The sequence below is a fragment of the Brachyistius frenatus genome, unplaced genomic scaffold (genome assembly GCF_029030835.1).
Source record: "Brachyistius frenatus isolate BFR_SWC_R1_liver_20210118 unplaced genomic scaffold, ASM2903083v1 Contig_62, whole genome shotgun sequence".
Taxonomy (NCBI): domain Eukaryota; kingdom Metazoa; phylum Chordata; class Actinopteri; family Embiotocidae; genus Brachyistius; species Brachyistius frenatus.
This window is the reverse complement of record NW_027210661.1, coordinates 194,619-315,754: the sequence shown is the minus strand read 5'-3', so window position 1 is coordinate 315,754 and position 121,136 is coordinate 194,619. Positions and strand designations below refer to the sequence as shown.

At 41.2% G+C, this 121,136-nt stretch overlaps 3 protein-coding genes across 14 annotated transcripts; all 3 read left to right on the top strand.

Annotated features, from left to right (window-relative positions):
• The first annotated feature begins 10,026 nt into the window (after positions 1-10,026).
• On the top strand, positions 10,027-72,188 carry LOC138625405 (muscleblind-like protein 1). Of its 12 annotated transcripts, none has more exons than XM_069706296.1 (12): positions 10,027-10,231; positions 28,533-29,529; positions 53,749-53,919; positions 58,737-58,955; positions 62,083-62,322; positions 63,760-63,813; positions 64,640-64,790; positions 66,011-66,046; positions 66,680-66,724; positions 66,891-66,982; positions 67,324-67,397; positions 68,461-72,188. In XM_069706296.1, exons 2-11 carry the CDS (start codon positions 29,356-29,358, stop codon positions 67,378-67,380), a joined length of 1,239 nt encoding a protein of 412 aa, XP_069562397.1. In that variant the 5' UTR covers positions 10,027-10,231; positions 28,533-29,355; the 3' UTR covers positions 67,381-67,397; positions 68,461-72,188. The 12 variants fall into 12 exon arrangements, with proteins under 12 accessions (XP_069562397.1, XP_069562398.1, XP_069562394.1 ...); XM_069706297.1 differs by having other exon boundaries at positions 10,028-10,231; positions 64,673-64,790; positions 66,677-66,724; XM_069706293.1 differs by having other exon boundaries at positions 10,028-10,231; positions 66,677-66,724.
• A 21,860-nt stretch (positions 72,189-94,048) lies between these two features.
• Positions 94,049-97,159, top strand: p2ry1 (purinergic receptor P2Y1). Its single transcript, XM_069706280.1, has 2 exons — positions 94,049-94,448; positions 94,740-97,159. Exon 2 carries the CDS (start codon positions 94,769-94,771, stop codon positions 95,828-95,830), a length of 1,062 nt encoding a protein of 353 aa, XP_069562381.1. The 5' UTR covers positions 94,049-94,448; positions 94,740-94,768; the 3' UTR covers positions 95,831-97,159.
• Positions 97,160-113,791: 16,632 nt separating this feature from the next.
• LOC138625396 (ras-related protein Rap-2b) lies at positions 113,792-116,003 on the top strand. The gene is made up of 2 exons (XM_069706279.1): positions 113,792-114,945; positions 115,897-116,003. The coding sequence occupies exon 1, from the start codon at positions 114,325-114,327 to the stop codon at positions 114,874-114,876; it is 552 nt and encodes a 183-aa protein (XP_069562380.1). The 5' UTR covers positions 113,792-114,324; the 3' UTR covers positions 114,877-114,945; positions 115,897-116,003.
• Positions 116,004-121,136: the final 5,133 nt, after the last annotated feature.

The following is a 121,136-nucleotide window of genomic DNA, read 5'->3' as shown; positions in this document are numbered from 1 at the left end:
TTCACAACATATGAATCTGCTCTGCATGCCTGTGAATTTGTTTTTCGTAATTTGTTCTGTCATGCACACATCCAATATATACCCAAAAAGAAACACACAGTGAGGAACAGAACGATATCATGTTGTTTTATATTTATAAAGAGCTATGAGTCAACATGAAATGTCATGTGAGCATGCTAACATTTACTCAAGTTTTGAATGCCGTCGGCTTTGCTGGTATTCGGTCCTTAGTTCGGACAAATCTGAATTTTTGACTTGATGAGATTTACACAAATATGACCAACACTTTGGTAAATACATAACAACGCCAAAGTGATGACAATTCAACCTGACAGGGACATAAATGGCTTTGCAAAATTTCATGGCAATACATCACATAGTTGTTGAAACACGTCCCCCAAAACTGCAAATGTCAAGGTCGTGGTAGTGCTACATGCAGGAGAAGTGAGGTGACCACGAGTCATTTGGATATATCGTCCAGGAACCATGAATTCTGTAGCAGTCCATCCTTTACTATATTGATATAATTTGGTCATGATGAAAGTACTTGACTGACAGTACCTTCCAGAGAGCTACATCTGTAGTGTTGCAAAAAAGTATCAAAACATGGTTTGGTATATTTAAATCAGTATGAGTTGTATCCCGTCATTCGCTGTCTCTTCACAGAACTCTCAACCCGCTGTCACTCACAAAAAAAAAAAACCTGCTGCAACTCTATATCAGTGCTAATATTGATCATATATATTACATCCCTTTCTACTCTTTATTTAATCTTTGTTTTAGTTGACTTTAATCAATTGTGAGCTGACTAATTTGCATTCATTTCTTGAGGCACTATGGGTAGTGTAGTCCCCCAGTGTGTGTGTCTCAGGATAGGTCTGAGCTCTGGGCTCCCTGTCGGGGTACTAAGGGGATTGGATACGCTCTGCTAATGCTATTAGTGCTGCAGTTAGGGATTACTGTCTGCAAAGGAAAGGGGAATAGGGTGTGAAAAGTGAAAAATCGTTGCGTCAGGGAATATGTGCGTTACAGAGATTTGCATGTTTGTACACGTATTTGACAGAAAAGGAGAGAGATTAAAAAAGGAATTTCATGCGAACTTTTGCAAAGCGGCACAAAATATGAAGTCACTGCCTTTAATGCAAAGTGTTGTGTGAGCTGTTTTTTAATTTCATTTGGCTGTTACAGTACTCCAGGGAATTGAGTTAATTAGTCTATTAAGCTGGCCGGCACCTTTTAGAAACAGACCTATTTTTAGCTAAAGGAGAGATAGATGTTGTGATTATTATTTTTTCAAAAAAGGCCAAAGTTTAAAGGTCTTACAGACCGCGGGGCGTGCTTTTTGTTTAATTAATGAGTACATCAATATATTTTTTTCAAACTGTTAGAAGTCTGGGAAGTCTTAGTAATGTTTTCTTTTTGTTTCTTTTTAAGAAGGAAGTCCATTTTTCTGAGCATTTGCATCTACCATTCAATCAATCACTTTCTGGAATCTTGTCATCGCTAGTTTCCGCTGTTGTGGACATTCATTCAGATGCTGCACATAAGCCCAAATGCAGAGGAATTTTTCAGGCCAATCGCACAACTTTCATGGAGCAGACAGAGCACACAGCTTCGTCCATGTTGGTCGGCTCGACGGTATCATCAGGTCTGAACCCAAACATTCCAAAAACAAAACTCCTTCTTTCTGCCTGTATCATGACTAACTTTTGTGCGCTGTGTTACAGCATCTCTGTGCCAGTTTTTTTTTTTTTTTTTAAACAGCCTATGTTTATGGCGGTATTGGATTTTTACAGCAGTATCCCTTAATACCACCCACACCTATTTTTAAAAGATATATTTTTCCCTTTTGAAACTATCATTTCTTGGTCTTGTGAGGTGTTCCTGGTATGAAGTGGTCAGTACCTACCAGATGAGGTCCAGGGAAGTACAGCCACTGAACTGACAAGATGGTCATGATTGACCAGGACCCATTGATGTGCACATAGGGAGTGAAAGCTTGCCCATGTGTTGTGATCTCACAGAAGAGCTAATGTAGCTACTGTCCAAAGTTTTCCTGTGAAAGAGATGCCAGCAGGATGTTTTTGGAAGAAGACAAGCCGTCTCTGGTCAATGTTCTACTGGGAAAACTTGGGTCCTTTCATTCATGTGGATGTTACTTTGAAACATACCACTTAAACATTGGTTCCACAACATGTACACTCCTTCATGGCAGCGGTATTCCTTGATGGCCGTGGGACTCGCTCTGCAGGAGAACATAACTTAGGTCCCTGTGCTCGTACAGAAATTCAACTTTCAGCTGCAACCTCTCTGGGGAACAGTCCATACAATATATGGCTTGATGCACTCCTCATAAATGCGTATAATTTGAAAACAAGACAATGATTATCTGGTATTTTAGTCAAGGTTAGTCAAAACTCTAGACTAATACAGGATGGAAAGCAAGAGATTAACAATAACTTTTAATTATTGAATTCTCTCAATAAATATGAACCATCAGCTATTCAGCCAAGCCATTGTTTTTTTTTAAATCATTAAATATTATGCACTTCATTTGATGAATAACATAGCTTTATCAATGTGGACAGTGTGTGTTGAATGCTCGAAATTCATCAGTAGCAATATTATATCATGAGGGATTTATTTGTCCAGTCACACAGAAAATCGTTTCATATTGCCTGAAGACCACTGCAATTTTTGATGTTTCCCAACTGCAACAAAAGTAACAGTTTGATAATCCAAGTCAAATATATGAAGCGATAAAAACTGCAGACATGGTTGTGTACACTTGCCATTTGTTTCCAAAAGTTAATATAATCCGGGCTTTAAATTCAACCCTATTAGCACGGAAAGTCAGTGATCCAGTTATGTTGCATAATGCTCTCTGATGGTTTTGGTCATGCACCTCTGATCAGATATTAATCTTTGCATGAAAAAGTGCAGTTTAGTTTAGTTTTTTGTGCATTTGTAATTGCCAATTAGTTTAATAAATGTGCATTTCTCAGACCAAAGAATTTCAGTTCTGTATTAAGTATTTCCAAACTAACCACTAAATGTAAATATGTTTCCTCTGTTATCCTTCAGCCTTCTGTCTCTCTGTGTTAGCATCTGTTCTTTCCTCAACATGCTCTTCCATATTCATTTTCTCCCCCCCAATCTCTCCCCCATCATCTCACACATTTACACATCTTTCTGCTTCTTACGATGAGTCTGGAGTTGCCCTTATGAATATTTACCAACAGCAAGTTACCAAGGGCAATCTGCTGAGATGTGATCACTCCCACCATGTTTCATGTGTCTGCATGCATACTGTATTTCTGTGGGCTTCAGACTGCTTGTGTGTGTGTGTTTTCTTTTTCAGTATTCTGATTCTCCTCCAGGCAGCCTCAGGTATTTACATCAAACTCCAGAGTAGCCTATGTTATCTGAGATGTTGAGACTTCTCCCACATACACAGCCTTAAAAACTGTACTTAATCTGCAAAATGTTTTATCAGTATCTTATTTTCACATTTGATGTTGAGCTAAATCTCCTCTCGCTGCATTGTTAGGTAACTGACAATTCTTGGTTGGCATGTTGCACTTAGTTTTAGCTGTAGGCATACAGTATATGTTGCTGAACTCCCACCGATACAAATGATCATGGTTGCAGTTACATTGCACTATTCTGTTTGAGTAGCATTCCCTAGAATTTTTCTTCTATTCAACACTTTTGAACAATTTAAATTCTTGTTTCAACATTGGAGTAGCATTCATCTGTGGAAGGCAGTCAGGGGCAGCAGTGCTGAACTGGTTGTCAAGCTGACAGCGAGAGGTTGTTCAAACTCGGGGGTGCAGCTTTGTTTAAAGAGCATTTGACTGGAACAAACGCAAGTTATATGTCGACTGAATGTTTTATCTTTCTGATTGCCCAGGTAACCTATAGTTATACTTGTGGTCTTTAAGTATGTTGTTTGGCGGTTCCTGTGGTCACATATTGGACAAGACTCCCTCCTGGCGTAGTGAAATGAACAACCTACTGAAATCAGGACAGCTCAGTCACGGTCGTTTCACGTAGTCGTCTAAGCATGAGTATCGTGGCACTGAACGCTTTCAGTTTTAGAAGAAGGCACTTTCAATTATTGAAGATACGCACTGTTGCATTTGAATTCAGTGTCTTACCTTGCAGTATGGTCTATGCAGTTTCCTGTATGGTGTCACGTGTCTTGACATTGTGAATCCACCTCTGTCATTAGCCTCAAAACCTACTCCCAAAACAATGCCAAAGGGCCACAGATCCCTGCATATAAATCCTTCTTACATGTGACCAGCAACGGTCCTGAGTGTGGTGGAAAGTAGCCTGTCAAGACAGATAAGATTGTGCGGATGATACACTCAATCTGGTACTTCTACGCTTGCGTGGTGAGTGACCAGGTGGGTTCCACTTTACTGATGGTCAATATGCCATGAAATGGGTCCAACTCTGCAGACGTGTGTGTATGTCATAGGCTCTGTCACTAGACACACAAGATAAATCGTGGGTACATGAGCCATTTGGTCAGAACATTTGGAAAGAACTAGGAGGGCCACATGATTGAATCATCATCATTAAAGTTAGCATAGGGCTAAACCGGAAGATAGCCAACTCGGCTGGCTTAAGTCTCTGGTGCTCGTGCCACAGAGCATGCTCAGTATGCATTCATCTGGTCAGCGCGGGAATGTAAAAACTCTCAATACTGTAAAATACAGAGATTTGTCTGATGTTGTTAGGTTTAATCTGCATAGTGTGAACTCAGGGCTTTAATGTACTGAACTATAATAAAAAGTTAATCGATAATATAAAGGGCACCCTTTACATTTAAATATCTACAGACCTCAAATCGGTGATATTATTATTATTGTGTCAAATTGTTTTTGTCCTCTTTGAACTTCACATCTAAGGCTTTCTTGTATGTTTTGTCTGTGTGGAAGCAACTGATGATTTACTGTTTGTTGATCTGATCTGTAAATGGTTTTCTGACTCTTTGCAAACTCTTGAGAGTTGCTGCTTTTTGCTTCAGTAACTTCCCATGACATTCCAGAGTCTGTTCCTGACATTTCATTGGTGTTGTGTCGTGAAGGTTATTTATTCTCATTCATCATCTTCATTTAATTTCAGGGTAATGACAACATTTTGGCATTTTCTTTTAGTTCCTAGCAGGAAATAGAAACATACCTCAGGGATTTAGCAAAATTGTACATTTAGTACATCTTTTTCCACTGGCAATGAGAAAAAAGTGAAGTATTTTTGTTCGGAGGAAAGCGTGGTACTTTATTGAGTTTTGGAATTATTAATATTACTCTACAACTGCTATATAACATGGCCTTGAGTATATTGTGAGGGTGATACTTAAGGCACCGTTGATTGTCTGCATTTGAAGGAATATCAAAAAGAATTCAGGACTGATGATTGCCCATTCTGTTTGGTGTGAGTCTCTCTCTGCAGGTTGATTATGAAAGAGGCAGACATCGAGCTCCTCACCCATCCCCGCTCTGTCTCTCCAATAGAGATGAGGGGAGATGTGTTTACAAATAAATAGGTAAATATTATTTTGCTGTCATATACACCATTTGAAAAACCCGTTCAAAACTGCCATCAGCAACCGAAACTCAACCCTTTAATACTTTAGTGCAGTTGTTTACTGATTACACACTGGATCCCCCTATTAAACTGAGGTTTGAAATGCGGTGCTGTTTAGATGCAGTGTGACAGATTTATGATCTGGCTTTGTGGTTACATCAACAAACGAAGCCTTTAGAAATAGTTTCGCCTGAAGTGCTTGGAGATAATAGATAATAGTTCAAATGATTTCTATTTGCATTTGTGAGCTTGTAAACAGGATAGCAATGATAGATGCTGGACAGAACATTGTGTATCACATATCTCACTGTAGAGCGAGACTTTTACATATAATTGTAATTCTGTTACATTCAAGCCCTTACTAAACGAGTCCACACAATGCTGATTTAGCCTTTCACCGCCAGGTAATCTCTCAGTATTTCAGTGTATAATCAGTTTTACTCAGAGATATTTCATAGATAATGCATATTGTGGGCAGACCATGCAAACTGGAGAGTTCTGCCGGCCAAGTCGGCTAGCTTGCGTGTGCGAACTTGAAAGGAGATAGAAAAAAAATCAATCGTGCGACCTGTCTAGACTTTCCAAATGTAATCGGAGCTAATGGACCAAATGCAAATAGGGTACCGAGACATTTCACAGGTGTTGTAAAGTTCAAAACTTTATTCAGTAAGCTACAGCTGAGCTTTCGAAGTAAGGTCGTGTCTACAGTTTTTCTGTAATTAAACTCACTAGCAGAAGGAGGAAGTTCGTCCCTGCATGTTTTAGAAATTATCAAATTGAAAAAAAACAAAAGAAAAGAAAATTCAAACAACCTTATGGAGAATAAAAATGGCATCCAGTTGTCAGAAAAGATTGCGAACAGCTAAAAAGTAAGCTAAATATTTGCAAATAAATGTTACCAATAAGTTAGATGCCACAGAATCCCACCTAAGAATACTTTGCTGAGAAAAACCCGTATACAGCTCAAGAGTAGTACAACAATGGTAGAACATCAGTAAATGTACGTTTAACCCTTGTGTTGTCCTTGGGTCAAAATGACCCGCAGCTGTGTTCAACCAAATTCTATTTTATTTTCATATTTTTTGGGATCATTGGCTGTGAGGGTTTCTTTAAAGAATGATGACCAATGATCCCAAAAAATATAGAAATAAAATAGAACTTGGTTGAACACAGCTGCGGGTCATTTTGACCCGAGGACAACACAAGGGTTAAGGACGTTCTGCTGAAAGAACTTTGCCCCTTGTATTACGTTGTACAAGACCCAAATTCACTGCATGAATAAACAGGGTTTGGCCACACTCATTTGGAGATTGTTTCCAGTTGTTGCATTCTAATGAGAAGAGACTTGTCCCTCTTGGTGCAGCCTCTAACCTATCAGAATTGATGTATGATGTATGTATGTATGTGCGGCAGAACTCACCAACTTGTAAACAACAGAGGCCCTCCTGTGTAAGCTGCAACTTCCATATTGCTACTTCATCTGCCACCGCTGCCATTTTTAGTTTGTCAAAACAAATGCTTGTCATGGCACTCAGCCACTACCTCAGAAAGACACACAATGAATACAGTACAGGTGTGCTACAAACAAATCGAAACCCTGGTTCAGAAAAGTCTGAGGGCAGTAATAATTACACCAGCAGTTCCACCACCATCATTATGCATAACCCTAATCAATGCTCATTATGCTTAGGGGGGGGGGGGGCTGCAGTGTTGTTAATGAATAGTTCCAATGAGCAGGGAACTCTGTGTGTGTGTGTGTGTGTGTGTGTGTGTGTGTGTGTGTGTGTGTGTGTGTGTGTGTGTGTGTGCGCGCGTGTGCGCGTGCGTGCCCGCGGTTAGTTTTAATGTCTCTAATGAATAGATGTGGCACACTGAGCCTGTGGACTCCTGCTATGACCATTAGTCCAGGAGAGCAGACTAATCACCCTGGCTTTCAAATCTGAGCAGGTTATTCAGTGTCCCTCTATTTCAAGGACCCTTCGTTACACGGAGCACATGAGTGTTCCATGATAATGCCGGCTTCTTCAGATACACAATCCCTCCAGAGGCAAAATCAGAAAGTCATGGAAAAGCCCCCTTTGTTGACAGTAGAGTTTTCTCTTCCTCACTAAACGCCTGCAGGAGCAGCTTAACCATGGTGGCACTTCCTCCGTAGACATAACAAATATATTGTTCACCCAGACAAACATGCCAACCCTGTTCCCAAGAATTTATATTAGAACGAAGTACGTTTTGAAGAGGACATCATTTTGACAATTTATCTGTTTATCCAATTAAAAAAAAAAATATCGTTAATTGACATATTTGGAAAGTCAAAATGTTGCAATCAAATATTGATTGTGATGTATTAGTTTTATGTTCACTGACATTTGTGTCCAGCCCAAAAATCCAATCTTGCAGTATAATATCTTCTTTCAGTGACTTCACCATTATCCAACTTTTTTTTTTATCATTTCACTGTATGTCCTGCTTCTTTTTATGTAATCCATGCAGGGATTGCGCTGCGTGGAAACCTACTTGGTAGAAAACAATTTACAGTAGTGTTAAAGAAATTGATTTATTGCGAGACGTGGTTAAACAAGCTCAGGTATCTTGCCACACTCACTATACCACCTGTTGCCTCCTACTATGTCCTTACCTTATTCTGCTTCTTTTTTCTGCCTTTGCAATAGCTCACTGATTAAATCATCCTTACAACAATTTCACCAATCAATGCTCAGTGAATCCCAGTTCCTACCTGTTCCCATGGCTACTGAAAAGACAGAGAACAGTGTGGGGATGTGTTTTTTTTTCTGATCTGATCTGACTACTCAGGTTTTTTCCAGAGGCCTGGCGGTATCACTAATCTTGATCTAAACATGTAATATACATGTCTCAGTGACATCGAAGGTCCTTGTGAGGTCAGACTGGATTAGAAGCAGAATGCGGGGCTTTGAGAGACAGAGGGGACGAAAGAACGATGACAGCCAAGAGATAAATTACAGCAAGGCTACACGTGTAAAGATTGAGTGTTGGGGCGTTACCAGTGTGAGGGGGGCACAGGACTCAGCTGTGAGTTGCTGATTTGCACGGCCTGAAGGACAACCGCGGCCTTCCGCCCACTCTGTCACCATGGGAGACAGTAGAGAGGAGGACCTTAACAGTACTTATACCTCTCTCTCTCTCTCTATCTCCCTCCCTTCGTTTCTGTCTGTCAGCCTTCCCTTTCTTGATAACCCATTCGGCTCATACCATCATTCTGAAGAAGGCCATTAAACAACAGTTTGAATCAACCTGCAGGACGTGATGATTACTTTAACAGCAAGCGTTTGAATGGTGAAATCAAGGTTTGAACAAAACTTATAAGGGACCATATAGCATTTTTGTTAATTTGAATTTTTATGGAAATAATGGCAGATTAAAATTGCTCGCTTTGCTCTTACTGATGCATGTTCTTGAAGTAATGGTAAAGTGAAGTGCCTGTATTGAAATTGTATACAGACACTATATAAAACAATAGAGTGCATCTGAAGTACACAGGCCAATACAGGCAGAGTTAATTTAGGTGTATAAGCGGTGTTTTCCATGGAAACCACTTGATATGCAGTAAATCGTACATTACATTGAACTCAGCCTCGGTGTATTTGTGTCTCACTGTGTCTTAATATGATTAAAAAAAAACAACTCCCGAAGACTTCTGACCAACCTGCATTTTAAGCCACAACAGTCTTTCTCTATCTGCATTCATCTATGCAAACGACCCATGCATTTCATTGGTCAGCTGTACTTCCATTGTTTGTAATGTGACTGAAATGTGTGTTATCAAAGGGCTGCAGGCCTCTGTGCACTGTCAATAGGAATGGAGAAAAGGAAAGAGACTGCAAACAGGAACTGTCGCCTGCTTCCAGGAACTATCGCATCAACACACACACTCAGACACACACACACACACACACACACACACACACACACACACACACACACACACACACACACACACACACACACACACACACACACACACACACACACGCACGCACAGTATCAGTGTCTGTCGGTAGTGTATCCTACTACACACTACCATCTCTTTATCTCAGATGGCAGATGCAACAGTTGGTGATCACAAGAGCCTCATTTCTGAGTCCGCTTGTTGGCTTTCGGGCTTGAAGTAAACGTTAAATAGGATTAGAGGCAACCAGACTGAGTGCAGCTTGTGAAACATTATTTGTTCCCTTCTATTTCACTATTTAAACAGAATACGCTGGCAGATAGAGCCTGAATTACAGGAGTGAGGGGGGGTGGGGAGGGATGCTGTTGCCATGGCAACCGAAGCCGCGGCAGGCGTCATCATGAGGCTTCTTCTGCATGGTGTGTGTGTGTGTGTGTGTGTGTGTGTGTACACAGTGTGTGTGCGTTCACCCTCCTCTTTCCAGACAGGAGGCGAGGACATCCCCCTCTAACACTGTGCCAACCGAGCGAGAGGAGGAGAGAGAGCGAGAGGCAGAGAGAGAGACCGAAACCCCATAATGCACTGCACGCTGCAGGGCTGAAGTCGTGCAGATTCATCAGTTCCTGTTCGTGGGGTTGTGTGTGAGCGCTCACACACTCATACACCCAGACCGAGTGCGAGAGAGATACCCAGACAAGCAGGCAGGTAAGAGAGGGTTGCTCTGACCGTGCAGATGGCTACGATGATCTGTTTGTCTGTCGGTTTCTGCCTCCTGACAAGAGGACTGGGGAGAGTGGTTCCATACGGACGCCAGGGAGTCATTAATATTTGACATGTTGTGATTCCGGCAACTTCCTTGCCTGTTGCAATTGGCTCCTGCTGTTTTTTTTCTTTCTTGAAAATATCTGATTATGGGATTTCATATCGAAATATTTGATATGCAAGTGAAATATCTCTCACCAGGTTTGTTTTTAGCATAGGTTTTTTTTTTTTTGCTTCCATCCTGCAGATAGTATTTATCTGAAGCTGATTTCAATATCCTTGGACGGTGTTACACGTGCTTAGGTGCTGCTAGGAAACACATTGTAACTTTTAGGAAATGATAATTGTGTAATTCTGGATTGTTTAACTTTTCAGGTAAACAGTCCAACATATTGATGTTACAGAAAAGTTAAAAATGAATCATTTAATTATGCAGCAAAAGTCTTCATTTATATTTTCAACTGTTTAATTGCAAACCATCCAGTTAATTATGCCATTTCAATTGATGCTTAATGTACCCCGTCAAAAACAATTTGGACCAGTGAAGCATTTTAAGTGACACTTTTATGACAACAATCAATTAATGGCCTTTTGAGGTTTCCAAAGTATGTAGTTACTGGTTCCACCATATTTCAAATACTTTAAAGAAATTATGTCTATTTTTGAGGTATTTGCATGATGTCAGTGCAAGCTGACTGACAGGTAAAAGCCTGGCTCCTCTGTTACGGGTGGTTTTGTGGTTTAACGGCTGCTGAGGCTTGTGGCCATATCTATTGCATCAGAGACGCAGACAGGCTGGAAATCCTGATTGTAGCAGCTTCTGGCAGTGGCTCTTAAACTTTATCACCCGAGGACCTAAATGAGAAATTTCAGGTCACTCTTCAGGGACCTCATGGTGACATCATGGTCCGATGCTGTTATGTGGCAACACAAGAAAATATAAAATGAAAGCGTGGAGTGAGAAACTAGTGATCTCTAAATTAAACCTTAATTCCAAAACGGCATAATTCCAATGACAGTTTCCAATTTCCCTGAAGAAAATAATGATACAGCTCAAGGTAGTTTTATTTGAATGAATCTTTACCAAAAAAGTCCCAAAGGACCTTTGAATTTGTTGTAAGTGTTAATTTTCCACCTTTGGACAACGTGTATTATGGGGATGTGGCAAGCGCTGAACACTGTAACAGATTATGTAAAGAGCTTTTACGGCCTTGGAAATTAAATTGAAAAAAAAAAAAAGGCATAATGCACCTCGGACAAAAAAGAAGTCTGTTGAATATTCAGTTTGTCTCCATTTAGCGCCACTTCTGTCTGCTGTTCCTGAGCAGAAACCCACCTCGCAAAATTCAAAATGGAGAGGTTCCTCTTTTTCATTATGGTTGCTTTCATCAAGATCCTCCCTTCACTATCTGTGTTGTCTACTGATAGCATTATCTACCAGACACTTATGTGGCAGTAGTATCTATATCTCTGACTCTGCTCAGTATTAATCCAGTGTTGGTGCCTAAAGCATTAAAGTGTGCACATATGTGAAGCTGTATCGTCTTATATGTGTTCTCGAGTCTAAGAGAGACTAGAGGTGGAAGAAAAAGGGAAAAAAGCTGAAGAATGTTTAACTGTCTTTGGTTAAAAGTTAGCAGTAGGCTGGTGGTGCAGTGTCGCCTCACTACTACAATGTTCTGGGTTTGAAACCTCAGCTTGGACCTTTCTGTGTGGAATTTCTATGCTCTCCCTGTGCCTGTGTGCGTTCTCTCCAGGTACTCCAGTTTCCTCCAAAAGTTCAAAGACATGCGTGCCTGGTAAATTGGTGATCGTAGTGTCGGCTCATTAGTGGACTGGCGACCTGGTGAAGGTTCCAGCCCCCCGTAACCCAGACCAGAACTCAGCAGATATTCAAAACAGAAAAAAAAAAAAGATTTTTGGTGGGTTTCAGTGTTGCCTCAAGCACACCATGAAAGTAAATCCATCATGTCTCTGTGTACCAGTGGTCAGTAAAACTATTTCAGTGGCGAGTTGGAGAGTTTAAGAGATTTGTGAACAATGAGCAGCCGTATATATTTTACTACTGGTCTGTTACAGAGGTCTGTGTCGACAGATTCCCTCAGTTTCCACTGAGGCTGCATCTTGGGGTCTCGGAACATGTTGGTATACGAGCACACAGAGCCGTTCAGATTGAGGAGAAAGACACAGACGCTCTGCAAGGTCATGCGTTTATAGTTAGACCCTAGGCATACAATAATAGAGCAGAGACTTGCTACTAATGTTAAAAGCCTGTCAGACTCACACCAGGTTGCCATGTTGGATTTTCCATTTAGTAACATCTGTAAGGTTCTCCGGTAGGTCTGCTTAGCAGCATGGATCAGAGGCGATATACGGATATCCAGATCTCCGTGGCCAATTTTAACTCGTCTTGTCTCGATTATTTTACTTGGGATTTTTCTTCATGCCTGTCTATAATGATCTGGCACACTGGGTGCGCATGTTTAAGAGTCCATGACCTCGATTGGATGAAATGGAGAAAGAGAGAGGATGTACACTAGGGGAGAGTGGCTCACGTTAAAAAGTAGTGGTCCAAAAGTCCTTTTTGTTCTGTCCTCCGTACACAGACATCAGCAAAGCAGTGAACAGGAACCTTAGTGTCCATTAAATTATCTGCAATTGCAGCAATTATCTGCAAGTCTAAATCCTTTCACTGTACCATGTTAGTTCATTCACTGTCTCTCCCTGCCAGTGGAAAGTACACTTAGTCAGGTAATTCTGAAGGACTTGTTATTTATACTACTTTTAGCTTCACTTCATCATGCCTCAGGGAAAACAAGTAGGGATGTCCTGAGCTCATCTCATGGATTGGTTTTGAGGCCGGTCAAAGTATTGTTTTAACAGATCGGTATCGGCTGTACTTCAGTAAGTGCTGTTTAATGTTGTGCATTGTGGAATATTTTAAGACCAAAAACCACAGTGGCACAACAGCCACTTGTAATATCCCAGGTCAAACCAAAGATTTGCGACGAGAAAAAACTGTTTGAATGTTGCAGAGATCTGGACCATCTCAGCTCCACTCAAGTCAGCAGACAGTGTTGCAAGTGGTCAGTTTTCGACTGTAAGACACAATGGTCAGGGGCTCGAGTTTCCTATCCGTGCTGCGCAGGGGCAGTGCAGATCCAGGTGCATTGGCAGTGCACAGACGGAGCCAGGCTCGAAAGTACTCTTTTACCAAAGTAATATTTTGGATGCAGTGTTTTTACAAGTAAAAGTGTATGTTAACATTGTAGCATTGCTTCGTTGTCTACTGAAATGTCCATTGGCCACAAACTGTCGCTGACATCTCTCCTCTGAGAGGTAACAATAGGTATTCTCTTACTGAGCATAGCGTAGACATATCACAGACAAAGATTTTTCCAAAACAAAAGTGCTGCCTTGTCCTGTGATTTTAGAGTTCATCTGGTTTCTAGAGAATCACGATACACCGTGTAAACGCTTGTAGCCACAGCATCCCGTTCACAGATCAGCACAATACTGAAAGGTAAGTTCAGGACCTTTTTTGGGCACAGGATAATGACTTGCCAGCTCTAAAATCAAAATTCCATATTACCGGCATCTGTAGTGTGTTGTTAAACTCTATGAATGAATTGATAAATATTTATAGAAGCCAGATCTAAGCATGAACACTTAGAGCAGCACAGAGATCCATCATTGGTGCTTTTGAGGGCAGGCTGCAGGCTGCTGTTCAATCAAAACCTTTCCCGTACACTCTTGCACGCACACACACACACACACACACACACACACACACACACACACACACACACACACACACACACACACACGCACACACACGCACACACGCACACACACACACACACACACACACACACACACACACACACACACACACACACACACAAGCCAATGCAGTGATAAATGTCAAACTCTCTGATATATTGCAGCCACAAGTCAGTGATTTGGCTCTGAGTCACTTGGTAACACCCACCTGACATACACACACACCTCTACGAACACAACACCGCACACTCACATGCTCGCGTACACACACATGTACCTGACGTAGTGTTTGATGGAGTTAGACTCCATGGCAACAGAGCTGTGACTCTTGCTGTCCTGTGAGTGGACTGAAGCTGTGGAGGAGGGAGGAGAAAGCTACCAGCCAGCACTGCTACTCAAGTGCAGTTATTATTATTCCCAATGTCTCTGTCTCTCTTTCTGCTTTTCCTTTTTCTTTCTTTTCACCTCAACTGCTATGCGCATCTTGCATTTGTTGTTTGTTTTTCTTCAAGTGCGTCAAGGCTTTGAGATGAAAAAAAAAAATACACTCCAGGGGAAGTTGAAGAGGCAGCTGAGAGGTCAGCAGGCATGTATTTTTAAAGCCATCGATTGTGCAAAACCTGACACATCATCAGAGGGAATTGCGCTGATTCTTACAGTCGCAGCCAGACAGCACTCCGAATGGTGTCTTGTTTGTTGACATATTATTTTGATCTGACCTCTCTATCATTCCCCACATCTCCCTGTTTCAGTCAGAAAACAAAATGATTTAACTCCTCCTCTTTTTTTTCCTCTAAATCTCTCTGTAACTCTTTTAGAAATTGTATTTGTCTTGTAGTTGGTTTTCTAGTTCTCTCCATTTTCGGGGGAGGAGGGGTGGGAGGGGGGGGTGGCACGTGGACACACAAACAGCAGTGTATAAGATTTACTGCCTGCAGATATAGATGGTGGATAGATGGTGGAGAGACGGGGAGGGAGATGTTGGAACAGTACAGGTGAACTGCATTTGGTCTCCGGGAGCTTTTTCACGGTCTGATTGTCAGTGTTTGTTAACACACACACACACACACACACACACACACACTCTCACACAGTGTGAAATTGTGGAAACGTGGCTGTTGACAGTGGAAGTTTGTCTGTTCCCCTGCGTTGCCCTACCTCCTTTCCTCTCCTCCCTCTTTTGCATATGATCCAAGCGCGAGCTGTGAAAGGTGAACTCGCAGCCTGCTGTGGATAAATTATGTGTGACATGTTTAGCTGTGCTGCCATATATGGAGACTGGTGTGTCTGAATACAGTAAGGCTCTGCCAAGAGGGAAGGAGCGAGAGAAAGAGGGAGCGAAGGACAGGGAGGGGAGGAAGAAAAGGAGGAGGAGGGGTGGGAGGTGGGAGGTGTGGGGGGGGGAGCAGGGGGGGGCAATAAGGCAGGGGAGGGAGAAAGTGAAGGAAAAAGGAAGGAGGGTTCAGTGACAGAGGGAGTGAAAGAGAGGAGTGCCGCGAAGCAAGCATGAGGTTTTCACTTTCCATTCTCCCCTCAGCAGCAGTCAGATGAGTCCTTGCAGAGATCCAGTAAGTCCTTGCTCTTCAGTCTGTGTACGTGTGTGTACTTAGGTTGTGTATTACTCCATGTTTGTTTAGACATAAGACTGACTTGCCCATGCATACTTTTTCATCCTTGTTCTGCCATATCTGTTTTTTTTTTTTTTATTCACCATCTGGATGTTGAGGTTGATGTGTTGGATGTGAGTGAGTTGTTTGGAAGTCGGGGTTTGCGTGTGTGTACATATGCAGATTGGCACCATGCTTCACTGCAAATGTGTGGTAGTCTGAGGTGGGACAGTTTTAATGTGGAAAAGAGCTGAGCAGACAAAAGAATGGGTAACGTTAGTGTTTAATGTTCCGCAGAGTAGTTAGCACACACTCCTGCACAAAGACACACACACACTGACACACACTGACACACATTCCCGTTTCTGGCAGACTACACTCTGCCTCTTTCTCTCTTTTTAGACTGCACTGAAATCCCTGTTGTGCGACTACTACTGTTAACACTAAAGCTAAAAATGCACTCACGCTTATGGATGAATGAATAAAAAAGAAAACACAAACACACGGGCTCACTTTTATACATATGAACAGCCTAACACTCCTCCTGTATAATGGCAGGACCACTGATGTTTACACTATAGCTGCCCTCAGGAAATGATTCAATATCCAACATTACCTGTGTCTGTGCTCGTCTGACACAGAAATACAATAACACATATGCACGCACAAAATCATCAAAAATAATTATGTTTTAGAAGTACCCAAAAAGTCGGCAGCATTTGAATATTATAAAGTTTGTTTATCCATGAAGAAAAGTAATTCAGTGAATTATTAAAGCTGTGTTTTCTGGAATGGATCGGGGATATAGGGAATAACATGATGGATTTATTATATGCTCCTTGAAAACCCCCTTTTTTTTTTTGTAATAGCAGGATTGTTGAATACATCTTTATTTATTTATTTGCATCAAAGGCTTGCTTACAGACATAGAATGGAATGCATAGACATGGATCCATAGACATGGAATGCATTTATTTTGGAGTCTAAACACTTTGCAATGAATCTTCATCACATGATTCTCATCGTCATTTTCATATGGCACACAGAAAGTTGTAATGAAATGTGTTTTTATTACCTTGACGACATGATGACAGGTTCACCCAACTGAGTGCCCTGATCCTCAAGTTCTTCATCCAATGACGGTAATGCTTCATCTTCTTCATTTCTCATTTGCGTGGTTTAAAACAACCCACTGACAGAAAAACTAAAAAAAAAAATATATATATATATATAATATATATAAAACTCTGATTGAGCAGAATGGCTAACCTTAATGATGAAATGTATCTCTCTGTAGCCACACATATACACAGTGAAATCCCTGCAATGGCTCATTAGTGAAAGACATTGATGGTGCCTCGCTCCAGTGCCAATGCAACCGAAGGAGTCTCAGAAAAATAAAAGTTTCATCGTAATTATTAATTAATGAATGAATTAGTAATCGTAACAAGGATGTCATGTTGCCTGAATGTTGATGGAGCGTTGTGGGAGGCCCACCTACTACTGTGTGTGGTGGTGGAAGCACAATGGGTATTTTATTTACTCAGTTATTTTTTGCAACAAAAAAAACATAGTTTGAGCTCTCACGTGATGTCATCATTTACCAAATGGAGACGTTAGCATAGACTGCATCGATCTATATGTTAACTATTTGTTGTGTGTACACCCTTCTCACGCACTAATCTCAACACCTCTCCATCTCTTTCACAGTTTTACTTCCTCACGCATCTCTGCCTTTTTGTCTCTCTGCATCTTTCTGCTTTATCCTCTGTCAGCGGGCTTTCTTGTGGTCATTCCGTGTTTCTCTTTCGGTATCTGGCACTCCAGTGGGTTGAAAAAACTTCTTTGCAGATCAGATCAAAGCAGGCAGATCTACAAGGTCATTAGAGTATAGTACAGCGAGAGCGCAGAGACACTCGGATACATACTGAATTTCAGACAACACGCACACACACGACTTGGAATACACAACTATGTGAGAGAGAAGAATGATACTCTAAGAGAAGGAGAGGGATGCATCTTTACATTCATTTGACTGTATTCATTTAAACAAATTTAGCAATTTCTGTTATAAATTTGTCCTTGTCTCTTATCCTCCTCCACCTTCCAGTTTCATCCCCCAACTAATCTGTCCTTTAGAAGTGATGTCATCTCCCTGCTGTCCTCGGCAGTCACAGGGCAGCCTGTCGAATGCAGATGAGCTGCGTGTTTGTGTGGAAGTTTTTTGGTGAATATGCACACCCCTGATTTGCATTATTCAATTATCAAGAAAAAAGAAAATAGGCCGGACACTTTGATCAAGGTGACAGCAGGAGAATGTAAGTGGAGATGACAGTGAGTCCCGATCCTCAGAAATTCGACACAAAGCATGTAAGTGGCAGATAGGCAGTCATTCAGACAAATGGTTCGAGGAGTCCTACGAGGCTATTTGGTGAGTGGCAAAATCACAGTGAGTCAGTCAGTGGTTTATGATTGCTGTTTTCCCTGCAGTCTGCAAAGCTGTCACTGGACTAATGCACGCTAGTGGAAGATGTAATCTATAGTAAATACAGTTGGCTCCATGGACGAGCCCTCTGTGATTTCCACAGATTAAGGTGTCAAACTGAATCACTGGTCATGGACAGCTGAAGAGTACAAATTATCCCCCGTTGGGCTGAATGCAGGTCTGATGACAAGTATTGAACTCTGCACCTCTAAGTGTGTTTGGTTTCAGTTTGGAAAATTGACAAATTGACTGTAGATTCTTTGTTTTGGAGAGCATCCACTCCTTTGGTATTTCCTGATTTGATAAAAAATTTCAGACGAAGGAATGTCAAAAATCTACAGCAGGGCAAATCATCATCTATAATCTTCACCTATTGAGCTTCATCATCTTAACTACAAGGGTGCTAATGTATTTTTCAGCCATTCAGTGATTATCTTACTGCTGCTGAACCATCCCTTGTCAAGGGTTTTCCACAACCCAAGTCTTTTATAAATTATTCTTATCTTGTTGTACTTATTGTACATTCTGTGTCTGAAACCTCTCTCTCACTCCTCTCCCATCTCATTATTTTCAGAATATCCCCACTCTGTTTTTGTCACACCGTGCCACCTGTATCTGCCTTCTGTCTACCTGTCTGTCCCTCTGTCTGTCACTGTGTCTGTCTCCATTTTGCTTGTATAATGTCCTTGTTCACCTGTCTGCCTGCATTGTCTTTCCAGGTTGACGTGTGTCTGCGTGCCAAATCATGAGAGACAGTAAAAGCAGAAAAAAAAAAGAAAAGACTGCATATGTGTGTGTGTGAGGGTTTGGCTTTTTTCATGTGTGATAATGGCCCTGTGCTTGAAATGCCACATGCCGAGGTGGTAAATTTACTCAAGGGAGCCTTTCTTTTTTATCTTTTTTTTTTTTTTATCAAAGTGGGCACTTTTTCCACTGGCATCTGTCTCCCTCCCTTCCACCTATTACAGCTGTATCCCTAGAACGTCTCCTTCTATCACTCACTGTCTCTTCCTCACGCTGTCTGTCTTCCTGTCTCTGCGACTCTCCCTCTCTTTCTCACCGTTTTTTCAATCTTTTTCAATCTAACCTCCCACCCACACTCTCACACACATACTCATACACACACCTCCTCCATTGCTATTCCTGAGAGGAGCAGACTGGTCTGGCAGTAAGTTGGTTTATGTCCATGAACTCAACGACACCTTTGCTGCCACTGCATTACACCACACTGGCGTTACCACAGCCAGGTAGCCACACTGCAGTGAAGGGAGGAGGAGGAGGATGCAGTTGTGCAGATGAACAAAATGTATGCAGAATACATGCAATTGCCCCATTTCTACAGAACATACACAGACAAATACGTAACCATGTTTCTAAATGTGTATGATCTCACATCCTTAATCATATGGGTGTCTTCTGTAACTACCTCCCCCATGTCTCTACGTGTATGTCAGGCTCTTTAAGCATTGCGCTGATATCACAGTGCAGACGACAGCTTGCACATGTGCCACTTGACTGCCCTCGCCGTCTCCCCTCCCCTCTGTTTGTCTCACAGCTAAAGGAGGGAATCACAGATTTTGTGTGTTTATATATATATATATATATATATATATATGTGTGTGTGTGTGTGTGAGAGATAGAGGGAGCACACGAGCGATAGTTGATGCGATGCATATGCATACATTCTACTCATATGGCTGCGTCTTGAATACCAATGCAATGGCTGACCTTCCATTCATCTATATGGTTGTGCACCCTATGTGGAAGATGCAGATCTGCTGTCTCACTGTTTGTGATCAATACTAATGTGTGTGTCACAAGATAGGCACTGGAATGACGTATAAAATTACCCTGATGGTACAATCTGTGGAAACATCATCATAATGGATTTTCACTGCAGAATGCAGCACTCAGGCAAAGGGTCGGATCAAATTTCAGGTTTGCAGTGGTGGGACCGAGCGTTTGTTTGACAGGGTTCATATGTGAGCCTCATTAATGTCGCTGTCCCCTCAGCAATGTGTTCGAGTTCATTTATGTAAGACCAAGATGCCCATCACGCAGTGTTCCTTGAGCAGTTTAACATGGGGGAGGGAAACAAGCAGAGGTTTTTATTTTCACAGAGACACTGCTATAATAGATTTATGATAACCAAATGCAATATCTTTGCCTAAAGTAAAACGGGAAGCTCCTACGCCATCTATTATTTTCTGTCATGTTTTGATGTTTAATTAAAGAATAAACTATGTTCATTTATGAATGAGAATTATGTGAAAATCTTAAATACAACTTACAGAAAGATCTCACCATGCAACACTACACACCTCAACATAGCTCAACAATCCGCTTAAATGTGTCTAAACTTTTACCACTCTAACTCGTCACCTACATTGGTGTTGTGCCTTTTAGTATTTCTGTTAATTGCAGTATTCAATTTAATTTACATATTATATCAATACATAACCAAAATAATGACTTTTGAGACCACTTGAATGAATCTCTGAATGAACATCTCTATACTTACTGAACTACAAATCAAACCTTTGCATAGGTTATCCCACTGCAGTAGGAAAACAGTGTGCTCATTTAGTTTTAATGCTATGGTCATCAATATTTTCTTCCATTATGTTTGTTGACAAAATTACCATTGCTCTGGGCTGTGAAGTATGTTGTGCTGATTTATGAAAATATGGCTCGTGAGAAGTTTGGAGAATATGTTGTGAAGAATTTTTCTGTCATATTTTCTTTTCTTTGTGCGTGCAATGTCAAACGTCATCAGCATGGAGACCTTGGTTTGACCAGTTGTTTATGGCTTGTTTGCATGCACGCATAAAACCACAAAGCTGAAATTTTAATATTTCTTTCTCTCCTTAAAATTTGCAAAATCAAAAGAAATATTGTATATGATGGTGAAAAGAAATGTGACTTTGGGCAAGGTATCACTTATCACAAATTTTGGCATTACGAGATCCAGTAAGGGGCATTTTATTAAATATTTGGTTGATGGAGTAGCTAAATAAAAGGGGCAAAACATTTCTGAGACTGTTCTCGAATGGACCGCAAAACCACGATGTGCATAAAGCTGGGGCAAACAATAACCTTTGTGAATAAATCTTCCAAGTTATGCTTGGTGAAACACGTTTTGGTGACCACTGGTGCACACACATTTGTAAATTCACCACCTAGTGCAGTGAGCACACAGCAATTTTTTGTGTCAAACTTGGGGAAATCGTCAGCAAAAACCATTCAAATACCTTTATGTTTTATGAGGGACAGAACATTACCATCCAAGACCGAAAAAGGCATAAATCCCCCAGGGTCAGACTGTCAACACCGAGCTCTAGAGGAAGTTGTGAGGCAGCTGAAGGGAAACATTCGGTTTGCATTACTGTGCTGCGTTCACGGGCAGCAGGAGCAGTCTCTGAACTTTTTGATTGCCCCTCATACTGTATGTCACATTTGTTTAAAGGAAACTCTCTGGATATACAGTATAGTGCTAGTGTTGAACTTAAATTTGGCACTGCACTACCCCTGCTAACTCCCGTAGTCTCATTAGTGGACAGTCCATGAGTCTAGTAGGCAATCCTGTTCACATTGTATATAGCTTTTATTTAATGGTGGAATTCATACGATTTCCACCATACTGCTATGATACGAGGCTGGACCTGACACCATTAACCACTTTGTCCTTGCTTTAAACATGGTTTATCTAATTTCCGTGGCGATGGTGACCTTGCAGCACATTACTGTGTTACTGCAGCATAAGGTGTTGTGTGAACAAGGAATGAGAAGAGGGAGAGGGAGAGGGGGCTGAGACAGTGGGCGAATAAAATGAGGACAGCTACTATTAAAAGACGAGCCACGTTCACAAAGTTGTTTGTGTCACATGATACTCTGACTGCAACTTAGGAGAAGAAAGACTTGGGGCGGAGAAAAAGCAGAAAACACTGAAAGTGTGTGCATGGAGAGGAATTGAAAAGGAGAACAGGTGGGGGATCAGAGAAAGATAAATGAACAGCTTTGACAAATGTCAAGATGGTTTCACAGCAGAGGGCCAGCAGTGCTTTCAAATGGAACAAAATCCTGTTTTTACCCTCCTGACTTTTCTCTCTGATTCCTCCTCCACCTGCCAGTTCTTACCTCCTCTCACTACCAGACACCAACCTGTGTCTCTCCAACTTGTACTAATTGCTCCTGTTTCCCCCCCATCAGTCTCCTTCCAGCCTTTATCCTTTTCCTGTCACCACCTCTGGTCTCCTTCACTCTGTTTGTCTATCAGCCTCCCCTCCCCATCCCCACTCTCCCCGATGCTCCTATCAGTATAAAGGGCAGCTTAGGTCGTTTATAGTTGATATCCTGGTCAGCCGGTGATGAGGTGTAATACGAAGCGTCCAGCATCTGCTTTTTGCTGCTGCAGTCAGTGACCTTTGACCTCTCACATTACCGAATTTCACCTCCCTTCCTCTATCTTTCCTTCCTCTATTTTTTTCCCTTGCTTTTTGAAAGGTGAAGCTCTCAAACTAATGACTTCTGACCTGTTCTATAAACTTAATGCATTATTAGATTTCATCTAAATTATAATAATCTCTCCGCTTGCAATCAGCTGCTTTTCCCAACATCCCAAGTGAGAAGCATTAAAGTTTGATTTGGAGCCCTTCAGTGAATTTGAAACACTCAAGGAATGTATGAGCCATCAACTTACCACCTAAACAAACAAGACGCTTTGATTGCTAGGCAGCAGCTCTGAGTGCACCTTAACAGACCAGAGTTTACACTGTGACTCTCTTAAGAAATTTTGTTTTGAAGCAAATTGTTTCCTCCTACTTTGCAGCAAGTTTCTCTTTCTCTTTTTTTAATGTTTCATAGGCCATCCGTAGGAAATCAAACATTGAAAGAACTTGTTTTCTTCTCATCACATTCCTCATTTTCTTCTTCTTTGGAAGTCATTCAAGGTGAATAAATGACTTGGATCTCTGGCCCTTGTTCACTCTTATTTTGATTCTTCATACTTCTCCTTTCTGTCTGCGTAGTGCTCTCAGATGCAGGGCTGGTTGTGGCTTCCATTCCACATGGATTACGTCAAATAGTGCACTTTAATATCAAAATATGCAGCTACATCAAGCAAACATAGTACTGATGTCAAAATAAACTCATGTATGTTTATTCCATCCATCCGTCCATTTTCTTTAGTCTATCCGGAGTCGTGTCGTGGTGGCAGCACGTCGAGCAACTTAGCCCAGACTTCCCTCTCCCCGGGAACCTTTTTCAGCTCCTCCTGGGGACGAAGAGAAGGTTTATTTATTATTCATACTCACTCTGGAGATGTCAATATTGGCCTGTCGGTTGGCCCTCCGCTTTGGTCCAGACTCTCTAAACAACTACTGAATTGATTCTCCTGACAGACATTTATGGCACCCAGAGGATGACTCCAGCTGACTTAGTGATCCCCTGACTTTTTCTGTTGACATTTGCATTTTTAAGTGAAATGTCACAACAACTATTAGATAGATGACTTTGATTTTCAGTTTAAGAAGATTTATGATAACTTTTAGTGGTTCTTTTCTTTTCATCAAGAACCTCCATCAGATCAAAATTGCAATTTGTTGACATACTTCGGTAATGGAGCCTCAACTGTACTTTGTATTTAGTCCTAATTAGCGAATGCTTGGAGGCACCCTCAACTAAGATGGCAAACATGATAAATGTTATGCGTTTTACATTAACATATTGTTTTGTTCAAAGCTCCACTGTGCAGCCTCTGAAAGCTGCCAGCATGACTGAGACTCTTAATCTTGTTTATAGATAATCAATAATGAACAGAAAGTAGCTTTTGAACACTCAAGTTTGTGAACAACCAAATCAATGTTCCTAATGTTTGTATTATATAATGATTGCAAACCTGTGAGTGCCATTGGGTTCCAACAGCCAGTAAGTCGGGAGCACTGGTGCCTCTCCAGGCTAAATCTGTGTGTTTTTCGTGGAGAGTTGTCATGGGCATGAAATAATCCGGAGTTCGGCCAAACAAGTGGTACCACTTTGGCAGACAGATTAACACAAGATCAAATGGCTCTCTTTGAATGAGGAGATACATGAACCCTGGTGACACTCGGCATTATACTCTGCTTTGTGCAGACCGCATGTCAACAGCTGAGGTCGGTCAGGAATGAGTGTTTGGCAAATATATTAGTCTGTATACGTTAACGATGTGTGTGTGTGTGTGTGTGTGTGTGTGTGTGTGTGTGTGTGTGTGTGTGTGTGTGTGTGTGTGTGTGTGTGTGTGTGTGTGTGTGTGTGTGTGTGTGTGTGTGTGTGTGTGTGTGTGTGTGTGTGTGTTTTAGGTTTGGGGAATTGGTGCGTTATCGGCGTTTATATGTATGTAATATCTCCAGCCTTCTCCACCTCCCTCGCCTCTCCAATTTATTACCTTGGTGAGTTGATCTGATGGTGTAATGATATCATCTGCCTCTGGCTATGGGAAATGGCCACATGCATTATTCAAACATGCTAAGATGCTTATTGATGAGTCCTTTATTTATATATTTCCTCAATGCCAAAGTCGTTTTTCACATTTCGTACCCCTTAGTTTGAATCCTGTGTTTTGAGTTGAGCCCCATCTGAGGAGTCTCAGTCTGTCTTTGGTGTGGAACTGTAGAGGCGGAGCCCCGTTTATTCAAGCTGTTTCATTTCATCAAAGCCATATCCATCCGGATATTACACAAGCACTGTAAAAACCTCAGAAAAAATAACTCTTTTGAGGAAACTAACATGTCATTGCTTTAGGATTAAAGCGTAAATTTAGTCTAATCTGATTTGTGTACATTCTCCAACTGTTTGCTTCCCTCTTCTTCTCTTTCATGTCGCTGTATGCTAGAGTTCAGAGCTACTGGATAATTAGTGGGTTTTTGCTCTGACCTCACATTTCCTGAGACCCATGACCCCTGAAGCAGCAGTGGCAGGACTGTGGTGAGCCTTGTTTTTGGCCAGAAATTGGTACTTTTGAAGTTTGTGTGTTGGTAGTTTTTAAAACTTTTCGATCACAGCACATTTTTTGTTACTGTTCACTTGCCATCTCTCTCGGCCTAAAACAAACACATATATAGGGGAGCTGGACCCATTTTTGAAATGCGTTGATATTGTATCTGCTTTAGAAATATATACAATTTAAAGTACAGAAATTCTTTCAACTTTCACCTGATGCAGGTCTGATGCAGGTTTCTAAAAATCAAATGTCTGTGTTTTTTTTAGGACAGACTCAGAGACAAGCATGTGAAATCAATTGAAGTTTACTGAAAGTTACACTTAAAAACACAAGCTGCAAAATGGCCTCTACAGACAGTTGTCCTGATTAAAATCAGGTGTGCACTGGTCTGACTTTTTCTAACCCAATAATGATTCCAATGCACCAACAAAGATTATATGTGTACATGTACACATTCCTGATTCAATAGCAGTGTGCTCTAATTTATGACATTTTAAATATCCATACTACAGTGTGTTGATCTAAATTAGATACTTTTTATTGGAAGATAAGAGGAGGCCAGAGATCATTGGCACTAATTAGTGTATCAGATAATCGACACATTCAATTATATACTGTTACTGACAAAGAAACTGTGTTTATTTGTGGATTGGTTAAGTCGGGATAATACCCAACTCCTTAGTAATGTCAGTGACGCCCTGACGAATAGATGAAATGACATTCTTCTTTTATGGACAAAAAATGTTGTCCGGTTTGAAAAAAAAGATGTATTGTCTTTTAAATAAATCACCTTTATTCATGAGGTAATTTGCATCATTGCATTTATTGGTCTTCCTGCTTTCTTTGTTTATCTATTTAACCTTTTTTTTTTTTTTTTTTTTACCAGGATGTACAATAGAGACAAAAATGTCTTTTAAAAGAGAGATCTGGTCAAGGTAGCAGCCATACAAACTCACAACATTATAAAATACATCATACCGAACATAACATACAAAAACTCCACAATAAAACAGCCACTCAAACATGGTAATGTCTTAAGATAAACAATCACATGCCACCACATTCTTCATGATGGCCATAACTATCAATGGATACAAGTGTGTCTGTTTTAGGGCCTTCGTAGAGTATTCCACGCCCAAGGTGCATAGTTTTCCTCAGATCTGTCAGCACACTGGGTTACATTAAGAGGCAACCACACAGAGGACTGTAGCTCATAACATGCAGAGCTGAGACAGAGAAGGGAACAGAGGTGGGCCAGAAGTTTACCCAGTATTGCTTTATAGATTAAAAATATACCAGTGCTTTTATTCATACGTCACAAAGCCCCCCCCCCTAACATCTGGGCATTAGCGGTGCAATAAAGAAAAAATTTAAAGAAACAGGAGAGGTCAGGAAGTGAGTAAGAACAGGCGATCCATAAGACACATTTTTTTTTGCTACTCCGTATTTCACGCATTGGTAATGGTAGTCCTCTCCGTATTTACTCCCACCACAGTGATCCTGCCAGATACAGCAGGCTGCTCTGGCCTCTTGTTCGTGTCCGCACAAACACGTGCTGCCTAAAATATCAGGTTCGGTCTGGAAAAGTAGTTCACCACGGTGACTGGCCCAAATAGGAGAAAGGAGAATGACACATAAGAAATCAATGTTTGACCAAGTTTTTTTTTTTTCCTTTCTTTCTTTCCTCACTCACTCACTCACTAAAATTTTTGTATCTGCGTTGTCCACACTGCAGGATTAGTGCTTGCAGATCGGAAAAAGAAATCGATCCTTGGATCCTGTATGACTATTAAATATCATGATCAGTGTGTTCCAGGGTTATTTTGTGATGAAAAGGTATAAATTACTTTGGCGGTATACAGTATACCCTCTTTCAGAATGACTCATCTTCGGTTTCAGTTCATGATATCTTTGAGTTCCCAGAATGCATTATGATTCCCCAAAAAGAAAAATGCCTGGATTCAATACATCCAGCTGAGAGGAAAAGTTTTTTTTATTCAAGTTCACAACTCGAGGTCCATCCATATTCAGAGAAATACGTGAAATTATTGACTTAAACAAGGCCCATGCATGGTTTTTGCCAATTTCTTTATGGCTACTATGCCTTTTTAATATAGATCTCACCCTACTGTAACTACAACATACACTGCATGTAAAGAGTAGTTACATATTACTATGCCTGCATATTTAAGAATAGGACCACTGTATGAATCAAATGGCATGTTGAGTTACAGTAGAATCATTTTAAAGTTGCCCACTAACTTCAATCTGGATGGCAGCTTTAAATACAATTCATATGAGTGTTGCATGATAACGTATTTAAAACACTTTCCATCTGTTAGAGTGTGGGGAAGCTGGAAGTGATGTAACCACATGTGGGATGTAGGTTAGGGGCACTTATAGTAAGCGTAGCAGCTGTGGGAGGTTTTGGGGAGCCAGTCAGTGTGTTTGTATGAGTGGTTATAAGGAGCATATTGGAAAACTTTTTCTTTCGCTCTCTCTGTCTTTCTCATTTTCCCTCTTTCACTGGTGACATTATCCAGTCATTTTCTTGCTTGTCTTGTACTGTACCTGGCCACCTGCCAGCAACAATGCCGGAGCCACCGAGCCAGCGGATTGGCCATTTCCAGTGTCACCAGAGCTGTGCAGATTGATAACTCACGAATCAATATTTTCATACTCAAACACTCTAAATTTGTCATTGTTAACAATGCAAAAATATTGATTAAAATATCTTCCAACATAAGTGTTCTTGATTTTTAGGAATTTTTTTAGATCTGACTTTCCTTAGATATTCCCTGTGAAAGCTAGAAAACCTGTAATTGTATTTATTTTGTTTGTTATTTTGATTTACTTGTTATTTATTCATTTGTTTAAATTATTACAGTAAAAGTATAGACATTATAATGAATTGAAAATCTCAGTCAGAGTCATTAATTAATATTGCTTACCACACAAAACGCATTCACATGATTGTTCACCCTTTTTTCTCTGTCTCTTGATCTCCCTCTCCTCCTCACTGTCTTCTTTTGAAATGACTTGTCTGTGCCTGAATGCTTGAACTTTACTGATAGCAATACGGTGTTTGATTTTCCAGCTGAGAGCCTGGTGCTCTCAGTGAAGCCTACTGTGAGAGAGGATATACCGGAGAATGAATGGGAAACGTGTTAAAATGAAGCTGTGTGTGTCTGAATCCAATTGTGTGTGTGTGTGTGTGTGTGTGTGTGTGTGTGTGTGTGTGTGTGTGTGTGTGTGTGTGTGTGTGTGTGTGTGTGTGTGTGTGTGTGTGTGTGTGTGTGTGTGTGTGTGTGTGTGTGTGTGAGAGTGTAGAGTGTGTTTTATGTGTGTACGTTAAGCCCTGTTCCACTTACACTCTTCCCTCCTTCTCCATAGAGAGAAGTGCCTTCATCCGCTGACCCCTGTGGCTGTTTGGCTCCACGCCTGTGCCTCTGTGCCTGTCCATGTCTGCCAGAGCTGCCAGCCACACCAGGAGCACCACGACTGCCATGACTGCCAACCGCGTCCACTGAGGCTGTCTCCACACTACTGACACCGCCCTCCTCCCCACGATCTCCTGCTCTGTCTGCCAGCCAGACCTCTCTCCACCCATGCTACTCAGCCCTCCTCTGTGGAAGTCGACCACTTCCCCCTTCTCTGCAGACAGAGCCTGATACTGAAGACACAGCTTTTATCTGCTCCTGTGAGCAAAAGGACATTCTCACTTTGCTGTCCCCACCGGCCTCTTTCTCCTCTGCCCCTCTCTCCTTCAGCCCTGCTGCTTTTCATCATGGGCCAGCTCAATCGGTAAAGTGTTTTGCAATTCGTCTCATCTGACAGTTCTGCCGAGGAGCGAGCAATCGAGAGAGAGAGAGGACTGGTGTGTTTGGTGTGGGTGTGTTTGAAAGATATTACAAAGTGAACCTCTGTGGCCATCACCAGCCCTGGCCCTGGGTGAGAGGTGCTGAAGGATTCTTATTTGAGCCACAAACAGACTGTTGGGATGGGCTGCAGGTGGTAGGCGAGTCCAAGGCCTCATAGGCTTCACTTCAAAATCAGACCCTGGGGACAAAACCTCTAAAGTCTTGCTTTTTCCCATGTCCTTTACTTATTCTTCCTCACCATTCGTCCCAGTCTTATTAAAAACATACGGACATACACATAACTGCATTTGCTGGATATCTATTCCTCTTTATCGACCCCTCCTGCCTGGTTTGAAATGGCGGTGAATGTTACACAGATCCGGGACACAAAGTGGCTGACGTTGGAGGTATGTCGGGAATTCCAGAGAGGGACTTGTTCACGGCCGGACAGCGAGTGCAAGTTCGCCCACCCTGCCAAGAGCTGTCAAGTGGAAAATGGCAGAGTCATTGCCTGTTTTGACTCACTCAAGGTGAGTATGACAAACACCTGTGATGTCATTCATCACTGCCCTGTTTTCTTTTCTTATTTTTTTCTAGCCTGCAGTGCTGACAAGCATTGCAAGCATTGTCTAAGAATTAGAAATGACACATCTTACCAGAAGTTTACAAAAATATTCATCTGGTAATTTAAGAGGCTTGTTTTGGAAAACAATCAGCTATAAAGTGGAAGGAAATAGCAGTGATTTTGCAAATAGGTTTCTTAAGAGTACTATGAGGTTAAGCCCTGGCAAGCACATGAATGCATATCTGTATAAATACTTTTAAGAATGTGCATGTGTGTCTTTGTAAGCTGAGATGAGGCCGTAATCGCAGTAACATCTGTGAAGCAGACTCAGAGTTTCCTTTGCAGGGACATAACTTCAGTGCAGACTGCCGGTTGGCACATCGCGAAGGACTCCGTCTTATCAACAGGCTGAATGGGAAATATAGAAGTAGGACAGCATACTGTGTATTTCATGTTTGTATGTGAGTCTCCGAGTGTATGTCTGTGTGTGTTATTTTGAGGTCATGCAGCGCAGTGGGGTGTTCTCAGAAGGCTCTGTAATTTACTGTCTATTTTTGCCCTGGCACTGAGACAACACACTCCCACTATGCAGCTCCTCTCTCAGAGACGGGGGGAAGACAAATCCAACAGCAGAGAGGATGGAAATAGGGAGGAAAATAGAATGGATTGGGCGAAGATGTTGGGAAGAAAGAATATGTTTATTAAGTGTGGCAAGAATTGTTTATTAGATTTTCAAAAGCTCAGCTGATTAGAATATTTGCGGTCTCTATAAACTGTAACCAAAATGCTTTGAGTTTAGTTTTGATTAAAACTTTAATATTAATTCATAGAGAGTTAGATTTTTATGCCAGCATTTATTTTTGTCAGAGTACATGCCAACAACATTGTCTCCTGCGAAAATCTGTTTAAATACAACTGACCAGTTTTGTTGAATAAGTTTTGAAAGAAACGTAATTGCATCATGGATTCATTTCACTTTTGTCTGCTGTAGGGAAGTGTAGTGGTAGATGGTAAATCTACAGAGCATAGAAGTGTAATGCTTGAGATTGGGGTTCCCATCTTGAATCAGGCTTGTTAGGTTGAGGGAGTAACAACACTCTGGTAAGGGAGGTTTTGTTCTCAAAATGTTTCAAAGGCTAATGAGATTGTTAATAGTACAACTGTATTTGCTCAAAAACGAAAAAGGCCTGATAATGACAGTAACTGAAAAATCACTGGAACTCCAAAGTTGTTACAAGTAGGTCTTAAGTGAGTATGAATGCAATAGCTGCTCACTTAAAACCAAAAATATCCATCTAATTTGGATGCTGTAAGGGATCAGCAAATCCTGCATGATGTATCCTCTGGAGAAAGTCTGTAAACATTTTTAGACATCTTCATTGTGACATCATAATGTTCTGAAAAAAACACTTTTCTGGCTATTATTAATTCACACCATAACTGAGGAACAGAAGGGTAGATTGTGCCCATATTTTGCATTTATTGAGTTTGAAGCGTTTACATTTTAGAATTTATAGCATAAAGCAATCAACTATGCTTTGGTTGCCATAATCAGATGTCGTAGGTGAAACAAATTAAAATACCTATCAACAAACATTTTGCAGATATGTGCAGTTTGATTAATTTGATAACAAGTTGGTGAAATCTATTTCGTATTATTGTACTTTTTTGACAAAATGTATTTGCTACATAAACATATTTTCTATGAGATAAAATCAGGTGCAAACTTACTTCAACTAAAATGTTGACAATACAAGGAAAGACCAGATTAAAACAGAATTAAAATGGGATACAATTATCATATTATTATATTGCATATTGTAAACAGTGCATAGTTGTGAAGCTCATACTCTGTGAATATACAGGACATCTGGTCACACTTTAAATTGGCCAGTTAGAGCGTGTTTAAATGGTGACCCGTGGCAGCATGTGTCATGGCTGAGCAAAACATAAATACTGGCCCTCTGTAATACACTGTACTGTAAAATAAATTACATGCACATTTCTGTATGCTGTAAGTCACATGCACAACATATGCACACACATGACACACAAACATCACAAACCTCACCCTGCTGTGTCATTATGTCAGATTTTTCACATTTGTTGAATATAGCCATATCAGTGAAGTCAATCTGGGTATTTTGGCTTAAGTGTGCACAATGATTCTGGGTCCTGGAGTTCTGTCTGCCGTGTTGTGTAATTTGTCTTCTATCTGATTGGCAAGCAGGGTGTTATTCAGTGTAACTGGAGACCAGAGCTGGACATCAGTCAAGCAGTCCAGTCCATGGCTTACTTTGGTTTATACCTGGGGGTGGAGTTCTTGTTAAGCCAGGCACTGTGTTATTACAGTTATGGGTTGTTTGGTTGGTGCTCCAATGGCTTGAGTGTGTTTGCTTGGTACAGGTAGGGCAGGAATGGATGAGGGGGGTTGCTGGGCCATTGCATGGATCATGAAAACAGACAGGCAGACTGAGCCGGAGAGGGCAAGAGCAGGCGCAGCAGGGAATGTGCGAGGAAGCATAGCGCTCTGCACAGAGCCCTTCCCTGCTCTCAGTGCCAGGGCATTCCACAGTCTACCTCCCCTCCCTGCCTACATGACAGAATGATAGATCTGCTTTATCTGCAGATGAATTCATAACACATAGCTAGGCATGGAGAGAGGGGCAATGGATAAGGGAAAGACAGGCTGGAGGATATGGAGAGAAAAAAGGGAGTAAAGGGATGGATGGTGGTAAACGTGGCTTCCCACTCCTGGACAATTTGTCATACCAGCCGCCCTCCACTGCTTTTGAATTTTAGGCCAGCAAAGGAAGGGAGGGCCTATAGCAGGAGAAATAGAGAGGCCTGTGCTATGGGCAGCTCTCTTACTTTTTCCATCTCTCTACTTGTATACAAATAGTCTTTCTCAGATTTAAAAAATGCACTTTGTTCTGTTTTTTTAATTCTCAAACCACAGCCTTGTGCATTCTTACCAGATGGTCTGTAAACACAGATGTCTTTATTTCTTTCTTTCTCTCATATACTGTATTCAGTCATTCAGCGATGTGTCAAAAAAGGTGTTTGTTAATGGCGAATGTAGTGGAAAGTTCCATTTGATGGGTGGCGTAACAGAGGATGGAGTGATAGAGGCGGTCAGGAAATGAGTCAGAAGCAGAGACTCTGCAGGATTGACTGATATTACAGAGACTGATGCTCTCAGCCTGCAATGACAAAAGTAAAAAAGAGAAGCATCTTTACAAACACACGAGGAAACTGTAGGTACACAGCACAACTTAAGAATCATTTCACATAGTGTTCATTTACCAATTTATTGTTGGAAGATATACTGTTCCAACACACCATCATACCTGAACAGCACAATTGGCCAATTTCCAATGACTCATCAATGAGTGTTTACGGCCTTCTCTGTCGGGCCGACACATCGTACCGTACAACATAATACCATCTGTGATTCGACCATTGGACAGAATGAGCAACAGCCACACTGGACCTTAATGGTCTTGTAACAATAATAAACACAGGGGTCATGTTTTGAGATGATCACAGTTGGTTTAGGTTTAGGCAGCAAAGCTACTTGGTTAGGTTTAGGAAAAGTTAAGTTACGTTCTTTACTCCACGTGAGATACGTTAAAATAAGTCACACGGGACGCAAATAGAAATCTCCTATGAAAGTCCTGTGTTTGATCCATCCAACCACCTCCAACTTACGTCCGCACATGGACTTTGTCACTTTTTATACTACCTCACTTGACTTGCTCCTTTGCGGCACTCATAATTACTGACACCGCCTTCGGTCAGGTGGATATGGGTTCTAACACCCTTCAACAATCAACCTGCGTTGTCATTTTTAATGTCAGGACGGCTCAACCTCGGCATTATGACACAGTATTATAGTACCTGCTGCTTCTTGTGTCATCAACTTACAGGTTGTGTACAGATGAAGACTGTCCTTTTAAGAGAAAAAGTTTTGACATTTGTTCCTTATATTTCTATTGTCCTGATTCTTTTTTTATTTTTTATTTTTTTTTCAATGCAATTGTGCCTTTTCTAAAATTATCTTCAGGTTTAGTCCGCCAAGTAAAGATGTACAGTAGAGTGACATTGAGTCATAATGCAAAAACTCTTGGCAAGGAGGTTGAGGTAGCTGGATGTGTGTTCAAAGACCATAGCCATACTTTAGCCAAAAAGGTGCCAGATAAGAAAAATTACATAGAACTTTCTGCTAAACAGTCAGTCATTTTTCAGTTAGTCAGAGAGAAATTAAAAAGAAAAATTAAAAAAAGGTGGTGCTTTTCCTTTTGGCTCATGCTGAAGGAATTCAGCACCTTGTTGCTATTAGCAGTTGGAGGCAAAGCTGGTTTCACTGCAAGTGAATAAAAAGAAAATCTGGGGTATTTAGGCTGACGAAATACAATAAACTCACCATTGAGCTGTGATGGGAAACAGGTGAGAGTGAGCCAAAAAGCTCAGGGGCTCCACTAGGACAGGCTGGCTACTGATAGCAATGCTAAAATGATCATACAACAGGTTGATTTCCTCATTAATTCCTTCTCATTAAGGTTTTTATTATTTCCATGGGCCTTTTGATCATTATTGGAATTCATGATAATGTCAGAAGCTGCTGTTATCAATGAAAAGATTAGAACTGGCATCTTTTTAACCGCCATAGTTTCCACCGTACCCGGGTTTTTATTAACTACATTTGAAGCTACCAAATGGTAGTTTCTTAGAGGTAACCGGGTGTTTGTATTATATTCATTCTTACCATTGAAAAAAAACCATTAGATTTGATCAAGAATAGATAGGAAGAGATTTGATTATTGTTTTTCAGAGTGTAATCTCAGTTTCCCTTGAAATGTTTTTTTTTTCTTTTGCTGAGTGTATTTAAGCCCTAAGTAGTGTCTGCTGCTCTGTTTTTTTTTCAGTGAAATAAGCCCTCCGAGGATTTACCAATTTACTCGTTTCAAAGAAAACAACATAAAAAGCTTCAAATTGGCCATGGATATAAATTAGTAGTGATTACTTAATGTTATTAGAGGAAACTCTCTGTGATAAGGGCAACATTTAAAGCTATATACACTGCCAATGCATTTTCTCTCCCAGTCCCCTCTTTGTGTCTATTTAAACCAGAGGTTTGACAGGAAAATCTGTTGCATGAAAGAATAGGATGAATATTTTATATTTTAACGACTGTTCAATCATGCCCTGCTCAAACTCAAGACCATATTCTGCCAAAAATGTAAAAATGCAAAAAGGAAGTGTTGAAAAGTTTCCACTGAATATTATTACGTACACTGACATTATATATTTAACATTCAAAATACTGCAAGAAGCATTCCCCAAACTTGACCCTTTTCCTAGTTCTTTTTAGTTGTTTTACTTCCTACAGCTATAATGTTGTTCAAATTATTTGTTCACCGAGTGATTTTGAGGTCACTGAACTTCCTTGAATCTACAAACCTCTTGTCATTATGAGTATCTCATATGGTATAGCAGGTATCTGTGCGAAAAGCAGTTGAAAGTAGATATTTCTTTGTTATACTAATCTCACACTCCTCATTCTTTTTTTCTGCTTCCTATACAGACAGAATATGTGACAACCAATACTTATTTTCTATAAAAGTGGCTTAAATTTGCGGTTGGAGTTGGGTGGGATATTTCCCTCATTCAGTTTAATGTTTAGCATCTGCTGTAAAAACAGTGTGACTCACTCTCAACTGTCTGTCGGTAATTTAGTACTGGCTTATGTCCCCAATGTTTTGTCTACAATTAACTGATTGATTTGCTAATTAGACAATCAGACTGCAGAAGTTTGGATTCTCTCTCTATGCATTGAGCCAAAACAAGCGTTTAATAAAGAATGTGTGTGGAAAGAGCCATTGGTTCGATTTCATTTGACTGGCTCATTGTCACAGGAAGTATGGTTGTCAGAACAAAAACATGCAAAATGAAGACCAAGGCCGACAAGGTGAAAAAGAGAAAGTTCAACTAAGAAAGATCAAACACTGTTTGATGTAAGGAAATGCTTTGGTCTCGAGTATCCTGGTCAGTGTGGGTTCTGACTAATATTGACTGAAGGTAAATATACATTTTGTAATCCCGGGGGTGTTCATTTCGCACTCAATCAAACCAGCAGTGACTGAAATGTGTCGTGGGAAGACTGTAGGAGAACTGTACATTGTACAGTTGACTTGATGCATGCGTGTCACCAGTAGTATATTCATCCAGACGCTGGTCAGCTCCACTTTGTTAAACACAACACAGCCAAGTCCTTCGTTGAAAGGTTGGCCTATAAAGCGGCTATTACTGTCTGAGCCTAATGACAACTTACTGCTGTGTATGTACTGTATATTAAAGTTACTACACTGCTTTGGGTTTCACGATGCATTACAGCGAAGGTGAAGAGGATATTAGCGATCCCACATGTCCTTGAGAACTGCTGAACGTTTTATTGCAATAACAAAGGGCTTTCCTTACTATTGCCTCGGTGATGCTGCTGTGCATTTATGCCCCTATATTGACTTTAAACAGCCAATTTAAGTCTATAATGGCTGTTGTAGATCGAAACCAGCCTTTAAAATACTTTCATAAAAATTGCATATGTGAGAAGCAAGAGCTCACTAAATGCCAGACAAGCTGTGAAGCCCATTTTGATTTTCAAAAAGGTAGTTACGTATCAGTATGGTAGGAATGTAGCTGTAGTCTACACCAAGGTCAAGGTCTCAGCCAAATCCCTATTGTGTCACTATGACACACACATGCACTGGCATGTGCAGGATACATAAATAAAAGGACTGTGAAATACTGTACATGTTGGGACGTCATTAAAGAAGCACATTGTAATAATAGATTAAAAAAAAAAAAAAAAAGATACAGTGTTTGACCCCAAAATACCTCAATAATTAATGTCAGATTGTAAGAAAACATCTCCAGTTTTTGTATAGTCATTATTGTCCGAAACAACAACACTGATGTACTTTAATGTGCAGTATGTGTTATAAAACCATATATTGTTTGCAATATGCTCAGTCTGTAATATACATGCGTACGTATCTACCACTGGTCACTGTATGTGAAACACACACCCAATCCGACATACATAGTGACATTGCACAGGCTGAGCATCTCAAACAGGAGCGACACTACATTGGAAATGTATGTTGACCTACATATACAGTATACTTCAGAGTCCTTGAAAAGGCTTAGAAAATGCTTGGGGTGAGTGTGAGACCGAGAAAGAGAGCACAGCAGAGAGAGCAGATAACAGGAGAATAGCTAGGGCATCACATATTGAGATGAGAGCCCAGAAAACAGAAGTGAAGGTGTGTGTGTGTGTGTGTGTGTGTGTGTGTGTGTGTGTGTGTGTGTGTGTGTGTGTGTGTGTGTGTGTGTGTGTGTGTGTGTGTGTGTGTGTGTGTGTGTGTGTGTGTGTGTGTGGTGAGCAGAGGATTCGGTATATTGGATAAGAATTCTTTGAAAAGGAAACGTACTCCAACAGTGTTAATCTGCTCTGTATCTGTATTCCACTGTCATGCTCTTCGCTCTCATCCTCTCCTCTCCTTACCTCTGTTAATCTGTCTTTACTCAACCCATCCGACACCCCCTCTCCTCTCCTGTCTTCTTTTTTCTCTTCCAAGCGTCCCAGACAGGTTAATTTCCATTTCCAATGTCGTGATTATTATCTTTTATCGCTTTTTGTCATATTTTGGGGAGACATTTTTGTTTTTCTCAGGGTTTTGTTTTTTGGACACTGCTTACATGTCTTGGTTGTGTTAATAGACTTTGATCTGCAGGTGCAGGCAACTGTGTTCAGACTATTTATGCACTATCTTCAGCTAAATCTGAAAAAGCATGAATGTAACAATGATGTGCTTCCACACAAGGACTTTAGGTTGTTGTTGTCTGAGTCTTAATTTCAAATCACTGTCAAATGACCAACTGATAAAAGCTTGATTTTTGGGTGTTAATAATCCTGGCTAATAGAAAAAGCTATTTTTTCAATTTAGTCAGGCTTGTGTAAATAATAATAATAATAACAACATTTTCTTTCTTGATGCCTATTGGTGTCATTTAACAAGGTCGGTGCAGGGTCCTAAAGATCCAATCAGTAATTCTTGCCTTATAAATTACACACACTGTATATATACACATATAATAAACCCATTTGTGGCATAAAAGCAAAAATCTGTTTGTTTCCTACAATGTAATTATTTACAATAAGGTGTACTTCAGTGTTTATGATCATGGTTGGTGTAAATAACAACTTTAAATAACAACTACTTTATTTATTCCTTCTAAATAGGCCCCAAAAATCGTGTTCACTCAGAATGCCTGGCTTGATAATGTCAGCACTGATTCCCACTACAATGTCCTCTACGACAACACCTACATATAGAGAGTCACAGTGACAAATACATTGAAATGAATTATTGATTACAATTTTAACAAATGAGTACACAGGACAAAACAACCAGCAAAGATAAACTCCTACATTTTGAAGCAGAACACAATTGTATTCTCTCCCCAGTCAATGTGGTATTGATAGCAGGTTCCATACTTGTGGTTGTGTCTCGCTAAAAAAAAAAAACACTTTTGTATATTTTGTATTTTGACTCCTTTGAATCAGTGCATGCTCGTGTGTAAGACCGGTTGTCTACAGTATTCTCTGAGAGATGCTTAGAAACACAGAAGTGGCTCTATACTCGCTCTAAATGTATCATCCAGCACTCTGCAGATCCATTTATAGAATACATCTTTTGGTCTAACTAAACACAATATTATAAATCGGATTCCTCACCTTTCACGGCCTACAGAAGACATGACGAAAAGAGGCTTTTATTAGCACATTGCCGTGAAGTAAGCAGCGAACACGTAGCCAGAAGCTATTAACTTTGTCTGGTTGTACTCATGAAGGAGTCCTTCCTTGAAACGTCTCCTCTAAATGTCTCTCTGCCCTCAGAGAGGCCACCATTTCTACATCCATCTGTGGATACGCTGCATCAGCATACACACACACACACACACACGCACACACACACACACACACACACACACACACACACACACACACACACACACACACACACACACGCATAAATACATACATCTTTAAACATGCTGCATCAGCATGGAGTCATGACACAACATCACCAGAGCCAAAATACATACAAGGGCATTCAGGAATAGCCTCCCACGACATGCAGTCATCCTTCCTTCACCGTTAGGCACCCTTCATTCTTTAACTTTTAATCTTCATGCAGATCTGTCTCCAAGTATGACTGCGTTTGTTTTCTAGCATTGCGCATGTGTACCTCTACATGATGTGTTCTCACAAAGCAGGAGGGTCTCGGACATTTAGCAGTCTGAAGGTAACGTCAGCATCTCTGCGTGCTGAGTCGTGATGTCCCATTGCTATTGCTGCTCCTGCTGCTACTGCTGCTGTGAACAGAATAGCTAATCAGTTATGGCCTGATCCATCCCCGTTAGTCTGTCTCGTCCCCTTTCCTACCGTCTCCCCAAACTACCTCCCCGTCTCTCTCCTCGTACACTAATCAACCCCCCCCCCTCTCCTTCTCCTTTCTGTCCTACCCACCGTTTTTACCTCACCATCTTCTGACTGATTTAAAAGCACCACCCTTTGTAATTCTTTGAGGGCGACGCAGTAAAACAAACATTTGAATTAGACTGCGGACAAGGAAGGTGTACGGGGGTGGAGGGCGAAGTAAATGAAGAGTCGGAGCAACGGAACATTAATTCACCCCGGGACCGAGAGTCGTCTGCCAACTTGTATTCCCGCTCTTGTCGTTTGGCAGCACCGTAATTCTAGTCTACCCCTGTCTTGCCTTTCCTCCGTCTCCTCTTCGCTCTATCTGTCACTGACCGCTCTTCATCCGATCTCACGAGCTTGGGCAGCGTGCAGTCTCCTGTCTGAAGTGTAATCAGTCACTTTCAGCCTCGAACACACAAACACACAAATCCACAAAAGCAGTAAACACGTACTCTCTCCCGCAGACGCCCCCCCCCCCCCCACACACACACACACACACACACACACAGTGACACAGATATACGCAGTGATTGCAATGAAGCAGAAACAGTCCTGTAAAATCATGAGTATTCACCTCAGGTAGGTAATCACACCAGAGAGGCTCTGGCGCCTGTTTAATGGTATTTCAGGCTGCAACCGGCAGGAAGTTGGAAGCTGGGCAAGTCTCTCGCTGCTGTGTCATCGTACATTTTGAATTGATTACGTATGCGTGTGTCGTAATGGAAGCCGTAGTACGATAGCTCTCAAGTCACTGCGTAATGGAATAGAGAAATAAGAAATGGGTCTGGAGAGAGTTTAGATGATCAAAGCGGAAAAACAAAGGCAGACGTGTCATTATTTGGGATGAAACGCGCTGTATGGTGGAGTGGGTCACACTGTCACTGCTGCAACTAAGGAGCTGATGATTGTGGTTTGGGACTAAAATATGTGAAATCAAATTGGATGAATCGCTATGAAATTCATGTCCCTACAATGAACCGTGGTTACTTTGATGATCCCTTTTCATCTCATCACCAGGGCAACATTTTAATTTGTCAAATATTTTAGTTTATTGCCACCTGCAATAGTGACGACGTTCTCTTCGACCTCAGCTGCACTTTGTCTCGGCATCCTACCAGATGGTGAACATCGTAAACGTTATACCTGTTAAACAACAGCATGTTAGCACTGTCACTCGAAGCATGTTGGCGTGACGATTTTAGCACTAAGCCCGAAGAACTCAGTGTGACTATTCTTTGTTATGTTTGGGGACTCCCCTGGATTTCAGTGGGTTCGTCAGGTTCTTGGCTAAATTTGAAAAAACAATAACAATAATCGACTTCTCTTTTCATATTACTCATCAGGAAAAGTAAAATGTCACTCATTAACACATGTGGTGTTTGCAAAGACGCTGTGGTTTAACACAGCCTTACAATTTGGAGGTACTTACTGAAGCAGCCAGCTTGGCCTCAGTGACCAACGACACCCATCTTCCGATACTCAAAAACACGGCTGCATTGCTCGTCTGTGCAAGCAACGTCATATTTTTTAAATTTATTGCAACTTTTAACAATGGTGACAGGAGCTAAAGAGGAAGTCTGGTGAGTCTGCTCTCGGAGGAGGTCAGGCTGGCTGAATGGATCAAATACAGGACTTTTGTCCAACTGTTTGTGTCCCAAGTGAAAACAAACATCAACATAGACCTATTTTAATCTTTGTACGCAAGTAGACTTGTAAAGTTTTTAGCGTATGTGAAGTAAATATACAACTAACCAATGTTAATTATCTGTTCATTATTGTTACCATGTCAACAAAGGTTTGATACACCTGTTGTTGGTACTGTACAAAGGTCATAGATGTCGTTTTGGTAAATGAGCTGCTCTGTTGAGTATAGGTTTGACTATGTTGGTCCTATAGAGGGCGCCAAAAACAATCAGATGCCGTTATAAAAAAAAAAGACCTATTGTAGCTAATGTTAGTCAGCCAGCTAAAAACGGACAACAATTAAAGAGGACAACTTTGTAATTACGAGGAGACGCATTCCTTCTCTATTGGTAGAGACTAACACGAGGCAATATATTTGGCAAATGCCATGGGAGGTAGGCGTCTCAACCTACCGCTCTATCAAGCATACGTAATTACTAATAAATGTTTCCCAGTAAACCCAGCTTGATTAATGCAACTAAAAAGACGATATTGATATTACATGGATATATATTTTACGGTACATATTGAACAGATTTTTATTTTGGATTTTTAAGTGCTGCAAGCATTTATTCCTGCCAAACAACCTCTATTCCCGAAGGGAGTGCATTAAACGAGATTTTACGGAGTATGATTTCTGCCTTTGCATCTGTCAGCAGCGTGCTTGTTGTTTTACACCCCCCCCCCCCACACCACCACCACCACCACACACACACACACACACACACACACACACACACACACACACACACACACACACACACACACACACACACACACACACACACACACACACACACACACAGTTATGAACATGCATTCATGAATTTACTCACTGCCCCCATCACTCACTCCTTTAATTAGAAAATAATCAGAGTTGGATAAGAGCTTCATTAAATCTCATCCTTGAGAACCATCAGCCACAAACACAGGAGTGGGATATTTATCACGCTTATGAAAAAAACTCAGATACCTCCTCTCACGTTGTTGTCTTTGCTCAGAGAAAAAAAAAATGGTTGGGAGGACAGAATCAGCCGACTTAGCAACAGGACTGATGAAGGGATGAAGTCAAAGAGAGACAGGGTTTTAATGGAAGGGAATAAAATGAAAAAGCGGAAGGGAAGCACAGAAAGTGAAGGGAAAGGAGGTGGAGAAAAGAGAGAGAGATCATTAGAGAAGTGCTAATTAACAGAAACCACACTGTTTAACAGCACTTTGTCTCCATGCAATATTGATCCTTCACGACCATTATAGAACGGATGTTTTCTGCTGCTTTCAGTTCTGGTTTTCTCTTTCCCTCTCTTTCTTTCTGCAAAAACTACATCAACTCTAAATCACGTCGTACAGCAACCTGTACGATCACCTCGTTTTAACCACTGTGAAATATGCAAGTCATTCAAGTCTGCAGCAAAAACAAAACTATCTGTGAAATGACCGAATAAAGAAATGTTGTTTGTGGCTATGCCTTCATCTGTAACCGCATCATTGTGGTACTGAATATTAGGCAAAGAATGGGATCCCTGCAGACACAAACAGGCAGAAGGCATTGTCAGGGTTGGTGTCAAGCAAGCAGATTAACTCTAGAGAGGAAAGGAGACTGTGCAGCAGTGAAATGGAGCGAAAAAGATTGAAAAGAGTGATGGATGGGTGCACAGAAATCAAATGGTGTAACGTGGACGGTGATGGACAGAAAGGAAGTAGCTGTGGATAGATGGCGTCTGGATGGAGAGAATGTAATAACAGGAGGAGAGCGTGGAAGTGAACGGGAGCTGCGTGTGTCGTCTGTTCAGCATGTGAAAGATTGAAGAATGTCTGTAATATCCCTTTATTGTTATAGTGCATGTTGCAGGGCTCGCTGTTGGACATAGTGATTCTTCAAAAGGCTTTAACTGGATTACAGTGGTATCAGGCGCAGCCATCAGAAGGTCTGCAGCAGCTGTGCTGTGTTGGGTCTGCTGACAGTTGGCTGTCTGTCACAGTGGTGTCTATCACTGCAGCTTCCCTGCTGATGTTTGAAGTCCAGACTGTACTACATGTACTCACACATACGTGATCTAAATGACATCTAGATTACAGTCCAGTTCTTGTTGTTCATGCAAAGCAAAGGATTTAAGTTTGTCAGTTTGAGGCCAAATTTGCAAATTTTTTGTCCGTCCTTTAGGTTTTCTTAATTGGAATTTGACTCAATTGATATGACTACAGTAGATACGGTACGTTACAGTGGCATGTCTGACAACAGATGAGTCCATTGTGTGAGAGGCTTACAGAAGGTGATAACCCTGCCCACCGTTTCCCCGCTCTTTGTTGAAGTGGTACAAGCCGACTTTGTTGAAGTGGTACAAGCCGACTTTGATCAATGTGGATCGATCTGGATGAGTGTGCAGCCGAAAGGCGCAACGTGGAGAAGGAGAAGGTGATGGCCTTCTGCTCTGCCGTGTGTGTGTGTGTGTGTGTGTGTGTGTGTGTGTGTGTGTGTGTGTGTGTGTGTGTGTGTGTGTGTGTGTGTGTGTGTGTGTGTGTGTGTGTGTGTGTGTGTGTGTGTGTGTGTGTGCGTGTGGGAGGGAATTAAGACACACTGTCACACTTTTCTACATGATATACCATGCCAACAAAATATACCCTTAACCTTTAAATGACTCTGTCTCTGTGTCTGTTTTTATTCGGTCTGTCTGTTTCTTTATGTGAACAGAAGGGCAAAGTGTCTGTGTGCTGAATGGGCCTTTGTAGCAGTGGTGAAGCCAACTTTCTCACGGGGAAAATAAATGTTTCTTAACAGCTTTTTCAAACAAAAATGATTTTTGTCATGAGTATTCCTGGTTAGAAAAAAGGTCTAACATCAAATTATGAAATCTAAATCTTCATTGTTAATCCTTATCTTTGTTTGTCTCCCAACATTGTCAGAATTCATCAAAAACACCCACAAGCAAAATGTCAGTTTGAGGATTTCCAGCTCTGCAGCTGTTGTTTATACAAAGGATTACATGTTGTTGCTACTGTTATTTTCCTTGGATTATTAATACAGTCCTCCACAAGAGAAACTGTATAGCAGCTTTGCAAAACAAGATGGGCCATTCTCCTTGTGTGTGTGTGCTTTGAGAATGTCTGTGCATCATTTTGCGTGTGTGCTTGTGGTGGGTATATCATCACTCTGTGGCGTAATGAATGCTAATCCGCTCTTATCTGCTTTAACCTCAAGGCAATGACACTGGCTGGTGATGCCAGTACAGCGACACCCTTTGTAGAACGAGAATAGGAGTGTGTGTGTGTGTGTGTGTGCGCGCAAATGAAGATGTACCACACATGCACGTAAGAAGAGATGTCTCTACTCGCATTCGACAACTTTCTCTCAGTTTCTCTCTCTCTGTTTCTTGGAAGGTTCAGGGGTGTGGTCGTGTGACTATTTGCCACGTCAACCATGACTCATCAGAAGTCGAATTGAACAGAACATTCCGGTCCTCTGACTCTGCTGCATCTGATCCTGAATCGTTTCATCAGGAGGGCAAAGAAAAATAAAAGTTATCTGATACTGAATCCCTCCTCAGGTTATTTTACCAAGAGGGCACGTTAACACTTTTTGTGCTCTCAGGCGTCTGTGTCTGTTGTTTATGTCCACCGATGCAGTTTTCAGTAGCGAGGGCAGCACCCTGCCTGTTGCCAGCAGCATCTTTTGTTTTCACTTTGGAGCCACTTTGTGTAACTGCTAAAGATCACAGCACAAACCAAAGTCAGCTGCCAGTCTTTGTCTACAAGCATCTTTTGTTCCTTCACAAGGACAACTTCATCTTTTCTCTTTTCTTTTTTTCCAGCTCTCACTTTCTCTTGCCTTCAAATAGAGATACAAGCAAACAGTTAAAAAAAAAAAAAAAAAAAAAAAAAAACTTTTTCCTACCTCTTGATGAACACTTAATGACAATGGCTGTGAGGCAATTTGTGGAGAGCGTGAAAATAGGTGGAGCGCAAGATATGAAAAAAAAAAAAGAGGGGGGGGAGGGCTTTAGATGTAAAAAAAGAAAGAGGTCTATTCCCAGCAGCCGGTGAGGCCCATATATCTGCACGATGAGTGTTACAAAGATGGGCAGAAAATAATTAGGCCTAAAAGCAGTTGATTCCTTGTGTGCCTGTTCACTAGTCTTCCATTAAGGCTGTTTTAATGGCTCTGCTCTTTGCCTGCCTCCTTGGCAGAGTGAATGGGAGATAAAACTGAATTAGTCTAAACTTTTTGAGATTGTGAATAGAACACTTTGGTTGAGAGTGAAGGAGAGATGAAGACAGAGAGAAAATGATGTACGGATAGAGGATGGAGGAAGAGGTTAATTGAAAGAGAAACAGAGAAGAAGGGCCAGATCTCAGGGGCTGTGGGGTGGCCTCTCTCCCCTCTCTCTACGTCCCTCTCTCTCTGTGTGTGTGTGTGTGTGTGTGTGTGTGTGTGTGTGTGTGTGTGTGTGTGTGTGTGTGTGTGTGTGTGTGTGTGTGTGTGTGTGTGTGTGTGTGTGTGTGCTGGTTAATGTGTGTGTTTGTCTGAGGGGAGATAGTGTTGTAGACCTAATGAGAACAAAGCTAATTAGAGACTTTGCCTTGCACAACTCTACAATGACATTCCCACTGGAGCCAGAACAACACTTGCCACCTATATTGCAGGCTCCAGAGAGCGAGAGACACTGCAGAGACTTTTTTATTTGAACTTTATCATTCTCCGTTTAAAGCTGATTTTACAAGCAAGCAAAAAAAAATGAAAACTTCCTGGCTATGTGTGGCTGCAGAAGGTCAGTGAAAGAAGTAAAGATGAAAAGGTTTCTTTGCTGCTGACTTAGTGACTTTGACATTATATTTAATCCCTTTATCTGCTGCCGTCTTTATTTCTCAAATGCTACGAGGATGTTCACTTATGTCTGATGCTGACTTTTCCAGCCACCAAGGAGTCTAATGATCACGTGATATGCAGGCATACACGCTTTGCCCAATTCCTGTGTGTGCCCCTATATTTTCCCTGATTTCTCAGTTTGTCAGGGCTGACCCACCGTGAAACAGGTCATAAAGTTGTGACATTAAAATAGCAATGATGCTGTAACTCCTCAAATGTGTCTGTCAGGTAATGTGACTTCAGAGAGTGCTGTCTGTTTGGAGACTCATGCTTTGGCACCAAAATAGGAAGAAAAGGAATGTGTCCTGTTATTGAGACTTGGAAGTGTTGACACATCACTCCTATATAAGCCTTAAGACCATGGTTACCGCGTCCAGTGACCTCTGCGGACTTCTAGTCATGGTTCCATTCGTGAGTTGGTCGACTATGAGAGCCCTCCCATCCCAAGCACAGTGGGCGGCGAATTTGCAACTCCTCATTGTGTTTGAGCGCCATTGATTGCAGTAGTCCCTCAGTAACTACTTCAACTACACACAGACCAACTCGATTGTTGTCATAGCTTCATGTGATGCACAAATAAACCTCTATTTTGTTTAATGCGCAGCCGACATATGCACTTGCAAGTGTGTACAGTTTGCACAGTCCCAATTTTTGGGCTCCAGAATGATGAATTTTCAGTATTGCAGACGTATCGTGTAAACACACATTATGTTAGCTCCTCGTTAGCTACATATACATACATACACTGTTCATTTGCAATTACAATCAACAGATACAAACAAGCTGTGTATTACTCTTTCAGTGGTTTTGTATCCATTTATCGCAGCATTGTTGACACTTCGGTGGAAGTGGAAGATACCGTCTGCGTCTTATTGTGTCAGTCTCAGAATTGCAGGTTGTTGTAAAGTGTTGCTTTAACTCAGTTGCCCATAATTACGATCTAAACGGTATGCTGTGAGAGTGGCAGAGATGCTGGATGCAGCTGGACTGTGGACAGGTTACCAATCTGTCTCGGGTCTTTTAACATATAATGACACGCAAACACATTCAGCTGCTCGATATTTAGGAAGCATAACGTTTCCATTTCAGGTGGACAAGCAATCTACAGCACCTGTAGGCTTTTACACAGAAATGGCTCAGCGACACCACAAATACAAGCATCGCTGAGTTTGAACCCAGATATATTTGTTGGATGTGTGGCCGAATCACTGTAGCAATTTTTGACTGACAGAGGTGACATTTTTGGGTTCCTGCTTCATCTTGGGCTCTACAAACTTCTGATTGACTTTTGTCACTGTTTTCTGACGTTGAAGCGATCTAGCGACTGATCTGAAGGTACGTTGACGATTACAGGCTTGTTAGTTGCAGCCCTTGCTTTAGCCCCATTTTACAAATATGTCAAATTAGCAATGAAATATTAAGACCGATTCAAAAGAGCGCTTAAGCAGCTGTTGGAAAAATTTTTTTATAAGGTCAGCAGCAATGTGGAGCGTGTCCAAATGAACTAAATGTCATAGGTCACACATGTTTTCACTGATAATTTCATAAGAAAAAAAAACAGTATTAAACATCAATCAAGCAGTTAAATGTCAATTTAACATGGACTACTTGAGCCAGACATTTCAGCCATATAAAACACTGGATCACAAACCCAAAGCACTTCAGCTCAACAGTGGCAGAGTGCTATCATCAGCCATGATGGCTAATGATTTTGCCCCATCATTAGCTCCCTGCACTAACGATTCTTTAACCGCACCCACCCAAAGCATGCTAACCCTCTGCGGGGCTAAGTAGAGCTATTGGTGGCTGTAATTGGGGTTTTGGTTTAATTGAACACCACAGCTAAAAGCTTTCCTCAGACTCTGCGTCATTTCCGATATAGAGGAGCTTTTCTTTCTGTGGCAGTATTTTTCTGGGCACTCATCGGCTGTTTTATTCCAGTTAAGGTTTTTGCTGGCTGTGTTGCGTCACCTCCGTCTATCATTGTCTCTGATTCCTCTGTCCACACATCTATCTTTGTCGTTGTCTCAAAGGCTTATCCCTCTGCCCAGTTAAATGAGATTTTAAGGTCATTAACTGATCCAGGCTATTATACCAATGCACCAGGGGTGTTCCAGATTTGATAAATGATTTGTAAGAAATAATGAGACTTTTATAGACATCTAGTATTAGCTGTGGCACACAGAGAGATGCAGAAAAAGAAGATTAAGATCAGAGGATGTTTTTCTGAATAAAAACGTGTTTTTCATCAGGTTTACTTCCTAACATTCTGCATTATTGGCCAGTGGTTCACAGCTGGAGTGCCTTGCATAATAAGAATGCCGTATTGGAGTGTGTGTGTGTGTGTGTGTGTGTGTGTGTGTGTGTGTGTGTGTGTGTGTGTGTGTGTGTGTGTGTGTGTGTGTGTGTGTGTGTGTGTGTGTGTGTGTGTGTGTGTGTGTGTGTGTGTGTGTGTGTGTTATTGGTCTGTCTGGCAGCACCCTCATTCCTCAGACAGGCCGTTCTTTGTGCCGTGTCTGATGTCATAATTTGCCTGACGTATGCTTGCCAACAGGAACCTTTGGTCAGTAAAGCACATGCCTGTTTGTGTGTGTCTGTGTGTGCCTTTATGCTTGTGTATTCTCATCACGACCTTCATCCAGACGGCGCTTTCTTGATTGATGGTTGTCTTTGGGAGCAGGGGGGGAGAGGCAGTGCCATTGGGAGAGAATTAATAATGCACAGAGGTTTGGGACGGTGGCTGTCCACACCAGAGCTCTACGGTTGTCACACTGGTCACGGTGTTCACTGTGCAGCAGCAGCCATGGTTTCAGAAACAGCGAGAGCACAGAGAAAGAATGCGGAAGAAATCAGAGGCTGTTGGATTGTGTGTGGTTAACTTAGAATGAGTCGTTCTGGTTGGGTAGATTAAAAGATCATTTAAAATCAATGGGTGATTACGGGAGAGGACATGTAGAAGGGCCTGATGGAAAGCAATGTGTCATTCAACCCCTTGGAGGGTATAGATATATGCCAGCAAAGACACTGCCGAAATCATTTGCACAGACCACTTTGATTAATATTAATAGGAAAAGCACACTGCACATCTGTGTCTCTGTCTCGCTCCCTCTTTCTGTTTTTGTACCTCTCTCCGACTGTCTGCACTCTACCTCCTCTGTTCTTGTCTTTGCCTCTGTTGTCAGTCTATGAGAGGAATTCTGCCACAGGTTTTATTCTCTTGGATTCCACAGAAAACCTCTTTCAGAGAGTTGCCAAAGTACCACAGGCAACAAGTAAGACTGACAATGTGAGGTTTTGATCGTATAGTCCCACAGCACGCACACAGACACACATACAATAGTGAGTCAGTGACTTCATATACAAGAGATCCAAACGGCCTCTACTGTTTGTCAGGTATGGTTATAAGTGTAGCACATGTTTCATGATAATTAAAAGAAACATTTATTTCACTGTCCTTTAATTGTAATCCCTTTTTTCAAAGACTTAGTACATGTTGAAAAAGCAGAATGAACATAACTGGGGTTACAAAGGAAATCAGTGACAGCTGCAGCAGATATTTTGTTCAGTTATGCTGGAAAAGATCCAACAACAGAAATTAATATAAAATGATAAAGTTTAGAAATTATTTATTTAGTGTAAGGCATTATTTAGTGTACATAGAAAGCTGCCTCTTATCCTTTTTACCACACACTGTTTTGTTTCTGGGACCCTAGTACAGTCTACAATATAATGCACACACACACTGTTTTGTTTCTGGGACCCTAGTACAGTCTACAATATAATGCGCACACACACACACACACACACACACACACACACACACACACACACACACACACACACACACACACACACACACACACACACACACACACACACACACACACAATGTATAGCCACCTGGGAATTGATTTTGATCTTTTCTTCCTGCTCTACTTCTCCAGAGTAATAAACATCAATATTTTTCTGCCATCCCAACCATTTGTCATATAATCCTCAAAAGTAATAGTGTGTGTGTGTGTGTGTGTGTGTGTGTGTGTGTGTGTGTGTGTGTGTGTGTGTGTGTGTGTGTGTGTGTGTGTGTGTGTGTGTGTGTGTGTGTGTGTGTGTGTGTGTGTGTGTGTGTGTGTGAACCTCCGTGTGTGTCGAGAAGCTGAAATATGGCTGAAAGATGTGATTTAATGAGACCAAAGTGATTTCTAAGTGCAGAATGCTGTATTACACACACACACACCTATAGTGCGACTGTGACAGCCGGTTCACTTTATTTTAATTCAAAACTGAACTTTGTTGCAAACAAAATCTGGCAAAAGTAAATTGGTTCAGGTTTCAGAATCTATATTTGGTGGAGAGATCACTTCACATGAAGACTGTTTACTGAACGTTGCCCTGTAGCGCAGTATCACACCATGATACACCTGTCACCAATAGAGGACACTGTGTCGGTGTCATGTTTTGCCTCTCCGTGGCGTTACCTTGATCGGAGTCAAAGAAGGAAGTCATGTTATAATATAGGTTCTCTGACAAAGGTCATGTGATGGAGGTACAATAGTGAGAAAGTCTGAGAAGTGAGGAAGGCTGGGGGCATTAAGATGGATCAAACTCCTGACTTTTGCCAAGGAGACCAGGGTTTGAGTCTGTTACAAAGGGATGTTTTTCAAAGACATCTTTTCCTAACCCTCACCAAATAGTTTCAGTGCCACGTGTTGTTGTTGGTGGTTTATTTTCCCGTAAACCTAAACATGGGGTTTTTCACGCCTAGGCGAAGCAACATGTGACACTGAACCAGCATGCTGCGGTGGACAGACGGGCCTGTTACATGCTTGTATGACGTGATACCGGGGAGTTGTATCCTGACGTGTGAAACGTTGTTTTGTATCTTTAAATGAGGACAGAATAATTTTTGAAGTTGTTGGGCCTGCGGGCTGGCAGGGAAATGGACCCGGAGAGGGAGAAACACACCGAGAGGAGACAAGAAGAAAAGACAAGAGGACGGGAAGCAATCGGCAGAGTGCTTGAAAGACAGGTGCAGGTAGTCTGTTAGCATATTAACGTCTCAGCGGAGGACATGCAGACAGGTGAAGGCGGAACAGTCAACTTGAGTGGAGTCTGGCAGTCACACGCTCTAGCCAGAGGGAGCACTGCTGTGGATCAGACAACCTGCAGTGGCACTGTTTAGACAGTGGAGAAGAGAGCTGAGAAAAGAGGCATCAGAGAAGCCAGGACATTAGCATCACACACAGTGATCTGCACTTTAGGCTCACGTATGACTGCATTGTTCAGAGAGCAGCACAGCAACAGATAATGGAGCTATTGGTGAAAATAGAGGGGTAGTAACACATCAGGGTGCTGATCTCCGTGAGTGTGGATCCTGCCTTTAGCCACATCATGTGTTCTCAGTGGTGCATGTCTCCACACACACATTTGTCATATAATCCTAAAAAGTAATAGTGTGTGTGTGTGTGTGTGTGTGTGTGTGTGTGTGTGTGTGTGTGTGTGTGTGTGTGTGTGTGTGTGTGTGTGTGTGTGTGTGTGTGTGTGTGTGTGTGTGTGTGTGTGTGTGTGTGTGTGTGTGTGTGTGTGTGTGTAAAAAAAGGAAAAAAATACTTATTATAAAAAATTGGACCGTTATCCAACAATACGCATTATAAGGGATTCTCGACCAACATTTTACAGTGTTTCTATACACCTACATCTGACTTTGTCCTTCAGGATTTAATGGTTATTTTGCAGCGTATTCCCAGTATAGCTTGTTAAAATGTTGAAGTAATTAAAATCTGTTGAACTCTGACCGCTGTTAACCAATGTAGAGGATGCCCTCAAAGAGTATTTTGGGGATTTTACATAACTGTAACCTCTGCTTTGTCGCAGTTGATCACATAGCTGGAGGTGACATGCTTGAGTCTCGTCACCCGGAGGGAATGTACCCAGAAAATCAAATGACATTAACTAATTAACACTGATCAATAGTCACAGCCACACAGAGATGAGCCCGACTTGCCTCGAGGCCGGACAGGCCGGGAATACCATCCCTCTCAGCTCTCATCTAATGAAAATGCTGGAGGAACTGTTGACATTCTGCTTCTCTCCAATGCAAAGTTCCCTTTCCTGCTGTCGCTAGGCAGAACAGGCTGCACGAGGAAATAAAAGGGAGGGAGAGAGGGAGGGAGAGATAGATGGAGCGAGACAAGGAGATGAAAGGAGGAGAAAGGAGAGAGGCATTAGGAATAAAGGCGGAGCTGGAGAGCGCATGTGTTAGGTTGTGAAAGCAGGTGTCATAGTGGGCCGCAGTGAGCAGCAGGTAATCTCACCGAGATAAGCAGTAGCATGACAGCCAACCTTTAATTCCTCATGGGAGGTGGGACTGGGGAGTTGTCGTAGGGTCGGTCAGTCTCCCACTCCCCCTACAAATATATATATATATATATATATATATATAAAGCAGTCATGGGGATAGATGGATAGAGGATGCATTTTGATGAGGTAAGAGAAGAAGAGCGAGTGAAGCCGACAAAGGCAGGGAGTAGTACTTCTGTTTTGCACATTCTGCACACATACAAGAACATACACCGATCACAGCAGCACCTCTGCACCTGCACTGCTCTGTATTCATGATGAGGAGAGCAAATATCAGCGTGGGACTCAGATGTATGGGGGATTGAAGCCAATGAGGGAGAAAGAAGGAGTAAAAAAGAGTAGGAGATATCTAAGATATTACACCTATCCGAGGGAGTGTTCAGTAGAGCAGGCATTATGAGAGTGTAAATTACATTCTCTCCTTCTCCCTTTGGGCTCCTGGCTGCTGGATGAATATAATCACCCACAGCAGCGAGTGCCCAGACACACACCCCACTGTCTATAGACACTGGCATAATATTAGATTGTCGTGATGTGTGTCTGTTTACCGTCACAGAAGTCTCCAATCATGTATCGATCCTGCATCAGCTCTCCAGCCTGTTCTTTTCTGAAATGATGTCAAATATTGACACGCAACTCATTTGTCTCAATTGGGAGGAGATCAATGGTGATTCACAGGCTTTGTGAAACATCCAGCATCAAGTTGGACAGCTTTTAAGGTGGTAAGCTGGAGGAGACCGTGGAGCTTTGCTAATTGAGATTCCCCTAACAATTCCTCTTAAGGATTAAAGCAACAGTGCAGCTGGTAACCAGCTGAGCCTTTTTCTCTTTCCTTTATCGCTTTTTAAATTCCATGTCTTTGTTTCTACTTAAGAACTTTATAAAGAGATATATTATAGAGCTATTTGAGCTTGATCCTCTTTTCCTCGTGACATAATTTGTTTACAAGGAAAAAAAACGGACACAGTTCACTGCACTGATTTGTTGATCGATTATTTGTTCAGCAGGAAATTGAATCTGCAAATATTTAGTAAGTGTCTTATGCATTTTAATCAGGTTCCAGACAAAAATGTCAAACGTCTTCTTGGCCCCGATTCTTAAACGTGAGGTTTGCTGCTTTTCTTTTTATCCTATGTGATAGTAAACTGAACATGAGTGGGCTGTGAACAATTAAAGACATCTCATGGGCTTTAAGAAACTGCGATCATAACATTTTCTACAATTTCCTAATATCATGTGTAACAAATAAATAACAGATTCATTCAAAACTAATTGCCAGATTAATGCATAATGAAAAGTGTCGCTATCATCATTTCAACATTGTCTTTGTGTACTTTTCTCTCATACAAGCTGTTATTAGAAGCAGATAGACAGCTAATCCTCTTTATCTCTGCTCTTGAAGCTAATTTGTGTCTCGATGGGAGCTTGAGGAAATAGGTAAGTTAGAAAATGTAGATCTCTGGCCACAAAAGGGAAAAGCAAACAGAACCGATCGACCTTCTTTACGACAAACTGACTGGCAGGCCCAGATGTCAGGGATGTTAGGTCAACGCATGCTAAATGGGAGGGCAGCAACTTGAGTCAAGGCTCATTACTTCTTTACATTAGGCTGCAGTTAAAGGAAACACTATTTTAATCCACCGCTTTCCTGTCTCCATCCTCCTCATTCCTCCCCTGGTGCTTTCGACCCTCCTTGTTTCCTCCTGCTTTCTCTTCCTTTTGCACCCCATCAGGGCCGCTGTTCCAGGGAGAACTGTAAGTACCTCCATCCTCCTCCTCATCTAAAGACCCAGCTGGAGATCAATGGAAGGAACAACCTCATCCAGCAGAAAAACATGGCCATGCTGGCCCAGCAGATGCAGCTCGCCAACGCCATGATGCCGGGCACACAGCTACAGCCAGTGGTGAGTAGATACAAACACAAATATAAAGCATGTTGGTTTATGTGACACAGGTCTGGATCCGTTGGTTCTGAGATCCATTACTTTTCAATTATTAATTATTATTATTATTCATAACTATTTGAACACTTCCTCATTTGACCTATTTTAGAGATGTGCCAGACCTCAGCGATTAGTATGCATTTCTGAACTGATAGTCATATGTAGAACAATAACAAACAAATCTGGAATAAAACACTGCTTTTATGCTGAATCATAGTCAACCAAATTATAAACAAGACAAGACAATAAAATATCAGAAATTGAACTTGCAATATTATATACTAAAGAGATAGAATATTCTAAAAAGGTTTTTCATAACATTTAATTATGACATTTGGATGGGATTTTTTTACATTTAAAGTAAGATTCCACCTGAACTCTTGAACTTGCTGGAGATTTGTTATGTGGTTTAATCTCTGGTTTAAAGATCCCTTCCAGACCTTCCAGTTTTATGAAATATTGTACTTTGAATAATAATGTGTCTAATATGATTTTATAAAAAATAAAATAAAAATAAAAAAATCCTTAAAATAACATCTACTACTTCTCATCCAGTAAAAAAAAAGAAAAAAAAATCCAGAATCTATAAATATGCTAATATATTTCATTTCTAAAGCTTAACTGCTGAATAAAGAATATCTCATACTACTCTGTAAAGGCCATTCTCAGTGTGTGTGCTTTAAGTTCAGATTTCCATATCACAGAACTTGTTATCTCAGGTGTAGTGCAGACGGAGCGCACCGTAACGATGCTCCGCCACTTTTTTTTCCTCCAAGTGTGAAATCAAAATTTCCCCAGTATTTTGAGCCAGTTCAATTTCGTTCACATTTTCTGAGTGCTTGGAGATCCAATCGTGTTGTTTGTTGCCGCTGTCCAATGCAACCAGTTATGGGTGTAATCATATGATCAGCATTCAGCTGATCACAGGACTGCTACTGGTGATAATGTCTATTTCCTTTATTTCAAAATGTCTTTAACTGAGTTCAAATCAGACCTTTAGTTGTGTTTAAAGAACCCAGTTCACTTAATAAAAATGAACAGATTGAGTTAGTTTGAGTTTAAATGTTTATACTTTCATTAGTTCACAAACACATTCTAGTTTTTTGTGGAGTAATCTTCCTTCCCAGCAGGTGCAGTTTGCACTTTACGGCAGCTAGAAAACTACAAAGCTGGGACCCAACTATAAGACAATGAAGACTTACTTTATACAGTGATCAATGAAGTATTATATTGTTATTGTGCGCTTGTTAACATTTCTGGAAAAAAAAACATGTATATATACACACACACACACATGCAGCATTATACTATCAGAAAATGCAGTGTGACTTTGCTGCATGCTCCAAGGGTCTTCAAGGTGATGGCCATCCAGTCAGCCAGTTCAAATGACTCCTTCTGTGCCCGATCCATGAGACCTTACAGAGTCAATGAGATCTGCCAGTCAGGCTTGAAGTAATTCCTCCGTCTTCTCCTCTGTCCTTTTATATCTAAGTGAAAGCAGTGGAGTGAATTTTCCTTACATTATTCAAAAGAGTTTAAGATGCTGCACGCATGGCTACACACATGCACGAGCACCCTTAGCCGACAGCTTATCACCCTTATCTGGGGAAGAGGGGCTGAGTCGGGAGGCCCATTGAGAAGAACAGAAGAAACCATGAAAGGGTTTAAAGAAGCAATAGATCTCCCTGGAACTGCAAAGGATTCCTTTTCTGTTTATGTCATGGGGAGAGAGAAAGTAAAGAGGAGAGGAGGAAGACAGGCTGACAGAGAAGGACACAGCAGAAGAAGAAAGGGAGGACCTAACGCGGCAGGCAGAGATAAATGGACAGGGTAAAGATAGGTAGGTAAAGTGAAGGAGATAGGACGACAGCACTGAGGAGAGATGGCTTTAGACCTGCACTACAGAGAAAAGTCAAGAAAACAGAGCATGTTGCGTGCAAAGGGAACAAAGGGTAAGACCGGGTTCTGGCCTTTCCAGGAATCACTTTTTCTTCCTACACCCCTCCCTATGTGTCTGTAGCTTAATATCCTGCCACCGTCTTCAGTGTCTCTACCACATTTCATCTGCTGCTCTCCCACTGTCCCTCCATGTCTGCAGAAAAAGTGCTTTCCTTTCACAGAACTGTGTAGAAAGTGAAGTAATTAGGGTTTATTACATCTGACCGTGAGTGATGGTCCTCATGATACTTTTTATTAGTGAGTCAATGTCAGCAGACAGTCCACGTGATAATTATTTCCATCTACTGTACTGTATCACTTCCTAATTCATTCGCTGTTTCATTCACTCATAAAAAAAAGTCTGAAGAAAGTTAGGTGTTCTTGTTTGGTTTGGACATTCTTTTAAAAGTTAAATCCACAGGAGAAGGGCTACCAAGTAGTGTAGCAAGTGGTTTCACTATAACTAGTCTTGTTTACCAATCTCCACCACATTGTGCCAGCGTTGGAGAAATAATCTGGCTTCAACCATGTATCATTGTTGTACAGTATTGTGGAAAAAAAACACTGTGGCTTATTCTTACATCTTTAAACCAATCACAAAAGTCTTGGGCAACGCTAAGCCCAGGTGGCAGCGATGGTGCCCTTGCAGGTAACTTGCGGGTAACTTCATTTGGAATAATATCTGCATCGGGGCAGTGAGCCCTGGCATTAAAAGTGCTAAATCCTTGCAAAATTTTGAAATGAACCAAACACACCTGCCTTATTCCCCGTTCCAAATCTTCCCATTTTCAGCGTGTAGGTTGCTAAATCAGAAATTGTTGTTGTTGTTTCCTGTAGCGACAGGGATTTTGAAAACAGTGGCATGCATATAGCAGAGGTGGAGGAGAATGTGAGATTTCGGCAATATTTCACATCCAGTAAGTCAAACCATAACAAACAAAGCTCAGAGTGGACTCAGTATAGTCAATGTAGAATTCCAACAATCTTCAAATGAGGTTTAAGAATTTAGCTTTCTTTCAAATGGCTATCCTAGTATATTAAATATCTATCGAAACAATCTGGTATGATGACTAATTAGCAAACTTAGTAAATAAATAAAGCTGTGCAATCACATTCTGTCAGTTGTCAGTCTGTCCTTATGACTTTTCACTATCTGTGCTATCATACTACGTGTCACCATAACTGTCTTTTTGGCTGGAGTGGAAGCTGTTCAGCAAAAGTTACCATCTTGCTTAAAATTCTGTTACATTGTAAACAGTTCATTTGTTTATTTTACTGTATTTCCTATAATATTGTTGTGTATTCTAATTTAATCTATTCCTTTTAAACAGTTGGAGTCCCGATATATTTAAAGGTAGAAAACATTTTTAAAAAACATTTTAAACTGCACTGACCTGTGCTATATAAATAAAGTTTGATTTATTGATTGAAATATTTAAATTGTTATCCACATAAAGCACCATGACACAAAATACCTCTCCATTATCTACCCCCACATTATCCTGATCAGGGTCACCGTTGGGCTGCAGCCTGTCACAGCTGACTTTAGGTACACTTTAAAAACTTAGCATTCAAAACCTTACAGTTAAGCTCAAAATATGTGAAGAAGCATGTAACTATAAAAATGAGCATTATGATAAAATATTGTACTGCTTCAATGAAAACCCATTTATTACACTACATCAATGCTGCATCACAAGTTGCCAACAGGAGGTATGTAGTGAGAATCTTTTCTGTTACAACTGTCTAAATATGCTCAATTCAACACAATTCACTCACTCAGTTTAAAGGTTTTAAACTTCAATAACAAATAAAGAGACGCTCCAAAAAAGGTCACAAACTCACGAACACAAGGTCACAAACTCTTTGCAGGATGACATCACTGCATTGTTAAAACCTCATGACGGAGGGTTTTCAATGACATCATGTCTATCCCAACCTTGAGCTGCATATCACAGGCTGATATCTGATCTCCTGAAAAGAGGCACGTCTACTTTTCCAGAGCAGCTTTTGACAGGGCACGCTTCTCGAGGCATTCCAGAAGGCAGCAGTGAAACAATTAGAAAGTCCACCACTTTATTCCTGATTTTCTGAGTCATCGCAGAGCAGTGAGGAGGTTTTGGGAAGAATATAGCTGTCCAGCGCTGGCTGCCGCTGCTCTATTACTCACTGTGTCCTGTTGGCAGAGACTCAAGAGACGATCCTCAGACTGGGGCTGAGGTCAGGAACGTGCAAGGAAAACTTGCAGTACGCTATGTCAGCTAGCATACTCCACAGCCTCCCTCTAAGACAACGGTGGTGAAGCTGTAGGGTTAGAGGATGTTTTCCCTATCAAACTCCAGTACAATGCAGGCAGGATATTTGCATAACTCCTCTCCCCCCTACACATGCAACACACAGCTTGACGTCACTCCTCATTATTACTGTATGAAGCATGCGACTCCGTCTGATCAATTGGAGGTGAGACCACATACTGACTCTAAGCTGTGTGTTAGTGCAAACAAAAAGACGAACAGCCAAGGAGGAAAACATACGTATTCTTCTTCCTCAGATGTAATCCCTTTAATTATGTATTTTTACCATCCTTTCTCTCCACATGCACAGCCACAGTTCCTGTCCTCCCTTTGCTATTGAATGACTGCATACATCCTTTATTTCACCATATACTACATATATACTGTATCTTGGAGGGGTAATTTGAGTAGGAGTAAGAAAGGATGCTATTATGCTTGGAGGATGTAATTAAATATTCAAAGTTTTTATATATAGACTGTGAAAAATCATTGTGGGTTGATTTTGCTCGATTGTGACCAACTCTCTTATTTTGCATGTGCCCACAGCCCATGTTTTCAGTCACACCCAGCCTTGCAACCAATGCCAATGCTGCTGTAGCAGCGGCCGCTGCGTTTAACCCCTACCTTGGCCCCGTGTCGCCTGGCCTGATGCCTGCTGACATCTTGCCCAGCGCCCCCGTACTGGTCACCAGCAACCCCGGCGTTCCCGTACCTGCTGCTGCTGCTGCCGCTGCACAGAAACTCATGAGGACGGACAGACTGGAGGTGAGAAACAAAAATGTACTCACGCAGACGCAAGGATGAATGGGAAAAATATGACCGCATGAGCGCGTACACAGACCACTGATCACACAGATGGCAGGATTTGCATAATTATTTTGTCACTTCTATATCAGTCACAGATTAAAAAAACAGATTAACAAAACTTGAGTAAATGCTGCACCCGGCGATGATCTTTTTTCCAGACAAACAGATTGGGCTTTGAAATGTGGGCTGTGCCTGTTTGAATATTGAAGCAATAGGCTGGAAAGTCTTGCCTCAACAGTTTCTGTTTGTAGACTTTAATTATGTATTTGGTACACAGTTTCTGTTACAGTAACTACATCCTATTACCATAATACAGTCATTACCCAGACTTAAGCAAAGAGAGAGAGAGACGTTAATGAGAGTATCTGTCTGCAAACATTACCATTGCCGGCCTCGTCAACAGGCAGCAGACAACATCGTTTGGCACGAGCTCACGTTATACTGTACGAATTTGTAAATGTTCAGAAAAATCTTTACTTCTTCCATGAAAGCAATTAGTCATTTGAAACCTGACGAGCGCCCCTTCTCCAGCTGAGTTCAGATAATCATTAATTGGACAGTTAGTCAATCTCATCCATTATGTAGCCCCACCCGAGAAACACTTGCAGCAGAATAATGGGGAAATCGTTGGAGGCAGGCAGGAGGCGTGCGAGAACATTAGGAAGGTTACGTTTAAGATGTAATGTCGGGTTGGCTGGGTAATTAATGAGGGTGAGGGCAAGTTAAGTCTCTGCACCCAGTGAACAAGTGGACAACATGCAGTGAGGGGCCGGGGTCAATGACAGGAAAGCGAGATAGGAAATCAATCTGCAGACCTGTTGTGGTCATCAGAGGACAGAGACAGAGGTGACGGAAACAAAGGGAAGAGACCGAGTTTTTCAGCAGAGGTTGAGGATCATTGGACACAAGATGCTGTTGGCAGAAGAACATGCAGGTCTTGTTTCATACAGAGGGTTGAAACAGTTGTCTGGCAAAAGATTTTTTTTGACAGCCCTCGGCACCAGAGTCGAATAAACAGAAGAAAAATAAATTCTTCTTCCCAATTTCAATACAAAAAAAATCGTGTGCTTATCTGTGCAGTTTTTTTTTTTTCCTTCGAGATATTCAGGTCTTGTCGTCAACAGTGCCTGTAGTGCTCCGGCTGTTTGTGGCAGAGAAGCTTGGCGTTTGAGAGAACTCTTACCTTACCCTAATTGCTCAGGAACTGGGTTTGCTAAAAATATCTTGACTGAAAAGGGCCGGCCGTATTTTAGTTTCTGGTGTTTGTCATTCAAAATAAACATAGCTGGAATTCTGCAGACCAACACACATACCAGCCAGTAGATATATTACACACTATTTCCTCGAGGCTGAGAGAAATTCCTATTTTAGAAGACAATCCTGCCGACTACTTTGCTGGGAAAATATTTCCTGGTCGTCTCTGTGTCTCTTTCTCTTATGGAGCGAAAGTATAATGTGGCGTGCTAACATTGTAGCGTGCTAACATTTTCATGTCGCTTACCTGCGACCGCGGTGATGTAAGTAGCTCAGAGGGATGGTTACCATGGGGACAGCAATATGATGAACATGGCCTTTATTTGTTTGTCGAACTCAGCACTTTCAGTGGTTTAAGCTTCTTCTAATGCATAATTAACCGCTGTTGGGTGAAGCACGCAGGTCCACACCTGGTGCGGGGAACATCAGATTATTTAGTCTTCGGTTTCTTCTCGAATTTTTCTCCATGCCAGCCACATTCACCTCGTCCCCGGAGACTCTTACTCTGTCTCCTCGATCCCCGTCTCTCTGTCCTTTACTCTTTATCCATCAACCACGCTTACACTGTCCTTCTCTCCCTCGTTTCCTCCCTCCCTCACCCGCCTCTCCAGCATCTGCCCGACAACAAGGCAGTGTATTTTATTTTATTTTATTATTATTTATTTTTTTTATTAAGAGCAGTAGCAGTGGAAGTAATTGTAAGCAGTGGTTGGAAATGAATGCGCTTGTGTGTGCACATGTGGGTGTTCATTCATGTGTGAATGTGTTAGTATGTGAGAGAGGTACGTTAGAGAAACAAGCAGCAGACGGAGAGAGGATCGTACCCCTCACCGATCGGTGATGGTGGATGATGAGCTGTCATGACAGGAGACAGAGCAGGGTTAGTTTGTAGATAACCGTGCTGGTGGCCTTTTGTCTGGCAGCCGGTCCACCACAAATCAAACCCTTTATGCATGCAGACAGTGAGACTGGTAAACAGACTTGGTAAATGGATTGTTCTATCATAATAACTGATAGATCAATACAACGCACCATGAAATTACATTTCATTTGGTGGAGGATTGCATTTTATACGCACTTCAGACTCAGCGGTGGCTGACGGTGCACAAGCAGAGATCCTAAGTTGTAGCACAGCTCTTTAGGTGTCAAAATTTGTTTCTGGGGGGGGGGGGGGGGGAAGGCAGCCTCATAATTCATACGTACACCCACCTTGTGTGTGTGTGTGTGTGTGTGTGTGTGTGTGTGTGTGTGTGTGTGTGTGTGTGTGTGTGTGTGTGTGCGCGTGTGCGCGCGCGCGGGTGTGTGTGCACCTGTGTTATTATGTGTGGGCTCGTGATTACGTCAGCTACAGCCTCCCTTGAGGGGAACCAGCCTCATATTTCCCATGAGCCTCATTGAGCCCCTGCACTCACTCTGAGGCAATCACTTTCCCAACTGTTCATGCAGGTGCTGCCCCCTTCTGTCTCTCTGAGGAAGGACAACAACACAGCTCATTTGAATAATGGATAAATGCTGTGATTGATGAGTCTGTAAACGCTGGTTACGATCTGCTCTGCTTATCAATCTGCAGTAATGGCCGAACCTGTCATTAAGATTGGTTAGCTCTGTCTGGTAAAGTGATTGTCAAGTTCTGAAATGACTAAACAGATTGATTACTTCATCAAATGTGAAGTAAAGTGAACAGCAACTTCATAACGTGTGTGTGTGTGTGTGTGTGTGTGTGTGTGTGTGTGTGTGTGTGGGTCTGCTGTCTGTGTGCATTTATGAGTGCAAGTGTGTGCGTGTTTATTAGGTTTCAGATCATGTTTGTACGGTTGTGTTTGTGCTCCAGGTATGCCGGGAATACCAGCGGGGTAACTGTACACGCGGGGAGAACGACTGTCGCTTTGCCCACCCGGCAGACAGCACTATGATTGACACCAACGACAACACAGTCACTGTGTGTATGGACTACATTAAGGGCCGCTGCTCGAGGGAGAAGTGCAAATACTTTCACCCTCCGGCTCACCTGCAGGCCAAAATCAAAGCAGCCCAACACCAAGTCAACCAGGCTGCGGCTGCTGCGGCCATGGTAGGTATCTGTCCACAGATTACACCTCAAGTTAAGGAAAATCTCAAATATTACAGCATCTTCAGCCCTGCGCAGCTTAAAGGCAATATTACGAGTTAAACAGATAAAGTGGGACCAACAGTAAAGTTGATACAGTTAATCTAAAAACTGTGGACAAGCCAGACTTCAGTTCCTCATGAGAAATCATTAAAGTGTTTGATTATTATGAAGGAGGAAGAGGAAAACATGTCCTTGGTAATTCTACATGGGTTTGAAGCACAAACATTACACCACAAACACACACTTATTTGAAGAAAACGATTGTATTGCTTCCTATAAACCGAGTTGTGTGAGCCAACTCATTTTACCTTACGCATTCAAGTCTCCATTGTCCCTGCTCTCTGCAGTGTGTGCTTTATTAGCAGCCGGCTGTAGTGATCATGCTAGTGTGTGACTGAGCCTTCTGCTCTCCTCTCCTGCTCATCCTTGTTTTGCTGCTTTGTTAGTTGTATATTTCAATGCTCACAGTCAATAGGTTAAGAAAACAACAGTGCAGACTACATATCGTTTTGATTCTGTTTCCGCCATGCAGTGATCGTTTTCTCCGAAGGGAAACCTAAGTACTGGAGAGGACATAGATAGCATATAGTCCAGAAAGGAGGGGTAGCTTGATTTCACTTAACCTTTATCATTTAAATTATTCCACAAAGCCTTATTAGGCGTAATGTGATCAGACCTGCCTCCACAATTGAACATTTACCCTTTTTATCGTTTCTTCTCCAGTAAATGTTAAACGTGGTCACTGGATTACCTAATTTAAGTAGAGTGTATATGGCATTTAAAATGCCAATTATTGGTAGAAATGCTCATTTTCAACATGGCTGCAGACCTAAATTGTTTTTTTATGACACGTATATTCCCCTTCAAGGAGCACACGTGAATAAGGGTAAAAAAAAAAAAAAAAAAAAAAACATTAGTAAAAATTATACACTGAAGAGTAAAAAAAAAGATATGAGATAACATTAAAATAAGTAAAATAATTTAATATAGATTTAGCTGATGTGTAAAAGAAATACAGGAGCAGGAGTGTGTAATAAGACTGGTACTTTAGTCCACAGTTGAGACGACATGACAGCAAATGCACAAGCACTTAGAAAAGAGCTCCTATTAAACTTATAGTACGTGAAAATTTCTTCTGACAGTAAATTGTATGAAGGGCCATAATTCTTTTCAATAACCCTACAGCCATTAATGTGCATGTCCTAGTCTTGTAAATGTTGTATACAGCATTCCAATGATTTGTTTTTTATTTGTTTCTTTGTTTTTTTGTTTGTTTTTTTCTCACCAACCCACACTGCACTGCTGTCCCCATGATGCACCTCCGCTTGCTGGTTTATGTTAATGTGCTTGAACCCCATTGGCCCATTGCCATCATGTGCTCGCTGCCTGCTAATTAAGACTCAGTCGGCTGTCAAATCACTGAAGCGACCCCTCGACGCAACTTTTGACCTGGTACTATGACCTTTCACCTTTTAGCTTGGCATGTAGCTGTGGTGTGATAGATATACTTTTAAACTATGTGTTTGATTAACTAAACTGAGGAAACACCGAGGGGTGACGAACTGATTGCAGCCTATATTTTTGTATCATACAAACGTTTGATAAAATGCCCATTTGAATCTATATTTAAAACCAAAAGAAAAAAAGCACTCAAATCAGAAACTCACTACCTTTTTCAATGTCAGTTCATCACCTTAAGTGAATCTCAAAAGCAATTCATTGGAGGCATGAAAGTGCAATATTTTAGTGTCTAATAAAGTATGGTAGTCTTTGCATGGTTTTGTCACTTCCCCTATTGCATGTGTAATTGTTGAGGAGGGTCTTAACATGGCTTACAATGTACTACTTTCATGGAGCTGGCCGTGCAGCTTTTCCCTAACTACATCATTTCTCTTAATGGTCCAACAATCAATACTGTAGCTTGTATTCAAAGTGTCACTAAGTTCTCTTTATAGAAATATCTAGTTATGTTTTAGCCTACAAAATTATCATTTTATGTACTGTATTATTCAAAATCATATTATAAAGTTCATGGCAATATGCTGAGGATTGATATTGGTGGTCTTTAGATGTCCCAGTTTGTCAGCTAGCATCACTGTCCTGCATTGCTCGGACAGATGTAGTGTAGTCCACTGCTTGCTTGCCAACATTTGTAATAGCTGTTTGGAACTTTATCTTCTAATGAAATTCTTTCTTCTCTCTGTTCTGAATGTCACTGCTACCATCCTTTGGTTTCCCTCACTCCCATCCCTTTATTATGGTGTTGTCCCCTCATCAGGGGCTCCCTCCCGTCTTGCCTCCTTTACCAAAGAGACCTGCACTTGAAAAAGCCAACGGTGCCACCACTATGTTCAATGCTGGTGTATTCCAGTACCAACAGGCCCTGGCCAACATGCAGTTTCAGCAGCAGGCTGCCTTCATACCATCAGGTAGGGTCAGAGTCCTCTTTAACCTATGTTTGTGGCCATTGGTTCTGGCTGTCAAATCACATGTTTCTCACTCCCTGCTTATGTTTTGGCATCAGCAGTGAATGATTGAATGTACGATTTCATTTTTGGTGACATGATGGAAATACTTGCATTGACCAAATTTGCACATATAGTATGAGTACAGCATGGCTGTAGGTTTGACGTTAGAAGTGGGAAGAGAAATAAAGTTTGTGTTTTCCACAAATATACATCCTGCATATGTGGCATTTAGTATATTAAATTCACAAATGACATTGTGATCAAATTCGTCCTGCAGCCGTACCAAGCTCCACACATCAGGTAATCAGGGCAGCCAAATGCTTAGTAAGACGGTGACCCAGATAACCAACAGATAGCAACAGTAAACAAGATTTCATTTAGTAAATAAACCAAAAGTAAACTCTGGGTATGGAGGGGAAATATCTTCCTCACTTTTCAAAATTCCCATGTTGTCCATTTTTAGTGGGAATTATACTCTTGGTGTACAGTATATGTGCATGTAAGAGTTTGCACACAGGCACACACACACACACACACACACACACACACACACACACACACATGCAGAGCTTATTTGGACCTCTCGTCTGTGGGCACTGCATAGTCATCTTACCCTGTGGCCCATATTCTCATCTGACAGCCTAAGAATAGCCTGCCATCGATTCCCCTCTGTGAGAGTTTCAGATACTCTGATCCTCATATGTCCCACGCTATTGGACCGTCAGGTCACTACAGCACACTTTGCGGATTGGAAAAGTAGGTCATTCGTACCTTTCACAGTGAAAACAGCTGCTCTGCTGCTGACAGGAAAACTGGGCCACTGGTACTGTTTAATTTGCCCTTCCATTTATTGAAACAGTGGAACAGTAAACGGGGACTGGCCAGGATGTTTTTTTGTTTTTCCCAACACTTTCCACTCACTGCTTTCATGCATATGCTTTCTTTGCTGTGCAGTATGTGTGGTAGCAGCAACTGTTACTTGTCTGATTATAAATTAGTGCTCGTATATAGTGAACTGTAGCCACTGTATTGAACCCTGCAGGACAACATATTGAGAGCACATTTTGTTCATATCCATATTACATCCAGTATTGTCTGACTTTCTAACACTTGTAATGGGTTTTCTTGATTTCTTCTCCCCCCTGGTCACTCCACTCCCTGTTGCAATGCATGATGGGCAGGCTCGATATTGTGCATGACACCTGCAACAAGTGTTGGTAGGTGCCAGCTTTCCTTCCTGATTGTCTTTGAGCCCATTTTAGTCATTCACTTCCATTCAACTCACCACATAATGTGAACATATTTTCCATTTTGTGAATTTAGATTTTGACATTGACTCAAAATGTCATATGTAATCTCTTTGCAACGCAGTCAACAGTGTGACTGACAAAATGGCAAATTTTAATTGTGTATTTTCAATTGGAAATTATGTGTTTTTCTATATTCTGCGAAACATCTTTGATGTATGGAATGAACTCCTTTTTGCTCTGCCACAGGTCTGTCTGTCACCTGATGCTTGTTGCAGTTCAAAATTCCTTGACCCCTGCTTCATTATATTTCCATTCCCAGTTCACTAACCTCTTGAGCACCTCATTATATTGTCTGGTTATGAATGCCGTATAAACATGAGAAGTTATGACGGGTAATGGAAGAAGTAGTAGTAGCTGTTGGAATTTCAATTTCTGCATTTTTTTTTTTTTTTCGGAAAGTAAAATCTGTTTCAGTGTGAATGACCCCCTCAAAAACAATAAGCTCCCATCGGAATTTCTATTTTGCTCTTCAAATTACCAATTAGCCTCCTTCCGCTCAAAATAATATCTCTGATGTTTCTTTTTCTTCCTCCGCAGCAGGTCTGCCGCTCTCGCTTTTCTCTAATTGGTGGAGCAATTGTAACTGTAAGAACAGTAATGATTACCAGAAAATATACTTTAAGCTATAATGATGGGATTTTCCTCATGTTTATTAGCATTTTGTACACAGATGTAAAAATGAAGTGCAAAGCATAAAAAACAACTTTAAAACTGCTACAGTTCAACTGCCTGTGTGATCTTTTCCTCCAAGTACCCATGATGCACGGTGCTAATCCAGCCACTGTGTCTGCAGCCACCACATCTGCCACAAGTGTTCCCTTTGCAACAGCAACAGCCAATCAGGTTTGCCCCTCTCCTGCTTCCTCTCACTTTCTTTTACTTCTTGACTTTTAAGTGTCTTTGTCAGCATCTTTTCTTTTCTTTTTTCAAAATCTTATGATTTCAATGAGCCTTTTAATGTAAAATGCATGAATGGTACCAAGGCTCTTCTCTGATCTTTGTTAGTTATTCTGAATGTCTAACACTGTGATTATATATATATATATATATATATAGTCACTATATTTATCCTAATTGTCAGTTTTGGTTAAAGTGCTGTTTGTCCTCATTTCATCTGATCCATCTGTTTATTTCTCTCTTATCCCCCCTCCTTTTCCTTATTTCTCTTTTCCCCTCTCAATCAGATTCCAATAATATCTGCAGAACATCTGACTAGTCACAAGTATGTGACCCAGATGTAGGAGTCTCAATCAGAACAGTATGTACTACATCTCATTTCCAACATCTCACACACTTTCACCCAAAAAACTACTACACTGTCATGACAGAGTTGCAACTGCATTTTTCCAACGTTTCTTGTTTAAACAGTTACCTAGACAGTTAGTGGAATGTGCTCTGTTGCATTCTTGTCAAGAGTTAGATGAGAAGATTGATACCACTCCCATCTCTGCAGTTTAATTATGACAGGTGGGTTAAAAAAAAAAAAAATAACAACTGCCCGCTGGCATCTCAACAGCTCACTTATTTACATATTATATCTATCTATACTGAAATTCACACAAAAGACAATTTGGAAAGACAAGTTGTGTTTTCACAGGGGATGTATAGGGGAACTATGCTTGCTAGACACTTGACTTCCTGCACGCTCCACTGGTTTCCTAGCAACTAAAAGACTGTAGTAATAGAAAATAAACTTGCTTCCTTAAGTATTTATGATATAACATGAGTATTCTGTGTAACATGATCTAAAAGCCACCAGAGATCGATTCATTTCCTGTTTGAATAATACAGGATAACGTGGCCCTTGTTGAGGCTTTACAGTGATGCACTATCAATAGTCCATCAGAAGTTTGTGATGTCAGTTCTTTGAATTTTGGGGTAGAATGTATATAAAACTATCCTGTATTATACAATTGATAAATACAAATGATCTACTTTGTTGTATTACATCATAATAATGTACAACTATAAAAGTAATATTTAAAAACACAATTTGCTTGTTGAAACTTAGTATCCCAAAGGATTTTATCTATATATGACAATTCTGAAGCTCGTAATTTATGTCTAATGTTCAACGCAAGGAGTAATTTGCCCTAATTTTGCCTCTTCGTACAGACTTGCAGTTAACTGTGTCTTTTTTTTTATTGCAACTAGGATCTTTTTCTAACTGTGACTATAACATGAAATACATTGACACTGACTGTAATTGGGGGTTTGCTGAATCGTTCATTATCAATGTTCTTGTCTGGTGATTAGATTGTAACAGAGCTTGTTCTCTTCTATCACATCTAATTTGCTGTGTTTCGGGAACTTCTTTCCAGATGGAACTGGAGCGTGCTGGTGTCGAATCCCAGATTAGCGGTCACCCTTCATGCCCGTAACATCCCGAGCGAAATGGAAAACCAAATCTTAAGTTGGTTTGGAATAAATCTGCATGTTAACATAGGAGGCACAGTTTGTTAGAAATGTTTTCATGTGTACTTCATGCACACTATTACACAACAGAAAAGTAACACCATTGCATTAAAGACTGCCTTTCGTTCTGTATAGGCAACTAACCTTTATTCACCAGACACACTTTGAATGTTAACATAATGTGTGGAGCAGTTGTCAAAAAAAAAAAAGGCGACTGAACTGATATGTCCATTGACCAAGAATCATGTTTGTTTATTCATTGGTTTTTGGTCTTTGACCTAAATGTCTTCATTTGTTTACACAAAGGTGCACCTTGTATTTCAGGTGAGGTAAAAGAAACGAATAATCTGACTGAATCACATATGCATGCACTATAATTTTTGCTTATGGATTTGTTTTTTGTTAAACAGTGAAAAGGGAAATTACATGAGTGCACTCAGAGGCAAAATAGCAACTGAATGTCTGTGAGGTGTCTTTCAAACCTTTGTAGCCTACCTTTCTATCTCTTAAGCACATGTCTTTACCCTTGCAGGCGTCCCTGCAAAGTGCCATACATCTCAAAATACATGAATGGTATGTAAGCAGTGTTACAAAGTGTTAAACTCAACAATTCCCTTTAATACGTCTATTTTCTCTCTTGGACAGCATGAAGTGTCCGACGTCATGACCCGTCATTACCTGTGATTCCCAATAGTACCACTGCTGATTAGATTACCATCCCTTGATTATCTGCTTTACTCAAGTCTTCTACTGAATGGATAGCTTTCTAAACCTTTTTTCTTCGACTTTGTTGTTGATGTCAGTTGTTCTGACATGAAATGACTTCATGGTCATAAAGTCTATTGACTCTAAAAGTCAGATGAGTTGCATGTGGGGTCTTGGCCTGTGTGGGAGACCAGACACTCTCTCAGTGATAACTGCGTGATGACGAATAGCTTTGAAGCCACAGGGCGATCAATCGGTGTCCAAACTGCTGTTAGACAGAAGTCATAATCTGTGGTGCACCTGGTAATGGATACGTGATTTGTATGACCTGATTTGTTTTTCATTTGTATGCGTATTTTAAGGAAGGTTGTTGAAAAAGATTCAGTGTAGTGTATATATAGTCTGACGTATTTAAGAGTATTTGTTTGACACGTCTACCTGAGAACTGTTTTTCAGATAGTCAGCCAAAGTCTTTTTCGTGTCACTGGTATTCGATATTGTGAGCAGAGTAGCGGGGCTAGATTTTTAAAATGCGTAGCCCAAAGAAGGATGGGATGTTTAGAGTAGATCTCTAGAACTCTTTGTTTTGGTTGTGTTCTGGGTGTTCTTCAGGCATATTGAATTGGTGGATAGTGCAGGGAAAGTGGCAAGAATATAAACGATTGTATTACTCATCCAAAGCCTTAGAATGTACCATCGGGTCAGCACAATGCAACATGCCATTTTGAACCATCCAGTTGCCTAATACACACCATATTAACACACACACACAGAGCACTAATGTATAACTGTCACGTTTTTGTCAGTGTTTTCTTAACTTTCTTGTAGTTTTTCTTCTTTCTTAGATGAGGAGTGTTTTATTTTATTTTGTTTGGATGATATTTTGATATTAGTTCTGATTTTTAGTTTTGCTGATTATATTTATCTTTCTTATAATGAATATAAGGTACAGTGTGTGTTTGTGTGTTCCTCATGCACAGTTTCCTGAAATTCCATGTAATGTTAATTTTAGTATGATTATGATTGTAAACTCAATATTTTCTACGTTATGCATATTGTTGAACTGTATGCATATTCTTCATTTCTCTAGTCTTTTTGTGTTCTTTGAACAAAGATGTTTTATATGAGTATCTAACAGTGATGAAATAATAGAACAGAGAGGCTAAGTTGTCACTGTGGCAACCGTCGCCAATAACCGAGTAATATTTTAATGATTGTAAGGTTTGTAACTAGTCATATAAGAAAAAAAAGACAATTATAAAAATCTAGTTCTTAGATGTTTAGAGTAAAGATGTTATTTTCTACTGTATCCATTTCAAATAGTAACTATTGTTTTAATATTTTTACTCTCCCTGGAAATTGGGCCATGTTGGAAAACAAGCTGCATATTTGATCACTTTTTGGGGTGCTGCTGGCGGGGTTAGGTGAATGTGGTGAGTAGGGAACTGAGTGTGCACACTCATCTCGTACTTAGCCAACTGCAAACAACAAGGGTGGGTGGGGAATCTTGAAGCGATAAAGGTGATAAAGGTTGACTTTTTTGCACTTCTGTACATAGTCAAAAAAGAGAGAATCATGTATATTGAGAACTTATTTTGAATAAAAAAAAAAGTATGTCTATAATGACAAGGAATTTTGCTAGGATAACAAAAAAAAAAATCTCATGAAAGGCTGAACAAAATTGCTTGCATCAAAAGGGCACTGAGTTCTCACTCTCCTACCCCTTTCAGAAAAGGCAAAGTGTTGCTCTTCTTTTTTGTCAGCAGCTTGTAGTTTGCCAGGTAACCTTCCGGAGGAGGTGTCCACTACCCTCCAGCGTAAGGGCCTGGCTGGGTTTGTCTGGTCCCCTAACCTGCCTGTGCAAACAGGTCTGTGTGTCATGGCCACGCCCTCCCAGGCCCAACCAATCACAACACGTCCTGTCTCTTTACTTTACTCAGAGAGGAATGCATGTTAAAGGAAATACATATAACGTTTAAAAGAATCACACCGCAGTAATATTGAATAAGAAATCATTTACAAAGAAAGATGTAATTACAGTATACAATATTCTATCAATGTAATGGAATAAAATATATATTAAAAAAAATACAAAAATAGAATAGTGGTTTATTTAAAAAAAAAAAAAGATTCCTGAGAATATACTCGCTAAAGTTTCACCACTTGGAGAGTTAAAATACATGCAACACAAACACCATAGCTATAAGTACGTTCTTTATGTTTATGTAAGTTGTGCTTCTAGTAGATGAAACTGACCAAACAGGAATGTAGTTGAACATCAGGCAGAATTTAAGAATAATTTCAGATTGAAATACTGCTTTGAAGTATGGTCATTAAGTCCCGATCATTACAGTCATTTCTCATCTTCTACAAGCACGCATGCTTACATTTATGATATAATGTAAACTGAACTTTCTTTCGATTGTTGTTTGTTTTCTCTGCTTGTAGTGCTAATATGATGTATTCTGTCTTCTGCTGCAGTTTGTTTCTGCTGGTTTTACTGTTCCAGGCCCCCTGAATGAATGTGTAACATTTGCATGCCGGCCACCTCGTCTGGAAAAGCACCTGTAGAGGAAACCATTGACAGTCTAAAGCCATAAAATATAATCTCATCAGAATGAAATATGAGAAGACACCGGAGATGACAGAAAGGTGGGAAATAGTACCTTCGGAAGCTGAATGTGTTTGCCTTGGTTTTATTAACTACAACATCATGCAATAATTCAAGCCATGAATGTAATTAATAGAACTTGTGGTAAACTGTGCCAACTTTGATGGACGGATGTAGTTCAGAGAAACTTCTTGACACATTTTTTCATGGGGCCTGCATTGCTATATTTGATTCTTGCTGTTATGAATTAAAAAAAAAAAATGTAATAAAAATTTACAAATGAACTGAAATAAATAATCATTTGCTTAAGACACATTATTTGATTGTGGCTTAGGGTTGTTCTGTGTAATTCAAAATTTAATAGTTTGACATGTTGTTAAATGGATGAGCTAATTTTCTTATGGAGAGTAATATGAGAAGATAATTACCAACCGTGCTTGTGCACTCAAAATTATTTTTAAATTCAGTTTTAATAATGTCCCTGAATCATAACATCAATCATCTTGAGGCACTTTAAGGTCAAACCCTTAAATATCAGAGAGAGAAATCCGACAGTTCCCACTTGGGCAAATTTCTGGCAACATTGTAAACAGCAGGCAGTTAGTTAGGCTCAGCAGAAAGACAAGAAGCAGCTGGCAATGGTCAGCATGGCAACAACGATCGCCGAGCAACCTCATAGAGGCCTGGCATTAACATCTGTCCTGGGTGATTGCGTCACAATTAAACAGTTCTAATAAGAAGAGCAGTTCACACCTGGCATTATCATGCCACTCTGCGTACATCTCAGATGTCACTTCCCTGCTCTATATGCAAATTAACAAGTACATTATGTAAATACAGAAGTAAAAAGGCATGTTGAAGCATGAGGTATTTAATGAAATGAGACATCATTTCTCAAAGGAGCCTTATTTTAATGCTATTAGAAATTAAGGAAGCATTTTAGTGAGTTTGTAATTCATAACCTGAACTATCAGGACCCGACAAGTCCGGGTCAGATTATTTAGACTAATTGTTCCATCTGTAACGTGATGTTAACATATGGAAAACCCAGATTATACACGAACACAGAACGTGACACTGAGAGCTGCTTTAAATATTTGTCCTTATTCAGGTCCACCTGACTTCAGGAAGTTGTTTTTCCCCAACCAAGAAATAGCAACATTACTTTTTGTTTTTCATATGAACAACATATTAAGTGTTAATAGGTGTGGGTTGTGCTCAAAACTTTTCAACATTGGTACCAGGACAATACTTTTTTCATTATCAAGTTCATAAAATCCACTTTCACGAAAATAAAATGTCGTTACACATTATGGATGGCCTGTAAACGCCTCACATGCAGACTATGTACGGTATTGCAATTAACAGATGTTGCCTAAATGCCTCACATGATGGAATCTACTGCTAGACGCTACAATTCACAGATGTTTCCTAAACGCCTCTGCTGCACAGAGATGATTCCAGTCACCTGTTACTGCAGAGCACACAACTCAAGACAGGTATGTGGGCAAACATTAGTGTGAAACAAGGTTTTCTAATGGGATTTATCTAAGTTGAAACGGGTTTTTTTTTATTTTATCTGCCTGCTCAAGTAGAGCTTATGTAAGGGAAACAGTCGCTTGATAATAAGATTTAGACCAGAGTAAACATAGAAAAAGTTAATCCTTTGTGGATAAAGCCATGGTAAATTTGGCACCAAATGACGAGGCCTGCACAGTTTAACACTTAAGTGTTAAACAGGATGTGTATTGGCCACCATAACTCTTTTGTACAGAGTTAAGATAGCTGTTTCCAGTCTTTAAGCTGAGCTAAGCTAACTGCCTGCAAGTTGTAGCTGCCATTTTTACACAGTAAAAATGTGGGAGCAGTGTCCATCTTCTCACCTAATTCTAGTCAAGAAAACAAATAACTGTTTTCACAGCATTAAATTAATCCTTTGAAGTAAAGCCAATATTTAATCAGTTATCAAGGGGAGCGAAAAGAGAGGGAAACAGTAAAGTCATGTAACACAAAGTGAGTAAACCATGAAGAAACTTAAACTCAACTGGATCCTGTTGGTCATTAACGCAAGGAAAATCAGGATTTCTATAACAAGCCAACTTGTTTAAAAGGTAATTCAGTATGTTGCTGAGGATGATTAGTTAGTACAAGCACTGTTCATTATTTAAACAGTCGACAGATGGAAAATGCAACCCAACGACTGGGTCTTTGCAGTAAAGATTATTCTTACTCAAAAACATCACTCCATCATGTTGCAGATATACTTTTAATGTTTCTATAATGCATTCAGAGACTCCACTCCTTTTAAATATTTTCAGGTAGTTTGTCGTACCCACTGAAGCTTCTTATTAGGGGCAAAGATTTTTATTGAGACGTCTGAGATAGTGATATGTTCCTAATTTGTTTGAGACATTTACTAAAGCACTGACAGAATCTGAATGTGACTTACTTTGGATGCAGTTTTTTAAGAGGCAAAGTGATTGGGTTGAGGAAATGCTGAGGTAATTCTTCCGACAAATAATGTGTCAGGAACAAAGATGTGATTCACAGTGCAGCCACCAGATAGCACCATCTCTTTGTGAATAGGGGCTCCCAGTTCAGCACCATCAGAGCTATTACATCTTCTTTAATATTTATTTTAAAAGATGAAATGACTGCGACAATTGTCAGAGCAAATGAGAAGGTGGGGTGGATGGAGATGAACCTCGGGAGCTTGGATGCACTGAGTTGCTGGAAGGGTTGGCAACACGTTGCTTGGATTGTTGTGGAAATGTTGACCAAAACAGCATTAACAGGAAGCTTCAGGCCATTACTCATAATGCATCATTTCCGTATCTTGATTCTACGTCAGATTATCTGCCTGAAAAATCATTAAATTACAGCAACCTGTGGATGACTGTTTTTTTTTCGTTGTTTTTTTTTTTCACGTTCAAATCAGTTCACTTGGCTTTCTTTCTGTGTATTTTTTTTTTTGCACAACTATTTCGGCTTTCTCTCTTCTTTCACAGTGTTATGAGCCTCCTTCCTTTGCCTGGTCTCTTTCCCTCCCAGCTTGTGTCCTTCTTCTCAAATCTCTCCCTTCTCTCCCTCCCCATCTTCCATCTCTGTGTCCACAGGCGTTAGCAGCAGATCGTGTGGAGGCTTAATGAAGCAGTGCTGATCCAATAATGGCAGCTTCTGTCGCTCGCCTCACAAACTATGATGTACGACCTCATATCCGCAACGCATCATGAATCTCACTTACTACTGCCCCCTCAACATGCCTAGTTTTTCAATTAGGCTGCGCTTAAAACAACTGGCTGAATAACGTGTTCATGTGCGATTGTGTACGAGTATAAGTTGTTGTGTGATGTTGTATCTCAAATTATTGTCCCCAATAGTTTTCCCCGAGTCCGTTGATAGAAGCAGTATTTAGGCAGTTACCGGTTTTAGTTGATTTTTATTAAGCGTAGTTTACAAGATATCTTGGAGAGCCCAACATCAACCTGAGGTCTCTTTGTTGGATTCTGACTTCCCCCTTTCCAGCACATACACTTATACTATAGGAAGAGGCGTTACCTAGGTTGTGGCGGGACATTTGCATAGTATGTTTGTCTCAGTACTTTTCCACTGTCCTCCGTTTGAACCACATCCCCCTTTTGATCTGATAGTGAGTTGCACCCTACTGTGACCCCAACGTGTTAAGTTCCTGCATAAGCAATGTGTTCTACAATGCTTACAGTCAGTATGTATTTTGTGCTTCTGTGCTAGGATATGTTTACAACAATACAACACACATATATATATCATATCATATTACTTACATATAGGTCGTACCATCACTACCAATCTTAAGGTGTAGACAAAAGGCTGTGTATGTAAATGAGAGTGATACTGCTTGGCCAAACCAAAAGGTCACAGGAGGTGGTCTGCAACCTGTGGGGTCACATACAGTTGTTCTTTGAGGCATTATCAGATGGCTGTCTGGAGGACTCCAGGGGGTAAAGGAAGACAACCCCCACCTCCACCAACCAACAAAGAATACATCAATATACATGACTTTTGGTGGAAGACAACCCAAATTATATTGTATTAGCATACAACATATGAGCCCTCATATGCACTAAGCAGATCTATATTCCACAGTGAGGAAAGCAGGCAAGTTGCACTGAGCACTCAGCCATAAGTGTCCATTAATGCACAATAAATGTGGTGAAGACACTGAGCAATACAATGAAAAGTGAAACACCTTTTTCTTTCAATTACAGATACCGACAAAAAAAAAAAAAGTGATGTGATAGAAGTTGAATTGAATGCTTTTATCAAAATCAACTGACCCTCTAATGGGCTAATGCTCTGACCTCATTAAGAACGCTAAAAGGGGGAGGAAGATGAGGAGAGCGTAAAACCACAGCAAGGTCAGTGTTCACATTGCATTAATGTTCAGGACCCCAGTCCGCTTGCGTCCTCATTTGTGCGTCAGTTTTACACACAGTAAACATGTGCACAATTGATACAGTTCTAACGAATAACTTTAGATATATTTCTATTTCAAGTTACTGCTGGTATTGTTTGGAGTGCCCAAACAAGGAGGAGGACACTGGAGACACTCACCTGTCTTCAGACCTCATCTGTGAGTGTTGAGATGTGTCCACCTACACAGATTTCTGAGGAGACAGGCGGTGCTGAGAACCACTTTCTTGCGTGTGAAAAATGAGACCGAGGATTAATGTTAACGGTATAGCTTCAACAGCGGGCGTCTGTCACACCTGATCTGTAAGAGTGATGTCCCCATCAAGTTTTTTTCAGCCCCCATCAGAGTCATTTAATACTGAGGACGATTCAATAAATGCATTTTCCTTGATAATATAGCTGCGCAGTGCACACTTCAAGTTCACTAAAATGATTCAAATCAATCCAATGTATAAGCTTGACAATTGAAAAGCTCTGTAATGTATTAGGAAAAAATACTGATCAGTTGAAAAAAAAAAAATGCCTCGATCGACCCCGACACCGATGTTTGAGATCAGCTCGAGACATCCCTAATGCATACCGTACCCACGCACACTGATCTGGACCCGAGTCTGCCTCTTCCAAACAGGGCCCGGATACTGTGCCCAGTTAGAGTACGCAAGGTTCACACTTACCAATTGTAACAGACTTTGGTCTCAAATGTACTGGTGCATGGGACCGAGTACCAACTGTGAAAGCCTCCTCAGATGCAAGTGTATAAAAGAATAACAATGACGTGTTCCCTTTGAGACGCCAGATAAACAACACATCAGAGAAAACGGGCACCAAAAGGGTTTTTTATGTGCCAAACCAGAGGATTCCAGGGTTGGTACACAACAATCAAAAAGACAGACAGCTTAGATTATTGTCTTCCTCTCTCTGAAACCTCTACTTCAAAATAATAATTTCATTGTTGTGAGGCACCACCGTCTCCGCCTCGACTTAAACCCTGTTGCCGTCTCGTCTTCACTGTTATCTGACTGCTGAGTCACCACTTGACTTTCACCGAGTGCTACTTGGAGCACGGATCAAACATCCAATTTTCTGTCAGGTGTATGTGGCAGTGGGTGTGTCTGCCTTCATGTGTGTGTGACTACAGTAAGTGTGCCTGTGTGTGTCTGCTTACAGTAAGCGCCGGTGAGTGTTTTCCTGTGTTGATGGAAAAAGAGAGTGGAAGCGTTGCAGCAGGTTGAGCTAATCACATTTCCTCCTGGAAGAGGAGCGCTATTGATCCGGCCTGCTGAAGTCCATCACAAAATTTAACACCACTGCAAACAATGGGCCTGTAATTTGCTTGTGTTTTGATGAGAGTCCCGAAACAGAAGCCCGTCCGAAGACACCGGGCCAATGTCTTCCATTTAGGCTTAGCTAAAACGTTTTCTGCTTTGTACCAGAAAAAGTAACTCCATCCACTGTATTCATCAGCCGTTAAAGGTTGAACACTGTAAACTCTGTGTTTCTTCAAACTTCCCACTGACTTTGCTGCCGATTTCAGAGCATCTTCCCTGAATTCATCACCTAAATAACAGGGATTTTGGTGTTGTTGCATTCAGGCTTTAACCCTCCTGTTGTCCTTGGGTCAAAATGACCCGCAGTTGTGCTCAACCAAGATCTATTTTATTTTCATATTTTTTTGGGCTCATTGGTGACAAGGAGGCTGTGAGGGTTTCTTTAAAGAATGATGACCAATGATCCCAAAACATATAAAAATGTAGAAATAAAATAGGACTTGGTTGAACACAGTTGCGGGTCATTTTGACCCGAGGACAAGAGGAGGGTTAAGCAGGTAGGGGTCATTTACATTTAGAGACGGAGTCCTCTGAAGGAGGGCGCCTCTCTCTTGGGGAGGAATCATGTTCTGCTGGCCCCATGCTAGAAGATAATAATAATGATCGCATATTTTTTTTCAGATGGTTCTGAACCTATTATCTGCTCAAATGATCCTGTAGTGTGAGGGGTTTACAGACATAATGTTCCTGTCTGGAACTGGTTTGAAATGAAACGGTGAGGGAATATTGTGCAGAAACTGGCAATGTCCAATGAGCGTGAGCTGACCGGGAAGTGTCACCCACCCCACCCGCCCAGAGTGCAGTGACGTTCATTTGGAACAGCATGTCCACGACAGTGGAGGGTCAGAGAATGTGTAAATATACAAATGATCACATTTCTAATGATCACAGGTTTCACTCTCGACTCCACTTGTAGGTACTTATTCCAATAATGGTAGCTTTCACTAGCCCTGTTTTAGACCAACAATAAAACTGTATTTCTAACTCGCCTCCAGCTCGTGCTGCAAAACGTATATGCCATGCTGATTCTATCTTCTCAGCCATTGACTTCAGCCACAGTATTTTTTGTCCTATTTGGTTTTTCAGTGCAAAACAGAGCACACCCAAGCAGCTGCTGACAAGGGTCTGCCTCAATTTGGTTTTGCTCTGACGTCACGTTTGATCTTGCATGTTTGTTCGAGATCTCAAGTCCCGAGAATCACCACTCTGCAACAGTTTAGTAAAAACGATAAATTTGGGTTCCTATGCAGATGATTCGGTCAAGTGCTTCTTGACCGAATCATCTGGTGTGTGCCTTCCTATGATTAAATATTAGAAATAGGTTGAATCTGTCATTGTGTCCGTGGTGTCCTGTGATTTGAAAGTCCTCCATTGTGCACTCTGCATCAGGGACATAGTAGAATCAACACAAGATCTTGACAGCCTAACGGATTTGACAAATTCTGACTGACACATTTGTCTATGGTAGACATATTTCTGTGCACTCGTTTCATGAATCCCTCAACCAAGGTTTATTTTTTTAACATCACAAATACTTATTTAAATGTCATTTTATGTTCAAACTTAACATTGCAATCAGGAATTTCTAGGTGTATAAAAAAAACGTTGAGCTTCGACCAAACTTTAGTGACAGTGAATATTTTAGCTCTTAGATCATGGAAGAAGACCAAGTCGGGGGACAACAATTGGCACGGCATTTTGCTGACAGAATATGGGTCAGACAAAGAGGGTACTGAGGGCACAGCTGTACCCAGAGATGAACAGCCACTATTCACTTGGTGACAGGATGTCCCTCGGCGTTACGTGTGGCACACAAAGACGGGAATAAAAGAAAGAGAGAGGAGGTCATTAAAGGCACGTTGTAGGTCCGATTAGCATACTGTATGATGTCCCTTTTATTGAGTCATTTTTCTTTATAGAGCTGCAGTGCTATTTGAGGACAAATGAAACTGCAGTTGGGAGAAGCTAACAGAGTATGAGAGCTGGGGTGAAACAAACAAAGCCTAAAGAAAGATCCGACTGCGATACGAGAACCCACAGGAAGGAGGAAAGAAAGCAAAAGATCGGTTGTAACAGCTGTGGTGTAGGCTGAGCTTCATCTCTGACAGGACTCTGTGGACAGCTCGGAAGCCGAAATGGATTCCAGTCATCTGTGTGACAGAATTGTCCTCCAAGCTTGTAAAGGTGGGGAGGCGAGGAGGGGCGTGGTGGGGATCACACTTTCAGTCCAAAGACGGACTGATTTGGAGCTTTAATATGAATTCGAAGCAGACCATGTGTAAATCAGTATGCCGCTCATTGTGTGTGTGTGTGTGTGTGTGTGTGTGTGTGTGTGTGTGTGTGTGTGTGTGTGTGTGTGTGTGTGTGTGTGTGTGTGTGTGTGTGTGTGTGTGTGTGTGTGTGTGTCACCATTAATACATCCCTGTCATCAATGGTTTTCCTCAGCAGCTCCCTCTCTTTTTCTCCCTCACTCGACCTCATTTAGTCCGTCTCTGTCCTGCATGTTGAGGCCATAAAGCAACCTGTTCACTGAGGCTATCACCAAGCAGCACTGTGTCAGTTGGCACCTAAATCAGCAGTGGTTTAATTCATTTTCTGTGATTTAAGGAGAGGGAGAGGGAGCCTTTGCTGAGACAGCCAGTTTGATATAAAGAACCTGCTGCACGCAGCTTTTTTTTTCCTTCCTTTTCTTCCTATCTTGTTTCAGCTGTTTTATCTGAACAGTTTTAGCAGTATCTCATCTCTGATGCTTTCGTTATCTACTGTGGCTATCCGTAGCTGCCAAACTGAATTATACAAAACTAATCGGCTTCTGGTTTAGGAATGGTTTAGCACGTATGTCTGTTCACACCTGGCCATAACATGGAAACCCGGTGATACTACGTCCCGCCCACCAATAGCTGTAACCTGACTGCGCCACAGGCCTGTCAATCAAACGGACTTGTTTAACTTTCTAATTAATAAGGGATTATTTTCAGATGGACCGTGAAAAAAACTAATAAGAAGGAGTGACTTTAGCTAACAACACAGAGTTAACCGATGGAGACATTTTATTGAGTAAGGATTTATTGAGACTTTCGGAGCCAACCTCTAGTGGCACTCGGTGGTATTGCAGCTTAAGGCACTTCTGCATCGGCCTCATCTTTCATCCAGAAGCTATGAACACTTTTATATCCAGTCAATGATATGGCCGCATTCTTTTAGCAAGTGAACAACTGTATCCTGGGCAGCCGATTCAACTGACATCCTCTGAGTAAAGAGAAATATTGGATGTAGCTCTTGCTTCCATGTTTTACTGTCATGTTACAGCAGGTCACTTAACATTTTATTTTATTTTATTTTTTTTATTATTACTTCTCAAACAATTCCTGAACCTAAAGATCTCTACCTGCTCCTCTTTTATGATTTTGTTACCACACAAAAAAAAATCTCCTGTGAGATTTTGCCGAGTTGAACTGCCCATAAAGACAAATAGATTTACCTGCAAACTGAACCGGTGGCTATAAAGCAGCTGTTCGTGATTAAAAGCACAAGCTGTTGCGCCATGCTTGTTTCACCAAAGCCTCCTTTAGTTTGTTTTTCTGTTTACCTCATCTGTAATTTCTGGACCACATCCAAGACACAGCTGTAGAATAGTCGTGACACAGCTGGAATAATTGAATGACTCTGAATCGACTTGATTGTGTTGAGCCTGATAGTTCAGGTTGTGAATTACAAACTTGAGTGTTCAGAAGTATGTAATATATTAGACGGCACATTAAAATAAGGCTCCAGCGAGCAAAGATGTCTCATTTTGTTAAATGCCTGTTGCTTCAACTCCCGTGTCCTTGGGTTGTTGTACATGTTCACATGTTAATTTACCTTATTTTTTACATGATGTATGTATTCATTTGCATGTAGATTATATATCAAGCCACATAAGGGAATGCATAATAATGCCAATTGTGTAAAGCCTCCTATTCGCTTCCTTACTGAGAGTTTGATGAGAAGATGGACTGATTTCATACGAGCCAGGAGCCGCTTAGCATATAGACTGTAAACGGGGAGACAGCTACCCAGCTGAGATTTAAATACATTTTAAATCATGTAAAGAATAAACAAATGAGATTTAATGTTTAATTTGTATGAGCTTCAGATTTGCTGGTAGATGTTTGCCTTTGGACAAAGCCAGGCTAGCGGTTCGCCCCTTCATTCCGGCTTTCATGCTAACCTAACTTGGTACAAGCCAGCAAACTAGCCTCAGCCATACGTTATAGGGTCGCAGAACTGGTTCTAGGCATTAGTCGAACCACTCTGGAAATCAAAAGTGTTACTTTATAGTCTCCTCAAATGGGCACGCAGGAAGGTGGAGAGAAAAGCTGACCTGCAGAGATGGAGAAGGTGCAATATTGTTGAAAACGGGAGATGACGGTGCGTGCGCAATCGCACAAAAACCACACTGTGCTCAGGAAAGAAAACTTTGGCGGATACGGTAGGTAGTTGCAGCGGTGGCAGAGTGTCGGCCGGTTTCCCATATGGACGTCCCCAGACCCATGTGTTCATAGAGTGAAATCGGGTTCTGGTTCGTACCAGGCCGCATGAGACGTGCCACAAGTTACAAATAAACAATGAGAACTAAAAAGGAATACATTGCTCTAATGCTTTCTGGCGATCCGATCCAGTTCGGACGGACCAGACCAGCGGGCGCCATTGTTTGCACGATAAACAAAAAGGACTCTGGGAATTTAGGACCCTGGGAACTTAGGACCCTGGGAACACGGATTGTCTCGGTGAGGAAAGGGAGTGCTGCTGCTCTCATGAACTTTCATTGCTTTTCACTGACTTTTTTCACAGTGGACGTTTAGACATGTCAAAACAGGAAAAGCACGAGACAAATTGCATTAACTAAATCTTCAATGGACAGAGAGTTAATGACCTCGTCTGACTTTTGAGAAAAAAGAAAACTGTTGAATCATTCCTCGAACAACCTTATCGTCTCTTCAGCTCCTCAGGGTGTGGGTAACATAATAATTCTCACTCAAGTTATTTGACAACAAACAGGAAACAGGAAATGTTTTTTTTATCCCCCCTTGTATGCAAAAGATAGCAATCACATCACAGAAGATGCTTCACAGCCACAGCTCTGTTGGCATTTCTGTTTTGTCCCCGCCTCACACAGCACAGAGTGCCTTTCTCCCTGAAATCAAGTCTGATCAGGTCAAAGCAATCATTATTGAAATGTATTCAGAAACCCGCAAGGTAAATACAAACTGATGTTTCGTTTACGGTCAGTCAGTCTAATCTCTGTACTATTTCCTGCTCCTGAGCCCAGCCCACCACCATGCTCCTTGCTGTGACCTTCAGCTTCAATATATTCATGTCGGCAGCCAAACCTGAGGCAGGCAGTTTCTCCTGAACCTGTGCGAGTTCTCGATAGCACCGTGACTCAGACACTTTATCACGCCAGAACAAACCGCTGCTCAGGAAATGCTTTTTTTTTTTTTTTAATCTGTGCCACCGTTGCCTTGAGGTAGTATTAGATCCAGCTCTGAAATCATTCATATGTAGACTAATCTGTATATTTACCGACCAAATATTAATTGGTAAGTGCCAGTGGATGAAATGAAGCAAAGTGTTTGAAGCTGTACTGACCTCTTCTTACAAACCTTTCTGTCGCCTTATTAGGCATGGAAAAATGGTGCTCACCAGACCATACAGCTATCTAGTATGAAGTTAAAAGTGTAACATAGCTGTTCTTTGGTTTAATGCGTCACAAGGACACAAAGATGGGAGTAGTAGGAAGTGAAGGAAAATTAATCTCCCTAAATGTGGGGGATGGAAAGTTTACTAGAAGTAAATACAACAATATCTAGGAAGTAATTAGTGAAGCAATTTTTAGACTAAAATCTGTTTGTCTCAGACTGTATCAGAGCAGAAGACATGACTTTACCTGCTGGTCAACTGCAGTTCAACTCACATCTGTAACTCACAGCAACCTCCCGCTGACCATCAGGCTTTCTGAAACAACCGAGAACTGGATCGTAGTTTAATGTCTCTGCCAATCAGTCAAGTTGGAGTTTACGTCTATGTCTGTCCAGACTCGTAGTGAAGACTTGGATGTGTTCCCGATCAGTTGTTCAATCCATCCCTTAGGCCATTTGTTTTGATATTTCGGTCTATACCAAAGTGGGGAACAGACCGACTAACATCATTATCCTTAGAACTGCTATCAGTGTGGCTAAAAAAAAAAAGTACCATCCTTATCAAGACTTAAAGAGCTAGAGGGGCACTGAGGGAGCACAGACCTCTTCCAAGACCTATAGTCCACACTTCTATGATATGCAAAGCTGCATCCATTAAATATGTCTGGATCTTTTACAATTGTGGGAATGTTTGAGTTGTACCAGTTCCATTTCCCCCCTATTAAACCACTGTCTCCATGTGCTCTACATCCCAGAGGATTGCTGGTACATGTGACTGGATTGTGATGGAGTTATGGTATTTCTAGAATTGTTTTTTTCACCATTTCATTTTTCTGCCATCTCCTGGATTGTTAGATGTGTTGTATTTAGTGAGCCAAATGACAGGGAAAATAATCCTCCCTGTGATTTGCATCCTCTCTAAAATTGTGTGGGATTTTACACCTGTTACACTTGTCCATTAAGTTTCATAAAAATCTTGCATGTCTTTTTTTTTTTTAGTTGTCCTGCTGATAAACAAACAAACAAACAAACAAACAAACCGCGTCAAAAACATATTGACAGCCAGAGTATGTTTGAAGGTTGGACTTTAATTTCTGAAGCACAACTCGAAGGTTTCTGCTTCGCTTCGGAAGTTAAGAGTTGGATACACTTGAAAGTTCATCCTCAACTTAAAAGGATTTTCTTCAGTGCAACTCAGTTTGAACTTGGCTCTCAGCCCACTTCTTTTCAGCTCAGAACTCCCATGGTGCATTGCTGCCTTCCTGTCCATTTCTTTATTTCTAATAACAAGAAAAGAAGAATTGTTTCACTTCTTGGCGCTCCCTTCTGTCCAGATGTAACACACTGTGGCTGCCTTTCTCCTGTCATAGCTGTCAGTTTTCTCTGTTTTGTCCTCCTCCCTCCGTCTCTGTCTTTCTTTTATTCATTCACCCTTTGGTCTCTCTCTCTCTCTCAATCACTAATGCTTCTTGTTGCCACATCTCTTTTCTCTCTATGTGCTGTCCCCTCATCTGTCTTTTAAGTCTTCCCCTGCACTGTGCTTCATCCATCTCTACCACTCCTGCCATGGTGCAGAATAATGATAGGCAGTCTGACGGGGAACGAACCCTTGACTGCTAGTCTTGAAAAATCTCCACCAAGCAGGATGTTTTCATTATATTTGTCAGGCATCGACCTAAAGCTTATTTAAATTGGCATGGTGGTTTGTGGTCTCATGTAAAAGTGGCATTTGTGCAACCGAAAGCCTTTACTATCCCATGTTTTCTGTCACACATTAATGCGAGTCAAAGCTTTGGAATGTGGTTAATATTTTCTAGCCAAAGTAAATCAATGGTACGCATGCCGAAAACGCAAGTGTATGTGTGACAAAGATAGTGAGTGAGTGAGTGACTTAGCATGTAAACGTATTGCATCATGCCATGTCCACTTTTACCCATCACCACCTCATATTTTTTTTCTTTGCGTCTTCCCCTCTCTCCCTTTTTTTTTTTTTTTTTTTTTTGGGGGGGGGCATAAAATGATTGCTGAATGTGCAGTAACACTCCTTAACGTGTTTAGACACACTAGTTCAAACACCATACAGTGGGACCGGACTTTTATGCTTTGTCTGAAATATACCTTATTTTTCACCTGGTCAAATTGCTCATAAAATCCACAACCTCATTTGCTTTCCACTCCGAATGTTCAGCAATTTTACACCAGCTTGGTTCCTTAATGGGAAAGTTTGACAAAGTCATTTTTTCCTCTCTTTTCTCCCATCCTTCCATTTGTCAATGCCATCTTTCATCATCTGGCTGTATTCCATTGAGGATTTAATGAATCAGAGCCAGTCCAACGTTGGTTCACAGACAGGCCAATTAAGTGAATGCTGTAAGGTACTGCACATTCAGATGGCGTCATTCCTATACTCATAATCCCCTTTCACACACGACAGGATATTTTGCCAGAGCTCTTACACGCACACACGTACACACAGCACTACAAACACAATTAAAGTTCCTTTCTGCTTGCATGGCCACAGCCATGTTCAATGGTATTCTGGGTAACTAAGAACTGAATCCAGGGAATATCTGATTTGAATCTTCTTTAGTGCTGTTGGGATACTGGCAGAGTGCAGATCAATGTAGGGCTCTTTTGAACACATGCTAATGTACATCCTGTATGTATCACCAATTTCCAGAAGCTTTGTGAGTCAGCATTAGCCCCACTATATGGCCACACAAGGAGGAGACTTGCACTAATGTGCACCATTAGCTCCTTTAACTCCCAGTTTGCTTGAAGCATCTTGTTATCCTTGCTTCCAGCCGTTTGGACAACAGATGGAGTAACAGAGAGGCATCAACCATTAGACAACGTCACTGTCCTGCAATCCTGTCCATCCACCCACCACTCCACATTCCTCACATTCAACACTTAAAACCCTCTGCTTCAGAAATGCCAGGTCATTTGACCCACTTCTCATAAATCAGGTTAAGTGCATTGTTTCACTGGTTTTACAGCTTCACTGTTTAAATTGAGTTAAAAAAAAAAAAAAATTTAAAGTGTTTGTTTTGTCAGCTTGAAACTGTTGTTCCTCGGTAAACGGACTGGGCAAACTGAAATGTTGATTCCTTGCCACAGTTTTTAATCCCAACTGGTGAAAGATATTTCTTGAGTGCTGTGAAAAAAAAACCTTCTATTTCCAGGCATAAAGACCTTGCTGGCCTCACATTACCTGATTTTATTATTTGTACCAGTCATAAGATCATTTATTGGCCAAGAATCACTTAAGTTAGAATGATGCAACAATTGGAGTATGTGTCCAGTCATTCCCTGATCTCAAAAAGCAAATTCAATCATCTTGTCGCTCAATCTCCTGCTGTTGGTCCTCTTGTAGACAATAAGGCACTAGTTTACAAGTTCATAGTGACCTGAGTAAAAGAGCTTTCCTGACTGTTCTTGGAACTGTGTTGCCAATGTTATGTTACATTTCATAATCTGTATGTATTGTTTTCAATAGAGCTTGGTTACTTTTATGGTTTTACACTGTTCTTTTGGTTTTTTTAAGGTGCTCTTTACATATCGCTAATATTTTTTTTTCAACAAACTCCAGGATAAATTATTATTATCTATTGCTTCCTGTATGCTGCTGTAGCGAACAAATTTCCCCTCGGGGATTAATAAAGTAACTGCCTAACCTAACCTAAAGAGTCCCCCCGTTGTCCCCCACTACCCAAAATAATAATGAGTAACATGCAGCAAGCTAGAAGTAGAAAACCAGGTCTTAATGCCAGGCATGGTCTGACAGCCTTTTGTTTTAAGCATCCATTTAACAAAAGCCATGCTTATCAAACTGTACCTGGTGTTGACCTTGCACGAGAGCGAATAGGCCAACCATCATGGTGCATTAATGCTTCCACCAAGATATGTCAAAATGTCTGCCAAAACCCATTTTTGCTTTAATTAAATTTACTCCTGCTCACTGCATTAGAGCATTTACTCCCTTTACTGACAGAAGACTTACTCTCATGTCCAGGAAGCAGCACCTCACACCCTACCCCTTCTTCAATGTTTTTCTTTCTTTTCATTTAGTTTAGCCCAATATGACATTAATTCAACATTCTCAATCTTTCCCAGATGTCATCGGGCTTTGTTTTATTCCCTGGGATGAGAACAGATTGCTTGGTGAACTTAAACTTGTGGTGTACTTGTTGGAGATCTAAAGTGGCCAAGGAAGAGAAATGAAGCAGGAAAATTACCAAGAAAAAAACGTTAAAAAAAAATAAGTTTTTTTCTGAGGTTTCGTATCACAAGTAAAAGATTCAACCAATCATGTTGTATGGAAGTGGAAGAGACGTCGCGTCACAACCTTTAATGATCATGTAGATTGTCTGAGTCTCCAGCCACCCGGTGTTATCTGCACAAGAGCATGAAAAATACAAAGACCACATCGCAAGGACAACTTATGCAGCAGCTTTGACGAACAACCAAGCGATCAGGATGGTGAGTAGTTTACTAGAGAGAATGAGCTGACGCAAATCTATACAAACTTTTTTTTTAACAACTGTTGCAAATTTACATTGTTGTCGCTGAGTAGTTTTGAAGCAAATATTGGCAAACAAGTATTTAACATTTTGGTCTTTGGTGACCCCGGTGTGTGAAGGCGTTAACTGCTGGGTATTTAGGGGGAAACAAGAGGCTGTGATTGGTCAGCACTATTTCACACATCACCACCACTTTAACCAAAACTCTTTCCTCATCATTCAATTAATCTGGTCCTCCGCTTGGTTTCTTCTCTAGGAGCCATTGTCGAATTGTATTCACATCACAGCCACCTTGTAAAAATGGACAAATATCAGGCACATATTGACTTGCTCCACTGTTAGACCTGGCAGACTGGAGGTCTGGCGCAGAAGCGTATTACTGTGGTATTTACTCAGAACAGACACACTGACCTTCTCTATTTAATAGAAAGCCTCTGTGACCTTCAGCCAAATTGATCAGATTATATTAAAAAAAAAGTCCGTTTCTCAATGTGGAACAGAGAAAATAAATGATACCATGCATTTTGTGTACGATATATGGATATTGGATTTCAGAAATGCAGATGGAGTGACAGAAAAATGGAAAGTGAAGTGAGATGAAAGAAGACGATAAGGTGGCGTCGAGGCCACATGTGGAGTTGGTCATAAGCTTTAGCCTGTTGATCACAGTTGCAGTCAGAGGAGCCCTACGGAGCAGCTGACCTTTGTGTGTGTCTGTGTGTGTGTCTGTGTAAGCTGTTTACTAAAAACTAAAGCGTACACAACTTATCTGACCTTTCTTTTAAGGTCCATCAGGTGAGCAGTAGAGCACAGTACTTTAGATGAGCTACAAATGTCACCGAAAACTTTTCAAGGTTACTGCGATAGCATTTTTACAAGTAACAGAATAGTCTGTCCAGAAATATATCCAGTGAACACAGCGTTAACACATTATCACAGTTAAAGTTGATATAACAAACTTGTTAAAAAAAATAGTTGCCTATAAACACCTTCAGTATACAGTGTATAGAGTAACATTAACAGTACTCAGGAGTTGTGCTTCTTCAGAAGACCAATCTCCACTCATTTAGAAAATATGTGTTTGTGTAGCATGCAGTGGCTTGCTTGTGCTGCTCTGCTGAAACCTGCTGTGGATGAAGACAGAAAAACACTAGATTTCTTAGGCTGTAAAACAATGAGCTCAAAAATGTTAAAACTGTCCTAAGAGCTGCGTAGATCTGCAGAGTCGAGGGATAATTTTCTATCGCCTACAACAACTCTTTTCACGTCATACCGTAAGTACTGGGATCAACCATTGATATGAAAATATTGAGCGCAGTACCTTTGCGTAATCAGTACTTTTCCATGATAACAAAGTAGTCCGGTGAGAGGGAGATCAGATCTCTTGTAGAATATACACACTGCTCACCCCACAAAATAACAATCATTACAGTTTTCATCTAGTTACACAGTGAACACTAACTTTTAGAAAAAAATCAAGGTAGATTATATTCACGTGGATTTAACAGATCATTATTGTAAAACGTAATCTATTTATTCATTCAGCATGTTTACACAGTGTATTTTCCACCATCTTTCACACTCCCTGTGAAACTAACATATAACTACAGAAGCGTGAATTTAAAATGATTTTTTTTTTTTTTAAATGATCCCCAAATTCCCCCAAAACAGATTTTTAAAAAGTGACCACACTATGATTGTGAGCACTGCTACTCACTACTTCAAACACAACATTAACATATTTGATAACCGATGCAGCCACTGTGATCACTCTGTTTGGTACCAAGTTTTTTTTTCAAGTGGGCCGTCCAGCATTATTACAGCAACAGTCCCACGGGAAAAGACTCTACCAGGCTTTCAGACATGCTGTTACTGGAAATGTAACTACATGATTTGCTCTCCCAGACCCACAGCACAGAAGGCCAGAAGTAATGAGTGTTTAGGCTAGAAACAAAGAACAAGCACAACCAAATACAGACCACTGAGGGCCTGCATGTTGGTAAAGCTCCTGCATTAAACTTGAGTCACCTCTCGTCTATAGGTGTTCATTCTGGAAGGATGTAAAGGAGTGCGAGATTCCTCTGTGACAAGTAAGGACGAATGGAAGTGAGAGCAGGAGGGATGGCAAAAGGAGGCACAATGGTGACGTGATGCAGAGCGACATGAAGAAAAGAGGTGAGAGAAGAATTCATTATTTTCCAGCCTGGTCTGTCAGACGGCTGATAAGGGAGATCAATAGCCTGAGATGATCATCATAATCGTGTGTATTGCTCTTCTTATGGGCGTGTGATGAGCCTTCTTGGGCGAAGAAAAATATATGAGATAAATATATGTGGAATGGGCACAAAGCCGGACAAAGAAAACAAAAAGATGAATGAGAGAACAGAAACATACGAGGAGAACAAAGGAGTTAAATTGTTGAAAATGCGCTGGAGCTCGAGAGATTAAAGGACTTTATAGCAAAGTGAAAAAATCATTTTCCTACGAATCCGTTAATTTATCAAATTTTATTTTTCTTTCTGAAGCAGATGCATCATGGTCTACGCATGCTAATGAGGCTTAGGGTTTTATTCTAATTGCTTGTACTGGAGACCCAGTTCCACCACAGTTAATGAAAATGACACAATCAGGAGGTAGCCATCTCTAGTGTGATGGTGATTGGGTTGTCAGAGGAACCAGCGAAGCACGATGTAAAGAAATGCAGGTCAGATCCTGAGACAAATAGAATTTCCCATCAGGGCTGTCAATATGATTACATGTGGGACATAAGGAGAAGTGTTACAGCCAATCAGTTTGGAGACTTCTAACAATGGGATGAATCCACTGGTGCAGCTGAGAAAATATGGGACCCAATGGGCTTGCTAAAGTTAAGAATGTGTTCCCTGTTTCAGCTCTACTTCTCGTGTAAAGACCTGTTTTTAAAGTGTCTGCAATGATGTCATGCTTATTGGTGCGACCTTTTTGCTTTTCCTCACTTCAGACGAAATGGAGCAGTGGTTAGGATGTTTTGGACTGGAAGGCAGTGATCCATAATCTACACTGAGCGAGCTCATAGGGGCTGCAGAAGGTAATTTCAGCGTTGGCCTTATCTAACTTCACACCTGGAAGCATGTGCTGGGAAACGCAGCTCCCTCAGACATGGATTGGTTCTGACTGGAGACACCTGACTCACCCGAATCTGCGACAGTGTGAGCAGAGTAAATGAAAGTCACGCCCGGTTCATCCATAAATAATGTTCAGCATAAAGCACAGTTGCAGGTTTTTGATAAATGATGACATTTTTATTCATATTTATTCATCATCGATTGTATTTATTTTATGACAACTGAGCAACCTCGACTGGTGGAGGAAAGCTCCAAATACCCAAGATACTTTTTTCAACTTATGTGTTTTAGTCCGAATCGACGAGGGGCCCTCAAGGAGCTCAGGGACATTTTAAATCTACTATTCCATTTAATAGATGCAAACTCCATCTGCTGAGGAATACCAGTGTGATATAGTTGAAAACTCCAGAGCAGACATAAAATGGATTTTAAGGTGAAATTATTCTGTCTGCAATCAATCGCTTGTTTTATTGATTGTCTAGTATTTTTGCCAGGCTTTCCATGTCTTCATCATATGCTATTGATCTTGAGATGTCTTGTAATTAACATTTCATCTATCGATCGTGTCAGTTAGCTAGCGCTGTTTTTTGGGGAAAACTTCCCTCTGATCTTGTTCAACTTGTTAGCCTGGAACAGTAATTCATCAAAACATCAGAGCAATAAGATATAAGAAAATGGAGCACATAAAGTGGTGTTTTTGAATTTAAAAATGAATAACCTAAACATACTTTTAAAAATGGATTATTTTGTGAACTAGTGTGCATCAACTCCATTGTTCTGTGTACCGTCTCTAAAATAGAATTCTTTCTCATTTATGTGTTCTTTGCCAAACGATGCCTCAAAACCATTTTGGAAATGTGGTGAAAACCTTCACATCACAAAGCAGCTCCTGTGACAGGTTGAGTTGCTCTGACCGTGCCAATGTTGGTGGTTAATGCATTTAAATTTATCATGCAGTGAGCATCCAGACGTGCCCAATATGTCTCTGTCCCTGTCAGCCTCAGGGGAAGAAAATGGAGGTCAACGCCAAATGGGATCAGGTCCTTGGCAGGAAATGTAATGGCAAGTGCAGAGAGCATTTCTTAACTTTGCTCAACCTGCTTTGAGACGTTGAATAGTACATCATTTCAAGTCGACAGTTTGTTAAGGATATGAGACAGGACAGAAAAAGCAGATTCATATTAAATGTCACATGTCAAACTGCTCAACAGCTTTTTTTTTTTTTTTTTAAGAAGTTTGCTTAATCAGATTGCCTGCAGAAAACAGATTTGATGAAATTCTTTGGCTTTGTGCCAACAGCTGCACATTGCTGTGTTTGTACTGCACAAAAAGGATAAACCAAAGGGCACAATGTACCGCTCTCTGTGTTTTGGCAGATGCACACTGATATCTTGAACTGATTATGTGCCAGAGTTGCCATGCTTCACGTTTCCAATCCAGAGATACTTAAATAAGCCTTACAAAGATTTGAATGTCCACAGCTGCTGCGCAAATAATGATGAAGAAGCAAATGTTCATCCATTTTTACTTTATTCCCTTCAAATGTCTGCTATCTGTAATGATCCCACACAAATATACAGGTTTATAATTTGAACTCCTCGCCTGTTCTCTCAATTAAATGTTTGTTTTTTTCATTGCAATAATGCTGTGTACCTTATTTGTATTAATGTGAAATGAAGTGTTGTCAAATTTATGGGAAAGACATCATTACACAGCTAATTTACTGTGGATATGTAACGCTAACACTTTGTGGTGAAGAAGCCTCTGTACAGTAGCTTAATACTAAACTCCATGTTAACTTCATTAGCTTGATTTATTTTAATTTTTCAGAGAATTGCTTTAACTCACTAAATTATTACACCAATGATTACTACTATTTTCTCAGGTTTGGAGAATATGTACTGTATTGAAGCATATCTGTTGAATTTTTAGAAAGTGATAGAGTAGTTTTGTATTACTTGTATTTTAATATCTTTGAAATATCTGACAAAAGACTCTGTAATTAATCATAATTATTGTAATCAAAGAATCAAAACTTCAGGGCACAGTCTCTTTTCCCAGGACCTTCCCAAGAAATGATTTAACTAAGCGAAAATAAAGTGTTACCATTCGTTTTTGGCCATTTTGTACATGTTGGAATTGCAGCACATTCTAAATAACTTTAATTATTTTACGTATATGTTGCATCTTGACATTTTCTGTTTCGTTTTTTTTGTTTTTTTTTTCAAAATAAAAGAAAAAAATGTTAAAGGAACTCCATGGTTATATTAAAAAGCCACCAAGCCATACCTGACCTAATATCCACTGATGGACTGTATTGTACCTCTACCAAATTAATGGTGGACATTTATTCTCTGTCTTATTAATAACATCCATTAGATTATTGCTGTAGTCTTGGCTCACTCCCCTTTTCACCGTTTTTAAGATGTTTGGCATCACAGCATAATCAACTTAACCTTTAGCTCTCTCACTCCTCGGCCTTCACCATGCTCCACCATCCTGCCTGTGCCAGAGACTGCTTTGTCCTTGGTTGTGCCACACACATCCAGCTGTCCCTCTCAACTTTTTGGGAGACACAAAAATGACCATTTTGATGTACAAATATATCTGGATGTTTTTATGCCTCCGCCCGTGACTGTAGTGGCTCCTAACTCTTCTTGATTGACAATAATAGTAGAAGAACATTATTTACCAAATGTAAATTGCAATGACAAACCAATAACTATGAAATATCACTCTCGTCCATTATAGATGTGCCCACTTCGCCCTTGATATATAATTTTCCTCTACTGCTCTGCAATAACAAAACATTCTTGTCACCGTGATTTGTGGTCTAATATTTACAATGTTCCTTCAAATATTAAATCGAAAGAGCAATACAATTATTACGACAGCTTTTGGCATGGTAAATCTGTGCATCATAGGCTGAACATCTTTATTGACTTGCCAAATGTGCGTGTGAGCGTGTGAGTGTCTAATCGTCTTTACAATGTGACTTAGCCTGGCTAAAACGGCGAGTACGATATTTCTAAATCGACAAACGGCTAGTGCAGGCAGGTCAAATCGGATCGGGGTCCAACCGGAGGCGGGAGGAACAGAGACGGCGTGTTTGGAGACGAGAAACTGCTGTGTGGGATTGTGTGCGCGCACTTCCCCTCTCCGGAGCGCAAAGAGCCTCCTCTCGCTTTACGGAGCTTGTTTGCAATTCCTGCTCTTCGTGCCAGAGCCTGCAGCTGTCTCTGCTGCGTCCCACTGCCGCCGTGGTGGGAAATCGTCGCCCTGCTTGACGAAGACTCGCAGACTTTGTACCCCCCCACACCTTGAAATGTCGGCGCAAACCCGAAGGATATCACAACTTTTCAACAATTTCGAACACTGTTGGGAGACTGAACGAATACACCTGAGCGCTCGTAACTCCCGTCCGCGCGTTGACAGAAATCTTTGCAACTGTGAAGGCTTTAGGAATGTGGACTACAAGTCAATCTCAGCGGTGAGTGTTGTAATGCGTTCTTCATTTCTCGCTTTGTGTGTGTGCGCGCGTACACGCTCATGTTTGTCGGACTGCGCGGCATTCTGCAACATTCAGAGCTTGATTGTCAGGTCTGTGCATGATTGCTTTTCAATTCAACCTCATTTAAATTGTAATCCAAGCAACTATAGCGTGCACAAAATCAGACCACCTACAAATTGAACGTGTTGTTTTGTGGTTATGACTTCTTCGAAAAGCTAGTATAAACTTAAACAGCCAATATCTCCTCTTGTGTCCGTCCCTCTCATGCAGTGAACGGACCTGCCTCTGCCCCTGACACAATGACCACAGATTTGAATTTGACCGCTTTGCTGAATGTGGCAGACCTCCACAACCACACCAGAGGATGTTCTCTCACAAAGACAGGTTTCCAGTTCTATTACCTGCCCACCGTTTACATCATGGTTTTCATCACCGGCCTGGTGGGCAACAGCCTGGCCATTTGGATGTTCGTGTGCCATATGAGACCCTGGAGCAGCATCTCTGTCTACATGTTCAACCTGGCTCTCGCTGACTTCTGCTACGTGCTCTCCCTGCCTTTCCTCATTTTCTACTACTTCAACAAAACAGACTGGATATTCGGGGATGTTCTGTGTCGACTGCAGCGTTTTATATTCCACGTGAATCTTTATGGGAGTATTCTGTTTCTCACCTGCATCAGTGTTCACAGGTACACGGGGGTGGTGCACCCACTCAAGTCTCTGGGTCGACTGAAGAAGAAAAATGCAGTTATCACCAGCGCGTTGGTGTGGATGGTGGTTGTTATCGGTATCTCTCCCATCCTTTATTATTCCAGGACCGGCTTGAAGCGTAACGCAACCACTTGTTATGACACCACCACTGAGGATGAGTTACCAGGTTATTTCATCTACAGCATGATTTTGACTGTGTTTGGGTTCTGTATCCCTTTCATTATCATATTTTGTTGCTATGGCATGATTGTCAAAGCATTGATCTGCAATGATATGAACAATGCGCACCTGCGGCAGAAATCCATCCACCTGGTTATCATAGTACTTGCAGTCTTTGCCGTGTCCTACCTGCCGTTCCATGTGATGAAGAACCTCAACATGAGGGCGAGGCTGTACTTCCAGAGCCCTGACATGTGTGAGTTTAATAACCGCGTCTACGCCACCTACCAGGTGACGCGGGGGCTGGCCAGCCTCAACAGCTGTGTGGATCCTATTCTTTACTTCTTGGCTGGTGATACCTTCAGGAGGAAGCTGTCACGGGCCACTAAAAAGAACTCCAAGAAGGGGGACAATGTCCATCAGTCAAAGAGCGAGGAGACGGCACTCAACAGCCTGGCTGAGTATGTGGAGAATGGGGACCGGCGGCTGTGACAGGCCACCTCTGTGTGCCTGCTCATGGGTGTGGATCTCTGTTAGCTTTCCTAACCATGGTGGACTTGGAATAAATACATAAATAAATGCACTGTGTGGACTGAAGGCTGTATGTACAAATTTTTGGACGATGGTTTGTAGAAGTGTTGGACAAACACTCCCATCTACCCCTGTGATAACCATCGCTTGCTTGCAGCCTGTCGATGTTGATAAGCTATTGTACTGTATTGTCCTATACATGTATTGTACTCTAAATGTTTGAGCCATCACTTTAACTTTCTTGTCAAGTAGCTAGTGTTGCTTACACTTTGTACAAAATGAATATTATGATGAACCAGGATGGGGGAAACAGGCTGTCCTACAGGCAGTAATGTCCTGTTCATCAATTTGTTGGGCAAAAATAGGACTGAGTAATAGATAGAACCTTCTCAAGCCACGAGTTGACGTTCAATCAATAGCTATTAAGCAGGTGAGAGCTCGAGCTGAAGGAAGTCTATCAGGGATGGCTTTTAGTAGAAAAAGTAAATGCACTGAACCTGAGACTGCTGCATGGATGTGCCGTGCAGACATTGTAATGCTCTATGTCCGGCGAGACTCTGCTGAGACGGCCACCTATCACTCCCCATGTCTTTCTCCATCTATAACTGACGAGGTGAGAACTCCCGTCGACTACTTGTTCACTCTGACAGCTCAGAGAATAATGTCTGCAACGGCTCTGTTACAACAATCTTTCTCTCCTTAACCTGTTCCCTTCAGACAAAATGAGGAGATAATATTTACAGTATTTTTGTGCATATGATACTACAATTAATGTCTTTTATTTTTGGTAGGTGTACTGTACAGGATGTTGTGACGTTCCAGATTAGTCAGTATCACTAATCCAGACCTGTAGTGCATGATTCATGTATCAAAAACTGTTGTCAGTGAAATACTGACTCACCATAGCAAGTTCAAACTCTTTTTTTTTTTTTTTTTTTATTGCAACGTAGAGAAATTAAGGTTTTCAATGAGCAGAAAAGACACAAACAATCACCTGCTTTGTGACACCATTAATATCTTGAAGATTTGTTTGTATGAGATACCTCAAAGTAAATAGTGCACTGTGTTTGTATTTTTTGGCAGATAATCCTTTACGTTTTTTTGTATCTGTTGTAAACATCGTCGGTATATATTTTACCCTGGTCCATGTAGATGTTTGATGTCTGTACTAATTCCTTTGTAAATGTGTAATGTGGTCAGCTATGAGTGTCAAGAAAGGAAGTAAATCAGTTGTAGAGGATATTTGGGGCCACGTGTATGTTTGTCAAATAAATTTTTATATTTAAAATATGTCAGAAAATGTAGTGAGACTCATGTAATTCTTTATAAGATGGTGGGTAATTTTAAGTCTCATATTCAGAGCACTTGTGTCACCTTATTTGTATCAGCGGCACGTCTTCGGAGTTGAATGTGCGCACTGTTACGCGTGAACAAACACTGCTGGTTTCGGAGACATTCGTGCAGAGCTCTGTCCTCCTCGCTGCTCCTCCTTGTTCACCATGCCGCTGTTGACGTTCTCTTTTTCAACGCAGCCAGGAGGAAGTGAGAGGGACGAGGGAGGAATAAAGAGTGTCACCTTTTTCTCCTGGCTTATCCTAAGACTGCCTTTGTGTCCGTCACAATGGCAAGGAGTTATTGATGCAGACAGGGGTGTGAAGCTGTCGCCAGGAACCGGCGGCTGCACGATGTGGCCACAGGAAACCGACCAACCCTCTTCCTCCATACGGGGCCCATGAATACAAACAGCTTTTGATTTCCTGGCTTCGAGGTTGAAGCGTCATATCTAGCTTTGGCAAGTGTGTGTGTGTGTGTGTGTGTGTGTGTGTGTGTGTGTGTGTGTGTGTGTGTGTGTGTGTGTGTGTGTGTGTGTGTGTGTGTGTGTGTGTGTGTGTGTGTGTATATCTCTATATAGGAGAGCCTGAAGGCAATGGAGACCTTATTCAAGTAGTTGGCCGTTTTGGTCAGTGTTTCTGTTTCTGTTTGTTGGGTGACTCTTGTTTAATTTTCATCAGCAGCCCCTGCAGCATCCACGTGGACCACAGGCGTATGAATATATATGTATGTCTGTCTGTCTATTTGTGCTCCGGGCTCTGTGTACACGTGATTTTGTGAAAGGAAGGTTGGAGCCAACATCAGTGCTTTTGAGCCTGAGCGTCAAATCTTGACTTGCAGAGAGTCGGGAGGCTTGCCAGCACCTCCTCCCTCCCTTTCACCTCTTTTCTCTCACATCCTCCTCTCTCTGTTCTGAATGGTGAGTTAGAAAAAAAACAAAAAACTTCTCACTGCATTTCACCGTCCTGAAGGGTAGTGAATAATTGTTGGGAGGAGACAATTTGGTAACACAGAGGACAACAAAAGTGTGGAGAGTGTGTTTATCCCTTTAGACACTGTTGGTGGGATAGGAGCCCATATGGTCCCCCACCACCAACTCAGCTAAACTGAATTACTGAGCTTTGTTCTTGTAGATTTACAGTGAGACGTGGCATGACATCCGGATCCAACACAGGGGCACCGTCTGCTCGAGCCAAAAACTACCAGTAACCGCACAAAAAGCAAATGTAATCAAAATGGCAGCGTGCGGTTCTTTGGTGAGAAACCCGTGATACAAACAATCATGTGACGGCTGCACTGATGTGGTGCAGTTGCAAAGTCCAGTGGATCCATTGACATTATGTGAGAGAGCTGCAAAAACCACGAGATAGTATAAACATAAATGTACAGAAATTGTGACATTGTTTAATCATTACTGAATCATACAATAACTTGAAGCCTTAAGATACTTTATTGTGTAACAGGGACATCATGATAAAGTATATTTGTATTGGAACAGTACACATGCTTTGCAGAGCTTTGAGCCGTTCATTGGTTTGATTCTGTGTCTGTTTATATACAACACGGTGCAGTTTTTCAAGAAAAGTCACACAACCAGTTACGTGTTTTCCAACTGCAGCAGCTATGTAAACATGTTATAAAAATATTTAGTTCCTGGAGTCGTGGTTACAACACTGCAAAACATCCCTGCTTTGATAATAACTTGCTCCTATCAGTCTCCCACACAAACCAAAACCAGCAACAGTTATTGCTCTTATATGGTATTGTCACACTGAACTGACATATTTTTGATATTCCAACTGTGCCCACTTTTTAAAACAACAAAACACAGGACATTTTTGAGCACACATCAAGCAGCAGACTCCAACATGTGAGAGGATCGAGGTTGTTGATGCATGCCCAAATGCAAACAAGTATGTGTGTGTTTGTGTGTGGGGGTGTGGAGGCACACATCACAGATACGATTCCGTAGAATAATTAATCAACTCATCAACCAACAGTCACACAAAGAAAATGCATATTTAAACCTGTCTTTCTTGTGTTCGCAAGCACAGAGGCATATCTTGCTTGTATGTCAGGTCGTGTGTGTCTGTCAGCAAGAATTTAAAAGTGACCCTACGTTGATATAGTATGTCAGTATACATGATATTCAGGAAACTGAACCTACTGTTGTTGTATATTCTGTCTCGCAGTATTATATCCTGCATATACAAAAAATATATTTGACTATTTCCTTGATACCATTTTTGCTTTTTATCTCCAGATCTCCAGATCAGCTGAAGCAACAACCTTTATTACATTTCTGACATTATTTGCATTTGTAACCAGTGAACATAACCAACTACATTTGCTCAAGTGGTAAATACAATTCTGAGGCGCTCGTATGGAAAGTTCATTTTATGCTGCTTCGTGTTTACAGTTCACTTCATTTATTTAGATGATACAGTTACTTCTAGTTAGCATGTAAAATGTAATCCATTGTTATACAACAAATTTAACCACCCATAAAATGGGTAAATATAGCTCCACCCCATAAGCAGCTGCAACATGAAACCGCTATAGAGATGAAAGTACCAGTAATAATAATCTCATTGTGATAAACAGTATAATATGCACCACTGAAAGAAACCATTTGGCTCGCCAGTACAGTACTTTTACAGTAATATTTTGAAAGATCTGAAAATGCCGTTCCTCATTGTTAATTATACAAAGACTATTTTGTCAATAGAAATATTTAGTAACAAAATATCAAACAGGCAGAACATTTATCGTTTGTTTTTGTGTAAATCTTTCATTGAATATGGGTGATCCTGGTTTTGAGTTTCAATCTTCTCATTCATCCTTTAATTCATTCAGCCCAGTTGTTAGTGTGTACATGTTTTACAGTAATCCTGCTGTCATTTGAGACCTTGCCACTCCCACCTGTCTGTCTTTGCCCCCAGTACAATCACCCGACCTGCTCTACTTCCCCGCTCACACCTGTACTCCACTCTCTCATGAGCTCCCTTGTATGCATACCGCTCCGTTTCGACATGTTCTCTGCCAGATTGTCTTTGTGCCTTCGCTTTTTATCGCCATGTTCTCTGCTTGCCCGTTTTGATCCTGAGCGTGCTTTGGACCATGCCTATGTTTCTACTTTGTTTGCCCGCTTGGATTTTTGGATCTTTATGAAGACTCTTTAGTTCAACATCTCCCTCCAGAGTCATGGTCTTGGTTCCCTCTCCTGACAACTGTGACAGCTCTAATAGTGACTATCCATTATGATCTGTGGTCGTGGCTGTTTTTGTTGCGTTCATATGTCTACATCGTCAAAGCCGCTGCCCACAACATACGGAGCTATAAAGAATGAATGGCAGGTTATCAGGAGTACCAATGGCCCAGGGGGTTGGCTGCTTTTAATATTAAAGGCTATCTGAAATGAAACTGTGATGACTACCTTTGGGGCAATATATTTGTTGTTACCTCTGGTGTTGGCCTTTGACCCTATGAAATAACTTCATCCTGTTGTCAGACATAGATGTTCAGATCTTTGGTCTAGCCCTTGTATGGACAAGTACAAAACAAAACGACTCTACCTGCTCTGTTACTGTACAGATGGAGTAAACATCATTTTTAACATTATGCCTTACTGCTAAGTCACGATTATGACTTGGACTGCAGCCAGTGACAACAATAGTGTACTACATTTGCATATACAATGTGCAAGGATGGAGGTGGGACTGGAAAAACAAGTGTTGGAGGGTGTGTGAGACGGAGGAAGGGCTGTCATATTTTGACTGTTATAAGGTTTATGATCGATATCTCTGCAGCCACTCTCGTCTGGCTTCTTGTCGATTTTCTGCTGCTTCTTGGCGTCGTCATCGATCATCTTGAACGACCGGCTTACTGGCTGACATTCACAATCCTACTTCTGTGATTTTGTACAATGGGGTCAAAATGGTTCCATAAAGCACTTTAACCCAGACTGAGAGGAAGATGTCTGAAAGTCTTGAAAGGTTGGTGTCTAAACAAAACTTCAAGTCCTTCAAGTGTTCATCTTGGACATTTTCTGCAATATACAGTATATTAATTTACAGATCCCTAACATATATCACAAGAAGTAGTTTTGCAAACGGCCTGTCAGAGCTGGGTTATGAGAGCCTTGTCAGACATAGCAGAGAAGGGCTGCACTGTCAGATAAGACTTATGAGATAGGAAGTAGTGGTGAAGTGTACTGCAGTTAAATAAAAGGGGCCCTGCTGCTTGGGAGAACAGGGAAGAGATCTTATCGCTCAGTTCAAAAACCGTACAGCTTTATGCATGTTTTGCTGCTCTGTCCTTTAATTAATGTATTGGTGTCTACAATATCAATCTATTGTCTATGTCTGGGCTCTTTTCTCACAGGGGAAGAATGTATTTATTATCTATATCCAAATACACATTAGCCGTGGAAAAAAATATATATATAGAAAAGCCAAGGGCCAACGATGAAGCCATAAGGTTTCAGAGTTTCAAGAATTACATTTGATGATAACGTAAAACTAAAATGACCCTGAACTAACTCAGATTTAAATTAATGCCAAAGGCCTAACTAGAGGACGGCGCTGTGCAGGAAACCATAACTGAAAAAAGGAGACATCTCTCAAAAACTATGAAAGAAGGCTCTTACTGCCTGCAGCTTGTCCATAAGTTACAAAACTACTGTAATGGGTGATGAGCTATGCATTCCACTGAGGGTGGGATGCTTTTATTAGCTGGCATCCTGTCAGTTTGCTCTGTGGCCTGCTGCAGGGTGGATGATAAATCGCTCAAGACCAAAGTTTATGTACCGGCAGATTACATCCACCTCGCAGTGTGTCGGTGTGTGTGTGTGTCACAGAAAATAGGAATATGTTTGTGTGTATGAAAGAAGAGGAGTTTGCAGCAAGCTGCGCGTAGGCGACGTTATATACAGCAGGTGAATAATGGAAATATTAAACAAACATAGCCATATATGCTGTCAACAAGTAAGAAGAAGGGTCATCCTTTATGTACTCTTCCTCACCACTTTTGGTTCGGCCCTGTGCTGTAGCTAGGGAGAGGAAGACATAAGCTTCTGTATCTGTGAAGGATTAGATCTCTACACACCATTTTATACAACCTCGCAGGAAGATTCATATTTGTTTAGACCTGACTTGAATTGTTTTAATTCAACTGCATAAATCAGTTCAGCTGCGTTTGTCTTTTAAATGATCAGCAGAAGGAATCAATGGCTTTGACCAATATATGACCCCCAAATCATTATATTGCTATGACTGTGGCACGATAGCCTACCACATTAGCCAAATACATTAAAGCACCTTATAAACATAGCCTTAACTCTTTGGTATTTTTCTATAAGATGAATATTTGTGATTAAATAAACACTGATTAATCCTGACTATGCAGACTTATTATATTGTCTCACCTGACTTCCTCCGTTGCTCCCATCATAATTACTGAGCCTAGATGTCACTTACATAACAACAACATCTGAGAGGCACATTTATTTCTGCAATGTAATGGATAAAAAATGGTTTTCTTAAATAATTTTATTGATATATTTGTGAAGGCATGTGGTTTAAGTTCTATGTAATCATTTGGAAAACATCAACATGCTGGACAGAAGGTCAGAATCCATAGTCACAATGTTGGCCTCACTAAAAACTTTAAAACAAACTTATTTTAAACATTAAAAAATCATTAAAGTTTCATAATATTGTGAAGGACTTGAAATAACCCATTACAATCTAATTAATAACTGCAGCTTTGAAAATTCTCATGAAAAAGCAGTGATAGCAGATCTCTTCTGAAGTTGACACTGGTGCTAATTAACGTTTAACTTTCTCTTTGTATGATTGATTTAGCTACTTCAAAGTAAATCCCTTCAAAGTTCTTTTTAATAATGTGCCTCCATTAATTTGTCCCTTCCTCCACTCAATACCATTTGTACTGGTGGTTCACATGCACACTGACAGGGGTCACTTCCAGTGTTGTACTTCTTATTCTGGCCAGCGAGTGTTAGATCCACACCGATAGAGATATAGCGGCATTATCAGGAAGTCAGCCACCCATGAAGTTTATGAGACAGACATACACCTTACATGCTTACCAGGTGACTCAAATATACGGTTTCTCTCTTTTATCACTGCTGCACTGTTAGTTCAGGTGTGTTTGAAGTGGGAAATGTACCAAGGGAGGGTCTTGTTTTTCCACATTAAGTCCAAGTTAAGATAAGATTTTGTCAGCTTCCGGATACAGAAATGAAGTCCATCATGGTGTGCATTACAAAACCAAACTTTTTGTGGAGTCTCATCAGATTTTATTCGATTTCTTGCTCCACCTTTTTTCTCTGCGTGAACCATGCTTTCTTTCAATTCTACTGACACACGCACACACACATCTAAAGAACAAGAGTTAATCAAAGCAAGACCCAAAACAGCAATGACATTTGTAAAAATTTTCATATGCAACACCTGCTTTTGTGCTACCAATTTCCCCTTTGACCTCTCCCAGTCGCTCATAAATTCTCCTCCCCTATCCTGGCCTCCTCCAGTGATTAGTCATTCTGTCTCCAGAGACTTCTCCTTCCTATTTCTCTTTTCTTCTTTTCTCTTCCCCTCGTTGTTTAGATTCTATTATCCCGTGCTGCTTCGCTGCCTCACCCTATTAATCCTAGCAGTTCAGTGTGTGTACTTGTGTTTGTTCATAGATGTCTGTGTAGGCTGCGAGCGGTACAAGTCTGAGAGTGTATAGCAGCCGCTGAATGTCTGGGAATGATTAATGGTCTGGGTTAGGCGGGGTGAAGAATTGCAACACAAACAGATGCATGCAGTAACCCACATATACACACATGTAGACGCACACTTACTTTTATGTAGGTGTCCTATTAATATCTTGTCTGGGAGGGCGAGGCGGGGGGGGGGGGGGACAGGTTTCAACTGAAGGTTGTGTCTCACTCAGAGTTTTCTCCTAAATGACACTGTAGACTGTTGAGGTGAGCAACGGTAGTTTCATAATTACATTCTTCTTTAATGATGCGTAACTCCTCTTATAGCACATCATTTTCACTTCATTGTCTCTACATCCCCATTTCACTTCCCTCTGTGAAACAGTTCACTGAGTGAGACACAACCTTAAAGAGGAATGTAATTATGAAACTACCGTTGCTGACCTCAACAGTCTACAGTGTCATTTAGGAGAAAACTATAACAGACAACAGCCATTTACTCCTGGTAAACAACTTTGCATCGGTTGTTTAGACTACACAAACTATGGTTTTATGTTTGTGATTCCCTCTGGACCAACACAAGTGTGTGTGTGTGTGTGTGTGTGTGTGTGTGTGTGTGTGTGTGTGTGTGTGTGTGTGTGTGTGTGTGTGTGTGTGTGTGTGTGTGTGTGTGTGTGTGTGTGTGTGTGTATGCGTAAGATGATCCAGTTGTCCTGGATTCCCGGCTAAACTTAGCCAAGTGACTGAACTGAAGTCACGACTGAGTGGTCACCGGCGAGGTTCATTCAGCGGTCGGTCAGGGTCGTCGCGGTGCACTTTTGTCTGAGAAAAGATGGCCTGGTTACCTGCTTCAGACGCCTGCTGATCTCACAGCCCATGAGCTCACTGATCAAATGAATATTGATCCAGCGGGGGACAGCAGTCGGTGGCTGTGAGTCACACAGGCCGGACTTCGAGGACTTGTGGGCAGGTAGTGGGTTTAGGGTCATGTCAATACTAATGCAGATACAAATAAAGTCGATTTAGGCTCTCCATTCACATCTAGTGTGTGTTTCTCACCGCAGGAGAGAGATTTTCTTTTGTAAACGTCCCTCAACCTGATTCATTGAGAATTATTTTGAGTCTCTGTAGTCTTAATAGAAAAATTGACCTTGATGACAACATGATTAACCTTTCGCCTATCTTTGTGATCACTTATCATGTTTCCTGCATTGTCAGTGCCTGTGTCGTTACCCCTACCAGAGAAACCATTTTGTAATGCCACAATAAGAAGAACACGGTAAACGATCAAATAATTTAGAATTCCTGTCAGTGAGTTCAGTTTCAGGACTTGAGTGTTTTGCATGTTTACAGGGACACTTGCATAGAACTGCCCTTATCAGAGGAACAACCACCATTAATGTGAAATTAAAATGCAAATGTAACAGCTGCTTTCTTACAATGAAAAGTCGAAACATCGAGTCTCATAGTGATGGCATAACTGCAGGGTGAGTCTGGCACATAACCCCTTTACACTGCAACCTGTCATTTTCACACTGTGGGTTTTGAACAAGTTAAACAAACAAGATTTAATGAGTTAATTCGTGAGCTTTCGAACTGCTTGCTGGTGGACCGATTTCTTTTTTTTTTAAACATTTGAGCTTGAAGGCTTCAGTTAATTTAACCATCTCTTGAGTGTAGAATCTCTTTTCATTTAGTGACACAGCCATGAGATTAAGGATCTTTTTTATGACTACACTAAAATAATGAAGATGGGAAATAAGAAATTTATAAATAGTATATGGCACTTTGCAATCAGAGATGGAAGGAGTAAATAAAACCATCTAAGAGTACAGACTCCTTCTCTTTTTATTACCTCGGACATGTATTGAAAGTCATTCAAGCACTTCCTGCATTTGCAGTAGGCAGAATTATATATTGTGAGAAGTCAATTACTTTACTCGTCTATTCAATGTTTTCTATGAAACCCCAGAAAACCTGAGAGACTTCCCATTTCCTGTTTAAAAGATTGTGTGGGTGGAGTCAGTTAGAGAAAGAGTGCACACACACATACTCACATGCATACAACCACCTTTTATTTTAATAGATGAATTGCTCCCATTGTGTTAGCAGCAGCAGTAATTAAATTGCTGCTGGGATTCATTCATTTTTCTTTTGACATGACACTGGACCGTAGACTTCACGTTCCCCAGAATGACATCTGGTTATGACAAGACTTTTCGCATCTGCCTGCAGACTTTACAAAACTGCTCCTGTCTCCCGAGGCGACCTTCAAGCTGTAAACCATGAAACAAACACACTCGCTTGCAGCATCTGTCAGCTTCAGTGAGGGAGTGAAAATGTCAGACTCTTCTCTGTGATGATGATGTTTACTGTAACTTTCAACTCTAAACTTTAACCCCCGGCAGTCAACTGTACTGAACTGGATAGAGCTGTATGTATTATTAATGATGGCCAAATTCCACACATGAAAGCCTGGCTTTGTGGGCTGGATGAAAGACCCTGTGTCTACTCTCTCTCTGTCACCCTGTTTCTCTCTATTTACTATTTCTTTCTGTTTTCTGCTATCTGCCATATCTTATATTACGTAATCTCTTGCTTTATTATTTTTTTCTGATTCATTTTGTGATCAATTAGGTTGAAAAGTTGTATGTCACATGCCAATGACTCTGTCAGTTTCTCTTCCGACTGTTCTGCCGCTGTTGGGGAGGATAATGGCATTTTACACAAAACAACAGCCTTTTGTCCTCCTTCTTTCCGAACAATACCCAATTCTCATCGAGCAGGATGAGAAAATGTATTTTCGTTGCAGTATTTGTGCATTGTATTTGTGACTGTTTCAGAAATGTAAAGCTAGCTACAATACACATCTAGAAAGAAAAAATATGACAAAATTCAAATCAGCCTATATAGGGATTATTTCCCATTAATTTCCCAGGGTGATTCTATTCTGTCTGTGAGAAATGGCACGAATGCTGCACACTTCACAGCTCTCACACCGCAGTGTGGAGCCTCTTGCTCACCTGAGCTGTGAGGTATTTAAATTCATGCCGGGTGACAGCATATTCAATGGATGTAGGTCTGCTGCCCTCCATTGGACAAAGACTCTCACTGCAGAGAGGAGAGGTAGAACTGCTCCACTGCTCCAATAATTCCTTTTACCCTTTTAACTCTTTAACTCTTTAAAGCAACACTTTAAAGCACATTTTAGTTGTAATCAGTTTAAAGATGATTCCTCTCGCTCACATATTTTCATCTGAATAGTTCCAAGTTGAAGCTTATTTTAAAGTCATTGTAACTCACATGGACACAAAGGTAAACGCAATTCTGTTCTTCATGGACTTTGTGCAATTTAGGACACACATTTAAGGACATTAAGTGCCAATAGCTTGAATTCAATACCGGGTCTTGAATTATTTGTATACCAATTATATAAATTGTATTTTTACAAAAATAAAATCGCATTAAAAATTACATTACACACTATGGCACACATCTTTAGTTTCCATGCAGTTATTTTCTGTTGCTACAATTTCAGAGGTGTCCCCTAAACGCCTCACAACCAGGGTATTGGTTGACTCTACAATTTACAGATGTTTCATAAATGCCTCACGAGCAGACTATCGACGCCAGGCTGCAGCGCGCATTTCCACCTGTACTGCAGCACGGCAACTCAGACAGGTGTGTGTTCAACAGTTAGGTAGAAAGAATGACATTAGATGTTCCAGTGTGAGATTTACCTGAACTGAAACCGGGTGAGTTTATGCAGCATACGTAGGGTGCAGGATATGTAGGCCTATGGAAAATGCCCTGACTCACTGATACTAAGATTCACTCCTGCACAGCAAAAGTTAGGCCCTGTAAAGTGAAAATGTGGCCTATAAGATATTCAGATAACTTTATACTGTCTCAAATTTGTCGTTACTCTGGCATGTATTGCTGAAGCATAGCTGTTGTCCTTAACCAGTAAATGCAGATTATTATTTTTTTCAATTTCATTGTTATTTTTAACAGGATGGCATACCCATGAAAGCCTAATGATTTGCTCAACTAGATTGTTCGTCTTCCTTGTGTCTGCCTGATGCAAGATTTTTTTGTTGTTGTCTTTTTAGGGTGAAGTAGTGAAAAGAAAAGACACAGTAGCTGCTACATTTTGTTTCCACAACTTTTATTTTGAAGAGTACAGCTGTATCATCTAATCACAAAATGGCTTTGTGAAGCACTGTGCTCATGTCGTTGTTAGAAAGATGGGTGGGGAACTTCTACCATCTGGATTATTTAATCAGGAAACACACATTGCCCTAGAGGATGAGTAGAACTACAAACTATGTAAATAAAGCTATCATTTCAGGAGGCTGTAAACAGCCAAATCAGAACAAAGTAATAACATTTTGCCACAAGTCTTTGCTCTTTGAAATTATGGCCTGAAACTTGAAAGGTCTCTCTGGGATGAAAACATTGGAGGGGACACCCGCTGTCATTAATTAGCTCAGTGATCTCAGGCATTTTAATTAGTCTGCACTCTGCAGTCACTCTCACTGGACCAAGAGTGAAGATTAAAGACCTGTCACTATACATCTTATTGTGCTGTTGTAGATGTCCAACACCTCCTGAATGGATCACATGAGGGCCGTTCTCTGCTATTTCAGGTGATTCAATTAGAACGTGCTGTGCATGACATGAGACGAAAGCGGTATTAGGTGAGGGGCAATGAGTTCAGACCCCAGAGGTTACAAGCAGCTCTAACTGCTAAGATCTGTGGATTAAGACAGTTTTAACAATAGAAACAAAGCAGCTCCAACCTAAAGTTCAATGAACCAACACTTCACCATGATAAAGTGCAGTGTTTGACCTCCTCTTGCCACATACTTTGTGGCTCATGATAAGGCAACCAGACTTCCTCCTTTGCTTCCCTCAAGTCATACAGACAATACAGGGTTTTGTCACTTGACTTGTTGGGCCTTTGTTGATATTAATGGTGTCTCACATGATTCTGTTTAAGGTTGCTCAACTAACTTAAAATGTGAATATGTGTCAAAATAAGCTGCTTGCACAGCAAACCTTCAGAGAACTGATGTCATGACATCACATCCAGCCTATGATCCTGGAAATCTCTGTAAATTTGGCATTTTTCTGTGGATTTCTTTCCATAAATTGCCATTAGAAATGGAAACCTTTTGTTTTTAACAAGTAAATAAGAATTACTTTTAGGGCAGAGAAAAAAGTCTCAATGTCCCTACAACTGAACTATCCAGTTCAGTCATCATAACTTGGTTTCAAGTCTTTTAAAATCATCAGTCTAAAAACTGTTCTGCTGTTATTACAGACTCACCTGAACTAATGATAACCAGTGGATTCGCTAATGGACTGTCTGGCTGTGACCTATAGCCTGCAAATGTTGGGGCAGGTAAGAGCATAAATATTAAATAACCAATTACAGTAGACTGTTTTTAAAACCTACTATATTTATCTCAACACATGAAGTGAGCAACGCAAAACACTGTTGAGAACATCTCTGTTCCAAAAATGGATTTTGCCACAGGGATTAAAAAAAATGTTTACAAGAGAACCCAGAAGTTTGGTTTGCACTTCAGCCCTTTGAAAACTGTAATGTTTAGGCGACCTGTTTTTCTTTTTATTCCACATTATAGCCTAGATGTCAAGAAAAAAGTTCAAAAATGTAAGCACGCCTCAGGCACCCACTATTTTTAAAGCTCCTATATTGAATGTTTTACTTTAAAAAAAATAGATCAAGTGTGTATATGTATAAGTACATATCGCTCATTGATATTTATCTGAGCAAGCTCCGTGGAGAGTTTCTTTTTTCTCTTTATTTCCTGTCCTGCAACTTCATTTCAGTCTCACTGCTCTCCTCAGTGTTGCCTTTTGATTTAATGTAAAAAAAAAAAAAAAAAAAAAAAGCTCTTGAGAAAGGTACTGTTCCTGCCGAGGACCAAACATCAGTCAGTCAACTTTAGATAGAAGCTGGTGAACAAAATTCAATGGCTGAAATTTTTTCTCTGAGACTAAAAACAGAGCTAAAAGAAATATTATGTTTCAACTTTGGGTCATCAAGTGGCCCAAAACATGGCTCTAAATGTATACTAATGTTGATCTGTATGAATGGGTCAGAAGTCCCATCAATTTAAAAGGTTTTACCACGTCAATGTTGTGTTTACTGCTTATTTCTACTGCCCTGAAAAAAACAAAAAAAACTTGATGCAGATTTAAAAGTTACGTCCAGATTTTGAGCACTGGCACAGTATCATGTGACTGTAACCAGTATTCATGTACATACTATGTGTAAAGTGTAAGAGATAGAAAGAAAAAGCTACAGCCCTTGTTCTGCGGAAATATGCATTCTAAAGTAAGTTATCAGCAGAATGATTTAAGAGTTGCTTAATCGTTGGAAAATCCCTGTTTGAGTTTCACCAGAAAATCTGTTGAGTGACAGTCAAGGAACAATAACAAAGTGACAACTCGTTCTTTTAATGTGAACTGTACATGGACATATGAGAACTGTTTTAAGCTTTGAATGCTGGGGTTGGTTTTGTAATATAATTTCATACCCCTCAGTTTGCAAGAGACTCTGTGCTCATTAAGGTTGTGTTTTTGCTGCAGTTTGTTGATTTGTCATCAGGATGATGAAAAACAACCTGCCAAATTTGATCAAACTTGATACAAGGTATAGCATGGGTCAAGAAATAACCCATTCAACTTTGGTGGCGATCTACAAATTATTTTTCAACTTTTGCAAAATTGAGAATTTAGCCTACAAAATGCCCTGCACCTAAAAATCCAGTAGGTGGCAGTAAGGTTCACAAGAGACAAAGAATTCTAGAAATACTTGACTCCGTATCACAATCCACATTCATATATACCAGTAATCTTCCAGAATAGATATGTACTTGCTCAAATTTAGTACAGCAAGCAGCTGTAATGGCGCACTCGGGGACACGTGGTTTTATAGGGGAGAAACAGAACAACTGCAACAGTTGAGATTTTAAACTGATTCTTTTTAATCACTAATCTCAAGTACATCTTTATTCACAGAGCTGTTATCAACAAAACCCTCTGATATCAAAGAAAATGGCACTCTAAGCCAAACTTTGTCTTACTGTGACAATACACTCAACGGACACACTTCTGTATCTTTGTGTCTGGTTTAGACATTATAACAGAGACAGCAAAACCATCCCAGATTAAAGCTAGAGATTACAATATTGTCATCTAAATTCTTCCTTCAGCACACTGTTATTTTAAAAAAACAAAAAAACTTTCATCATAACATATCTCGGGTGCTAGCAACCCTGTGCACTTTTCATATCAAATCATTGTTGACATTTGGACACCAGGGCACTGTGAAAGACAAATAGTTTGAGCAATATCAGGGAGCTGAGTGCTTAGGAGAAAAACTGAATGAATTGTCATACAGTCCAGGGTTACACAGTCCAACGTATGCATGTGGTGGTTGGGATAGAGTAAATATGAAAAATCAATGTTTATCTTCTTTCTGTGAGTAATAAAATGCATGTAAAACAAAAAGGTTGCTTTTAATTGTTGCTGGAGTTTGTGTCTTTTTAAATTTAGTTTCTTTACTAACACTGACAGTCTTTTATTCTGTGTCAAATATCTCGGAGCAAACAGTGTTTCTTTTTAGAAGCAGACTAGTTCCTGTCCAGCCAGAAGCCGTACCGCTGTGTGGCTGGCCACACATCCCCATTATCCAGCTCTTTGATAGTTTGTTGTCGAGAATTCACCTGGGGCTTTGGCTTACAATTGATTGTTAAAGTGACCATGTCTATCTAATTATCAGTAGTGTGTGAAAATAAACTGTGGTCCTCTCTGACAGGAGGGTGATCCCTCTCACAGAGGTGACAATACACATCACAAGGCTTCAGGTCACATTAGCCTTCACTCCCCATGGGGTACAGCACCAATTGTCTCCATACAGACTTGTTGGTTGTTAATAGGATTTGGGGAGGGGCTGACTGCAGGGAACTTGCAAAGCCCACATGACGGTGCAATCCACATGGTTCACATATTGTCACCTCAAACCAAACCTCGGGCAAAACCCTCTGAATTTGTATGAGTGTTGTGCATCTGCATGTGCTTCCTTTGACGTCTATGAACATGTGACATATTCTTTCAGCTCCAGCAATCGCAGTGATCCATACTGACTCACAGATTTACCTCTCCATTCACAGGCCTAATCACATTGCATGAGTGTGTTTTATGTTGCCAGTGGTGATTTGTGGATAAATTAGACTTCTATTGATCCAGCAGAGAGTTTTCCCAGCCGTGCTTCGAGGTGATGAAGTCACAATTGGGGTGTAATCATCGCTGCTGTGCTCTTACAAGCATTGATTGGAAACAGTGGTTATTTTGCAGTTTAAAGTGGGACACAGTGAGAGGCATATACACGCTCACATGCGCAGACAGAGAAACGTCATGACTTAAACAATTAACTTGATGAAAAGCTTACCACACGAGTTTTCCCTTCCAGATTCAGAATACGTTTGAGAAACAATTCGGAGGGAAGTTTCCTCCCGAGTAAGATGCAGACTCTTTTTCTGCCTGACTACAGACAAGTGAGTCAGAGGTTAGTGAACACGGTAATGAAGATTAGCTTCATTGGTTGCATCAAGGAAACAAAACAAAACAGCACACGCACAAAAGCCCTCGAATGCATCATATTTTGGGGTTTGCTTCAGAGCAGCGTTGTGAGTCACCTCTCTGCTCTTTCTCTCGTCACTCTTCTTGCTATGTCGTTGCGGTTTGCTGATATTTTTTTTTTTTTTTTAAAACAACATGGACGTGCAACACTGACAATTCGCATCTCGTCCTCAAAGATAGAAATATTCTCCATGTGTTGTTTTACATTATCATGTTATCAGAGGTGGAATGTAACTAAGTACACTCACTTAAGGTCTGTGCTTGAGTACAATTTTGAGGTAATGGTACTTTAGTATTTATGTTATTTTGTAATTCTATACATCTTAGAGGCAAATATTGTAGTTTTTACTCTGCAAGGTTTTTCTGAGAGCTGTAGACACCTGTTACTTATCTGTAGCTTTTTCTCATACCTTTCCTGTTCAGTATTAAACATCACAAATCTGCTGACTTTATAGGTTAAAAAAAAAAACACTTTCTAAGCTAGATACACACGCGCCCATTTAAAACCCACTTGTATAAGCGGGAAACTGTCGTGTCACTATGCTGTAAAAAGGATGTTTTTTTCTGAACTTGTTGACCTATTAGAGATAAATGTTGCTTATGATACTTACATATAGGCAACTGAAGTAGCCTAATGTTTTGAATGCAGGACTTTTACTCGTGGTAGTGTTTCGCAGTTCGACATCATTTACTTTTACCTAAAATCTCCACTGCATTTTCTCCGCTTTATATTGCAACGAAGCTTCACTTATATTAGTGTCTCAAACTATTGAAACTCATTTTGAGGAACTTTAAAGTTTAGAAGCGGTAACAGCACCAGTGCCTTTGCCGGTTAAGCAAGACTCCAGAAATCGCAATTGATGGCCCCTTTCCAGTAAGTTATGTGAGGATGAGTCAAGCAGTAGTAAGCCCGAGGATCAGTGATGTCGAAACTAAGGTGTGGCGGCTCTGCGTGGGTTACTGAGGGAAGCAACCGCGCTGACTGTGCGATAACAACCGCACTGCACCTTTAACTAACAACTGGCGAGTTTATTCGAGTGACGTGGGACGCAGACTTGCGTGCTGTGAGTGTAGGCAGGAAGCGCGGCGAGCCCGCGGTGTCAAGTTGGCGAGAGTTGGCACACACAAAAAAAAAGGTAAACCGGAAATGTAATAACTTATTTACGCGCGCGTCCTCCTCATTATCTGAAAGGTAGAAGTCGGGGAAGAGAACGGGGCCAAACAACAAAACATTTCGAAGTGTTTTTTTATTTATTTATTTATTTTAATTATTTTATTTGACATGTGGTGAAAACGTTGCTAAAGTGACTTTGCTCGACGTAAGAGGGCCGGGGGCACGTGCGTTTTGAAGGAGCGCACCGGAAGCGGTTGTTGTTCGTTACGGTTGACTTGACTCTTGCCGAAGAGAGCAACGGACGCACCGTGGCCACTTGAACGAAAACGGGGGGAAGCTTACTCAAGAACCGGCTTGGACCGTCGTCCGGGGGGGGGGGACTCAAGCATGCCACTGTACAAATGCTGAGCGTGGGTCCGAGGCAAACACATTCACCTCCTCCTTGAACGGCGATAGTTTTGACGGCCACGCCCCGTTTCCACCGACCGGAGCCCGTACAAAAAAACTGCCGGCGGAGGCGCGACGGTGAGCGGCTTGAACCCCAGCAGGGCGGCTAGCGGGCTCGCAGCGGAGAGGAAGCAGGAGTCGTCGGCTGTTTCGGGAACCATGAGAGAGTACAAAGTAGTGGTTCTCGGGTCCGGCGGGGTCGGTAAATCCGCATTGACCGTCCAGTTCGTGACGGGCTCTTTCATAGAGAAATACGACCCCACGATAGAGGATTTCTACAGAAAGGAGATCGAGGTGGACTCCTCTCCGTCCGTGCTGGAGATCCTGGACACGGCGGGGACCGAGCAGTTCGCCTCCATGCGAGACCTGTACATCAAAAACGGGCAGGGCTTCATCCTGGTCTACAGCCTGGTGAACCAGCAGAGCTTCCAGGACATCAAACCGATGAGGGATCAGATCATTCGGGTGAAAAGGTACGAGAGGGTGCCGATGATCCTGGTGGGGAACAAAGTGGACCTGGAGGGGGAGAGGGAGGTCTCGTCCGGCGAAGGGAAGGCTCTGGCGGACGAGTGGAACTGCCCGTTCATGGAAACTTCAGCCAAAAATAAAACGTCGGTGGACGAACTGTTTGCAGAGATAGTCCGACAGATGAACTATGCCTCGACACCAAATGGCGACGACCAGTGCTGCTCGTCTTGTGTTATTCTTTAAAGGAAAAAAAAAAAAAAAAAAGGGACAATCCTAAAGTTTTATTCTTTGCTCGGTTTTAAGTTTGCAATGGTAAGTTGGAACATCACGAAAATGTTAAGATGACATGACTGATTGTGTTTTACTGAGGACACTATGGGACCAGTGCATTTAATGGAAACTTTAAAAAAAAAAAAAAAAAAAAAAATCCTTCGGTAGCACATGTCCATATTAAGTATAGACAGCAACACCGGATGGCTGCTACACTTGTCTTCATTTTAATGTAAACCTTTACTTTCTGCCAGTGTAATGTCAGCTCGTGTTCATCCGAGCTCAGTGTTGGTTTTTACCGGTAACTTACAGTAGGTCACTTGGAGTCTATTGTTTCGCTGAGCAGATTGGGGAAGTGTCTGACTCATTTGCAGAACTGGACCTGCAAGCTGCCACTGACTTTCCAGACTTAGGGGTTGGAGTCTTTACTGGGCCTGCGGCTAATAATTCTTTTCATTATTGATTGATGTGTCGATTATTTTCTCATTTAATCAATTTGTTGTTGTTGTTAGATATCAAAACAAATTGTGAAAAATGCTAATCGGGGTTTCCCAAAGCCCATAATGTTGTTATGTCCCAATCAACAGTCAAAAACAAACAATTTTTCTTTTTTTAATAATGGAGGACTAAAGAAGCCAGAAAATATTCTAAATTTAAAAAGCTGGAATCAGTGAATTTCAGCATTTTTCATTTTGTAATTGACTTCAGACGACTGGTGATTAATTATCTATCCATCAACAAATGAATAGACTAGTCATTGCGGCTCTAATGTACAACTCCAACCTATGGTTGATAAGCAGCTGCTATAATGGTATTTTCCAACAGGAGTTGGGGGATTCCAGTGTTCTTATTTGGCCTAAATTCAGACATCAGAAAGTTTTTTTTTTTTGTAAAGCTGAACTCAGAATTATCAAACAGATATAAAAGCAAAATGTTAGTCTTTTGATTGCAGTAGTTCATTCACGACTCTCTTTCTTTTCTTGTTTGTGGCAGTGTGTTGCAGCAAGTCTGTACTGTTGAGCTCTTCTTCGTGTCTCACCCTGGCCTTGGAGGAAAATGAAGGGAGGAATGCTGCAGGGGGACGGGAGGAGGAGGAGGAGGAGGAGGGGAGCAACTGAAGCAGAGGGAGGGGTCCACTCTTCAGGAATTCTGCTGGGTTGGAGTATCTTTGCCGTGCGATCGGTGTCCACCCTTGATGTCAACACGGTGTCAGATCCAAAGTTTCAGCAACAGCCCCCTTTCCCCCCCACCCCTCCCCTCCAGCTCCGACTGTACTTTCAACTGGAACTAAACCCCAACGGAAAAGATATGGAGAGTATCACTTAGAGCCACTCGTAAATGGATATTTCTGTATAAGAAGAAGAAGACGCGGGATAGAGTCTATTTTGTTTAATAACTGCACAGTCTGGGGCAGGAAATGATTTGGGCTGCCTAACCCGATTTGGGGCGATGCTCCGCAACACTCCAAATCCTATTTTTTCCCCCCCCCAAAGTCAAGAAACTGACACCACAAATCAGGTGGTGGAGTAAACGTGATGAGTGCCACTTTTTTTTTTTTTTTCCCCTTCACCTCCTCTTCAGTGTGCGAGAGGACCCTAACTGAAGTGACATGGGGACGCCGAACCGACCGCCCTTGTGTCGAGTGCCTTCCCAAAACAAATCAGCTGTTCAAATTTAGTGCCAACCTACATTTATCACCAAAAGAACCCTTTATCATGGCAATCCACAAACTAATGTACTCTTCTTCTGGATAATCTCGTAACGGTGGAGGCTGAAAAAAAAACAAAAAAAACCCCGACGATAGGCTTTCTGTTAATGGAATGGCGGTTTTCTGTATGTTTTACGTTGGGCCTTTTTGAAGTTGAGGTGTTAATTTCCTTTTTTCTGCTTGGTCTGGCCAACCTATATCTTGAAATGCACAGGTACTGGAATCCCCAAGACGTGATAACAAGACACAACACACTTACCTTCCAGACCGCTGCAATCAAAGGAATTCTGTCTGTTCTGTTTATTTTTGTTGTTGTTTTTAACAGGAAATGTGATGATGTACCGTTGACAAATCTAACCCTGATTGTAAGTTTAACATCAGCACAGCTGTTTAACAGTGGGCTGTCTGATTTCAAAACAAGACTTTTAATACAAATGTCATTTTTTTAAAAACAAACCGGGCTATGTTTTCTTTTTGTTGGCACCTCATCGTTTCAACGTAGGACAACGGCGACAAGTGTCTTCAACGCGAATCATTAGTTTAGTGCAAACACCCACCGTTGATAAAAAAAAAAAAAAAAAAATGAAAACGTTCTGTGTGCGTAAATTACAACTTCTCCAGAAAACACATTCATAATGCGGAAGTTATCGCACGTTTGCGGATGTGCGTTAGCCCACGTGCAAACAGGAAGTGGGGCTATGTTGCCGTTTGTTGCTTTTTGGGGTTGACGCATTTACTGGCCACCTTTAACGCAAGCTCGCTCACTTGTGTGAGGAGAAAGATGGAACGCCACCTTGCCGTTACCTCAAATATCTGGTTTTACGTTTGCCACCGAGCCGCGCTGTTGATTTCTCTCCGTAGCGCATTGGGTTCGGAGCACCTCTTACCTGCTCATCGCCGTTTACGTGCGTTGGCGGGCGAGGCCCGGCGAAGCGCATCTCCGGGGAGAGGGGGGGGTCTCTGTTTTAACTGCGTGGGGGTGCAGCGGCGTTTCGACCCGGAGCTTCAAGCCCGCGAGGCTGCCGGCGGTGGTGTGATGCGGGGAGGCGGCTGCGGCTGAGCAGGCCACCGTTCTGCTTCTTGTTTACCTACCGGGGATTACCTCGCCCCCCCCCCCCGGCCGACTGGCCGACCGCAGCACGGCTTGAGGGGGGGGGGAGAGAGTAAACAAACCTAAGACGAGCTTCACACAGGGTCCAGTCTTTCCGAGAGTCCATATGAACCGGTCATCACGCTGTGTGTGTGTGTGTGTGTGTGTGTGTGTGTGTGTGTGTGTGTGTGTGTGTGTGTGTGTGTGTGTGTGTGTGTGTGTGTGTGTGTGTGTGTGTGTGTGTGTGTGTGTGTGCGCGCGTTGCGGTATGTATTGTACGTGTCTTATAAGTCTCGAGCACATGTGTCTGCCTGTCACTGTCCTGCCCTAGCTCAGACCACCACTGTGTGGGACTGTGCAGGCCTTGTTAGCTCGTGTGAGCAACGGCGTCATGTGTTCTCTGGCTTTGCCCGTAACCACGTGACCGCAAAAGCGCATGTCGGCGTCCGGGGGTTGTTTGGAGGGAGCAGTTCGGTGAGAATATTGCATCCGACAGCTGCGATCAAACAGCGGTGTGTATCACAGCTGGGCAATATGGCGGAAATCCGGAAATCAATATTGTGATATTAAAAGTTAATTCTTTTTTTTAATTTTTTTTTATTGACGTATAACGCAACGTGGCAAATCTTTGTTTTACAAGTTACCGTTGGCTCTACATTATTCATTTAATCATTAGAATAACAATCCAACATGAGAAACGGTGATAATGACTTGTTGCCCGTCACTAGTGCATACAAAGGAATCTTTACACTATTTGCCGAGTCTGTCTGCGTGTTGGAGCGGAGGCCTTATGAGCACGTGCACGCGTGTTTTTCTCTCACTTCCTGAAGCTGGAAACGCAGCTTGATACTTGGTTTCTATCCTCTGTGCCGGGGACCTTTTTTTTTTTTTTTTTTTTTTCTGTCACTGTTGACCGAAGGTCTCGGCTCTCTTCCTTTGCATCGCACGCTGCAAGCCGCGGCTTCTTTTCCAGCTGTGTTATCTGCGTGGAGGCGAGGCGTGGCATCGTTTCCTCCGATGCCTTGATACAGATTTTGTGATTTAGGCAAAGAACCGGAGCTGAAATTGAACTCTGCGTTCAAATAATATTTGCCAAACTGGTGGCAGAGTGGAGGGAGGGGGGGGACACTTTTTTACAGCTATGCCCCAGTTACTGTAAATGTACACTACACCCCCCCCCTGCCCGCCCGCCCCCTCTGCTGCTGCTGCAGCCGCTTGCACAGTTTCAATCTCTTGCTGTGGTATAAACATCTGATAGCAGAAGAATTTGCCCTTTGGAGAGAAAGGGGCCCGTCGAGTTCCTGTTTCTTTTTTCATCTATCTCTTTCTAAGGAGGTAGAAGGTAAAAGTTTCACTTCCTGCCCACCGACCCCCCCCTTTTTTTTTTTTTTTTTGTACTACTCGGCACCCATTTTGTCTGTTTGTGAGTTGAATTAGGTTTCAGCCTTTTAGTCATTTTACTTTCAGTATGTTTTAGAGACATTTTGAATACTTGAATTGCGGTTTTGTTTGTAAGGACTTTAATTAGTTTATTTTTAAAGCTATTAGTTTGATTTGCAGCCCACAGGAAGTCAGTGGTGTTCAGGTTTACAGATGGACCTGCTTGTGAGTGGTTGCTGGTCATGTGATGTGGTTGCCATGGGTAACGGGGGGGCTTGGATGCGGTATGGCTGCTCAGGGTGGCCTCGTGACCTATGGGAGTTCAGTCACTGCAGGGTGAAGAGAAGAGAGTGTCGGCTGGTTTCATCATCTTCCTCTCGGTTTCCACAAACATATATTTTCTTTGCTGGTGACAGGAAGTCTGATTTTGCTTTGAGAGATGATTTTCTACAGTATAAACAGAATTGTAGAGGCACATTTTACAGCCCTGATTACGGTAAACAAAATATTGACTACCTAATGATTTAAGATAAGCGTTAAGTGATTTGCTTTTTGCACCGATGCAAGATCTTTGTCGGGTATTTTTTTTTGCTTTTGGTAGCAAATGCCCCAGCAGGAAGTGTTGCCACAGAGCCAGCGAGAGTGGGTGGTGCGTGTTTGCATTTTTTTTTTTTTTTTTTTTTTACATGGGATTTAATCACTATATAGGCTCCTTGCTGAATTACAGGCTTCTCTCTCTCTCCCAGCGTCATCATGCTATTTTAGAGGCTCTGTTGTGTTCGACCGAGCGGTTTTGCCTTTTTTTTTTCCCTTGGCAGATGTGCCTGTTGTGTGTTCTATCTGTCTAAGGCAGTCGGCTCTCTGAAAGCCATGCAGAGCTATTAGTCTTCTTCCGTCTAGTCTTCATTTCTCTCTCGTAATAGCCCATCACTTGACACTTCTAGTTGAAAAAAAAAAAAAAAAAAAAAATGCATGTGACAGCCCTCGTTTTTTAGTTTGTATGCAGCAGCATTGTTCATTTTATAGTCTGTGTTGCTGTTATGTCCTATTGTGCGAGGCATTACCATAACAACGCAGGGATATCCATTTGCTCCTTGTTTGTCTTACCCTTAAAGGCTGAATGAGCTTTGTTTTTTCACTCTTTCACTCACACACACACACACACACACACACACACACACACAGACTGCAGTTAACCCACGTTGTGCACATTTAAACACAGTGCAGTTTAGATTCCTGCAGCATTCCAACACCAGAACTTTGTCCCAGCCGCCGCAGCAGCAGAGGCATCATCGCTCACCTCCTCTGCTGGACCAAGTTCCTTCACAGGAACAAAAGGCTGGATTAGAGCTGACGGATACCCAGTTATTACAAAATTCATGCAACTTTTATCATACATTTTTAACCACACTGCACCTTAAGCTGTGATATTTTGACAGGAGATTCTGAGAGTTTTTCAAACTTGGAAGGAAGTATGGTATATTTTACAGTAATTTAGGAACGCTGTTGTGTGTGTCTCTCTGTAAATGTGGGGCCAGATAGTCTAAGCTCTATTTCTAATAATGTATTTCCACTGGACGAGGACCCAGTTAAGAGTAAGAAGCATCATGACTGCCAATTTATTCGTTCCTTCATCAGCTCTCTCTGTAAATCAGGGAGTGGCCTGCTCACTCGGGGCTGACTGTGCCAAGATGGGAATACCCCAGAATTCCTGTCATTCCTGCCATTCCTTCAACTGTAATGTCTGGACATGTCTTTAGCCTGAACTGAAGGGGAGAGAAAGCCGGGATATGAGAGGTGGTGTTTTTTTTGTGCTCCGTGTGGCTAATTTCAGCTCTCTGGCCTTGCACTAGCCCTCCTCGTCTGATACTTTTCCTTATTGCTTCCCCAGCTTTCCTTCTTTAGTTTTTTTTTTCCTGATCACAACTGTTCATCGAGGCCAACAAGTGAGGAGTATAGAGAAGAACCGAGAAGCTGTGGCAAAGAATAAAAGGGGGAGAGTGTGAGGTTTGTCTAAACAGGCCTGCAGACACCGCCCTGCTGTGTCACAAGATT

What these genes read in the sequence shown, in the direction of transcription:
- LOC138625405 (XM_069706293.1), top strand. Translation starts at nt 29,356, where the DNA reads ATGGCGGTGAATGTTACACAGATCCGGGACACAAAGTGGCTGACGTTG. An exon ending in CTGCGGCTGCTGCGGCCATG is followed by an intron (nt 62,323 to 63,759) that starts GTAGGTATCTGT and finishes CTGCTAATTAAG; the next exon opens with ACTCAGTCGGCTGTCAAATC. An exon ending in GGCTGCCTTCATACCATCAG is followed by an intron (nt 64,791 to 66,010) that starts GTAGGGTCAGAG and finishes CATGATGGGCAG; the next exon opens with GCTCGATATTGTGCATGACA.
- LOC138625396 (XM_069706279.1), top strand. Translation starts at nt 114,325, where the DNA reads ATGAGAGAGTACAAAGTAGTGGTTCTCGGGTCCGGCGGGGTCGGTAAA.
- p2ry1 (XM_069706280.1), top strand. Translation starts at nt 94,769, where the DNA reads ATGACCACAGATTTGAATTTGACCGCTTTGCTGAATGTGGCAGACCTC.